The sequence below is a fragment of the Plectropomus leopardus genome, chromosome 9 (genome assembly GCF_008729295.1).
Source record: "Plectropomus leopardus isolate mb chromosome 9, YSFRI_Pleo_2.0, whole genome shotgun sequence".
NCBI lineage: Eukaryota > Metazoa > Chordata > Actinopteri > Perciformes > Serranidae > Plectropomus > Plectropomus leopardus.
In genome coordinates, this window is record NC_056471.1 from 9,858,084 (window position 1) to 10,002,262 (window position 144,179).

The 144,179-nt window shown below is 41.7% G+C and overlaps 6 protein-coding genes across 8 annotated transcripts; 1 reads left to right on the forward strand and 5 right to left on the reverse strand.

Moving 5' to 3' along the window:
- Positions 1-4,744: 4,744 nt before the first annotated feature.
- efnb1 (ephrin-B1) lies at positions 4,745-73,207 on the reverse strand. The gene is made up of 5 exons (XM_042493378.1): positions 72,238-73,207; positions 44,122-44,399; positions 17,892-17,984; positions 9,034-9,150; positions 4,745-6,161 (listed from the first exon to the last, which is right to left on the reverse strand). The coding sequence occupies exons 1-5, from the start codon at positions 72,351-72,353 to the stop codon at positions 5,767-5,769; spliced, it is 999 nt and encodes a 332-aa protein (XP_042349312.1). The 5' UTR covers positions 72,354-73,207; the 3' UTR covers positions 4,745-5,766.
- Positions 73,208-87,797: 14,590 nt separating this feature from the next.
- On the reverse strand, positions 87,798-114,159 carry stag2b (stromal antigen 2b). The gene is made up of 34 exons (XM_042492818.1): positions 113,979-114,159; positions 111,761-111,888; positions 111,588-111,669; positions 111,268-111,411; positions 111,039-111,135; positions 110,809-110,885; positions 110,432-110,636; positions 109,191-109,342; positions 108,075-108,148; positions 107,834-107,957; positions 106,401-106,499; positions 106,139-106,218; positions 105,891-105,998; positions 104,591-104,702; positions 104,366-104,483; positions 104,163-104,266; positions 103,125-103,217; positions 102,922-103,011; positions 102,588-102,791; positions 102,057-102,127; positions 101,819-101,906; positions 101,629-101,709; positions 101,432-101,524; positions 100,433-100,607; positions 100,138-100,277; positions 99,475-99,576; positions 99,211-99,359; positions 97,556-97,684; positions 97,128-97,354; positions 95,097-95,316; positions 94,059-94,166; positions 93,843-93,969; positions 91,595-91,672; positions 87,798-89,680 (listed from the first exon to the last, which is right to left on the reverse strand). The coding sequence occupies exons 2-34, from the start codon at positions 111,802-111,804 to the stop codon at positions 89,657-89,659; spliced, it is 3,819 nt and encodes a 1,272-aa protein (XP_042348752.1). The 5' UTR covers positions 111,805-111,888; positions 113,979-114,159; the 3' UTR covers positions 87,798-89,656.
- A 751-nt stretch (positions 114,160-114,910) lies between these two features.
- LOC121947947 (X-linked inhibitor of apoptosis) lies at positions 114,911-121,907 on the reverse strand. The gene is made up of 8 exons (XM_042493150.1): positions 121,779-121,907; positions 119,558-119,849; positions 118,898-119,462; positions 118,673-118,772; positions 118,484-118,562; positions 116,921-116,960; positions 116,608-116,790; positions 114,911-115,765 (listed from the first exon to the last, which is right to left on the reverse strand). Exons 2-8 carry the CDS (start codon positions 119,795-119,797, stop codon positions 115,572-115,574), a joined length of 1,401 nt encoding a protein of 466 aa, XP_042349084.1. The 5' UTR covers positions 119,798-119,849; positions 121,779-121,907; the 3' UTR covers positions 114,911-115,571.
- Positions 121,908-122,704: 797 nt separating this feature from the next.
- psmd10 (proteasome 26S subunit, non-ATPase 10) lies at positions 122,705-126,335 on the reverse strand. Its single transcript, XM_042493639.1, has 5 exons — positions 126,107-126,335; positions 125,927-126,025; positions 125,355-125,501; positions 123,538-123,704; positions 122,705-123,209 (listed from the first exon to the last, which is right to left on the reverse strand). Exons 1-5 carry the CDS (start codon positions 126,218-126,220, stop codon positions 123,056-123,058), a joined length of 681 nt encoding a protein of 226 aa, XP_042349573.1. The 5' UTR covers positions 126,221-126,335; the 3' UTR covers positions 122,705-123,055.
- Positions 126,336-126,537: 202 nt separating this feature from the next.
- Positions 126,538-128,892, forward strand: nxt2 (nuclear transport factor 2-like export factor 2). 2 transcript variants are annotated; one of them, XM_042493638.1, is made up of 4 exons: positions 126,538-126,746; positions 126,940-127,018; positions 128,250-128,394; positions 128,594-128,892. In XM_042493638.1, exons 2-4 carry the CDS (start codon positions 127,001-127,003, stop codon positions 128,776-128,778), a joined length of 348 nt encoding a protein of 115 aa, XP_042349572.1. In that variant the 5' UTR covers positions 126,538-126,746; positions 126,940-127,000; the 3' UTR covers positions 128,779-128,892. The 2 variants fall into 2 exon arrangements, with proteins under 2 accessions (XP_042349572.1, XP_042349571.1); XM_042493637.1 differs by having other exon boundaries at positions 126,541-126,746; positions 126,932-127,018.
- A 1-nt stretch (position 128,893) lies between these two features.
- On the reverse strand, positions 128,894-142,230 carry acsl4a (acyl-CoA synthetase long chain family member 4a). Of its 2 annotated transcripts, none has more exons than XM_042493636.1 (15): positions 142,165-142,230; positions 139,111-139,627; positions 138,359-138,536; positions 138,146-138,255; positions 137,066-137,204; positions 136,809-136,959; positions 136,319-136,442; positions 136,092-136,163; positions 135,804-135,943; positions 135,545-135,717; positions 135,377-135,451; positions 134,433-134,621; positions 134,109-134,223; positions 131,662-131,819; positions 128,894-131,467 (listed from the first exon to the last, which is right to left on the reverse strand). In XM_042493636.1, exons 2-15 carry the CDS (start codon positions 139,465-139,467, stop codon positions 131,310-131,312), a joined length of 2,139 nt encoding a protein of 712 aa, XP_042349570.1. In that variant the 5' UTR covers positions 139,468-139,627; positions 142,165-142,230; the 3' UTR covers positions 128,894-131,309. The 2 variants fall into 2 exon arrangements, with proteins under 2 accessions (XP_042349570.1, XP_042349569.1); XM_042493635.1 differs by lacking the exon at positions 142,165-142,230 and adding an exon at positions 140,017-140,285.
- Positions 142,231-144,179: the final 1,949 nt, after the last annotated feature.

Here is a 144,179-nt window from a genome sequence, read left to right on the forward strand (position 1 = left end):
CCAACTTGCACCGTTAAAGTACCAGCGTTATTGAATTCTTTCCCTCATCTGGTTAGCTATCACTTTACATCTCCCGCTGACAACTTTATTTTCCATCCACGGCTTCTTTACAAACTCTACCAGCCTTGTGGCCTCGTCAGAAGTGAAAGTGACTTGCCTCACAGACAATGATGTAGTAGCAAACAAAATGTTAAGTAAACTATGCTAATGCACAACCGGTTGGTGATCATCTGAGGTAAACAAGCAACAGTGCAATCTAAAATGAATTACTCACCTCAAAAAAGCATTAATCTATGCCTCCTCGCCTTAAAAAACCCTTTGCTCATTTGGTTTACATCAGTTTGATAGTAATTACTAAGGCAGCCACATGCTATGAATTCATATTATGCAATTTTTTGGAGACGAAAGTTCATTTCACACATAAAAATTCAAGTTTGCTCCACTTCTAGGTCTCAGTGCCTCAGAGGTGACTCGATGATAATCTCCAGTGATTTACTTCTTTTCCACATTAAAAACTGTTAGAAAAACCCAACTGGAAAAAAAAGGACAGCTTCGTTGGAAGTTCTTTTTCACAGTTAGTATTCATGGTCATGGATGGAAACGAGTGTAAGTTAAATTGTTCCCAAGCCACCTCAAACTGCTGGCAGCTGTTGCTCTCCCAGGTGACTTGTTTCATTTATAAAGACATGTGAGCCACCATGTTACACAATCAAAACAAAAGAAAAAAAACAATGAGGGAAATTACACATGCTCACATCAAGTGAAAAGTCACAAGGGTGTTTTAGCTGCAGTGTAAAAATGGTGTTTAAATATGCAAATGAAGTGGAATCTGAGCGTGCATATGCTAAAGTACTGACAGTTAAAAAGACAAGCCTTGATAAAAGTTGTATGCAACAAAAGATGATGGAGATGAATTTATTTATAACGTGTCTAGCATTAAAAACACTAACTGTTGAATCCACTGGACAATTGAATATCAAGCTAATATTTAATGTAATAAAGGATGTGGGTGCTTTTTCAGAAGAAATGAAGAGTAAAAATGCTGCAGTGCATGCTGCAACAGTAATATTTCCTTATTTTTGTGATGTTGACTCTGTTGTAGAACAACAAAAGAGCCCTTTGGCAAATGCACGCACACACAAACCAAACGCAGACATACACACACACACACACACACACACACACACACACATTCATACACAGTAAAACATGCAGTCACACACAGTAGCGCAATGGGGGGAAGGTTTTAATAAACCCACAGTAACGTGGATCTATGGGGGCGTCTCGGGACCGAGCCAGGAAACCAGATGAACGTACCTGCCCCGGGGCATAGAGAGAAACGAGCGAGGATGGGGGTGTGAGTGAGGGGTGGGTTGAAGGGAGGGGGGCAGTGAAGCCACAGGCACATTATGTCTCTCATTGCCCTGACTTTTTCTCTCTGCTGCCATCAGTCTCTTCACTCGCCCACTCTGTCTCCGCTCACATCATCAGCCACACGAAAGCCATGCCCACAAACAGTGATGTGTTTGTCAGAAGAAAATGCCCAATCACTTTAACAACATTTCATGCCATCTCTGCTTTCACTGAGGACTCTGAGTTTGTTCCTCAGCCAGCTAAACGCAGACTGTAATTTCAGACAAACGCAATGGAAATGCCGACTGCGGCCAATCAGATTTAATCATGTATGAAGAAATGTAATTTTGGAGGACACCAGGGCAGAGCCGGTTGATACGGGTATTAGTTACTATGCAAAAAGGCGTGTCCATACTCCCCGAATATGAATTTATGAAGCCTGCTTGTGATTTCAATCTGACTAATGTATCAGAACAAACCCATCTGTGCAGCACTGACCCCTGAGGTGAGGGTTTGGGGCGGTGGGGTGGGGGGCTTCTGAGAGGGAAGTGCAGCAAGCGTGGGCGGCTGGTTTTATGCTCCCACCATGAACCAAGGTGGTCAGTGAGAAATGGAATCTTTTCCCCACATTTGTAAAGCTTGAAGGATACAAAACAAATTAGAAAGAAAGAACATCACCAGAACAACTTCCATGGGAAAAATTTTATTTATCAATATGCGGTAGTTTCCAAACTGGTGGAACGTTATTTCCATTGTAGCTGGTGCCAATAGGTTACGCTGAGAAGCGGCGAAAGAAGTGAATGGCAAAAAAAAAAAAAATAACAAAACTTGACAGTTATGATTCAAACAAAGGGAAACAAATTCAACAGGTTTTGCTTACACATGCACATTGAAAAATAATACTGTGGCTTTGAACAATAGCAGAAATCAACCTACAGTGAGGCTCATACCATGAGCGACCGACATCCTTGTGCTAAATTAGGAAAGGAGGGAGAGAGCAACTTTAAAACAAAGGACCGCCTGGGAGATAATGAGTGGTGTAAACCGGATGATTTATGGCGAGCGCAGAGCGGTCACACTCTCATACGTGGCCCCCTTTTTCTCCTTCTCCCCCTCCCGCTCTCTCTCTGTCTAGCCCGATAGACTTATTAAAACTGCAAAAAGATTAATCTTTCTGGACCAAAATGTTTTTGTTACATCTAATAATGGAGTGGAAGGTGTAGGTAACTCAAAGGCAGTGGAATTACACAGTCTTCATACGCAGAGTTAAGTGCTGTCTCCAACAGGGAAGGGGGCCTTATCATTCATAGTTTCAATGACCTATCCATTTCAAAGCTCCTCACTGACAAAGCTTCAGTCCTGAACAGTTTCTGAGCAACTAGACTCCTGTTGAATGGCGATGTAAAAACTCTGAACCCCGGTTTTTCTTTTTTCTTTTTTTTTTTAAACACATGTGGTAACAAAGACTTTTTTGACAATACTGGACGCTGCAAAAAAAGAGACAGCTCATGTGTCCGTTGCAATATTCAGTTGAACTCTAAAAGAAAATAAAATAAAAACATATTGCAAACAGAGACAAAAAAAATGCAAGGATTCATACAAAACACACTTTAAAAAGACAGCTATTTACAAACATCCTCCATTACAAAAATCTAATCTTAAATTTTTCTTATGAGCAGTGTTCAGGTGAAATTACATCTTAAATTGGGCTCTATCCATATATTTACATGTCTGTTATCTCCTTTTAAATTTTTTTTCTCCCCCCCCCCAAAAAAAAAGGTTTTTTTTTTTTAATAACATTAAGTGGTCACTAGAATGAATAAAAATGAGATATGGTTTGTGGTAATTTGGTAATGACTCCCTTGGCTGGTGTAGGTGAATGGATGCGCACCGATCCGAAACAAAAATATTTGATGTAAATGTGTTTCACAGAGGGCCACTGAGGGCTGCATGCTGAGTTAAAACACAGGACCACAAAAGCACGAGCAGCTGTTTAGGTTGTTAACTCTGAGGTTAACGACACAAAAAAAGCCGCCGGAGTCTTCCCCGAGTCTTCAAGCTGGGCTGCCTTTTAACTCAGCAGTGTATATCCGTGGATGGCAATACTATGTGGCAGCAGATGATAGGTGTCTCTGCCGGTGGATAAACATTCACCAGGCAGCCTGACCGTTTGACTGGAGATAAACCTGGACCCGTCAGTCTCGGTGTGTCTGCGTGTGTGTGTGTGCAACATGTGCGTCAAACGTCAGTTCGTGTCTGCGTGCTGAGGAATAGCTGTCCTTATCTGCTCCCCTCTCCTCTCACACATCATTAACCGGGACTGCGGCGCTCCGTACTTTGGCAGCCACACTGTTTGGAGTTCCAGTCCCAAAACAAGTCTGCTCAGCTGCTAGACCACATTCATACACACACACACACACGAAAAAAAAAAAAACTGCAAATATAAGCACAAATAAGCACTCACACAGAAGCACCTCCACACAGATTTGAACGCCCACCCCACCAGCAGCACCTAAAAGCGAGCTCCGCTGTGCACACGTGCACACATCCAGCTGCAGTAAATCCTGTCTCGGTGCCGCTGCCCTGGGCTGTGTGATAGCTGAGCTGCAGTGTCCTCGCTGGCTGAACACCTTGACTGAAGAATATTCTGCACAGCATTTTTATTCACAGCACAACTGGTGAGAGGATGGAAAAATGAATGCTAAACTACCCTCAATCACCCCCCTCCACCCTCTCTCTCTTTCTCATCCCCATCCGCACCGCCATCTTCCTCTCAGGTTAAAGCCAAGTCACAGGAACATTTTCTCCTTTATCCGCCACTCTCGCTCTCTCTCCTCCCCGGCTGGTGAGTGTGGGCACGGAGATGGCACATAGATTAGTCACACGCTGGCGACACCACTGACTGTGCACTCCACTGACTCATCCACAGATGGCAGCCAATTGGCACCTCGCAATACTGTATCCCAATGTTCAGCCGTAGCTCGCCTTCCAACTTATATATAGGGCATCCTACCTATGTAGGCCAGCCAATCAGTGCCGACTACACAACCTACGCCCGCCTCGCCCAGGCAGCAGGCACCAAACTAACTGTTTGATGCTTACACCGTAGCACCAGAAGCCAGAACAAACAAATATCAACCTGCCTGCTGTCTTAAAAACCATCTCCCCGAAAGCTCATCAGAGACAATAAAACCTTCAACCGGTGCCAACTGGAGAACGGGAAAGGTTTTGTAAGATCTTGGACTCATCTGTCTGTCAATGCGTCACTGAGTCTGTCTTGTTTTTGAACCTTGCGATACAGTATCTTGCTGTTCTAGCACTAAGCCAATTAAGTCTGCCCAGATACAAGACTGGTCCAGACACCCCCCCCCCGCCCCCGCACACACACACACACACACACACACACACACAGAACACACCTTCAAATACACACAAGTAGGTCATAAATACCAGAGTAATGGTAAAGCTCATATCAGACCAGTGGAGAAGGGGAACACACACTCACACACACCTCGACATCAACAGTCCAGGTCAAAGTCTGGAAAAAAAATGCAATGGATGACATGGTTGACGTGAGAAGATGGGAGTAATAAATGATGATCTATTCAACTCTATACATTGTGCACTTGTAGGAAAAGTCTAACAAAATACAACTGCTTTGTGAACTGAATCAGGGTTCGAGGAAATCCTCCATCAAAAATAGTAAGTAAGGCAAACATCAGAGGTGCGAAGGGAGAGGAACACATTATTTCACACACTGTGTCTGATACCTGAGCTATCTGGAGAGTTTCCTGGCCCAGCACGGAGCCCTGACTAACACACACACACACACACACACACACACACACACACACATACACACACGTTTTATGCTTGCACACAAACTGCAGGCTGAGTGGCGTCCGGGGCCTGTGTCTGCCTGTTCCTGGCTAGTGTGCTGGGATGGTGTGTTTAATTGGGTGTAGCACAGACTGTACTTCAGGGAACTGAGATAAGTTATATCCTGCCCGTTAAAGGGGACAGCGAACCAGGATGCTAGAGTTCCATCTGTTGGTTCGCTCCAGCCCCGCATCCCCCTCCCTCCCCCCTCCCCCCTCCCCTGTCGGAGCACAGTGGGGAGTTGTAGAAGGTGGGGAGGTGAGGGTAGGAGAAGGAGGAGGAGGGGCGGGTGGGGATTGTCAGACAACCCAAACAAACAGAATAAACCTCTCTCATCAGTCAGCTCGCAACCCCGCTGGTTACTGGTCAGTGCGTTCTCTCTCCAGATTTGTGCAGCAGGTGGTAGAAATAACACGGGCTTGAAGAAGCATCAAGTCCCCAAAATGCAAAGGAAAGTGTTCTTCCCAAGAACATAAATCAAGCGCTCCTCTCTTTCTCTCTCCCAGCTGTGTCGCGGTGGCTGTGTGGAGCGTGTCAGACTTTGTAGTAGATGTTGGCGGGGCTTTGCGGGGGCATCTCCTGGACAATGTAGACGGGGTGGCCATAGTCGCCGCTCACCTTCTCATAGTGAGGGCAGTAGTTGTTCTCTGTCCGCAGCGGAATGATGATGTCACTGGGCTCCGTGCCAGCCGTGCCCCCGGGCATCTTGGGATTGGACAGCGTGCTGAGCGACAGCGCCGAGGGGCGGGGCTGCGAATGGGCGTTTTTCCTGGCGCGCTTGCGCATCTTGATGAGCAGGATGACAAGGAGGAGGATGAGCAGGAGGAAGATGATGCAGCCAGCCCCGATGGCGGAGAACACGGCCACTTTGGAGCCAAGGATGCCGTCTGAGTTTGCCGTAGAACCTGACTCTTCCTGATTCCTGGTGTCTACAGAGAAATACAAAGAGAGAGGGCTTAGGGACTGTACATAAATATTAAGGTGGGAGGGTGCTGTAGTTTTATTTTTGCTAAAGAGAGGGCAGTCTTAACTTCTTTTTGGTGAGCACTTAAATTTCACAAATATAAAATGTGGGGTGAGAAAAAGATATTACATAAGAAAAGAGCTCCAATAGGCACATTAAAAAAGATGGCTTTGATGTGAGCCATAAAGGTGCATTTTGCCATATGTAAGGAATATGGGGTTGGGTGAAAATATTGCAGTGCACAAGGCCCTGAGCACAGAGGTGTTATTGGTTCACACATTTGCTGGCTACAATAACAGTTTATTTAGCAGCTATTTTTTCAAAAATAGAGAATAGCTGTGTTTTTTAACCACTTTCTGAAAGGAATACTTCATCCCCAAAAATGACAAGTTATTCACAGAGTGTTACATTGAATTCTTGGAAAAAAACAAAAACAAAAACTGCTTTTCTCTAATGTCTGCACGGTGAATTAAGAATCCAAAAACTCAGTCATTTCTTGTTGAATTGGAGTCAAAGGGGTTTGCGCTTCCCAACAGGAACTTCACTAAAAGTAAAACTGGCTCTCTTCAAGCCAGACTCAAAACCAGTAATTTTACCTCTCTGAACACAGGAGCTGCTGGTCTACCACTGCCTTGATCAGCTAGTTTGTTTGTATAACTGGGTTATTTTTCAATCTAAACTAACCCTTTAAAACACCAAAGTCAACTAATAAAACAAACAAACTGCCTGTTTGGGAAGTACTGCGCATATAACTGGATAAAGAGACTTTGCTTTTACTGCAGGAATTGTGTGAGTTTGTTAATGGATGCTTTAATATCGTTTTGCTGTTGTTAAGCCCAGATGCAACAGATTTTGTTAAACACAGACCACTTTTACTTCAGTTCATCAAGAATTTTCTACATTGTTGAATTGTTTGTTCACGGTGAAGGCATGTCAGAAAAACAAAGCTTTTATCACAAATTCAATGTAACCCGGGGTGCATAATTTATATTCAAATGGTCATCTAGGAGGTAAAGTATCCTTTGAGTTAGCCAAAAAATCATGTTTTTGATAAAGTGCAGTATTTTCCTAAAATAGGGGGGAGGATATAAGAATTATCACCCCTCTCCACTCAAATCATTTTCATAGAGTCCCTGAGAGACTTCCGAAAAATCAGAGGAGTAATATAATTTACAGTAAGCCAGCCCTGTCATGTGCGGATCTTGCTGTTCTGTGCCTAAATCAACTGTGATCACATCCCTGTTTGTTGTTTGCCCTAACATGACTAACAGCCCCATTGATGTAATCTTATTGAATTAGCTCATTCAAAATAGACTCCTAATGAAATCCGTAGACATCACTCAACATAACAAAGATTCCTGCTCCGATAAGATCGAGCCTTGGCAACGTGTATGACACGTTGAGGCCACGTTTGTAAGGCAAAGGCCAAGTGAGATATGAAAGAGAGAATGAGGAGGGCATATCTGAACATCTGATTTTATTTTATCCTTTTGTCTAAAGGGGTTCAGGATGGGGGTGGGGGGGCTCTTACTGGATGAGAGAGAGAATGACTGGCTCCTCTAGTGACTGAAATCTGAGAGGAACCAAATCTGTTTTCCATGTATGCATGCAGCTGCTGCCAAAGAGCAGCACTCACCTCCTCCTCCCACCACCGCCGGCACCTCTTTACTGTCCATGCCCCCCCCCCCCCGGCACACGAAAGCCTCATACCTCAGGAGACTGCCATCCCCACTAATGAGTGTGTCTCTGCACTTGACTGACCACTCCGCATTTAACCATTTATTGAGGAGCGGATAACTGCGCCTCACGCCTTATCACAGCTAAATGACATCACTGAGAGCTACCGATTCCAGCCTTATCGGTGAAATCAGAGGCGCGAGGAATTTCGTACATTCTGGGCACTGGAGAGAGAGCTGGAGTGAGGCTGTCAGACATTTCATTCCTGAAATATCAGCCCCTCAAACCTCAGTGACACGTCCTTCATTCCACCATCCTCTTCTCCACTTGACATAATCACTGATCTAACAATGGTAGACAGGTAAAAGCCCGGGTATAGGGAAAAGTGACATTAGGAAATCTTTTTATAGAGCAACTAATGTCAAATAAGCAATTATTAAATGAGGGCAGCTTATCACATTGGGACAGGCAGAACAGTCTGTACTTGGAGGAAGTTTGTGGCATACAAAGTTGTGGAGTAAGTCAAAAAGTTGGAAGAAGTGCTCCCATCTGTGGGAAGCAGTTAAGAAAGGTGCTGGTGAAAACAGGAAACAAGGAGGGCCCAGAGCCTCAGAGGAGGCACGAGTGACTTCTTCAATTATCTCTGCTTTTAATCTTCATTTATCTGCAATTCAAATGAGCTTAAAAAAGATATATAATAAAGAGGTGTGTCTTTGAGTCTCCTTGGTACTACACATGCTTTGTGTATAGTATGAATGTGAAAGTGAGTCAGGGTGAGCTGTATTTGTTTTGGGTGTGGTTTCTTATTGTTTTATTGCAGGCTGCATTATGGTGAGTATTATTTCATTCTGCATAATATTGGTTTTACATCTTTTTTCGCATGTTGACCCCCAGATATCAAAGGAATGCCTGCGGCATGAAAAAGCCATATGAGAGAATACTTACTTTGGGAGACTCAACTATGATTTTTATTTTCTCTTTTCAGGCTAAATGTGATTAATTATTAGAGGAACCCTTGAGGCTATGAATATTCGTTTTTTTTTACACTTCAAAAACCTTTATTTTACTAAAATATTTGCTCTTTAGAAACTAGAAAGCATTCTGTAAAGAGTCTGGAGCTGCAGTTTATGGGTAAAATGTTGGCCTGTCAATCTGCTCACCAGGGTTTCCTGACGACTCTGGTCCAACCCGACCCTGGTCAGGCGGACTGGGACTGGACTCTGGTATGGCGTTTTCTTCTGGAGCCTCCGGCGCCACGGGGTTCGCTGCGTTTGGGACTGTGGGAAACAAAAAACACACAAAAACTCAGCCTTGGCAAGCTGCATGCGCTGAATTACAATGACTTGTTCCACTGCATCTGCGAGGATTATTTCTTATTATCTTTTGATATATCTTTTATACACAGAGAAGGTTATCTTTGCATGTGTTGAAAGCTTCTCAGAAGTGTAGATGAAAGCACAAAAAGAGGAAGGACAAGTTAGCGAACGTCTGCGAAACACGCCAGTATCCCTGTCCTGTCGTAAAAAATGAGCTCACATCTACATCAGCAGCTCCTTCAGCAAACACTCAGACAGGCATTTCCAACACTGACACATTCATGAGAGCGTACGACACACACACATACATGAGTACACACACATGAGCCCACACCTAAATATACTTACAATACACTTAGGCATGGCAGAATGAGGGTAAAGTAGTTATATATTAACTTTTTATTGTTCTACATTATTCATCACGTTAAAAGGCCATAATATGTCTTATTTATTGCTCTGGCTTTAACTCTGAAGGAGGCACACTTCTGAAGAGTGGAGAATAGGAGGACGGGAATAGAGGGTGGGGAGACATGGAGACGAGGAGAAGAGGAGAGGAGGGGGTTGTATAAGCTCTGAGGGGAACGCAAAGGAAACAGACAGTTTATCTGACTGTCTGTTGTGATTTCAGCTCACGCACTTTGAAGTCTTTGTGCGGTAAACACCGGTGGGTCCGCACCGCGGCTTTTACGAGGGCAGGGCCGGCAGACGGAGGACTGTTCTAAACTATTACCAAAGCTGGTCAGATGGATCATTCCACAGAACGCTATCAGATGCCTCTGCTCTATCAGGCCTTATCTGCATCTGCCCGAAGGCCTGCTCAAGGGGTGTGTGTGAGAAATAGAGAGGAGGGCGTGTGAGGAGGCAATTTACATTTGAGTCCCTCGTGGCAAGTTTGTGTGGCATGTGTGTGGCCGTGTGTGTGAGTGAGAGGGGGCTGACAGTCTAGCAGTCTATTTTCTATTCCCACCTCAGTCTGGCCGAGACTCTGGGAGAGAAATGATTCGGGTGTCTGGAAGATATAAACGATAGAAAAGAGAGGAAAAATAGGAAATGGGGAAAGCAGAGACAAAGAGGAATATAAATTTATAGAAAAATATCCTTTTTCCCCTTTAAAACATAACCTCGCTATTAACAAATAGATCTCCTCTGCTCCTCTATCTTCTCCACGTCCAGACCACTGCATTGCTCCATACTGATTGCAGCAGTGGTGAACCTCGCCGTGAGCTGTTGTGCTCCGTCAATAATTGATGAGAAAAGACAGGAGTGAGAAGTGGGAACATTCACGTATGGCAGGGGATATGAGAGGACACAGTGATCTGATTCACTCGTATAGCCCCAACACTGTGTGTCAGCCACTGAGCATGTGCGGGGAGCGTTCTAATGTTCTGACCCATTTTTTTTCTGTGTGTACTGCTGACATTTCCCTTAGCTATGCAGACAGCAACTACCTCAGAACTGCCAACCCGCCAGAAGGAGGGAGAAGGCGAGGGGGAGGAGGAGGAGGAGGAGGATTGAGAGTGAGGGAGACAATGATCGAGCGACAGAATAGAGAGACAGATATGTTGGGGAGAGATAGAGGGAGAGAGAGGGGGGAGAGATGCGTGCGAGGCGGTGAGTCAACATATTTCTAATGAGCACGGTGACATGATGTGGTGGAGGGAAAAGCGAGCGCGGAACAGCGATGGATGTATAAAATATGGGCTCCCCCTTATTTCCCCTGCAATCAATTTTGCTTCCTTTTCACTTCACATTTTATATAAAGACAAAAGACGGAACACAAGGCGTTTAAAGTACAATCAGATATTGACGTGTCAGGGCGCATAATTTCCCACAAACCCGATGATTCAAGGTGATTACGCACACAGGAGTGTCTCCACAAGAAAAGACAAAGAATGTGCACATATTGCACTCTGGGATGAGTCACCAAAATATAATCCATAGAGCAAAGTGCAAAGTATGAGTGGACATATGGGAAGATGTTGGGGAGTTGGCCACAGGAAGAGTTGGCATTCAGCTGCAGAGGTGGAGGGAAATGTGGCTTAAACACAATAGCATCTGGGGTCAGAGCCAAGCAGAGCCCAGGATTTTTTGTGTTAATTGAAACAACATAGTGTGGCTGCAGAGGGTACAGTCCAGAGCTGCACATAATGATTGTTTCTTTATCTTTAAAATTACGTAGTTTGTCTGAACAGCAGTCCACAAGACAAATATATTTATTTTACGATAAAGAAAAAAAAAAGAGTAAAGCAGCAAATGTTCACGTTTCAGAAGCTGCAGCCTGCAGATGTTTGGAATTTTTCGCTTCATAAATGACATCAATCGATTATTAAAATTCCTGTCAATGAATTTTCTGTCAACACAAATTCTTTCAGCCGTAGTAGAGTCAGTCAAAAATATCACTTTTCAGCAGCAGCCAATTATATTGTTTGAATTGGTAACTACAGCTGAAATGATTAGTTGGTGCTTTTCAATGTCATATATGATGTTTAACTTAATATCTTTGCACCAATGTGTGGATAACAGCGTGGGAAGCTTTGAAATACTTTACATAAAAATATTAATTTCACACCATAAGAACACCCAATTACAGGTAAAGTTACTTCAATCAAACTGCTACATTATGTAAAACTATGTAAGCATATTTTAGTAGTGCTGGCCCTGATACCAGGGCATAAAAGCTTGAGTGAGAAATTTCTCAAAGCTTCGAGAGAGGAGTAATGTGAGACAAGCACATTAAGTTGGAGTTTTTTGCAACATGAGTTTTCAGTAGATGCACCTAAAGTAATATCACAATTAGCCACATTGTTGGCATGTAGGTTGCAATAACCTTGGCCATTTTTCAAAATCTTACAAGCGAATCACATGCGGTCAAACTGTCCCAGATTAAGTTGTGCTGGCCTGCTGGTGACTGGCATTAGATAAAAGCCAGTCGGAGTCACAGCACTATTGCTAAAGCCCCTTTAACATTCTCAGCTTCAGGTGGGAAGGTCATGCTCTTATTCTTCCTTGGTGTCCTGTAATAGGGGGACAGAGTTGTCTTGCCCTTAAGCTGGGAGCAGATCAAATTGACGTCTGTGTACAAGGGACAGGCAGCCACACAGGACCATAGGCTGGACGGGTGGGATGTTTTGATGACACCCCAGCAAATTTAAGTAAGTAGCTAGCAGCAGTTAGCAGCTAACTCAAAAGAGAAGAACAGTGGCTGTAAATATCCACTTTGTGTAAAGACAATGAGATTTGGGAGCTTGTTACCCCCGGAACAGAGGATAAGATCGTCCCCCACATAACAGCTGATACTGTTGCGTGAAATGTCACATCCGTCATACCCCTTTTCCTTCGGGGATGCTGGCATGCTGTCTAAAATCACACATGCTGCTGTTGTTTGGTTCTGTATAAAACGACAAAGGCGGTGCAAAAGATAAACTTTATAGTGGCCCTATTGTGCCATCTCTGTTTAAAAGAGCTTAAGTTTAAATGTCCTTGTCTGAGGAGAACACATAATAATCTACACTGATGAATAATGCTGCATTATTATTTCTTAATTTATGGGCAATGTGGGTGGGCAACGGGGGTGGGTGGGCAATGGGTAACACATTAATAGATTAAAAAAAAAAAAAAAAGGATTTCAGTTACCATGACAAAAGATCAAAGATTCAAAGCATTCGGGTCAGCGCTTTACTTTTGGCACATAAAGTACATATTTTAAAATGTACTTTATGTATCAAAAGTAAAGCAGGTAAATGCCGCCTGAAAGTGCTGTAGTATTTTAAATCATACCATTGTATTATCATTATTATTATTATTAATACATTAAGTAGCATTTAACCTTTGCAGTTTTTCAACAACTAATTTGAAATATTTTACATTCTGTTGAATTGTTTACCTATGACAATGTTACACACCTCATAAGATCATCATATTTTCTCAATATAATCCTCATGTTTAAATAAGCTAATAACTACAGCTGTCTCATGAATGTGTGCAGAAATACTCCAGAAAAAGTACCTCAAAATTATACAGTACTTGGGTAAACAAACATTCATCCACTGATGGATAAAACAAACAATTTAAATATGTCATCTTTGGCTCTAGGGAGTTCCATTTGGGGGGAGTTTCAGTACATTCCAACATGTTATAGACAGCACAGTTCATTGATTAGTCAATAAGATAATTGGTAGTTCAATCAATACTGCAAAGAATCGTTAGCTGCATTGTAAGTTCTCTCTGCTTTCTGGGAAAAAAACAGCCACCTAGAAATTGCACACAGCAGCTAAATCAAAGTTTCTGTGGACGCTCCAATTTTTCACGGCCCTTCCTCTAATAGTTACTGGGTTGGACGGGCACATTATGCATCAAAAATTCCGCTTGCAGAAATAGAATTAAAAGTAGTAGCAGTTGGGCCAGCAGCATCTCTTCTAACAAGGTTTTTAGGGCACATCGATTGTGAGTGACAGCTCGCTTCGGACCGTTTTGGAAAATGAGCGCACGGCTCTGGCGAAGTTGAGGAACAGCCGGCAGCCACAGAAACAGAGTCGAGCTGATTTCCTAGAACTTCTCCTTGAATGAGACATTTCCTCTCAGCTTTCATTAAAATGAGTTCAGGGATTTGTTTTCCTCTCAGTTAATAGTTTAGTGTAAAAGTGTGAGTGGCCTCCAATTTGTGCAGCCGTGTTGTCATTTGGTTGTGGTGTTGCAATCCCGGGCTGTCGGATGCTCAAATTGACCTACATGGAAAGATAATGCAATGCTTGTCTGTTTTCCGAGATGGTTGTGGGTATTTTTCACTGTATCTGCTGAATTTGTTCCGACTCAGACCTTGCTAGCATCAGCAGCTTGTTAGCTTCTATACTCCCACCGACTGCCAGGATACACTGCTGTCATCCTGCTAGCCAGCATTCAAATATCCTCACACACATTTGCAGACACACACATACACACACACACACACACACACTGCAGATTTCTCAGCAAGTCTCAGTTTATTTTTGACATGTTGAGAACCAGCTTTAAAGCTGGAATCAGATCATCATGGCGGGCAGATGTTCCTCTCAGATGGCGGTTAGTGTCTGCTTCGGTCAAAACAACCACACTGAGGATGGGGGGAATGTTTACAGAGCAACACATCTGTGTACTGTACCCTGTCAAATTCAGGATATAGACGTCCACATATTGAGTAAAACTGCGTCTAAAAGTGAAACGTATGATGCAAACCAAATGTTGTGTCCAAGGATATCCAAACAAAGCTCGCTTGTTTACTTCCAGCATTTTTAGATGACTTACCCCGACCATGCACTTATGTACCAATTTCAAACACATTTTCATTCTGTGATTACTTTATAAGACTCTGTTTGAAGAACAGCTGAGGAATATCAGAGGCCTTTTTTACATTTTGAAGTGGAATCTGTCTTTATGGTCATTTCTTATTCCAATGTTATTTCTTGGTGATCTCACTATTTGTACAAACTGTTTATGTGTATAAAAAAACATTTATTCAAAACTTGACTAATAGAGGCAATATGGATAAAATCACGTCTATGTTACTTTAAAGCGTGATATCCATATATATTAGAGATTTTATTTTTTTTGGGGGGGGGGGGATTCAGCAAACTGATTAAAGAGTAACCAGATGTTCTTTCCTGGAAGACTTATGCCTGACTAAATACCTTACTAATCAGAGTACTTCATCACCTTGAAGCAAAAATCCTGTAAATCCAATACCGCAGTCCATAAAGCAGTCCTCCTTATTGATTTGCAACATGCCTGTGATGGCCTAATACAACCAGACATATTAAAGCAACAGTTACCTCAGTACATGGGGGAAAAGTCTTTGACGGTACGCAAATCTCTATTGTATTATGATAATCACGATATAACCCAACCTGAAAGTTTAACTACTTAACTGCTGGTTTGGAGGTTATGCGCTGCTGTCAGATGCCTTTAACAAGTATTTAAACCTTTGAACCCTGAAGAATTGGTGCAATTACTTTCAACAACATGGGAAAGGAGGAAATGAGCAACTCGGTCAGAAATGCTCCACAAATTATGAGAAATTAGTGGACGACAAAATTACTTTTTAAAAAGCTGTGGAAAAAAAAATATTTATAATTATCATAATTAAATATTTCAAATTATCAAGATTTCGTAAGCACTTTATCCAGGTCACTACCTTGTTTTGTTTTTTTTTACTCTTTTTTTCTGTCTTGCTTTTGTAATGCTAATTTTCAGGAAATTGTCTTGCACTTTTCACTTTGTTTTGCTATTTTTTTGGGTCATTTCTTCTTCCATTGCCTTCTTCCAATGTTTTTGAAAGGAATATACTTTGTGAACCAGTATCCTGACAAACATTCATCATCATCATCATCATCAAAAAAGGCAAGTAGGTTTAGTCTGTCTCTCAACTTTCTTCAGGGAACTTGATTATTGTGCTCAATCCATCTAAAAAAGGCAGCCACTGTAAAAGTTTAATCTCGCCCAGTGTGGGTTTTAAGTTAATCACGGATCACATTTTAAATTGGCAAGTTAAAATTTTTCGTGTAACAGAATCAAATTTAATCAACGTTTAGAGGAAAAACTAAACTGAGAATTTGAGAGAGGTTTAAATGTAATCTTTCTTCATTTTAAGCTAGTTTTAAATAGAACTAGAATTTAAAATAAAACCACGATATAATCAGGTTTAAACATTATTTTTTGTTGGTGCAATCCAGCCCAAGTGTTTAATAATGTGACAACTATGGTCTGCTCTGTTGTCCTTCTCCCGTCTGCAGATCTGCCCAGGTGTGCTGCATCACCTGACGAGGTGCACTGCACCTGGAGAGGAGCGAGGCTTCTGGTGACTGCTCGTCTTGCTGCCTCTCTGCCTGGGATTATTGTCTTGTTTGCATGTTTTTGCTAATAAATGTGGAGTGGAGCTATGAAACAGTTTAAATATGGAGCTAAAACAATGTCCAAACATAAACCAGTTTAAAATGTATAAAAACATGATTTTCGCAAGGTACAAGGGGTTTAACAATCACCAGGTGTTTACAGGGGGTTGCTGTTTATTTATTTGGTTACTTAATATTTATTTTTTCCTAGTCTATCTTCCTTTTTTATTGTACATAATAATAATAATGTCAAATTGTTTGATTTTGGGTATGTGGGTGTATGCGGATGTGTTTAGTAAATTAAAGTATAGGTTTAAATGAATAAGGAAGCTGGCTATATAAAATTCAATGACTTATGGAGAAGGAGTGGGATTAAATAAGTTTGTACTTCTCACTCCTTTTTTGAATGTGCAAACCAAGTGTTTGCCCATTTCTTTTACTTTATGTTTCTCATTGTCTTTAAATATTACTTTTTTGTCTGTCTGCTTTTCTGAAATAAATTGCAAAATATAACCATCACCAGCAGACTCTGTCCTCTGCTGTTGTCAGAGAGACTTTTTATAAGCACCTCCTTCACCCAGCCAGGTGCAATTCATCTCTTTAGGTGATGCAGCACACCTGAGAGAATCTGCAAAGAGGAAGGGGACAACAGCAAAGAACACGTCCAGCCAGAACAATTAATGTATCAGTGGACGACTCAAACTCAAACTCAAAATGTTGTTCATACAGCTAATGAACAACAGTTTTCCATGATTTGTATATAACATGTCATTATATTTGACATGAATGTGAAACATTGAGTGTTTATCATATTATTTTTAATTAAGTCCTTTTAAAATACAGTGTTTTTTGTATTAATAATTGCCAAAATACCTCTTCTTTACTTTCTGCAAAAAACTGAGCAACCTCAATGAAGATGTAGGAATGTGTGTATGAGTGTAATCATATATAATTAAATATGATTGCAGCTTTGGAGTCCAGCGGTAATCAATCGTTCATTAGCTATTCAGACACCATTTATGGAACACATCATTAAACACTTTAAATGTCCTTATACCTCCTTACAGCTTGACTACACTGCATTTAACTATTACAGTAAGTGTTTTTATACTGATTCATTACATTGAAAAGTAACATGTTAAATATTACCTTTTATTTTGTCTCTTGAATAAAGACGCAAAAGATGACGCAATTTTTCTGAATATACCAGATTTAAACAACCAAAATCATTAAAATAATGTGTGGATTTAATATTTTTGTTTAATTGTTGTCAGTGGTATGTTTGGGTAATATGACTGGATATTTCATCACAATATTAATAACAATATTTTCTATTCAAATATACAGTATATCAAATGAAACTGTATGCAACTAGTGTATAAAAAATACTAAAACTGATGTTACATAAAATAAACTGTGTTCTATTGTTGTGCATTACATCAAACAAGTGAAATCTAGTTTTAGTAACGTTTTGGTGGGAAACATTAATGCGGACGCCAGGCTTTTGTAAAATGATAAAACAATATGATCACATCATCAAGATGCAAAACCACTGAAAGTCAGTAATTGGTCATGTTTAATTATTACCCAGCCCTAAGTGATGCTGCAAAAGAAGTCATACCACATATATATATAAAGAAAAACATTCACACTTGTGGCCAATGCATTTCATAACACAACTTTACAATTGTGGAGAGCAGGCCCTGTCGGAGGCCGGTGGCAGACAAAGTCACGCTGGGCACACATAGCGATAAATGAAAATGTCACACCAAAGTGAAACATGGCTTTAAGGCAGCAGCGCTGCATTGTGTTCTACATGTGAGGTGAGCGCACATTTACCTTGCCCGACTTTCATGATGACTTTCATGGCTCGGCTCTTGCACACGCCTCCCTCCCGGTTCTCCAGGCCCTCGACTGTACCGTTGGAGGTTGCTGGAGGTGTGTGAGGAGGTGGAGGGGGGTGCAGAGAGAAGGAGATGAGGAGAGGAGAGGGTGAAGGACAAGAAGAGGGAGGAAATGATGGAGGGTAAAGAGAAAGAAGAAAAGTGGGAGAAAAGGGGAGAGAAGATGACACACTGGTTAATGAGCACGTCCATAACGCACAGAACTAATCAATATTTACGACAAGCACTGATTAGCTGTTCCAGTGATTAGCCGTTCTCACCCTCAATCAACCGCCAGCTCCTCTCAACGGTATCTCTCATTAACACAATAAAGTGAAGTCAAATGAATGGAACAACATTAGAGTCTACTGAGGGAGGGTGGGCGCTGAGGTGGAGAGGAGGAACATGGTCAAACCTGCGTGTGTGTGTATGTGTGTGTTTTCTGTCTGTGCATACTTGAGCAGTGAGACATGCCAGCGAGAGTTCCAGCTGCTTGCCAAGTCCTCCAGCAGCTTACTCCCCCTGAGCCACATGTGTCATTACTTGGTGCTAGTGCTGAGAGCTAAATGCCTCCCTTAATGTTTGTACTTGCGTGTGTGTGTGTGTCCATTTATATATTAGAATATGTGTATGTCTGTGTGTGTGTCCGCCTCCCTCCATTTGTTTTAAAGTGTGCGTTCTGCTCGGACTTGAGCGAGCAGCTCAGGGTCGGGGGTTGTTTATTCAATGTCACATTCACTTCAGACAGTGTGACACAATTGGCTGTCTATTTTAGGGCGCATGATAATGACCTAGGGAGACAGAGTGTGACTCTGACCTTAACACTGAGTGGCTATAGCACCAGGCAGTTTTGTGTGTGTGTGTGTGTGTGTGTGTGTGTGTGTGTGTGTGTGTGTGTGTGTGTGTGTGTGTGTGTGGCCATGCGCTTGTGTGGGCGCATGCAATGGCAGCTCTAATTTTGGAATTCCCCAAATGATCTCTATCTCCGCTTAGTCTGCTGTTTCAACTTACTCCCTTCCTCTGAAATGCTTTTGTTTCTCTTCCTCGCATTAGCCGTCTTGGTCTCTCTCTTTTTCTGTTTTTTCACTCACATCATTTAGTTTTTTATCTGCACTATCTGACTCTACCCCTCCCCTTCCCTCCCTCTTAACTCAATGACCATCTCCCAGGGTGATTGCTTCAGATGGCACCCTCATTATGATGAGATAGTCTTGGAGAGGGTGCTTATCTAATGATGACACAAAGAGCGGCAGACTCGGCTACAGATGAGGGGTGGGTCCAAACAATGCAAGCATCCAAATACTTACCCACCCTGGCATGATGCACCAATGTTTCCGCATGCATTTCCTCGCTATGAACTCATGTTGTATCAAGCAGCGTTGAGCTCTGGCGCTGCGGAAAAGCTCATCTGGTTGATTCATGCCTTGTCATTCCTAAGTATTATTAATGTTGACATTTTGTTGCCCTCTGGGATTTCAGCTTTGTGTTCCAGCGAAATTGAAGAAAACTAAATAATGAATTGCACTAATATTATGTTACATTATCAGATCATCGTCTGGCCCTAAATTACAAAGAGAACCACAACATTTTGTTAGTGTGGCCGGAGTACGTGATAATTTGCGAGAATGATTGTGATAACATTGTGACAGGAGCTCTTTGGCAAACTCCCCCAGCTGCAGACTCAACATACGCGACCGAGTAACCCGGACGCTGAAATATATACGAGAGGGAAGCTGAGCGGGGCCGAGTGCAGCGCAGGAACAAAAGATTTTAAATTTACGTGGGACATTAATGTGAATGAACACTCAAGGCTAAGTGAGTCTTATGATTTATGTTAAGTCTATGCAGGGAGCATGTCTCTTCTAAAGGGGAACATTCAAAGACAGTGAGGTGAACAGGACTGTTTCCAGTCTTAAAGGCGCACCGTCTTGCAGCCCCAGACGTCGTTGCCGCGATTTGCTAACCTCATCCTGCCATTTTCCACCCAATTTCTCCTCTTCTTTCAATTTTTAAATTTCCAGGGCAAGGTTATACAAAAATGAGCTCTTTGAAGATCGAGCTCAAAGGCGCCTGAATAATCTGACTAAGAGTGAGCGTCATGCTATGAATTTTATATCCACTCAGGGAGAGCAAATCTTCTCAGTGTTAACTTACTTCTGTCATCTAAATTAACTATTCCTTCAGGCTGGCTGAACAGGCTGCTGCATTACTGATGTGGCATGATGATAAGTCGGCCCTTGGAGGCTTCTGTTTAGGCAAACAACTGAAAAGAGAGACGGACTTATGAAGAGATGATCACTTTATATGTTGTTTGTATTCAGGCCATTTAAAATGCCACATAATTCAAGGCTTTTTTACTGTTCCGATGGAAATTCATAATCCGATTAACCGTGTCCTGTGTTAACCACATTTCCTTATGTGAATCCATCTTTTGAGTACTTTTCAAGATGGAAATCGACTCCAGAAACAACTGTTGAGTCCATTAGAAAATGTGCGGTGAATCTTTAAAGCACCACACACTCCTGTGTTAGTCATTTTGACCCTTATGTGATATAACTGTATTTACATTTATCATGTCAAAAACTGCCTTCTCAAACTCCTTAACCCCTCTCCACAACAAGGACACGCTGACAGCTTTTTTTTTTAATCTAAAAGCTTCTCACTCACTCACTCTATCTCCTCTTTCTCTGACTCTATTTTTCCTCCCTCCCTCTCTCTCTCTTTCTCGTTTCATCCCTGCATACTGACGTTAATCCAAATCTGGATTTCCAGATATTAAAAGGCCGACGGTCATGTCGTGTTTTGGAAAGAGGAAACTGGGGAATTGGGTCTTCCTGTGTGTCTCGGCGGAGATAAAAACACAAGGGGATAAAGCAACGACAGGGCGTAGAACAAAGAGACTCCCATTCTGCTGCTAATGATTTAGTGGAACAAACCGGTTCAGCGCTAGGAGTCCAGAATACCGAAAGAACTGGTCATTGCATGAAGGAATGTTGCTTTTTTTAATAAAGCGGTCAGGCTCCAAAGCTGGTTTTTTTGTATGATTTAAGGCCCTCTTTGTGGGTGTGGATCATTGGCCGCAGAGTGACTAGTGGGAGAACAAAAGATCTACAGCTGCTGAAGTCATAAGAGAAACCAGGTGCCAAATGTTGATGTTGGGAAATATCTACAGTGCAAATGTATCAGCCAAGAGAAAGCCTTACAGGGGAAAGAGCTGGCCTGCAACAAAGGCTCCTGTTCCAACACTACACACACACCACTACCGCTAACACATTAACATGCATGTGTGAATGCATATGCGATGCATATACACAAATGCTCACAGATTTCACAAGGACATGAGGGGTAGAGCGGAAGGACTGCTCCCTAAGGTGCTCCCGAGGAGGAGAGTGGGAGATGTGTGAGAGACGCGGCGCTGACTGGCCGAGGCGACACAAGCTAAGGCTAAAGTGCGACGCGGTGGTCTATATTTATTCTCAGGTCTGCTAAATGAGGTCACTCAGGTGGTCCTGCTGAATACATTCCCCCATCTCCATCATGAATCATCTGCTGCTTATTATTCCTGTCCAGCCCGGGGGGGGGGGGGCTTGCTTTCATACACCGCAATGGGCTGTGTGTATGTGTGTGTGCATGTGCCCCAGTGTCTATGGGAGCGTGTGCAAGCTCTTGCGCCCAACATCTGCCCAAAGCACCGAATGAGGGGATAGATACAGCCCATGTGACAGACAGAGAGCAGGTTGTTTAATGAGAAAGTGGATGAGAGGTGACATTCATTGGCTACCTTTCACACACCACCACCCCACCACCCCCACCCTATTCTCCACTGCATTCAGACTTCCACTTAGACGAGCTGAGCAGGGGCCCAGTAGTCACAGTAACCACCAGTAATAATGTCTACATCCCCCCCCCCAAAAAAAAAAAAAAAAAACCTAAATACATAAACAGGCAACCGCGATCTGATCACTCACACTTAGCATCAAGAAAAAACAGCAGCACACAGAGCTGTTTCATACATTTGTGGCAAAGCAGGGAGCTAAACACAGCCGTGTCAGGCATGAGTGCCTGTATCAAACAGAGTGTCACAACAGAAATGGCTATTTCTCATACCTGCGATATTCCTATCTCGGTTTTTGTTTACATTAGCACACCCGAGTCGAAGTGGGGAGAAGGAAAGGAGAGCCTATTTGCACAAAATATTTCACTCCTGAGTGAGCACAGAGAGGGTTAGATTAGGTTTATGGGCCTGATTCCAGAGATAACCCTCCCGATCTGGCATGCATGCAAGCACACACGTGCACACACACATACACCCACACAAACACATACAGAGTGAGGTTGGCAGACTGGAATAATACTGGGGGATCTAGATGTTTGCACTTTGAACCTTTTCTAATCCTGAGTATTAGGCCATGGCTAAAGCCTGATTATGGCAGAATGAAATGGATCTAAATAGATGTCCAAACCCATCAGCCCTCCATTTCTTTGTCCTCGAAATAGAAATGGAAATCAGTAATCAACCTCCAACCTCTCACTCGCCGTCTCTCCCACGTAGCCTCCTGCGCAGGTTTGGCATCGGCAAAGAAAATTCATTCAGACTTTTCACATCATCTCAGATAAATTAGGTGCGCTCAGCTCGGCCAATGGTTTCTTCTCGTGTTTCTTTTCAATAACAAAACCTGGCAGACAATATAAAATAGTCATATCTTTGACATTAGTGCTGCACATTTTTCATGCTGTTTTGCAAATCCAATATTGAATTTAGGTTAGAATAAATGTGGTTTGGAGTAATGCGCATGGACACAGCTGATATTCTCATCTACATGTTCGCTGCTTTCTCTTTTTCCAGTTTCGGTTTTTGCAAAACATCGTCATGTAGCAGCTCTAATATCACCGCGTGCTGCCTGTTCCCAGGAGGCGCTCTGTTGCACGTACAGGAGCAGGTAGCAGCATTACTGTCAAGGTTTAAGGTGGTTAGCGGCCCAGTGCACACAACTGTTGCTCAGCTCACTGCTTCAATATACAGCCAGAGGGGGAGCTCCTCTCCTGCGTCCTGATTAGACTGCTCGCTTATTCACTCACTCACACACACACACACACAGACACACACACGCACACACACGCACACACACACACAAGCAAAACGCATGCACGGCTACACACATACACAAATGCAACCACACATGAAATGGTTGCTAAAAAATATACAGACATGTAAGCACTTGGTCCCAAAGATGGGAACACACACTGAAGTACACACTGACATGTGCATACACACACACACACACACACACACACACACACACACACACACACACACATTGGCTGCCTGTGTAGCCAGAAGATCAGGCAGGACTTAAGAGCTCCTCCGGCACCAAAATTACAGGGTACCTCTAAATCCTTCCAGCAGAGGCACTATGGGATAGTGTCGGGTGGGGGGGGGGGGTGGGGGGGAGAGGAGTGGTGATGGTGCTGAGGGGGTGAGGGAGGGAGGTGAAGTGGAGAGAGGTGTGTGCGTGGGGGTGAGGTGTTTAGAGAGGGGATGGAAAGAGGGAGTGTGGGGTGAGGAGGGGCAGGAGAGGAAGCGGGAGATTCCTTTTTTTGAAGACGGGAGACTGTGCGAACGGGGAGGAGTGAGACTTGATCTGTCTGAAGTGTGCTTGCGTGTAGGAGTGTGTGTGTGTGTGTGTGTGTGTGTGTGTGTGTGTGTGTGTGTGTGTGTGTGTGTGTGGTGGTGGGCGGATGGGGGTGTCTGTGAGTGCGTGCGTGCGTGCATATGTTGGCGAGGGAATATGGAAGGAGGTGATGAAGTGAGGAGTTGAGAGGAGGAGGAGGAGGAGAGCTCAGTTTGGAAAGAAGAAGAAGTGGGAGGTGATCCCTTTCTGTGAAGCAGAGGAAGCATACGTGTGTGTTGGATTAGGTGCGTGTGTGTGTGTGTGTGTGTGTGTGTGTGTGTGTGTGTGTGTGTGTGTGTGTCTGTGTCTGCCAGCCTGCTTCTCTCTTACTCAAACTCACCATTTCTCTTACATTCTCTCCTTAGTCTCTGGTTATGTGTGTTTTGGCCTCTGTGTAATGGTGTGCATTTGAGTATGTATGTGTGTGCGCATTTTTGTGTTTTTGAAAGTGTGTGCATGCTTGGACAGATGTGAATTTGTATTTCTGCATGTATGCATACAAATCTTTGGGAGTGTGTGGATTTTCCTTGCTGATTGTGTGTGTGTGTGTGTGTGTGTGTGTGTGTGTGTGTGTGTGTGTGTGTGTGTGTGAGTGTTTTCGTGTGTGTGTGAGTGTTTTCGTGTGTGGGGTCCCAGGACATCAGTCCCAGATTACAGAGCCAAAGGTCGGGCATTATGGACTTCCATGGCCAGCACCACTGGGCTAGTGCTCAAGACTACTTATGACAGCTTTTAACCTCTGCAGAGGACCTGTCAGCAGCTCCAAAAGGGTCTCTGTGCGTGTGTATCTGTGAGTGTGTGTCTGTACAAGACTCACAGCCTGCAGACACAGAGAGCTTCTGCATCATTTAGCTGCGGGTGTCTGTGTGTCACCTCTCCGGTGGATCCAGCGGGGCAGAGCTTTTACACTGCTGCACTTTCCACTCTCCATTTCCCAACTCAGCATGCTGCAAAAACCCTGTAACGCCGCACACCCATGTATCCGTGCACACAAAGACAGAGGATGACATTGTCCTGCGCGCGCGAGCATGAGAGAAGCACATAAGGCTCGGGTAGCACATGCAGAATTTTCACACACACACACACACACACACACACACACAAAAACAAGCAAAGGTACACACACGGTGCAGGCCGTCTGTCGGATCAGTAGGAGATAAAGGACGCAGAATAACAGGAGGACCTTGGGGAGCAGAGCAAGTCATCTGTCTCAAACACGAACAGACTGAGCACACTCCAACATGACAGATGTAGACAGACTCATCTTAGAGTACATCGCATCCTGAACCTCTCTCCTGCCCCTTCTGCCTCCCCTCACAAACACAAAATGAAGGAGGCCTGCTCAAAATGTGCACACACGCTTCTAAGCCGAAAACCCACATAATCTGACAGGTGTGCACCGGGGGGACTTCAGATCATAGAATTTTGAATGCAGTCGATTGGCACAATAAAACAGTGTAACCTGAGGGAGGGGGACTTACAGCTTCTAATACTATAAGCTGTTGCATATAGTATTAAAGTTATGAGAAGCAGCAACAGCAGCCAGAGCATCCAATATTAATTTCATAACCACACTGACTGTAAAATGCGAGCCTACCGCGACGATGCTGTTCCTAATATGGAACATTTTTAGATATTAGCTGTTTTCAACTTTACCAGCTATTTCAGCTGTAATGTATTCTGTTGTGTGGAGAAGTTGCCAGTAGCCCACACAAACCCTCCCTAATGACAGAGTAGCTAATTGGCTGTAATGGCTCTTTTCACCGATATCATCGAGCTGCAGCCGCAGAAAACCTCAGCAGTTTTACACAAATCATGTGCAGAGTAAAAAACGGGGAAAAACAGCCTGAAGAAGAAGTGGCCTGCAGTTGCTCGTTTTGCTTCAGATGACTAGCAGTTGTATAAATCTAAACGCACAGGAACGGCCATAAAAGGAAAAATAGCATTTCAGGCGGTTGGGACTGTTATTTTTCTTTGTTTGCGGTGGACGTCGCTCCCCATCAATTAGGTGATTATTTTTAAAAACTGGCACAGCCCTTGTGGGCGCACACACATTAACACCCTTGAATACACAAAACTAACAGGTGAGCAAACACGCCCTTAGAGCTACACACAAACACACACACTTGCCTGTGAACATAGCATCTCAGACAGTGCATCATTTCACTAATAGCAGCTGAAATGTTGCGTGTTGTGAGAAATAAGCAGAGGGGAAAGTGGGTCAGGGAGAAAAAAAATGGCATTTCACCTTCCTATTGGTCAGAGCTAAAGGTTACAAGAAATGCAACACATACTGAGGCACACATACACACGCGCTCTCTCTTAAACACACACACTAATGCTCAAAAGCTAAAGGTTAATATTGTTCATGAGGGAGTTGCTGAGTTACTGTTTATCTCGTGCTAAACCAATGTGTGTGTGTGTGTGTGTGCATAAGGCTTGTTTGTGCACTTGTGTGTGTACAATGAGTACACAGAGTTGATTCCCTGTTAAAGACAGAGGGAAGTTCCACATTAGTGTTTCATTAAACCCATCATTCGCCCAGTGTTTCCCTTACCACAGAAATTAGTGGTCCCTCTAACAGCCACCATCCACAGTCAGTCCCCATGACTAGTCTTGTATTCCTTTTCTTAAAGGAACAGTTCACCCAAAAATAAAAATAAAAATTATATATATATATATATATCTACCTGCCTAAAGCCTTCCTGTTATCTGTAGTTTTACTTACTAATCTAGATTGTTTTGTTGGGAGGCACTAAGTGTCAGTTGTTAACCCTTATTTTGAACATACTGAAACTAGTTAGTGTTTGGCTTGTGGTGCTTACAACCAAATACATTTGCAAAACTAATCAGCAGTGTCTCTTTACAGATGTCATGACCTGGCTACTCATGATAATCAACAGACATTCTTGTGAGCAGTTTTGTGGAGGAGCTGTTTTCTTTCTACAGAACTACCCTCGCCTACCAAATCATTGTGCAGAGGGACGCGTGCATCTACTGCTAACTCACCAGGCACCTCAGCTAGCTACCATTACAGCTCAGCTGAGGAAGACGCCATTAATGCCTACATCTGGTGCTGTCACGAGCACAAGCCTCTCATGCATATGAAGACGCAGGCTATCTTCTACACTGTGATTCGATTGGAAGGTGTAGTTTGGTAGAAAGGAAATATTTCTTACATGAAACTCCTCACAACAGGGTCTGTGGATTATCTTGTGGAAAGAGACATTGCCCCTCAATTTTTATTTTTTATTTTTTGGCACTCTGAGCACCACAAGGCGATTACCATCTAGTTTCATTATAACTGAGGAAGGTAGACATCTCTATGGCCGAAATCTCCAACACTCAGCAACTCACACCAAAACAATCTAAATTGATAAAGAGCACTACAGGTAAGAGGAAAAATGTGTAGTTTTGATTTTGTGGTGCATTGTTCCTTTAATTTATTCTAAAGACAGCAGCACCACAAGTGTCTGATCCCAGATCATTAGCCACGTTTTGAAACTTCTGTTAAACGGACTGATCACTTCCTGCTGTCTTTCCAAATTAAAAGTCGCGCACCTCAACCATATCCTTTGGTCATGCCTGGGGTTAAAACATTCTGGGAAGTTATACACAAAGAAATGGAGCATATTATTCAATTTTCACTCTCCATTAACCATCATTTATACGAGGGAGGGTGGGGGAGAATGCTGGGAGAAATGGTGGACAAAAAAGACATAGCTGTTGACAATATTAACAGTAACAGCTCTGAAATTAACTCGTAAAAAGAGGCTGCAAAAAAAGTCCATAAATTTCAACACAGAGAAATAATGAGTACACTCAATGTTTCGAATGGATAACATTATCAAATGACCTATGACTAAGCCAGAAAACTCTTTGTTTAATAGGTCTTACACATTTGTTAGGGCACTTTACAGTGACCAAAAAGTAAATTTTAACGTTTGCATTTGGCTTGATGATAAGAATAATCTCAATATTATTTGGTTATTGCATCAGTGTGTCCATTAAAATGTCGTTGTATTAATTTTACGGCCTGTGATAAAACCCACCAGATATTTTCTCAAAACACTGAGGAACATCCACATTAGTGGTTGGTATTGGTATTGTCAGGTTACACGTGTGTAATCAGCTGGCAGATGCACACAGAGGGTCTCTCCGTGAGCTTGTTCCTCAGCAGGAGGCTCATTGAAGTTTTCGTCTTGCTTCATTTGCACTGATAATCACACGAGGTGAACCATGGTTCACTCGCTAAATCCCAACAGATGATAAAACTGATCCTCTCCGGCTTTTCTTTGGCCTTTGTGGTCGTCTACAAAGGTAATGTGGGACTCTGGACTCCGGAGAGGAGTCGCCCTCCTCGATCTAAAAGGTTCACAAGCCACAAATCAGCCTGCGCCGCCTGATAAAAGAAGCGCTGGGATGGATCGGAATGCGTCGGGGTGATCGTAGTGGCATGTCAAAGGCCATGAGACTCCAAAAATCTAGACTAGACTAAAGAGCTAATCTGCAAGCAAACTCGCCCCCTGAGGGAAACCAGAGCCGAAGCCCTGAAACAAGTTAACGAACACCGACGGTGGAGGACGAAATATCCTCAGAGAACTCCTCGCTCGTGCTGTTGCATCTTAATAAAAATGTGCTTGCAGGGACCGTGTGTTTCTGTATGCTCTTATGCAAATGCGTTTAGAAGTCTGAGCGTGCGTACAAGTGTGTGAAGCTCGTCTGTGTGTGTGTGTGTGTGTGTGTGTGTGTGTGTGTGTGTGTGTGTGTGTGTGTGTGGAGCTCCTACACTGTGTCCATTCATCCTTTGTGGAGAGAGAGGAGCCTCATTTCATTGACCTTTTCAATCTGGCCTCCAGAAGAAAGTTATGACAACTGAGCCAGCCTTGTGTTCCTCGGCACAATAACACTCATCAAAGATGGGACACAAACAAACAAACAAACAAACAAACAATAACTCTTACCGCAGGCTCAGGCCCCTTCAGTTGCAAATAGGCGATGCAAAACAAACCAAATGAGGTATTCTAAGTAAGATGGAACGGCACAGCGATGCAATGTGCAAGGAGAGACAAGAGTGCCATGGCTCAGGTGAGAAACTGGCCGCGGGGTAATGAAGCTGCCTGGGTGATGAGCAGGCCAGAGAAACACAAAAAGGGAAAGATTTAGGGCTGCAACTGATGATTTTTTCTATGTCGATTATTTTTTTCGGATTTATGGCTTATTTGTAGCTTTATAGTCCATAACATGCCACAATGAAAAATGGCTATCACAAGCTAATGCTTAATGTCTTGTTTGTCCGACCGACAGTCCAAAAACCAAAGATATTGAATTTACAATCATCCAAAACAGAGAAAAGCAGAAAATCATTACATCTGAGAGACTGGAATGAGTTAATGATTACAGAGATTGCAGAGAGACAGTAAGGACAGTGACATAGAGAGAGGGAGCAACGAGAGAGAGAGAGAGATGTCAGAGACAGAGAGTGTACTTGTTATTTAGGAGAGGCGATGTCAGCCCATCTGTTGTCCACAAAAACAAAATCTGCAAGCGGCAGAACAAAGACGGAGATAGAGAGCGAAAGAGAGAGGACGGTGCACATGTGTGTGTGGGCGTGCATGTGTCCGTGTGACCGTGCACATGTGTTTGTGTGAGTGTATGTGTGAGGCTAAACCCCGGGGGGGAAATCTCCTGTACCTGCGAACACGGAGGCGACTGAGTAAAGCTGACTGCAGCCAATATGGGACCCGACTCAGAGCAGCCCTAATGCACAAAGACACGCACATACACAGAGATGCCGCCATGCACGAGGTGGCAGAGAGACAGACATATATAATAGATAGAGGGGTCTGATGTAGCTTGATGTGTAAAAGCGCCAGAGCTCCGAGCGCGGCTCCAAACCACAGCGAGGGCTCTTCTAGCTCTGAGGCCGGGCTGCAACACAAGAAGCAGGAAAAGAGGAACGTACTTTTCCTCCCTTCTCCAGTTATTCGCCAAAACCCCAATCAGAGCGAGCACAGCAGACCACAGAGAAAATGCTGCTGATTACATCCTAATACACACAAAGCCAGCAGCTGACGCACATATACAAACACGCACACACACACTGATTACATCCTCTCTGGTGCTCCTCTCTCCTCATCCCCCGGTATCGGTTACACGGTAAAGCCACGCTGATCGAGGATCAGTGTTTTTTGGCGTGGGGCGGTGAAAGAGTCGAGGAGCTTAACCTCTAGTCCGAGAGCGGAGAAGAAACTGGGGCTCCGGACCCCTCTGTGCCCCCAGCACAAATAAACAGCTACAACACAAAAATGTCTGGCAGACTCGAAACAATTTCCTGAAGGATCTGTCACTGTGCAGGAGAGATGGGGAGAGGAAGGAGAGGAGGGGGGGGTAAGATCTAAAGAGGAGAGAAAATAGGTGGAATGGCAAGGCGGAGGGAGAGACAGATTAAGTTGCAGGGGTAAAACGGGAGAGAGGAACGGAAAGAGAAGAAGAAATTGAACCTGCGGCTTTGGAACGGGAGGTAAAATTGTTCCTACGAAATCATCAAGTCGCTGTGAGGCGGCAGACGCAAACACAACACGTATTTATTTGAAGACATGAAGCTTTTCTTTTCCAGCATCTCATCCATCCATCCATCCACTATGGCACCACGCACAAACTCTGACAACGCTTCACACCCATGGGACTGCTGCCTGAAAATATCTTTATGCTCAGCTAAGCTACGATTCTCTTGAATGTGCATTAACAAATGCACAATGCATACAGCAGCTCCTATTACGCAAGCAAATCTTTGCAGAGAGAAGGAGGATGGACGTGTGAGAGCGCATTGTGTTTTTTGTGAGAGCATCTATTTGCATGCTGGTGCGAGCTTATGAGTATATATATATATTTGAATTTGCTTATGTGGCTTTGTGCTTATTTATGCCTGTGTGTTTGTGCACGCGCACACACACACACACACACGCCTCTTGTGTGTTTGTCTGCTGCCGTTACTGTGTTTGTGTGCCTGTGGTCGTGCTGGAATGGAACATGGACATTTTGCCACCGAGCTGAATTCACAGAAACGGGCTTGGTCCTGGCCTGCAGAGCAGTATTTAGACTCTGTATTTATGCGTTGGACAACCACAGCAATCTCTATCACCGCCTTGTGATTCATGTTTGTTTGCTTTGCTCGGCGCTGATCCGATTCCATCAAGAAGCTCCTTTTCTCTCTCTCTTGTCCACCCCCCGCCCCCTTTCCCAAAAAACATGCTTTCCGCAGAAAGTGTTCACGCCATCCCCGGTCAGAGTTTCATCAGCCGCCCCTCATCGTAGCTGACCAAGCATGCAGTGGTTTCCATAGCAAGGATGCGACATTAAAACTAACAACCTCTATAATTATACATCCATATTTCTCCGATGAGTTTGTGTAAACAAGGCCGGGCTCCAGCTCGGGGAGGCGGACTTCTTGGCAGGCCCTGGCTGAGGGTGCCACTGAATGGCTGTCGGAAAACAAAGCCATTTCAGAGTGTGCCTTGGAAAAGAGAAACCACTGTTCTGGGGATGGTGGAGAGGGAGAGCGAGCTCCATCTGAAAGACAAGAGAGCTGTGATTTGAGCTTAGCTATTGGCCAGAGAAGAAAGACACTGAGAATATGTGTTGTTGGCAAGGCAGAGGGCAAACAACCTCAGACATCTCCGATGGAAAGGGAAATATGCATTTCCAGAGTGTTTTAGATTATGGCCTGCCATTGTTTTATCCCGCGCTTATGTTTTTTTAAAACAAGCGATGCACCATTGTCCGATACAATTTGCCTCACGGACAATGATGCTCATGTTCTCGTGTCCTACATTTACTTTTACTAATCACCGTCGAGTCCAAACATGCATCTTTCCAGCAGTCTTAAGATGTCTCCTCTCCTTTTGCCTGAAGCTATTTTAGGGTTGCAAAAAACCACAGAGATGGTTTCTGCATAGCAGACGGAATTAAAGAAAACAAGGAAGCTACTTTCAACGACTGAAAAGCGCTCACAGAGAAAAGAGTCAATCGGCAAATGAGTTTGTGTTAGTTGAGAGGATGAGAAAAAAACGAAAAAAAAGTGTTGTTGTTTCGCAGAGTTAGCTCTGTGGTCTCTTGTGGTCTGCGCGTTGAGAGGAGATCTAAGCTATCAGTTAACAAAAATGACTTGAACACAGACTTCCCAAAGCACCTACACACACAAACGTTAGAGTGGAATAATGGAAAGAGAAAAGGATAGAGTGAGGTATGACAAAGTGGGAGAGAGAGAGAGAGATGGAGAACTTGCACGCAGGATAAAATATTCTAATAAGATAAGCATGGAGCACAGCCGAGGAGGGATGAGTGTCTGCATTTGAAGATGCACGGAGCGGACTAATTGAGATGAATACATGAATATATCAGCTTCATCTAGCAGCGACGGGTTCAGGCGTAACCAATGGTTACCATTCACTTGTACAGCCACGTGAGCAGCCCTCCCTCGAAAGGAAAGTGCTCGTGCCCCCCCCCAACCCACCCTGCACCTCCCAACAACCCCCCCTCCTCTTCTCTCTAAACAAACTCCTCTGTAATAAACGAAAGGCAATAACCAGCGACAATAACGCTGTGCCTGCTAACCCTCTCTGAATGAAATATCCAAAGGAGAAGTAGCAGAGGCAGCCTGGATAGATTTGCAAAGCAAGCAGAAAGTCATATATTACACTGGCACTCTAATAAACACTGGGCTGTATTCACTCACATAGGTAAAGGGGGGGGGTTAAATCTCCTTATCCCAGGCCATGCTGCTTCACCGGTGCTAACCTGACCTGTTAGCAGGGTTTAGTTTGAAAATGAAATCCGTTAAGGCTTACCCGTTAGCTGCTTAAAACTCTAACATTGATGACAGTCCCTCCAAGTCAACCCACCTCTCCGATTCTTAAAGCATTCAGTTTCTAATTAAAAAACATGACACATACTGCAGCAAAACGATTGGGAACACAGCATGGATGAGATTTTTAACAGTATCCTCCAGAATCAAGAGATTTAAAAGGATAAAACTGATTCTTTGCAACCCCCTTTTTAAGCTTTAATGGTTCTTTTTCCCATCATTGCATTTCAAACAAGTCTGATGGAAATGTTTGCCAACAATCATCCAGGTTCTGGAGGTGATTTTTCGGCTAAATATGCGATAAAACAGTACGCCCTTTTGTTCTGAGTCCACAGCCAGTGCAAAAGGAAAGCCCTGCACTGTGTCTCTTGCTTGTAATTAAAATATTTCAGTGGGATTTTACTGTGGGAGGTTACCAGATGTTAACAGTTATCGCTCCTCGGCAAAAAATTCATTTAATTGCGCGTTGGAAATGTGAGATATTTGCATCTCCATAATCTGACAATCAAAATGTCTTTGTCTTTTTCAAACGCCGACAAATGCAACTGCCATTTTTTTTAGCGGCTGTGATTTGATTATGGTAATTTTATGTTAACTCTAAAAGATGACATTTAACACTTTTTTTCTAATCAGATTATTGTTATTGCACGGCAACAAATCGAGCTGTAAGCCTGCCAGTGTTTATATTTATTTGACTGTGTGCAAGGCTTCATTTGTGTACACGTTTTTGTGTGTGTGTGTCTGCGCTCTCTTGCATTATGACTGCAAGTACCTGCGTGGGAGCGCGCATGTGCACATATGTTGCAGTGTTTACATCCCCGCAAATCTTGTGATCTGCCACAGCCAGGGCTGGGGATTTCAACCTTGACCTTTAACTCCCTCAAGGGCAAGTGAGAGGACATGAAGCAGCAGAACATAGTGCATGCACAGTGCCCAAAGGAGGAGAATTCCTTAGGGAAGGTGTATTTGGATGCATGGGTTCATAATGTGTGGGTTGCATAGTAAAAAATAACAGCAATGCAGAAAAGAGCCCACGCAAAAACATTGTGAATGTTAGTGGTATGCAACATGCCTCCTGACCTTAATCCTGTCAGGTGTGAGCACCACAGACAGATCATCCCACAAGCGTCAAATGCAGGTTGTCAGATATATTCTAAGGTACTGTTTTTCCAAGATTGGCTCAGCAATAATGTTTAAACAAGCCTGGAAATAATTACAGCTTTTCCATTACCAATTTATTCTCAAATAATAAAGTGCTTATCAGTCAGCTTTGTGTTTCCAGACTTAGAAAAATGGAGGATTTCCTGCAAAGTCAAAGAAACGAAGCGCCAACAATGAAAACAACTTTGCTGTTTGCAGCGAGTCGGCATTATTTATTTCACCGAAGCAATCTTCTGGAGGTGAGATAGCATGTGCTCCACTGCGGCAGTATTCTGGTGGGGAAGTCGGTGTGTGTCAGAGTCCACGATGGTACACTGAGATGTAGAGTGACAGCTGTCAGGAGGGATCAGGCTTACCCTGCCCGCTGCACTGGAAATCAAGGCAGAAGAGGAGTGCACGACGACAGGCTGCCTCTGTTTACTGCCTCATGGCCTTACCCTTATATAGAACAGAGACTCACCGGCCCGTCTAACCACTGAAAACATATCACCGAGCAGTCATGGTACATTATTTCAATGAGGAGGGAATGGGAGAGAAAATGGAGGGACTTTTTTTTTGGGCTCCACTGAGGGAAGTATAAAGATTGTCTGTATATATATGTGTGTGTATACTTGTCCCTTCTCTCTCTTTCCTGCTCTGTTGCTCATTTTCCTCCATTATATTTCCTTTCGCCTTAAAAGCCTCCTGTCTAAAATCACTTCTCTCCCGACTCTACCCCCTAAACACAGGACGGCCATTTTACTCACAAACAGCTCATTCCATATCCTGTGTTTAGACAACGCAGTGAAATACAACCAGTTTGCTCGCCCATACACAAGGGGGGGGCGGGAAGGTGCATGCATGTGTGTACATAGGGGGGGCGGGGGTGCTGATGGACAGCACAGGCTGGTGCTGGTCTGGGGTTTAGATCAGCACAGGGTTATCATTACTGATTCCCCGCTGTGTTTCCGTGACCCCATGTCCATGAGGTGTGACCTTTAACCCCCTTGCGACTCCTGTCAGAGCTGAGCTTGGATAGACGGGACAGAATGGACGGGATCCCCTGCGGAGAAACCGAGGCACACACAAATATATACACACACACACCATTTGTTGCTTACTTTACCCCACACCTTTTGTTGCTTTTTCAACCCTGTGGAAGGAGTATAAGTAGAGGTGGGGGTGGGGCGGGTCGAGAAAAGACAAACAGAGTCAGAGTGGAGACCAGAGGTGGACGTGAAAAAGACAGTTGGAAGATTCAGAGGAATGTCCACTCCCTGCATCTTCTTCTCGTCTCAAACGGAGTCTGCCACGTTTGACCGTTAATCACGCCAGATAAGCCGGGTCTTTAAAGGCCGAGCAGATTTACGCCACTCTGCTGGCCGGCTGGACCACATTGCCTGCAGAGACGGTGGGATAACGCACTCTTCTGCACTCTTAAAAATAAAGGTTCCAATATGGATCAATGGTGCATCCTGAAGAGCTAAGATCCTACCCAGAACTATTTACTACTTATGAACCCTTTTTGTAGAAAGAGTTATTTGTGGGTTCCATTAAGAGATCCATTAAGAACTAACCATGGTTAGTGGGAGGCAGATTTGTGGGTAATTTAGTCAATTACTACTTTTAAAGCCCAGGTTGAAATATAAAAAGGGTTCTCAGTAGTATAGATCAACCCTTGGAAAATAAAAGGGTTCTTGCTCCCCAGGTGGGTTCTTCTTTGCACCCATAGAAAGTGGAAAGGTTCTAGGAGAAAACCCAAGAGAGTGGTCTTGGTGGAACCATTAAACCATAGAAGGGTTCTCTGTAAAACCTCTTAAAGGGAGGTCTGCGTGGAACCTTTTTACAAATGGTTTTAGGTATTACCTTTTATGTTGGGCTCTAGGTAGACTGGTCGGAAAAGGTTCCACTTGGAAGAGTATTAAAAGTTTCTACAAGGAACCAAAAAGGATTCTCTTAAGGAAATAAGCCGAAGAACCCCATATGGTTCTAATTAGCACCTTTATTTCTAAGAGTGTATAAGCATGTGTGGGATAAGCTGGCCTAAAGGGGCTTCAACACACTAACGCAGCAATGTACAAGAGAATCAGGTAAAGTGTGTGTTCACGGCAGGTGCCCGCTGTCCCTCTTTTGCTCACCACACACACACATATATTACACACATGTGGCAACTACGCACGGCCATTGTCTCAATGATAGATGAAGTGTGTCGTGGCATATGCACAGGCTGCAGAGGCATAAATAAAGCGAGCTCTTCGTGTTGCAAAGGACAACAACATTAACATAATGCCAAGACAAATACAACACCCGATTACTGCTGACGCGAGAACGTTACAGTGTATGAGCCTAATGATGATCCACCATCAGGCAGGATCGTGCACGGGCCAGCCTCCCTTGTGAAGGATTTAAAACTGGCTGTAGTTATGAGTTCACAGTCTGAAACGCTACAGAGTGTTAAGTATTCTCAACACTTGCATAATACACACATCAGCAAGGCTGGTGTTATACAACTGAGACACAAGAGAGCGTTGTACAAAAGCAAATTCGTCCTAAAGTAAAGTTAATGTTTTCTCTTTGATGTCAGATCCTACTGTACTCAAGATGCATGCCCACGCACATGTCACTAATAGAGTTAGTTAAAATATTTATGATGTAATCAGGAGACAATATGTGGAGCAGCCCCGCTAACAGCCGGCTAGGAAAAACTTTGAGCAGACGCCGAAAGTGCCCAAGGTGTTTTCTAAAGACATGTGGGTGTAATAAAGCTCAAAGAAATATTTCTTAAAGTCCACATGATACGTTGCCACAGGAGCGGCCCCCAAAAATTGTCGCTTGATAAGATCACAAGCTTCATGCTCGCCCGCATTCTGGCTTTGAGGGAGATTTCGCAAATATGGATTGAACTGCTCCAGATCAAAGGGAAAACATATGTGAGATTTATTATAGCATGGGTTTTTCCTTTAGAGGGAGACTGTATAAAGAAGCCATTTTTTAAGGGTAAAACAAAGTATCTTTTTTATTTTCTTAACATGGGAGAAATTTAACTTAATATTATATGAAGAATTTTTAGAGATGTAAAGTTAAATCATCCAAGAAAGCTTACTCAGGGAAAAGCAATGTGAGTAGCTTTATGGGTTTTTAAAATACTAGAAAGGTTAATTGTGTCATAGTAGATGTAAAAGCATTATATAAAGTATTATACTTCATAAGAGTAGATGAGCGGTGGATCAGTTATGTCTTAGCCTGCAAATCATCTGATGACTTCTCACTGTGCAGTTCTTTGGCATAAGCTGCTTACTGCATGTTAGTTTAGACACTGAATCTCTTATGTCACAATCTTTTCTGATCATTTCATTGATTCAGGGAGGAATCAATTACAGATGTTGCAAAACCCCCAGCTGACAGTATCGTCAACCTCAACACATGTTATGATTTTAGAGAACTGTTCAAGTCATTCCAGGAAAAGTAGGAAATAACTAACTGAATTAGATAAGGCCTAAGTAATGTCTAGAATAACTCTGTCTTTTGCATTATGAGCTGAACTACAGTATGGTAGCTTCTGCAGCTACTGAGTGAACAAAATGGTGAAACAGTGTGCCGTCTGATGCCTCATACCTCTCAAATGAACTGCAGCTTTGTACCTGCCCACTTACGCGTTATTAAGTTCTTATTGTCAACAAATCCCATTAAAATACCAGAACTAACTGAATTCCCCATACTGTCTACTATAGCAGCCCCAAGCCCAATTTCATACCTGCTTAAGAAGTAAATCTTTAAAAGCGGGTTACACAATATACTATATTGCTTCATTTAAAAAGACTAGTTTAAATCCTAGTATTGCTTGGCCATCTTTTCTAATCCAGGACGAGGCTGTTAAGCAGGGAGTGAAGGCTCTGTGAATACAGCTTGTGTTCAGGTCCTCACTGTGCCCCGTGAGATTTAAAAAACATTCCTCTAAACTTGAAAAAATACAATTGCGTTTAGTTATCTTTTCAGAAATTAATGAAATGCTGAGATAGGCCTACTGCTCATTTTATTTCATTTTATTTATTTTATTTTTTTACACTTATTAAAATCAAGAAGGCCTCACAACCCCCATACTGGGTTCCCAGGTTGGGAACCAGAGGTGTATGAAATGCATTGTTGCAGTCCAGATGCAATTCATGTAGCTTAAATAAATGTTTAGGTGAAAAACAGTACACTTTACATTAGACACCGTCACACAGCGGAGGAGAGCTGCTTTCTCTGGAGCTGTACATCTATGATCATTTAACACATCTTTCCTCTGCAGCTCTGGTCAGACTCAGAGATGAATGTTCCTGTGTGACCAGCGGAGGCTGTGCTGCCGTCGGCCACTATCAGAGCCAAGCTCCGCTGATACTGATAGTCTGCGAACCGCACTATCCCTGCTGATTACCAAACAAAGAATTTTGTCATTGTGGCGCCACCTGGTCCAACACTGTAACACAAACATGAAATATTCACTCTAGTTTCAATCAGTGTCTTATTTTCTTCTTCTTTTTATAATGGTGACGCCATCCGTTCTGACTAACATGTATTAGTCAATAACGTCGAAATAAATGTAAGGCTCATGTCATACGGACAAACTGGTGAGGTGATGCTCTCTCTCCTCCGCCCAAAACTAACATAACGGCCTCGGATGACTAGTCAGCTGTCTATCTTGCTGTTTCCACCATGTTAGACTGGTGACAGAGAATGAGGAACAACATTAGTAATACAGGACAATAAGTGTATGTCGGCCTGTCCACGGTGTCCACAGCTATTTATTTTGAAAAAACAACAGCCACTGACACTATTACACACTCACACTCACTCAGTCAGTCATGTACTTACTCACAGACAGTTTTGCGTTGATAGGGCTGGCCTCGCATGCTGTGGTCCAGCCAAAAAAAGACATTAATTTCCCAAAAAAGCTTTTGAAGCTTTTAGGTGTATTGAAAAATGTTGTTGCAGACAAGTGATCATATGAGAGAGTCATTGCGCCAAACACCACTCTATAGCCTCCTTGTGATAGTGAGCTCAAGACATGAACGTGAACATTAACTTTTCACTCTTAGCGATAGCATTTATGCTTCAAAAAATGCTAAAAGTGGTGTTCAATTGCGAAGATTATCTTGTTGAAAAAAAACTTTTGCTTGCCACAGATCGTGTTTTATATGTGACAATGCAAAATTAAATGGAAAAATCCCATTGGCTTTTTGTCAAGGGATCCAGGGCGCAAAATACCACGCTGACTTACAAAAATACACTGCTCCTGCAGCACTCTTCAAGGCTCTGTGGCCCTGAGGTATCAGCTATCTATCTCTCTCTCTGGCTTCTGTATTAGTGATGTGTTTTTAGGATAAAATAAGTGTTTTTCATCTTTTTATGGTATTTGCTGACAAACAGAAAATATAGAATATCAAGATTTTTCCTGTATGGTAAAATAAAACATGGGTTTTTACTACGTAACAATATATTGACATGTAATCAATGGCACCTCGTTACACCATAAACTGGGGTTGTGTTGATCATATTGTTTAATATATTATGAATGCATCATTTCACAGTAGTGGCCTATTGTTGATAATAGATTTTAAATAATAACAATATTTAGAGAAGCCATGTCCTTGGCTGACCTCTCAGAGCATGTTGGTGTGACATCACTCAGCTAGAATTTTAGAATCGTGATGGAACAGTCAGAAGAACTCTTGACCTGCCTTCACTCTGAACTCTGTTCATTTGTGCCAGAAAGATCGACCGTGTTCGACCACTCTCGAGACTATCGTTGAGTTTACGCTTGTTGAATTTGCATCGTCGCTTTGCCTGTTTTATTGTTCTGTCTTGTGATACAGCAACAATATCATAATGGAGTTTCTTGAAGGAGGAATCTACCGACCCATAAGGGTATGTGAGAAAGTTTTTGTCTTTACTGGAAAATCTGACAACTTGAAAGTATTCATCTTAATTTATAATTACTTTATATTTAAGTGTTAACTTTACTTGAAATTTAGCTGCGTTTACTTAATTTTGTAAAGTTGTTGCAACTTAAAATTAAATTACCTTATCCTAAGTGTTATCAACTTCAGTAAACCAAGTTAGTCTGACTCAAATTGATCATGACAAAGAGGATTTTGCTAATAATGAAGTTAAGAGATTTGCAAGTTCTGTTTTCTGAACATGTTTAAGAAAATACAAATATGACTTATTAGTTTGCAAGCAGCATACAGTAAATTTGGTTTACTGAAGTTGTTAAGACTTGGAAAGATTGATTTAATTAAACTTGTCATTTTTAAGTTGCAACAACCTCCAAAAATTACGTAAACATAACAATATTAAACAAATCAAACATTTTTTAGGACCAATAGTTATATTTTATATATTATATTATAGTTATATTTACTTATGTTTTTCAAGGCTATCAGTTTTTTTTAGTAAAAATCAATTTGACAGGTACTACAGTGAGTTAGATTTTATTCGTTTTCAGATCTATTAAAAAAAGTGCATTAAATCTAAAATTAGCATGTCTTGTTTTCTTCAAAGGTGTTGTTTGACACACCCATTTACGATCGGGCTCTGCAGATTTGCTGGACTATTACCAGTTATAAGTCACAGGTAAGAGCTTCTATCCTTGCAAGCAGACGCTAACATAAAATACTACATACATCCTGTTAAACTTTGTCTTTCTATATTAAAAGACGACTTCTTTCTTATGTTTCATAGATTGCACTGATGAGAGAACTCCTGAGGCTTCAGCAGAAAAACCAGATCCCATCTCAGGTGACTGCTGAAGACCTGATCAGCATGATTTTGGAAGAAAGCAGAAATACTGTGAGAGAACGGTAAGTACTCAGACACATGAAGACACTCCGTCACTACTCCTGAAACTCTCCACATATATTAAAGCTACTCTAATGATGCATACAGCGTAGTTAAAATAGAACTTCTGTTTTGCTTCTTATTAAAGCCTTTGGGAGTTTGAACTGGAGGATTTTGATGAGGATGTCAAACCTCTGCTGACACTGGTAAGACAACAGCACTGACAAGACTTACAGCAGTTTGTAGTATATTATTATTTTATCCTCTAAATTTGTCAAAACTGCACCTTATATCTGTTTTCTTGTTTCAGATGTGGGCAGTAAATGTCAGCAATAAAATGCGGGACATTGAGTTTGAAGCCCGGATGCTCCTCAACTCCCCAGAGGCCGTACCTCCTGCTTTTCGGTATGCTATATTTGACATGTATTATCATCAGTTTAACTGCAGTGGTTATTGTATTTCTGTGATTTTCTGAGGTGTTTTAAATATCAATTTTAATGAATGTTACCTACAGAAATCCAGAATTCTTCCGCTTGGCCAAAAAGTACGCCAGGATCCTGAGAAAGAAGCAGAGGCAGCCTACCAGCTCCAAACTGCTCAGCCCTACAGAGGTGGTGCTCGAGGTCGTACCCCGAGTCCTGCAGGGCTTCTGGGTGCTTCCATCTTGCATACTTTTGAACATGCCCTCCAAGAGACTGAGCAAGATTTCTGTTGGGGTAACAAAGGCGGTTTTGGACCGAGTCTCTGGTGCTCTCACCCATGTGGACCATCAGGTCCCCTTCTCCCGCTCCATCAGGGATGAGATGGTCCAGTCTATCCAGACCGTGATCCGGGAAATGTTCCCACGTGATGTTCTGGTGAACAGGATCAACAGCTTCGCTCCAGTGCTGCTGAGTGACATTGCTGAAGTTGCAGCGGGACAGATTAGTGAGCTGTTTCAGCCTCAGAGACCCAAAGTGCCGGCTCATCTGACCCCCACTGCTGAACCTGCTGCCAGCACTCCAGTCCAGGATGAGTCAAACCTGGCTGTAACTGAGAAGGAGCCGCCAACTGCCAGTCCAGAGACTAACTCTGCTGTGGTTTCAACCCCTCCAGCTTCTCCAACACCCCCTGTTGAACCTCCATCTATAACTGATGTCGAGGACAGGGAGGCTGTTAATGTCGAAGCCAGCCCGGAGAATGAAGAACCCACCAGAGACCCACGCTCTGCTGCTGTTCCAGCTTCTCAGACACCCCCTGCTGAACCTCCATCAACTACTGATGTCGAGAACAGGGAGGATGTCAGTGACAAACCCTGCCTTGAGAAAGACGAACCCACCAGAGACCCACACTCTGCTGTGGCTCCACCTACAGTGACACTCCCTGCTGAATCTCCATCGATACCTGATGTTGAGGCCAGGGAGGATGTCCATGACAAATACTGCCTGGACAATGACCAAGAACCCACCAGAGACCAAAACTCTGCTGTGGTTCCACCATCAACACCCCCTGCTGATCCTCCATCTAATACTGATGTTGAGGTCAGGGAGGATGAAGACGACAAACCCAGCTTTGACAATGATCCGGATCCCACCAGAGTGGTTCCATCTCCTCCGTCACCCCCTACTGAACCTCCGTTTGCGACTGACGTTGAGGCCAGGGAGGATGAAGATGATGACTGCTGCCTGGAGACAGAGCCAGAGCTCAGCAGAGAACCAGCCTCGGTTGAGCCTCCTGCTCCCCCATCTCCACTGACCCCTCCTGATGAAGCTGGGATTATTACTGCGGTGCAGGACGGCTTCACCACCAGTCTGGCTGAAACAGAGCAGCCAACCTCCAGTCCAGAGACAAGCTCTCCTGAGGTTTCATCTCCACCAGCTCCTATTGAACCTCCCATCACTGATGTCCAGGACAGCGAGGACACTAATGAAAGGCCAAGCCTGGAAGACGGCCAAGAAGTGACCAGACAACCAGTCTCTGCTCTGCCAGTGTCACCGGGTCCTCTGACCCCTCCTCTGGAGCCTGTGGTCACTGTAGTGTACCCAGAGGACAGACAGAAGACAGCGCGGGGCTTCTTCCGCACTCTTTTCCAGTCTGTGTGCTGCTGCTTCGGAGTCACCGACTCAGAGGCCGAGTCACTGTTTTATTAATATATACGTATATATACGTATATAAAATACAATAAAAATGTCATTGCATTTCAAAAATTAAATAATTGTGGTCATGTTTCAAATTGTTTAAATCCTCTACTGTTTAAAGGTTTGAACGATGTTATAAGTTTTGGAGTATTTTATTTGATTCACAATTTAATGCTCAAGTGTAAATGAAACATTGTATGTTATAGTCTCAGTTTTTTTTTTTTGTTGTCACTGTTTCTCTTTAACACCATCTATTTAGTGTAAATCCACAAATACTGGTACATTATATCATTTCAATTGCAAAACTATGACTCAGTCCTTTCCCATAACACTACCCATAATAAGTTAGCAAAAATAAATGATCCAAGAACAGACTGTTTAAAAAGTGTGAAAAGGTAAATGTGCTACATATTTTTGTAAGAGGATGTATTCAGAGGCTCTGCTTCAGGAAATAATACCAAAAAGCAAAAATGCTTAATTGCAAGTACAGATGCTACATTCAAACTGTCATTGAAGTATTACCAACAAAACACGCTTATTAAAGTAAATGCACTCATAATCCAAAGTTTCAAAATCTAACACCTTATTCAACAGGTTTGCAATTCACAATCTGTTCTTATAATACTACCACAGTGCTTCTATTTTTTTGTAAGAGGATGTATTTAAAGGCCTTGCTTTAGGGAATAATACCAAAAAGGAAAAATACTCAAATATATATATTTTTTTTGTTGAAGTATTGCCAACAAAACGCACCTACATAGGTAAACATACTCATTATCCTGAACAAGCTTTTTCAAAATCTTACATCATATTTTACCGGTCTGCAATTTACCTGTAATTTCCCAGAGAGATTTTTCTTAAAATAACTATAATTTGGTACTATTTACAGGGAAAAGAGGAATTTCTCTGAAAGAAAAGCTACGTTTTAAACCAAAATATTCACTCACTGTTGATACATCATCGGAAACTGAAGTTTCCATAAATGCTGAACTGTTTCATTGCCTGTAGACTAATTTCACATTAATGCATATCCAGGTGACCTTGCTGTGCACCGACTACAAGACTCTCTAAATTATGCTAGCAATTAATTAGAATTAATTAAATGGAGGCGTACCCGCTGAACACTGCCTCTGTTTTCCAAGTCGGTTCTTTTCAGGGAATTATAGGAAATTATTCTGAAATTAAAGTCTTGTAAAACAAAAGGTTACATAATGTCATCACACAGAATCATCCTGTTTGTGGAGGTATAAATAAAAACTGAAAAAAATTGCATTTAAGCAAAGTAGTATTTCAGAGAATGTCAGTCAAGATTTTCAGTTTGTATCCTGATCTGACGGACAACTCTTCCTCCCTAAACACCAACTACCTCTGTGCCATAAGCGAGGCACGTCACCTCCAGGCGTTGCTATGGAGATGCTGAAGCAGCCATTAAAACACAGTTTTAGCAGGAAACTCCCAGGTGCGACTGTGTGTAACTGAGTGTGAAGCAGATTATTACTCTTCCCTTCTCTGCTTAAATGAAGGTTAAAAAGCTAAACATCAATGATAAATCATCTTTGAAGACAAACTCACAGGTGATGTAGTAGTTGACGTTCCTCTTGAACTCCAGGCCCATGTAGTTTGGGCTGAACTCCTGGAACTTGATGGTGAATTTGATGTCCTTCTCGGGCTTGTTGCAGTTGACCAGGACGTTTGGATCGAGGACCGTACTGCAGCTCTCCGCCTGCTCCCTCTTCACCAAGTACAGCTTGTAGAACTCATAGTCTCTGCCTTGGTCCGCTCTGGGACAGATGATGTCCAGTTTGTCCCCGATGTCTGGATAGATCACCAGGCCTTTTCCAGCCACAAACCTGAGACAAAAAAAGGAAGACAAACTGTTACTAACACATAATAAAGAAAGTCTGGAAAAGCAGCCACATATTTCAACAACAGTTTATACAGTCTTAATACTTTGAGCTATAGGAGTTATGAGTTTATATCTGTCTGGCACGGGCTTTTAGGCAGAGCGTAGTTAATTCACCTCCACAAAAACGCAACATGTAGCAGCTTGACATTGTTCAGCGTCAGTCGACGGAGCGTTTCACACAAATCCTCTGAAGTTTCCTCTCGTACTTGGATCCGAATCAAAGCATACCAAAAGTTTGCAAGGAGGGAAACAAGATGGCCAGACACAAAATGGCTGCCGCAGGAACGGCTACAGATAGGATTACATCCAAAGAATGCCACTGATTCTTTTTTCATTTTTCTGGACTTCCATATAAGACCAGTGATTCCACATAATATCTAGGCTGCATCTGCTACTGAAGTCCGAGTTTCTGGAGGAAAACAGCTCGCGGGGGTCAGCCGTAAGGTTAAGGCTTCCTGGTTCATCTTCCCTCTGCCATGATCATCTACTGGAGGATTAAGATAATCCATCTGGCCTTACTGTACCTCTCCACCTCGCTCTCTGCTGCCAACTCAATCAGATCAGCTCTTGTTCTCTTTTATTCACTAAAGGTGGAGAACAGGAGGAGACCAAGTGTGTGTGTGTGTGTGTGTGTGTGTGCGTGTGTGTGTGTGTGTGTGTGTGTGTGTGTGTGTGTGTGTGTGTGTGAAGAGAGGGGGCGGACGGGGCACACTGAGTCCCCTCAGTGTGTTTGGGCAGTGGTGTGTGTGTTCTCTGCATGTGTGTGTGCGAGTCGGTCAGCAAAATGGGCTGAGGTTGCGGTCTGATGGGGGGGCAGACGGGCTGAATCATTGTTCTGGACTTGTTTGAGGCTTAAAATGTCAACATGGTTCAGCTCTGCTGTCCCAGTTAGCCAAGCATTAACCCAGACAGCCGGACTGACCACGGGTGTGTTTATGTATGTGTGTGTGTGTGTGAGTGTGTGTGTTGTGGTCGCAGACAGCGAGCACAGCAGCGGGGCTATCTGCTAGATCTGCCCATGCCAGCGGATTTAAGCAGGATTTAGCAGCGCGCAATGCATTTGTTGTTCTTCCTGATCCCTCACGTTTTAACAAGACATCAGGGGCTGGGCCTCCCTCTGTCTCTCTCTGGCTCTCCCTTCTTTTTTCTCTCTGAGTGTAATCTCACCTTATCTACAGCCCCTCATTTCATCATCACACACATCATTTCACCACTAAATAACTGACTCTTCAGACAGGCCCCGGGAAGGGAGGACTGCAATGCCTCCTGAAAGAGACTGATAGAGGAGTAAGTATACGGCGGGGGCTTATGATCACCGGCCCTCCTCCTCTGATGTTAAACACTGGCAAATGGCCAGCCATTGTAAGAAACGATCATTTAAAAAGTCCCATTTTTCTGAAGAAATACCCACCATGAAAATGAACATGATTGGATTAAGGCCTTTTCAACACGCATGGCCATTCTTCTTGGACAGGCGCATTACCAAATAAATGACTTCATTCATAAAAGAGATAAACGCAACATGAAAATCTCAAAAACGGTCAAAATCCTGTCCGTCAACCCCCACTTTTTTTTGTATGATGTCATGAAAGCATGCATGGATTGGACCTCACGTACGAGGCTTGGGAGCGGGTGAGACGTTATTTCCACGCTATTGTCTGATGCTCGTGGGGGTGAGGGGAGAGGAGGGGTTGCACTAATTCAAGAGCCGATAAGAGAGAGAACGCTGGGCATGCTTTGTCCTACCTCTCCTCACAATTTGCTGGTTTTCAGCACCACATATGCTTGTGTGTGTGTGTGTGTGTGTGTGTGTGTGTGTGTGTGTGTGTGTGTGTGTGTGTGTGTGTGTGTGTGTGTGTGTAAGCGTACATATGTTTTCATGCGCACGAGCGTGTGTGTGTGTGTGTGTGTGTGTGTGTGTGTGTGCCATGCCTGCGTACACGTGCGTGTGTCTATGAAGACACGGACACAATCAGCCTCTAATTGGATCTACAAGATGCATCAGTGAGGCATAAACAAGTTTCCATGGCAACATTAGGCTTTGTCGCTGACCACCCCCCCCCTCCTCCCCACCTACCCAATCTCAGCCCCCTCTATTTCTGCTCCCCAATCTCATTCCCTCTCGCTTTATCCTTCCCTCTCATTCACCTCCTCAACATTTCCCTCATTCTGTTTTTCTCTCATCCCCCTCTCCATCATCCTCCCCCTCTCTCGCCACACTCACAAAAACACCTACAGAAAAACAAGCAAGGAACCAGAGGGAAAAAAAGAAACACCAGGCAAACATCACAATTAGACCTTGATTTGTTTCACTCAACAAGTAGGTGTTTTTCTATTTTCTGGTTCTTTGTAGGGAACTTTTTTTCCTCCTCCAATTTTAAAAGAGTTAAAATTGCCTAAAAGCGCGCCTCTGAAATAAAACAATGAGCCTCACACCCGAGTACTCACTTTTACAAGCCATTTATTCCATTATCAAAGCAAGCCGCAACAATTTAGATGAATAATTAAGATTTCCAAAATCTTAATATCTTAATATCCCTGAAGGATTTAATCACAAGCTGGCCCCTGTCATTGATTCAATTTTCCGAGCAGGCCTCCGAGTTGGCGGTTAGATAGCTATCCTAAGTGAATTCTCCGCTTCTGTTTCCCAGCCTTTGTTAACTGTCTGCTATAATGAGGCTCTGGCTGCTGTGGAGGTCTGGAAGCGCCATCGCAGATGGGAAAGAAGCAACATAAAAGAAATAGGGCAGCAATTAGTGTTTAGCCCAGTTTAAAAGCCCTCCACTTGGCAAGCTGCAGCCCAGCTCCAGTCCAGGATGTGAAACTAAACTGGTGGGCTGGGACTTTGTCTCCCGTTTGTCTCTCTGTTGGCTTAATCAGCGCCACTCCGGTGCTACACACAGCCACGCAATGGAGAGGAGGAGACGAGTGACTGAAGATTATTGTACTTTTGAGGAGGTCGAAAGGGAAAGAAGGGGGGAAAAGGGAGGTTGAATTGCATCTTTCATTCATGTTGTCTGGAGACTTTTTAAAACCTGTTGATGAAAGAGATTTGAGTGCACAGAGGAAGCGCCGCGCAGATACAAACGATGTTTCTGGGAAATGACCCTGAACGCGAGAGAACCTTTATTCCCCTCATGTCAAACGAGGTGGATCTGCCTGAACCAAACACAATAAAGAGAATCATTTTCAAAACAACCAAATGAGGTTGGTTTTGTTTCATCTGGATGGCTCCACGGCGTGCTCAATCCTGTAAAGAGCTTATACAAACAGGCCTACGCTACAGCACAGCGGAGAGAGAACAGAAAACAACTGAGCGGAGGGAAAGAGAGGAGAGAGGAGAACCCCCTCCTCTCTCTTTTTACATTCCACTGGTGAATATGAGCACATGATCTCACATATGCTTCACCAACCCCCCCCACTCGCCACCTCCCCATACACATACACACACACGGATGTGAGAGCACACAAAAGCACTGTGGGGTGCATCCTGGACCTTCCCAGCCCAACTTCCCAGCCACCCCTATTCAAGCGCCCTGCCCTCACCGACTTTCATATAAAACGCCGCCTACACTAAGGCCCACTCAAAGCCCCTTACGGAGCCTCAAACCAGCCCTTCCCCCCCGTCTTCTCCGCCCCCGTCCAGTCAGCTCAGGCCTCTGCCCTGAGCATAGCACTGGCAGGCAGCCTCGGCCCGCTGAATGAAAGGACCCGAGACACAGGAACTGTGAGAGAAAGAGGCAGAAACGGCTCATATCAACAGAATGGTGTCAAATTGATTTGTTCCTCCTGAGCAGCAGCATGAGCACGCCATACATATCAATTAAAAACAGTCATCCTATACTACATATACAGGGGTGATCCATCTCCGCCTGGGGAACATGCCTGGATGCAGGTACTGCCACTGTCTCGTGTCTGCACTCTAAAATCTGACAAATTGATGGTACTTTAAAAAAGTCAGGGAAACTGATTGCCTTGAAAAATGTAAGTTAATACAACTATTAATCTTAATTTATGTATATTTTATACCTAATTGTTAAGTGTACTTAATTTAGTTATATTTACTTAATTTTGCAAAGATTTTGCAACTTAAAAATGACAAGTTTCATTAAATCAATCTTTCTAGGTTTTAGCAACCTCAGTAAACCGAGTTTACTGTGCTATATATCTGCGTTCTGCTGATTGCAAAATAATCAGTCATATTTGTATTTTCTTAAACATGTTTAGAAAACTACTTGCAGATCTCCTAACTTCGTGATTTGGCAAAATCGTCTTTGTCATGATAAGTCAGACTAACTTGGTTTACTTTTGTTTAAAACTTAGAGAGAACAAGGTTATTTAAGTTGTCATTTTTAAGTTGCAACAACTTCACAAAATGCTAAATTTCAAGTACACCTTACACTTAGATATAAAGCAAACATAAATCAAAGATTTATAGTTAAATTTACTTTCCTTTATCTAGGAAATCGTTTTTTAAAAGTATTTTAAGATCAACTTGTCAAATTTTCCAGTGCAACATTCAGTCTCTTTCCCTCTGGCCTTTAAAAAAACACATAAGTGCATCATGTAAAAACAAACACACACACTCCACACACAATCATCACCACAACAGGTACTCTATTCCCTTTGCTATCAGCGTGGTAATTATCACGCCAGGAAAAGTGTTCCCTCACCAATTATCATTTCTCTCTTACATTTTTCACAAAAATCAGTGTGGCTGCTTCCCCTCCCATTATCACAGATGACACTTTCCACGCGGCAGCCATATTTACAGCCGTTTCAATCAGTGCTCCATAAGCTCGCAGTTCCGACAGATTTTACGGCTCCTCGGGAAACATTACAGTAATTCACCCACATGACAGGGTCACACTTAAGTCCGTAAAGAACACAAAGCTGCGTTATGCAGAGTATTGTAGCTGAGCTCTTGTGTAAAACATATAGCGGTGGGGATTTAAAGCTGATTCATCGCCTGAGGCGCTCTACGTTTTGTGCAATCGCGGGATATAAACGCATCCCGTTCTCATTCAAGTCAATCAATATTAAATAATTGTCTGCAAACGGGGACTGTTTCAGCCTTAAACCGCTTTCAGATCCATCAAGATAGAGCCGCAAGCTGACTGGGCCTCACAATGGAAACATTCAAACGGCAGCCTCAGAGATGGCTTCGCTCTTGATGTGTGGTTAAGATCTGCTGAGCGCTGTTGACACAGTGTGATCATTTCATACTCGGGAGAAAGGCACGTATCATCAAACTGTCAGTGTGTTTGCATGGCTCTGGAGAAATTCGCCACATCTGTGATGCCGTCACGTGAGCCGTCGGCTGTACGGCAAACAGATCTGAAATCGGTTTTGATCGTCTCCCTCTTGCATTCGAGGCGGACGCCATGGGAAGGTGAGCTGGTCATAGGTCTGTGCCCACGGCTCAACCCGAGCGCTTGTATACATAGCTGGCTTCTGTCAGGCTGTCGCAGGGGCAGATGTTCTTAGGGAGGCCTGTCTATAAACACACACACATAAACACACGCCCCGCAGTATACACACACCGGTTTCCTCACATGTCAAACACGGTAAACAAGTCGCCTCAATGCCGGTGCGGGCCACACACACATAGAGCCACACGCACAAACACAAGGATCCTGAAATTAAGCAAAACAAGGCCCATCTGGCTCCAGGATTGTTTAGCAAAGCAGGAAGGATTTGACCCGTATTATAGAAAAGCAGGACAAACTCGCCAACGGGTAGTGGTATTGGATAAACTATAAACTCTTTCCAAGTCGCATTTAAACTCCAGTGGGCCAGACTTGGCAGCGGTGACTTGCTGAAAAGCAGAAAGCTTATTTTCCCTCTGTGCTGTCCCCATTAGAGGGACATAAATGAAGATGTCAGCGACAAAAAAAGAGAGACAGAATATCCTGAATTCCACCCTGCAGAGAACTGCTTTTGTACGTGTGAACACAGACACCCTCTCTCTCTCACAGACAAACACACACTAGCTTCAGTTAGCTCAGTCAACAGGCTGGCATGCAGAGCAAATCAGATTCAGCGTGACTCATAACAGTTGCACACAGGCGAGTTGCAACACACACAGACGCACGCTCGGACGAGCACACACCTCTCATGTTCACCAAACAAGCTCAGTATGCTTGCCCTCGATCACTGTCACATGAGGGGGCTAGCATCACACCATCGGCGGCCGTAATGAGCTAACAAGATGACGCCCAGATGGCCTTGCCACGAGGAGCACAGAAGTGGACGTTGTTACTAGACAAACAGGCTGAAGAGGACTGTCGAGCGAGAGGAGTGTCAGAAGTCATTAGGGAGGAGAAAGAGCATAATCTGTTTCTTCTTATGGCCTCTGTGGTTTCCGTCAACGCCGAGCCCATCCCTCTGTAAGAGCAGGGGAGTTAAGCGAGCATGGGTGTATGCGGTTGTGATTGAACGTCATCCACGGTATCACTGACAGCGAGAGAAGGCCCAGACTGTTGCTCTCTGCCTCTCCACTTATTCATCCCGGATCCCAGGGACTGAGCTCTTCCAGCTGGAGGGCTGAAGGGTGAGGAGGAGAGAAAAAAGAGAAGAGACGAGGAAGATTTGGCTCGACTAGACGAGAGAGCTTGGGTCAGTTTCAGCCCGAGTTTAGCCCTTATTCTCGGGGGTGCTCTGCGACCCCAAACACGCACAACCCTCTCGCCTCCTTGCCTAGTTCCTTCTCTGGCCGGGACACAACACATGCACACACACACACACACACACACACACACACACACACACACACACAGCCAGCTGCCTCCCATCACTGAGGAGCAGCCACAGATGGGCTCTGCATGCTCCGTAAAGATCTCTCCACAGGCCCAGTCTACAGTCGCTGCCAAACCCGCCTGGCCCGAAACCCACTGCATGCGTGCTTGTGTGACTGTGTGTGCGTATATACGTGTGTCCATACATGCCTGAGTGGGTGTGTGTTGGTGTGCCAGACACCCTGAAAGTGCCAGAGATGGTGTGTGTGTGTGTGTGTATAGTGGTGTTGGGGGGCTGGACAGTCGTACAGAGAGGAATCCCCCAGGACTACGAGCTGCAGAGCAGAGAGTCAAGAGCTGGACCAGGATGCAAGGTTGTAATCAGTGGCGAGCAGAGCAGGAGGGGGAGAAGGCAGGAGAACCTCCCAGACGAACAATAGCATCTCTCACACTCACCCGATTGTGTTTTGCTCCCACTTGGGGGAAGCGAAGAAGAAACTAGAATCCTAACCATTATCAAACCCACGCAGCTTGCCCGGGCTGTTACCCAGCAGCCATTTTCTGCTCTGTATCTCCAACCTCATCGATAAGCCCTCAGAAAGCATTTCTCAGGAAAAAAAACAAAAAAACAGCCGTTTAATGTTGCTGCTTAATCAGCACATCACATGTTCTAACAAACACACACACATGCGCACACACACACACACACAGCTACAGAATATACACTAGTTATTTTAAATTCTGTTTGACTTCGATAGAGCCAGTCATGGTTAAATTCAATTTTCAACAATTGCCCTCCTATCTCAGCATGGTTAAAAATTACTCGAGGGACCACAGTTTTAGACTGAATAATGAAGCAAAGTGAAAAGCTCATTGAGGATGAGAGACAGGCTACGGTTTGTAGTTAAAGTTGGCTAATTTTTTTAAACTCGTGCTTGGAATGAGTCAGCTCTCAGACGCACCGGTCTGGGAGTGGGAGGAGGAGGAGGAGGAGGAGGAGGAGGCTGAGTCGCCGTGCTCAGCAGTATTTTGGCACAGACACATCTGGGAATCAAATCAGCGAGTGATCAGCCACAAGACATCTCCCAAACAAACCTGACACCCATTACTAATGAGGTTTTTCTACTTCGACATTTTGGGAAATGCACTTATTCGCTTTCTCGCCTAGAGTGAGATGAGAAGATTGATACTGCTGTCATATCTGCTCGGTAAATATGAAGCTGGAGCGAGCAGCCGGTTAGCTTAGCTTAAAGACTGAAAAAAAAAAAAGAAAAACAAGGGGAAAGAGCTCGCCAGGCTCTGCCAGAAGGTAACAAAATCTGAGCAGCACCACCCAGTAACCCTGCTATGTGTCATGTTTACACTCTGGTTTTTGTACAGATTAAACAAACAGGGTATAATGTGTTAATTAGTGGGCTTTAGAGGCTGGTAGGCAGAATATGTTACCTTTAAACAGCCAGGCTACCTTTGCGCCTATTTCTACTCTTTAAAGGAATTACAAATCATCGTTTGTATATCAATTACTCGCCCTGTGTTTTGTTGAATGTGTGAAGAAAACTTCCGTTTTCTTGCACGTCTTTAAGGTGAACAAAGAATCCAAAAACAGAGAAAATTCCTGATGAATTGAAGCAAAAGTTGTCCAAATTTAACAACAGAAAAACTATATGAAAACATCCATTAACAAACTCACACAACTCATGCAGTATAATCTAAGCCTTGTTTATCCAGGCGTATGCTCAGTACCTCCCTAAAAGATAACCTTATCCAACAAGTAACTGAACTGAAAGTGAAATGTATCTATGCTCTCTCAGTTAGTTAGGTAGTTTGTATAACTGTGTTACTTCTGTGTTTTAAAGAGTTAGTTTGGATTCACCAAACTCACATAATGACACAAACTAACTAACTGATGGAGGCAACGGTAGACCAGCAGCTTCTGTGTTCAGAGAGGCAAAATTAGTGTTTTCGTTAGTGGAATTTGAAAAGAGCATATATAAGTTTTAATTTCTGTTGTCAGTTTCAGTTCAGATCTCAGTTTTTGGATTCTTCGTTCACCATGGAGGCATTCAAGAAAAACACAGTTTTCTTCACAAATTCAGTGTGATATGAGCACTGCAAAAATGGCCTGTCAAATTTAAGGCCAAACACCCTAGATTTAAGCATACTTGCACTTAAAAGAAGCAAATTTGGCTGCCAGTGCAGTAAGCAAATTTTGCTTGTTAAGATGTCTTAAAACCAGTAAAACTGTGTGACTCTCATTATAGCCCATAAAATCTTGAAATAAGATCAAAAGCACTAATTTCAAGCAATTTATTTAAGCCTAGTTGGACATACTAGTGCTTAAAATAAGGTTTCTATAGACCTGAAGTGGATGTTTCCTGACTTGTCTCCTGTATCTAGTTAAAAATAACTCAGAAAAAGACAAAGATGCTTAACAAGACCAGGCAAGTGATATTTACTTGAATTAAGTCAAATGATCTTTCCTAGTCAGCACTAGATAATCCATTTATACTTAAAACAAGACTAACTAGATTTTTTAATCTAAATATAAGATTATTACACTTGGTTAGATCGGCAGTTTTTGCAGTGAGGTGAGGAACTGACTTACAAATGTTCGTTTGGGGGGACGAAGTATTCCTTTAAGCCAGGCAAAGTTAATTGACTGCTGCTGTTATTTCATATTAAGCAACATGAGAGCAGTATCTCGTCTAACTCCCAGCGAGAAAGCAAAAGTGTATTTCCCAAAATATTGAATTAGTCCTTAATAGAAATAAGATGATATTTATGCTTGAAAGGATATTTATGTTTTTCCTTCCCCCACCCATCGACAGCAGAGGTACAGAAAAATTTGGGGTTTTGTCTCTTTCAGAGTACAGAAAATACTGCTTCCAGTTTAAAATTTATAGCAACACTTTATGATCAAAGGGGAGCTGAATCGATATTTTACGAGTCGGTATGTTGTTAACAGGTGTTAATATGACACAGCTACAGAGAGTCTGGGATACTGGAGAGAAACCAAAGCCTTCCTGGAAGAACAAAGAGAAGACATGGCGCACAGAAAGCAAATCAATCAATCTCTGCCAGAACACGTCTGGCTTTGACAGCACGGTTCTGAACCCAGGAGTAAAAGATAGCACGCAGCAAAGTTCAAAATACTTCCATTGTTCATCTGTCAGTGTGAGAGACAATTGCAACAGAGAGGGAGGGAAAATACTAACACAATATTTATCTTGCGTCCCCCCCTTCCCTCCTGACTCACTCTTTTTTAATGTATTCCTGCTATTGTGAGGAGTGCTGGGAGATGGATGGGTAGAGGAGTCCGGTAGGTGATATGTGTCTGCTACAAGCACAGTGCAGTCACTCACACATTTCCCCTGTCTCCAATCTCGAGCTACGGCAATAATTCAGTCACCAACAAACAGGGCCCAGGTTTTTTTTTTTCGTGGCATTTCAATTGTCGGTGGCTGGTGGTTTTTCTTCTGCATTGTTCTTGAAACTGCTTCCCTGGGAAACTGGGAAAGTCAAACAGCTGACGAGATGTCACCTCATGAACTCTCTCCTCAGTTTCACACACTCACAAACAGCCACGTCGGCGATCTGACACACACTCTCCCTCTCAAGCATTCTCTTTTTTCTTCTCTCACACACACACACACAATTCTAAGGATCTCTCATCAACTGCTTGTCAAGCTCAACGGCACACAGCGCTGTCTAAACAGGCCGCAGAGCTGCAGCTTCTCACATGCATCTGACTGTTGCCTTTCAGGGCTGGTGACATTTGATCGTATCACTTCAGACATGTGAGTCTTGCGATGGCTCCTGGCCTTCCCTTCGTTCACAAGTCACGGCGAAAAACTTGCAGTAAATCTGAGGGATTTCCGTCGAGCGCGAACACATTCCTTTTAACTTTTTTCATTTAGCCTACAGCGGCAAGAGCTTGGGAGAACGTGTGTGGTGCAATAAATTTCAGCTTTAACAGTCATTTCCCTGTAGCGATACCTGCTCACTGTGCATGTCCGTACCTGGGCCTCACACATGCCTGTTGTGACTGGTCACGCGGTGCTATAAGGGGAGCGTGTATGACCTGAGGAATTATCCTGTGTTCCAACAGGGACATATGCATGCATGAGCGCACACACATTCTTGCATGTGCATGTACGTTGCACATTCTTGAAAAGCCAACAGTAGCGAAACAAGAGAGGATAGGCCTCTCTGTGTGCGACTGACAGAGTGAATTACACGGTGAGCTAAAACACTGGCTTCCTGTCTCACACAACAGCACTGGATGGCTTTCAGATGGATTTCGTCGAATCTTGTGCAAACAGTGAGTCAATAATGGGGTAATGGCCAATCGTTGCTAGGAAGAACAATTCACGAGTGATTTGCGGCGAAAATGTGTGTTTAGGGCACTTTGCACCACAGTCTGTCGCCCAGCCATAACAAGGGCGTGCTGCCAATAGGTTCCGTTTGCAACGGCCTGACAGCAGGTATTTAAATATTTCTGAGCTCTTACTGTGTGACTACCCCATCGCAGGCGTCTGAGAGAAAAAAAAAATCACTGATGAAAAGCTGATAATTCTGTCTCTAACGATTCGGGAAGCCATGAAATCAATGACAAATTTGTGTTCTGAGCAAACGTACAAGACATTTTAATCCTTCAGCACTTTGCCTCAGATATTTATGTCTGTCGCCCGCGCTTTCATTATCATAAAGCGTGTTTAATATTTCTCAGCTGTGTGAGAGGACCGCCACACTACAGATGATTGAGTGCACTGGATTTAGTGGCTCTTTCTGTCTCCCCTTGTCTTCCTCCAGCTGTGTCCACGTACTTCAGGACCTATACACACGACAGAGAGAGAGAGGGCAACAGGGAGAAGCAGAGAGGGAGTGTTGTTGGAGGGGGACGAAGCACTGTGCAAGCACCGAGGACATGGTGCCAACCAGAGAGGCCCACCGTGCCTCAGTCCCATCTCTCCAGCTGAGGGCTTTGATTCGCCTGATTGTCTCCAATATTGAGACACACAATAAACACAACACTTGGCGGCCATTTGCAATTCTAATCAGTCCCTCTCAACTGGCCTGGACAACCCAGCTACAGCCCTCTGGGATATCACTCATCTGACTGCAAAATAATGACACAATCATCGCCATGGCTACGCTCCTGCTGTATCCCATGAGCAGGAGCACAGTGAGGATATTAATACACAGGAGTGCTTCGAGGACTAAATGAATTAGCCAGGAGATTAGCTGGATACCAGGTTAATGAATGTGCCACGCATGCAACTTCTCTTGTCTAGCATTTGGGGGAGTGTTCGCACCTCCCATCACCAAAAATAACTAGCAAGTAGACAAGCTAGCAGGTCCACACCTGCTTCTGCAGGGCAAGCCACAACAGGATTTCAATAAACCATCTTTTTTAAACGTGGGGTTCTGCCAGTGTAAACTTTGGCTGATTGTTTCTTGATAAGGCAGCAAGTTGCAGATTCCCACTATCTGATTTTCACTCACTGTAAAGTGACGATAAAGCTGCGTGCAGGCCGTGATATTATCGTTATCAGCCGTAAGCATGTTGGACCATGTAAAAAAGTTTGTTTTCCGGCATTAACAATCACAAATCAATATAATTTAGGACATGTAAGATAAGCTAAGAAATAAAGCTTTAACACACTGTCCCCAAATCATACATCTGTGAATAATAAAAGCCCATCTGTTGGCTGTTCCGGTGCTGTTTTCATTGACTTGACAACATGATGGTAATAGATGCTTGCAGATAAATGAGAGCAAAGTGACATGCAATCATCCACGTTTTAGTGGCCTTGATGTATTTGCTTTAACAGTCTCCCGGAAGATGAGAAACTCACATTTATTTCAGAAAAATAACAGGCACATCTTATGAAACTTGCTATTTGACTTGCAAATCATTTAGATGATTCATAACTGTGCTCGTCTGCTTTCCCGAGCGAGCACGAGATCACGCCTGTTCGTCCAAGTGTGTGTGTGTGTGTGTGTGTGTGTGTGTGTGTGTGTTGGCACTTTGCAAAGAGGCATGTGAATGACAGCCTGTCAGTGAAAGAGATGTCATTATCTGGCTGATGTCTGTGTGAGTTGTGACCAGGGGCAGGGTCACATCGCTAGCGGGGGGGAGCTGACACTCTGCGGACAGGAAACATTACTTTCTGATTTCCCACTAGAGGGGAAACACTCTTGTCACAATCTGCAATGCCACTGTTTGACCTTCTTTGGAGGTTACCGCAATATGCGCGACATAACAGTGTATCTGAGTGCAGCACACTCATGACAATAGCGGGAAGATACTTATCTCTGAAGCGTTTTTCGCAGGAGCTTTTTTTTTTTAAAAGAACAAAACATAGTGGGGATTTTTTCCTTCTTTGTTCGAAAAGCCTTGGAGAGAGGAGTTTGAGCAAACCTTTCCCCTCCCTGTCCTTAGCCTTTGACTTTTTCTGTGTAACAACAATGCAGGGGGTTTTAGTTCAGTGTCCTGCAGTCGATCTGTTAGGGCGCTGATAAGAGAAGCTGATGGATAGGTTTAATCAGCTGAGCCCAGGGATCAAGACCACGAGACAGATCAATCAAATGCTGTGTGGTTTATAAAAGAAACAGCTTTTATCAGTGTCACAGGGGGCTCTCCCTGTACTTTTTATTCCACTGAGGCAAGAAACACACATTAGCACAGAAAAATTAGGGACTGTACTTTATTTACAGGGTAGAGAGGTGACTGGGATGTGACTTCATTTTTCTTTTTTATATTTTGACCCTCCCCGGGGTTACAGATATTTTCTCTTCAGCCTCCCTGAGTGACTAGGGGAAAATGCCTGACCCTCCCTAAACCATAAATAACCATATTTCACAGTTTCTGACTATGATAAATGGAGTAATTTTTGACATTTTAAAGGAAAACATGCTTATCAAACCCACTTGTGAGTTTTGAGGGTGTTTAACCCTTTGAAAACCTGGATCAACATCACTTTTCTTGTACTGCATTCAGATGCCTTTCATAAGTATTAAGTAAAGCAATATGGGTAAATATATTTATAGTATATGGATATATAAAGTAAATACAAATAAACCTTTGAACCCTGATCAATTTGGCAAGAAATGTCCAAAAAATTGCAAGAAATTAGTAGATTTAAATTCTTTTTTAAATGACTGAAGGATATATTTTTTTAATTTATAATTATCATTAATATATTTTTAAAATGATTCTACATATTATCTTTTTCTTTGTTTTTAAACATATTTTTAAGTCATTTCCTTCCTTTTTTACTTTCCCATTTTTTGTTTGGGGGTTTTAATGCTTTTTGCTAATTATTAAGTAATTATCACATATTTTTTAGTAATTTCTTGCTAATTTCTGGGCCATTTCTTATTAAGTTGCTCATTGCCTTTTTTCCATGTTTCTGAAAGAGATGAAGCCAATTACTCCAGGTTTCAAAGGTTTAAAATAAATTCAAAAATGACCATTTAAAGTTTCATGTCCCTTCCCTAAGCAGAATCCAAAAACATAACTCCCTTTCCGGGGCTTGAAAAGTTGAAGTGACTCCCTCATTTTGCACCACACCCTCCCCTCTCATAAATAATGAACAGTTCCTTAACATAAAAAATTAAGAATGTATCTTGGGTACATGTGTTGAAAGCTGCACTTACAAATGTGACCAAAAAATAATAAGCCAAAAGAAGTGGAGGAAAAAAAAGCACCGTAGATGAAAAAGCAACATCTGTAATCACTATACAGAGACTATTAAACGCCTAACTCTCCGACAAAGCATAAAGCTAAATGTCCCTGGTCTCTAACGTAGTAAACACCTCCCGACATAAACTGAAATAAAACTCCAACTAAACCCCTTCTGAAACATAAAAACTTAACTGAAACCGCACTGAAATCAAAAAAAGAACACAACAAAAAGACGGGGAAAAAAACAAAAAGACTAAAACTATCGACACCAAACAAACAATAGATCTCAATATAAGAGAGCGCCGGGCTGTGTTCTAACTAGGACACGGTGGGTTTTTTTAATACACAGCTGCCTTCTGAGCCTTAAAAGCAGCTTCTTATCAGAGAATTTGAGTGACAAGTCTATTCTCTGCTTACAATCTCAGCTCATGATTGTAAAAGACAGCTACACATGTCCCATCCAATCCAAGACAAATTAGTTGCTCTTTCTTTCCTCCCTTGGATGGGAGATCTTATCCAGGCGGACATGCTTAAGTTGTCAGTGGGTTTCTAAAACCCATATTGAACAGCATATTGACTGATGCAATCGCGGAGACACACATCATTAGGCTCATTAACAGTGAATGTAAAAGGGGAGGACGGCCTAACTGGTGTAGCGGGAGTCTGTGTCTCCTCTGATAACACTCGCTTTTAACAAGCAGAGCTCGGGCAAGATGCAGGCTGTCGGTATTAAAATGAAATGTGTGTGTGTGTGTGTGTGTGTGTGATATGCGTGCTAATAAATAGCTTGTTTGACATGATGCTATTCTCATTCGCACAGTTTGCTCTGTGATAACCGGGCGGATTGTGGCCTCGTAAAGACGCTCCATGTGTTGTTTTAGGAAGCCATTACAAACTGGGCCGTCTCCATTACAAGGGCTATCTGATCATTATTACCGCCATCTGTAAAGCACACTCAAACCTTAGTCTGCCAGCCGCAGCTGCACACACACACACACTAACTTCCGCTGTGATATATATGTGTGTATCCAAACGTGACACAGCGGCTGTTCCCCTCGTCACATTGGGTCAACACGTTTTTTTGCTCCAACCTACTTAGCTGAGCTCCACAATCCCGTTGAAACGGCCAACTCGCAAGTCTCTTTTGCGAGGCCGAACCCCAACACCCGTGCAATGCAATCGCAATCTTTCCAGCCAGAACTGCCCCCGCACCCTTCAAAGGCTCATCACAGGACGCACATCTAATGCAGAGAGAAGGCCGGTTAAAGCCTCAGCCGGGCTCACTGCTTTGAAGCGACTGCTCCAGCCCCTCCAATAGGAGCCAAATCATTTCCCTTCCCTCTACCATTCCATTGTGCGAGAGGTGCACCAGGCGGCTCTATTTGGTGGCCGCATGTGGGGCGCCTTCAAGGATCACGCCACTCCATTCCAGAGAGCAGGGCCACTACAGGAAATGAGACTCTCCCGGATGCACAGGGGCTTCTCGATAAATATATTCATGCATTCATGTATATTTCAAATAAGAGTTTGACTCAGCCCGCATAATGCACATGCAAGGTTCCCCGACTTTCAGATTCTTGACATGCACGAGGTGCTACAATCAGAAGTGTATAAATAAATCAGAAAATGCAGCAAACAGAGCTACTAAAAGCAGCAACACAAGGCCTGGGCCCCGGCGCTGCAGAAAGGACTTGCGGAGGTTTGTCTGCAAAGAAAAGCTTTCATCTCGCAGACAGGAGAGGAGAAGAGAGGAGTGATGTGGCGGAGGTTCGCGCTGTCATGTTTCACAGTGGGGGGACTTGAGAGACAGATGAGGAGGATAGCTAAAAGTAGACAAAGTTTTCAGTTGCAGGGGGGGAAAAAATGGGAGATGAGAGTGCGGAGAGAGCGCCGCACATTAAGATTAGCAAGTTAAAATCACAGCGTGAAATATTATATTATGGAGCCTTAAGAGGACAGGCTACCACGGTTACTCATTAAATCGAGTCAACGCAACGCCTTCGGTCTTACTCTCCGCATAGTTCATAAAGCGAGCGGGGAGAGGTTTAGGATATTGTGTTTGCTTTAGCAGACCTTCGCTCCGATTTCCAATATCGGGGAGATGAGAGGCTTCCACGGCCAAGCACATCATGGGGGAGAATAAACACACATCTGATGGGAAACATGTGTGTGGGAGATGAAACGGCCTCCCTCATATGAATGAGGATGAAATATAGACCTGTGTCCTGCTGCGCTCCAATCAGGGCCGTAAGAAGTCGGCGTGGAGGGGAAACGGCAGACCCCCGACAGACTCTCTCACTCATCACACACACACACACACACACACACACACAGACAGACAAGCTGCCAATATGGCCATTCTGTAGCAGATTCATGTGGAGGCCAGAGTCTGACAGTGACATCTCCATTCACTCTCAAATTCTTTTTCTCCTCCCAACATGCATGGACACACACACTCACACAGAGCCAGAGGCCATGGGAGGAGGAGCAGCGGCGGGGCATAAAAAAGCCTTTCTCCCTGCCGTGGGTCTCTGTGGGGTTTAGCATGGCATTATGGGAAGATTAGACTTTAGAGTGCTCTACTATCTGATGTCATTGTTGGTTTTATGTTGTCTGGTCGGCTTGTGGAACTCGGACCTGATGGCAGGCACATTTCCCCTCCAAACAAAATGCTCGGCTTGTGATTGATTGCAGGTTCCTATTGTATCTGTCTGGTATGGCTCTATTGGAAGAAGAATTAGTGAGACAAAAAGTCATGGAAAACGCTCCACATCTGACTCCATCAATCAAGTCAGCAATCAAAATAATTCAATTAAGAGACTTAAATCCCGCTGGCTTACGAGTCCCTGCTCCAATAGCCCAGAGACAAACTCAATTTACTGACAATCCATACATGATAGCATTAACTCCACTTTAAGGCTCAAATCTTTTTCCATTACTTACATTTTCTAAATATCAAGGGAAATGCAAAGGAAATAGCTGAGTTATACTGTTTACTTAGGGAGAGAACTACTCGGAAAAAAATTAAATAAACAAGAGCAACTCTGAATACATAATAAAATTGCAGACAGGCCATCCAGACAACTAAACTAATTTGCAAGTTGTTTAGAAGGACCCATTTGCAAAACACAGAAACTTTAGAAATGTTTTTTTTATAGATCTGGTAAATGGCTGTGTAGAGATGCAGAGACTGGGAGAGGGAGGTTTGCTGAATATGTGTGTAATTGTCTTTTTCCCCCCGTTTCCGAGGTGTGAAAGGGAATGCAGGGTTGCACTGGGGTGTCCCAGGGAGAGGCGATTGAAGCGTCAGTCACAGCTGCCACACAGAGCCCCGGCGCGCAGCAAATCCCAGGCCCGGCCCTCGTGGGCGGAGGGGCCGGGGCCGGGCCTGGGAGCAGCGGGAGTCCCACAGGCCTTTTTTCTTCCAACTCCTCTCACCAGCACAAGGGGGACCGGGATCACGCTGGGAGTTTGCTTAGAAAAGGCTGAGCCAAGACTTGGCAGAATGGGTTAACGGAGGCATGCACGCACACTCACTCACACACACTAAAACGAACGCTTTTTGGGCTGTCTGTCTTGCCTTTGGGCATGGTGGGAAAAAAGATGAAGTAGGGGGAAAAAAAATCTGAGATAAATCAAACTTCCAGTTAACATCTGAAAATTCGGGACATACATTTAGACACAAACACACACACACACACACACACACACACACACACACACACACACACACACACACACACACACACACACACACACACACATAAAGTAAGAATGGGACTTCTCAAACAAGATTACTGGAGAAATGAGTGGTTTTTGCTTGATGCCTGGGGAGCCTAATAGTGGTAAAGTCCCGAGGATTATACACTGTGCCATTTCCATGCTCGCCCTAATAGTCTCCATGTCCTGCCTCTGTATGCCATAGATGGATTATGATGCTTTATAATTAACGTGGGGGAGGGGGGAGATGTTTCAGACCGCCCATCTGCCACACTGACACACTTACGGGGGGTATCCCTTGGGAAAAAAGGGGCCGCTACTACACTATTCCATTACTTTATCATTCTATCATTCTATTATCCTACCACTCCATTCAATTACACTGTCACTCCATTAGTGAAGAATGAGCATGTTCCAAAGCGCTCTATGATGATCATTAATGGTATGTTCAGAGCTGGTTGGGTATGGTCATGCTTCATCCAGTCTCTACTTGTAAAATATTAACTGTTACAAAAGTAAAGCTCACTTTAGTTCCACTCAAGGAGCCACGGGCAAGTGGTTAAACCATTCCCATGAGAAATTTATATTATATTATATTATATTATATTATATTATATTTTATATTATATTATATTATATTATATTTATTATATTAATCTTGAGTGACATTAAATTCATTTTGGAACAGAAAATAATATTTTGTGGAATATAAAAGCTCATTTTTGACAATGGGAAGTTTGACAAGTCTGACAAAAGGTCCACTTTTTTTTTCTGCAGAACTTTCAACTTCATTTCATGGTCTTCCTCAGGAGATGGACAATGCTTCATGACAAGACCAAAGGAAGTTGATAAAATTACTATTAAAGCTGGTCAACCATGAGTAAGGATTTGCTTCGTTCTGGAGGGTTTTTTTGGTTTTTTTTTGGACCACTATACTTTGTGTAATTTTTTAAATGTGGTTGAAAGCTTCAGAAAAAGCTAGTAAAATTACTAGTGGAGTTAGTAAGTCAACCTTTGATTAGTTTTCTTGTTTGTTTTGGGGTCTACTATACATTTTTAATTTTGTACTTACAGTTGAAAACTGTGCTGAAACTAGTACATGAGACAATTGGAGATTTTCCGTTTGGTTTTACTATACTCTATACTTTTTGTAATTTTGTAGATGTGTTGAAAGTTGGAAAAACTAGGAAATTGTAGTAAAACAAAATCCTAGTAAAAATACTAGTAAAGGTAGTAAGTGATCTTGTGTTAAAATTGCTTTTCTATTACAGTTTTTTTAATGACTAGAAAAGCTAGTAAGAGGTCCTTGAGTTGACATTATTTTGTCCAATATACGTTTTAGTATTGTATCGCTGCTGCTGAAAGCTCCAGCTAGTAAGTGGACTCTACATTTTGATTTTTGGTCTAATATTCTCTTAATATTCTCCTAAAGCTAGTACCTGTACAGTGAGCTGAGATCATTTCTCTCTCTCTCTCTCTTTTTTTTTTGTATTATCAGTAGATGTAATAAAATTACTGGGAAAGCTATTAAGTAAACCATGAGTTAGTTTTGTGTTTCGTTTTGGGGTCTTTTATATATTTTATAATTTGAATTGGAAGGCTATTACCAAAACTAGTAAGTGGTAAGTAGGTCTTTTTTTTGTCAAATAAAGTTTTTGTAGTTTTGTAGATGCTGTTACAAGCTCTAGAGAGTGCTAGTAAAAATACTAGAAAAGTTAGTAAGTAAACCATAAGTTGTTTTTTTTTTTTTTGTCTAATAACCTTTGTGTAGGTTGAAAGCATTAGAAAAAAGATGAAAATGAACTAAGCTTGTAAGTGGCCTATCAGTTACGTTTGATATGCAATTAAAAGCTCCAGCAAAAGTTAATTAAATTACAAGAAAAGCTAGTAAATTAACTTTGAGTTAGTTTTTTGTTTTGGTTGTAGGGTCTTCTATATTGTTGTAATTTTGTACATAGAGTTGAAATCTACTCATAAAACTAGCAAGTAAGTTAATGTAGTAAGATTTTTTGTATAATACACTTTTTGTATGTTTAAAGCTCCAGAAAAGGCTAGTAAGAATATTTTGAAAGATAGTAAGTGGACCTTGAGTTAGGATTTTTTTGTCCAATAGTCTTTCTGTAGGTTGAAAGTACCAGAAAAAAAGCTCGAAAAGTTGCACCCAAAGCTTATAAGTGGACTGTTAATTTTTTAGATGGCACTGAAAGCTCCAGAAAAAAAGTTCATTACAAATTACAAACAAAGCTAGTTGTTAAACCTTGAGTTTGATTTTTGTTATGTTTTCAAGTTAGGATTATTTATGTCTCGTACATTTTTAAAATTAGATGTGATTGAAAGCATTGAATTAATATTCATAAAATTACTAGTAAAAATATTATTAAAGGTAGTAAGTAGACTGAGTATTTGTGGTTGTTTTTTTGTCGTTCTGCACTAAAGAAGTTAAGAAGAAGTTTTCTACACTTTCATAATTTAATGACTTAAATCTTTCATCTATGACATTTCTTACTTATTAATAAGCATGCACTCCTGGTCCCATCCCACCACAGTGCTTGTTGGGATCCCTCAGCCCCTTCCCCAAAGTCCTGGCACAGTAAATTCAAACCTCTCCACAAAACGTCTTTGGAGTGCCACAAACTGGGGGAAACAGATCCCTCGCCGCCTGTATGCCGGTGACAACTCATGACGTCTTAAAGAACTTGTAGTGCAGCTGGCTGTTAAGGTTGCCTGCCCGCTGTTTGGGCCTGGCGTCTGACGAGGTCTGCCTCCACAGCACAGAGGGGTTCTCTGAGAAAGAGTTAAGTCTATGAGGTCAGTCCAGAGGAGGAGGTTACGAGTTCCCGAGTCGGAGCCGCAGGGGTAATGGTTTTAGAGATGGCTGTCACACAGATCCGTTCCACTGTCCAACACCGCCGCTGATCTCCACCAATCCAAGTCCGCTTGCTTTTCAATCGCTCAACTTTCTCTCCCTGTCCCCCTTTCTTCTTTTCTCCCTCTCTTTCCCCCTCGCACTGACACATGGAAGTAATCTGGGAGCTATACGCTGGACTGAAAGGATGTGCGGTTGAGCCCAGGGCTGCATTTCAACGCTCTACATTAGCTTCCTTTCCTCTCCTGTTTAATCCCCTTATTTTCAACTGCTCTTATGTAAAAGAACTAAGATGGCAAACAAAAGGCAGACTTTTCCCCGCTTTTGCCCAACTTTTTTTTTCCCCTCCCCGCTTCCTGTAACTCTGCATCCCTACATTTTCACTCGATTCAGCCAAAGCGCAGGCGAGGCGACGACGAGAAGAAATCTTTAGGAAAGCTTTCCAGCGCCTGTGCCTCTGCTTGGCAGAGCTGGAGCTGATGGGAACTTCCCGGTCGCTGCCAGCCAGGCCTCCGTCTAATGAAGCCGGGTCGCTAACAGCCTGTAAGGCAGCCACTGTTCAGCCACTCCACACTCGTCCACCGCTCGGCCCTCAACACTTTCACAGGGGCACACTGGCACGCTTCTAACACTTCCTTAATGCTCCTCTGTGGCTGGACAAAGAACAATGGCTCACCGACATGCACTCTCAAGCACTCATTCACTTCCATAGGCTTATACTTGTCCCTTTCATATGAGATTTAGTGTCCCTTAATTGTAGCATGGACACACAAAATGAGTAAAAATAAACAAAACTTGAATTGATTTATAATTTTTTGTGAAAAATAATTGCACGTCAAATTACTGCACCAGATAAATCACATTTGCAACACTTTGTGTTTGTTTTGGCTCACTTCAATCAGCGTGGTTTTATTACCAAAACAATTATGTCGAGTCGCACAACGTTTCAACAAGTTTGTTAATAGTTTTCTGTGACTCACGGCAGACAACTAAAACCCATGTCTGTCACGCCTATGTGAGAAAAAGAGGTTCTCAGGATTAATTGTCTGCTCTGGGGCTGTAACTAACAATTATTTTTATTATCAATTTACTTGTGTGCTACTTTATTGGTAAACTGATTTGCATTTAAGTCTATAAAATCATGAAAAACACCCATGAGAATTTCTTGGAGCCAAAAAATTGCTTGTTTTGTACAAAAAAGAATCCAAAACACAATTGTTAATTTATATATATATATATATAATAGGGGTGGGTTAGGGTTAGGCAATATATAGGGCTACTACGGGATGATATAAACTTGCCAGTTGTCAGAAGATTTTCCATCTTTTTATTGTGGTATATATGCCTGGTTGCATTAAGTTGTATTAACTGGATTGTTGCATCAAAGTGACAAAGTATCTCAATCTGTCAGTTTTTTTAATTCCCTGGATAAACTTAAAAACCCTCAGACATTCCTGTCTGGTGTGTTAAGCCAAAAACAGTTTCTCAACTATTTAGAAGTTTCTAGAAATTACAATATATAACAAATGATATTATTAAAGTATGCAGTAATAAGAGATTTTATCAATATTGCCTTCCCCTGATGGATTATTTTTGTTTTTGATCAGCTAACTGATTGATTGTATAATCTTTTCATCTCTTACTTCTTCCAACTGACTCATTGCCTTCAGCTGTTGCCCCAGTTGAGAATCAGTCTCTGTAATATATCTTGAAAGAAAACCAACTGTAACTTTGGGTCATGAGGACTTCTTTGGATCACATACGTCCAAAAAAAAAAAAAGGGTTGCAAATGCTCCAAAAGCCGGAGAATGAAACCGGGGTTCATGTGCACGACTGCTCGAAAATAAAGAAATGAAAGCATCAATAACACACAAAAAGCAGAATGATCAGTTTTCAGTGATGTGGCAGCCAAACCACCAGTGGATAAAGTGAGTCCATCTGGAGCGAAACCATGATGGAAAAACTGCTTTTTTTCCCCCCTGAAATAACCTAAAGCTCCTGCAACCCCTTTTTCTGAACCCAGGTGCCTCATATAGATAACCAAATGAAGAATCTGTCGTTACACACCGCTGAAACAACAGACATGTCGACACAGAAGTGCACGCACATAAAAGCAAACGCAGCTGTCCTCAGAGAGAGACACAGGGTGCCTTTACAGCACCGTGGGCCAGTTGCTTTCCAGAAGTATTTCTTATTGGTCAGCCCCTCTCTCTTTCTCTGTGAGTGGGGCTCAGGCTCTGAATCCTCTCTGTGTGTAATGAGATCTTTATCAGAGGGAAACACGATCAGAGTCGAAAGGGGGAGAAAGGGGGGGACTCGGGGAAAAGCAGGGAGCGAGAAGGTATATCGCGAGGGGTAAAGGGGGCAAGCAGCAGGGCGCGGGGCAGGGGAGAAACAAAAACAGGCCTCTGACCCTCTCAGCAGTGACCCACACTGCAGCGAGCGGCAAAGGGGAGCGTTTGCCGAACTCTCGGCGAGGAAGCGTGTTTCGGTTCTTTCCCCAAAGTTTCACCCGAGTCTTGCTCAACAGGTTGCGGCAGTTTCAGGATTTTGCAGTTGCAGTTTGTTTTTGTAAGCTCCCACTGAAATCCTCGTTAGATTTAAATGTCAGCACGGGAAAGCGATTCTGAACGCCACTTTGCAGGAGTCAAAGTGTCAACTCTGTGAGAACAAACCCCTTAAAAAATGTACTGTGATAACATCTGGTTCCAAAAACAAAGATAAGACGGTCATTTGTTTTTTCCTAATTAGCTCATAGGGAAAAAAACGATTTTACCCCAATTATCTTATCGGATAAAGCTAATTATGAAAACACAACTTGACCTTTAATCAGGCCTTCTGTGCACCTATTCTACTAATAGCAGCCACATAATATTATGGAACTACTGTGGAAATGTATTTAACAGTGAGGAGAAAAGTAACGCCCGCACACTTTCTCCTTTATTGGAGTTTAACCGTCTTTCCTTCATTGGAATTTGATCTTGTTTTTTTGGTGTTTTTTTTGTGTCCTTTTTGTATGTATCGAAGATTAGTTTGTTTTCCCTTAACCTTAATTTAATACAATTTTAAACATGTGATGTAGACTGATCATTAATTTTAATATAAATTATTTTTTATATAAAGTTGCAGTTCTGATATATAAAATCTTAATATAAAGTTCTGATTAATCAAGATAATTTTGATGTTTTGGCCGCACTGTTTTTCTTTTCCCTTTGTACTCTGTATTTCCGAAATAATTTATTGAATTGTTGATTGTCAATTGTTTTACCACCCCGAGCGGTTCAGATGGTTAACCACGCCTGCCACTGTAGAGCTTGTCAACCTATTAGTGTGCTTTATGTATAAATATAAGTGTGGTTTCATGTTTTTCAAACATTTTGACCTGACAGAGATCCAAGTAGGATCGAAGCGTTGTCTTCAGTAAACTTGTGTGGTGTGGAGTGAGTGTGCAGGCATTACTTTTTCCTCATGTACTGTTTTTTGATAGCTTTGCACTTACGTGATGTGAATTTAACTACCTCCTATTTCCTTCTTTAATGGTAAAATTGCCACCTCATCATTTTTAAGTCTTTTTGTTCCTCTTAAAAGTTGTTTTTTCTCTTTTGGAAAAAAATTAAACACGTTTGCTAAATATCACAGGGGTAATCAAACCGAGTTTAATCATCAAGCTCCCTCAACCTTTAAACCATACGAGCAAGAGACCAAACCAGTCAACTGTTAAACTGTGAGCCAGGCAGCTGAGGTCGACGGACAGCAAAATAAGATGAGTAAGCAAAGACCCACAGCAACACAAGGCTTTAGCTGACTTTTATCAACACAAACGCCTCTCTGCCTGTTATGCCATTTTGTGCACTTTTGTGGGCTTCAGACCCGACACGGGGGCCAAAAAATGTCTGCAAACTGTTTCCAAGCCTCGCCAAAAAAAGCGAGGGGTTCAAAATTAGTGCAAGCAGACTCCTGGCCGGCCTGTGGCTGTTTCCTCGCTGTGTGTTTTCAAAGGTGTGCAAATGTGTGTGTGTGTTTTCTCTCTCTCTCTCCCATCATTTTTGTTTGTCTCCTGAGCTGCTGCAAACAGGGCTGTGGTAGCTACAGGTCATGAGGTAAATATTAGCTAAGGAGGGTTAGAGGACGTGCAGAAACCACTCATAGCAACCCTGTCAGATTATCATTAAATTGGCATCGCTGCAGAATTCCTGAGCACAGTGTGTGTGTGTGTGTGTGTGTGTGTGTGTGTGTGTGTGTGTGTGTGTGTGTGTGTGTGTGTGTGTAGCATGCCTGTACATTGCTGTGCTAGCTTCAGCCAAACCGACGGGACGTGATCAGTCATAACAAAGTGACATTTTCGGGCGTAATCCCACTCAGCTAAATGAGAACTAATCCGATTTGCTCTGATCAAATGTTAGATGCTTCTTTACCGGCCGAGGACGTTGACACATCCGGCCTGCTTCTTCCACCCCCTTTTACCCCCCCTCACCATTTCACTCATCCGGCTTCAAATTAAATATCAAAAATACATCCTGCAGCAAAAATCACCGATGTTTCGTCTCCTTCCTCCTTCCAGACGGCGCTACAGCGATGATGTATGTTGCCTGTTCAAGCATGCTGCGAGGAAATCAATTAAGCAAACCCCAGTTATTGATAATGCGGGAGCGGGGAGTGATGGCATCCTCACATGGAAATCCATAACAGCAGGGCCGCTCTGAGTGAGCCTGCACACAAATAAAGTAAAAACACACACACACACACACCGTATAGTGGCCCAAACCTGCTGGTTTCCTATACTTTGTGTCATAACTCATGGCCTGTAGGGAGGCACTGGTATTGTTATATTCTGTGTGTATGTGGTACAGTGTGCAAGCAGAGGGCCAGATTAATTTATTAGCCGAGGCAGCAGTGCTCCCCAAAGTGGGAACAGGAAGTAAGACATCGTAAATCTAGATAAGTCACCAGATAGTGTACTGTACATTTCTATAGGCCTCTCTCTCTCTCTTTCCCTTTGTATTATCACTATGGAGTAATATAGGCCAAGACAGGGAGATGGAGTTTAAAACAACAAACAGTGAAGACTGATGCTGATTGCCGCACAAGTATTCCTTTTTTTATTGCCTATCAGACACTGCTGCTGACAGATACGTTTCAGAAGAAAAACAGGTTTGTCTTTTGTTATTGCAAAGCCTGCACACAGCAAGATAATTGTCTATTGTTTTCTAAGCGCAGAGCAGCAGGATAATTAGGTTGAGGGAACACTTTGCAGAGTGCATTATTGTTCCACTGTGAACTTTATGAAATATTCGGCCGGCGTGAGGGATTTTACAAGGAGCCGGGCGGAGTGAACAGATGGAGAAATGATCTTCCAATCCCTAAACCAGCGTGGTAACCTTCTAAGACATTCCCTGCAGGTGACATCATCAATCAATAAATGTCTCGTTTTTTCTCGTGTGTCTACCCCATGACTGACACGAGGTGTGTGGAGTTTTTTTGTGCAATATGTGTGTGTGTGTGTGTGTGTACGTGTGTGTGTCTGATGACGCTCATTGTTCCACTACCTCTGCAGCTATAGAGTCAAATAAAAGCTGATGGGCCGTAGTCTCACCATTAGGACCAGGCCACACACACTCACATACCCACACACACACACATATCCACACACACTCCAGTGAACATGGCAGCAATATTCATACCCACTGACTGCACAACGAGCTCCTATGACATCTGACATTTAGGGGATAAATCATGGATTCACTTGAATGAGTAAGTTCTAGTTATAAGCTGGTCTAGCTACTCTCCATTTCCCCCTCGGTGCACTGAGCTCATATGAAGGTCAGATCCATACAGACATACAGGAGAGAGAGATTTTTTTTTCTTTTTCTCTCCTCCTTTTTAGTTTATTTTCCCCTTATGTATGCTTTCCAACATCATGCAAATGTGGGAGTCAAGTCTAAGTGGGTGATAATTGTTACCAGAGCGTATTTTATTATCAGCAGTCTGGGCTCACTCTGCTTGTTTTGAAGGGAATAATATGAATCTTTAGAAAAATGTCTGGCTTCAGCTCCTTGTTTTTTGTTTCTTTTTTTTTGAGAAACTTGCCCTTGATTTTAGAGAAATTAGGCTGGATGCCTGCCAGGATCATTATGAAAATGTTTAATTTGTTTCAAGCATTTCTTCCTCTGATATGTGAACCCATCTTACCACACATTTGTTTTTTGAAGCAAACTTGGGAGAGTTGGGAGGCAGTGTAGGCCCTCACAAGAAACCCAGGAGAAATCTCTTTACCTGGAAGTACACCTTGACACACTTGGCATGCTTTCCTTGACTTTTATTATCCATTCTCCTCTCAGCTAATTACCTCACTTGCAAGAAATTGCAGGCAGGAAGTAGACAAATCTCACGACTCGGAGATAGCTGTCCAAGCAAACTTTGGCCTCACTCTGGTAATAAAAGTGGCATGTAATATTATCATAAATATTACATGCAACCCATCCATTATTGTGTTTTAAGTGAGGCCTACTGTATATTGTATACGCCTGCACCTACTGTGTTTCTTTGGTGTTGGGAAATCCCCCACTGAGAAATAAATCAACAAAACACTGCGCGGCGCAGGAATGACAATTAAAACACATTATGTTCTTTCTCCGATAATTGCCACATTTTAACAGAACATTTAACCCAGCGTGCACACAACTTTTCCAGTCATGTCAGCCCTCCATTACGCACACACACAGCGAGTTTGGCATGCTTGTGCAGAAAAAAAATGAAATCGGAGACTTACTTGGGATTTTGCGAGCTCCAAATTATAGTCTCCAGCGATTTCGCCGATGGTAGCGCCGACCTGCACATTAAAATAAAGATCCAGAGATAATACTTCCAACAAGCGAGTCCCGCCATGCTGATGAATGTAGAAGACAGTGAGCCGAGAACTCAGAGCGTCGGACGGTGCGCCTGGCAGCCTTTATGTGCGGTTCGCTCGGTGGGAAGGTGAGCAAGAATCAGTCGGGAGCATGTGAGGTCGATATCAGATACATGTCCTTCTGTCCGACCTTTTAAAAATCTGCTCCAGACCCCCGTGTCCTTGACTGAACTGGACTTGAGAAGAGAAAAAAAAATGATCAGCAGCCCCGAGTGTCCTGGTTGACCTGTGGCTGAGACAAAAAACAGCCCTCCGCGACCTTCTTACTCTATGGAGACAAGTCAACGATGCGATCCGATGTGCGATGAAACAGATCTAACCACAATGTTTGGCGATGCGGCTGCCGATGAAGCGCTGCGTCTTTGTCAAAGCCCCCCTGATGGTGTCTGTACCTGTCGCTGGATATAGCCTACAGATGACCACATTCATCCATCAGTCACAACTCCGCAGCACGCTGGGAATCTCGAGGTCCACTTCATTCCAGTGTTATCTTTCACTCCTCCTCCCCCCTTTGCTATTCTTCTTCGCAAAAAGGAATTGAGTTTCTATTGTAAATATTCCTCCGGGCTCTCAGCGCCGTTCCGCGTGCGTGTTGCGCTCCAGCAGGGTCGACTCTAGTCCGACTGGGACATGCTGCGTGGCCGGGTGTGTAAATAAACTGTCCCCTCTCTCCTTGTCTGTTGCTGCTCGGACACAAAAAAAAAAGTGTCGAGGTGAAGGTTAGATCTGCTCACCTGTGCCTCTAAATCCGCACGCCAACATTTCCATGCCGGTATCTGTTTTTTTTCAACCGTGTAAAAACACTCTCTGCGCTCCGATAAGTGCAGCAGCTCGAGCTCAACTGTAACCCGAGCCGAAGAGGAGCGCGGAGGGGGACAGCCCACAGTGCGCGCCGCGGCCAATCACAGCGCTCTGTCCGAACTTGGAAGCAGGAAGCGAAGGCATTTATGGGGACGTGGAGGGGGTGGGAGGTAAGGGAGGGGAGGGAGTCTGTTATTGGGTTGACCCCACATCTCCGTTCCCCCCTCCACCACCACCTCGGCCCGAGTCATCGACCCAAATTGAAATGGACTTTGGAGTTATTCGTCATACTGAAAGCTTTGGTGAGGAAAACGAGCGCGATAGGCTGTTGGAGCGTGCGTAAAAGTGGCTACAGAGGAAAAACTTTGGCCCCTTTAAACCCCTTGACTGACTTTTCCCTGTGGACCCCTGGATTAAACATTATGCCATGACATTCCTATAACATAGGCCTATCAAAATGTCGCCATAGAGAATTATAATTATGTCTGTGGTGGGTGAAGCCTCTCTAGATTTATATATAGCTTCACACTCCAAGAATCTTTAGAATTTACTGTATAGCATTACAGTATCTGTTATTTCTGTCCTTTCTTTTCTCCTCTTTGAAAGGAATGATGATTAATGGTCTCTTTGGATCTCTTTCTAGTTGTCCCCTTTTGGGATAATGAACTGCATGAGAACTTAGTCTCCAGTGTCAATAGACAATAGACGGTCGGTAGCCTATAGTCATTGGGCCATTCATTCATTGAGGAAGAAATGCTTGACACATAATTGATCATGTCCATGTCTGTGCCCCCTTTGTGTGTGTGAGAGAGAGAGAGAGCGAAAGAGAGTTTCTCTTAATTTTGGTGCATTTGTTCAATCAATGCTGCCCCCTAATGGTAGTGATGAAACCGATTTATGGTAAGCATAGGGGGGGATTTGGTAAGGAAAGGTAAGAGACATTTAACCCTTTGGAACCTGTATGGATATTCGTTTTCTTGTGCTGCTTTCAGACACATTTCACAAGCATTTCAGCCTTTGGAACGCGAGCACTTTGGTTAGATTTCTTTCACATACATGAGGAAAAAAGGCAATGAGCAACTTGGCATTAAGAAAAAGCCAATATCCTAGGAGGGAAAAAATAGGTTAAAGGTGACAAGAAAATGAGTGCAAGATTAGCTGAAATAAGGAGAGAGATTATTACAAAATTGTCAAACCATCAAGAGAACTATAAAATAAACTAAATTTAAAATAAGGTTACGGGGGGAAAAAATCTTTATTTAAGCACTTTTTTTCCGAGATAATTTTCTGTTTTTGTTCTTTTACTTTTTTCAGGGTTCCCACACATTTTCATGAACAAAATTTCAAAACTTTTCCATGACTTAAAAAAAAAACATAATAAATTAAAAAAACATTTCTTGGCCTACTTGTCTGGGTTTTTTCAAACATATCAGATTCAAACATAATTTTAGCTAGCTGTCATACATGGTGGGAGAGAGGGAACGTGGGGTTAAAAGATGAAGTAAAATACGTGATGGTAAACAAAACATTGTCACACATCGACACATATTAGAGCTACGTTACCTCAGCAGCTTCAGACAACAACTTTGCATTTAAGTTACATTATATGGAAGCTTATCTATTGAATAGTACTGCAACAATTTTAGCACACACAAATTCCATTACTTTTCCAAAATATTAAATCATTTTTATTGACCCCATGACTTTCTTAGTCCTGAAAAATGTGATTGTGAAATTTCACATTTTCAGCGACCATGGGAACCCTTTTTTTAAAAAAAATAATAATAATAATTTATTCATTTGCTAATTTCAGGTAACTTTTTGCTACTTTCTTGCGAATGTTTGAGTCATTTCTTGTTAAGCTGCTCATTGCCTTCTTTCCATGTCTTTGAGGATAAAGCCAATTTGCTCAGGTTTCAAAGGATTAAAGACATATTTTATGGTTCCTCAAATATTTTTACAACATCCTGTTGTGCTTTGACAGCCCATAAATCTTTTGTGAAACAATGAGTTCAACGTCAGCTTCAAACCCAAACGACTGTGCACTCTAATTATCCCGGAGTATTTATATCTGTGTGTGTTTCGTGTGTGTGTGTGTGTTGGAGTGTCATGGCTCCAACTTCTCCCAGAGGTGCTTGGATAAGGGAAAAAGTCTTCAGAGGTCATAAAGTTGTTCGTTATGCTGCATGTACTGCTGGAGTTTTGCCACGGCTGCATCCTCGGGAGCCTGGCTAAAGACTGTCAGAGTGTTGTCATAGAAACGGCAAACACAGGCCAGTTGCCACAGAGCTGGCATGTCCCGTCTAATGACCAGGACGTCTGGGATACCTGATACCTCAGAGTCCAATGAGACGGTCAGGGATAGATACCTGATCTGCTGCGAGCCAATGAGACGCCTCCTGTGTACAACTTTGACGAGTGCCACAGCTGCAGGCCAAAGCTGAGTGACCAATAGGAACACGGCAGTGACGGTGGACATGCCATGCTGTTGTTGTAAGAGTGTGATCAAACCACAGCCTTGAGGCAGCAGAATCGAAAACACATAATTAGCCAAGTACAACACAATACAGACGTTTGCCTTGGGAAGAAATCAGAACTAATCTTTTGTGACAGTACACGTGGCAGAAAAATAACACATCATCATATACAGTACAAGAGGATTACAGAGGATATGTAAAAGATAATGGACTGCCCACATTTTGCTACATAAACATAAAGGCTTTATGTAACATAACACACAGTGCAGGACTCAAAAAGACAAAGGAGTGTATTGAGTGGGCTTTCGTGTTCACACACGGAAGGCAATTTGATTTTTCTCCCTCCCTCAGACAGCCACCTATGAAATAGTGGCGTTTTCAAGGAATGAGGTCATCATGTTAATGTGTATAGGTGGCTGTGATTAGTGCTTCTATAAATAGCCTCAATGTACTTTGATACCACAGGAGCTCATACACAGACGCTCCTCAGACCTTTTAAAATGGAGTCGGGCTGCAATTATTCATAATCGTCAAAGTCATCACAGTTCATCCTGAGGGGGACATGAATGTGTTAACCAAATTTTTTTGGCAATCCATCCAATAGTTATTGAGATATTTCATTTGACATTTGAAGACAAGTGTCAGTTTCATTAAGGTACAAGTATAAAAGTCAGCATAGTTTAAAAATCAGCATAGTCATAAGGATTTATTCTCTGGGAACCATATATATCTGTTAAATATATTTTACCTGCTAGTGGCGCACCAGGAAAATTTAGAGAAACACAAAAGTCATAGGGATTCATCCTCTGGGAATCATTAATATCTATACCAAATTTTATGGCGGCCTGTCCAATATACTTGTTGAGACATTTCACTTGACATTTGAACACAAATATCAACTTTATGGTGCCACTAAGAAAAAGTCACCATAGTTATTAGGGTTTATGCTCTGGAGACCATGAATATCTGAAAAAAAAGTTCCAATCCATCTACTGTTGTTGATAATTAGATATTTTACAAAATAGGTAAACATTTTGACTAACTAGTGGCACATCCGGAAATGTCAGGGTATCACCAAAGTCTTTAGGATTCATCCTCTGGGAATCACAAATTTCTATACCAAATTTCATGGCAACCTCTTTCTGTAGTTGTTAAAACATTTCACTTGACATTTGAAGACAAATGTCAACTTCATGGTAGCACTAGAGCATAAGGATAATAAGTAAGACATTTCACAAAATAGTTGAAAAGTTTGCCCTACCAGTGACACACCAGAATATTATTCACCAAATTAAGGAGGATCCATCCTCTGGGAACCATACCTATTTCCAAATAAATATACCTACCAAACTCATGGCAATCTATCAAACAGTCAACAAGATTTTTCACTAAAAAGCAAGAATGTCAACCTCATGGGGAAAGGTTAAGGCATCACAGGTAGGGGGATTCACCCTCTGGACACCATGAATCCCTGTACAAATATTCAATTGAAGTCCATCAGATACTTGTGACATTTTAGTCTGGACCAAAGTGGTTGACCAACAGACCGCTAAGCTGCCAGCATGGCTATTTACTTCCTAATGATATAAAAGAGAGAGAAGCTGAAAATCCCCTCATTTAGAGAGAATATTTAGCATCATTTGATAAACGACTTTAACGATTATCAATTAGCAAAAAAAGGTTGCAGATTAATATTCTCTTCACCGTCTGCTGATTTCTTTCAGCTCTGAAATGGAGAGTAGTTAGTCACTCTCCTTAGCTTTTCCTCTCTCTGAAACTCCAAGATGAACCCTGCTGCCGAGGACATAGTTCCTTCCCAATCCGCTATTTACACATCGCAAACACTGAAACCATGACATCATCATTCCGGGATGAAGCCACTGCGGTCCTGCAGTCAACCCAGCAACCTCACAGTGAAAATAAATCACAGTTAAAGTGGCCTCCTCTTGCTTTTAATCTGCCCTTAATGAAGTCTGGCGCGTTTCCCTCTGGTGTGGCTCCATGACACGGCCGTGATCTACGGGCCAGGCTGGAGACCAGAGGGCTGCGGCCTCTGTGGAGCTGTGGGACATGTGGCTTTGGCCGAGGCTCTGGATCCAGGTATGAGCGGAGCCCCTTTGGCATGCACGGGGTCAAGTGGTTAACCCTGGTTATCTGGAGAGGACGAGGAACATGTGACTCGGACGTTCCAGCTGTAATCAATATCGAACAGCCATTAACCACTGAGACAACACACCCTCACAAAGACACACAAGCACTCAGCAGCATGTTTCCCGTCCGCCTCATGCGCAGTAAAGTGTTCGCTTAAAGGAAACACAAGGGCATGAACGCAATCAACACGGATTCACTCCAAACACTGGGCCACTTGGAACAGTGGGAAAACTCATGTTAATGTAAACGAACTATTTTCGGAGGCTGACACTTGAAAAGTTGTCGTATGAGCTATTCCCGCTGCTTTGATTTCACTGTAACAGCGGCGAGGTCAAACACAACAGCTGGGGCATCCGCAGACTTACATTTCCTGTTTGTGGTACACTTGATTGCTGTCCAGACATCTTCCTCCTCTCTCTACTCCCTCTCTTGCTTCACTCCACCTCCTCTCCTCTTCTCATCTCAGCCGTCATGACTGACAGGAAAGAGCTGATTACAGACAAATAACAATCTGCGCTAAACATGTCCTCCTCGATTTAACATCCCAGCAGGAGATGTAAGCAAACCTCATCTCTTCTTTTCTCTTCCCTACTCTCCCCTCATATCAGTAATTAGGTCTGATAACAAGCCACAGCAATAGATGTTTCGTGTAACCGTCTTTGTCTACATATAAACATCTGGGGATCTCGATAACAATCCTGATTAGTGGCTGGTTGTGATCCTCCTATCTTAACTCACCACAGTTCCCTGCTTTATACCTTTCTCAGTCTCTCAGATGAGATTAGAATTTGGAAAGAGAAATTGTTCTTTGATGCTTAATATCAAAGAACTCCACAATTCCCCATGAAAAAAAAAAAGAAAAAGGTAGAAAGTTAGCATGCAACCAGACAGACACACATTATTAACTCCCTGTGATTATTTGTTAGCGTAAACTGAATTTTGTAGGCCGGTGGCCCCCGGGGGTTTAGAGAAGAGCTAAACTGATGGAGAGAATATGCCAAATGCCAGCCTGGGGGGGATGTTCTGTCCATTCTAATAGAATTACAAGCCTCTGATAGATGAGTCTTTTCTCCAAGGCTACTTGTCTGTCAAACATTAGGTCACACTCAGCTTCCAGACTTTGGGGGAAAGAGAGCAAGCGAGAGAGGAGAGCGGGGGGAGGACAGAAGGGGGCTCAAGGCATAGAGAAGAAAACGTCTGGAGAGGTGCCTCACTCCCTGCCAAGAAAATGAGGGCAACAAAAGTGAAAAAGGGTTCGGGGAGAGAGGGAGGAATGGGAGAAAAGAAGAGAGGGTGGGAGCTGGTGAAAGAGAGTGAAATGAGTGAGGGTGGGGGTTAAAGAAAGAGGAGAGAGTGAGAAGGGTACAAAAGGGTGCATTCGAATCCACTCTAATTAAGGCCTGTGTGATGGACAGGACCTGCGGACGTGCCTTCTTTTCTTTTTGAGTGTGTGAGTGTGTGTGTGAGGGGACGGTGTGACGATGGGAGGGGCCGGGCCTCTAGTAGAGATGTCTGCTGCCAGCAGCCTGAATGGGACAAAGACCTGAATAGAAACTTCAAAGCGACCTCTGTGAGCTCACCCCCCCCCCCTCTCTTCTTCACAGTCCCTTGGCTGTGTGATGGTCAACAAGCTCCTGTTCAAGTGGTGTGCGCGAGTGTGTGTGTGTGTGCTCGCACGGCATGTGTGATTCTGTTTTCCAGTCTGTTATTTTCTGACATGCATTTCTTGGCAGCTGTGCGTGCAGTGTGGATTTCAAAGTGTGTCTCTCTGCCCGCGTGTGTGTGTGTGTTTTGTCTTGTGCAAGGATGTGTGTTTGCTTTAAAAGAGCAGACTGCAGGATGCAGATATAATTGGAGCAGAGGATCTGACTCATTGCTCTCCCCCTCTGAACTGAGCGCTGGCGCTCTTTGGCGGGATTGGAACCGAAACAAGTAGCCCACAGAGCTGACGCGTTGAAGAAATTATTGTTGCTAAATGATACAGAGGGATTTAGCGTCTAATTTGATCCCAATGTCCTTACTGATTTTGGCCCGTGTTATGATCTTGTGGCTTGCGTCATCTAATTCTATTTGGCTGCGGCTCAGGGCTTCTAATGATCTTCCACTTATCACCCCTCTCTCCACTGTAGATACTCCTCAAAGTGGCTCTCCCAGCACAGCTAATAGCCTCACACAACTCCACTGAATCTTTCTTGGGCCCCTGAGAAAAACAGGAAGTGCCCGGGTTGATGGCCAGGGCAGACAGAAAGATAAGATTTGTGTGTGTATTGTGCACTTTGGCATGTGTGTGATTATACAAAGGTATCTGTCCTGTCTGAGCCCACTTGCATCAGTCAAGTGTCGGGTCAGGCTCCAAATCCCCTGGGATCAGCGTGTCATTGTTGCTGCCGGGTGTCGCTGACATGCCCTCAGTGACATCATCACTCGGGGACACTGAACAGATGATTCATCTCTCTTTAGTGCTCAGCTGAAGAGCCATTTAGAGTCCACGTCTAATCAGAGTACAGAATAAAGTAGCCCCCAACAACCTCATCAGCGGTGCCTTTTTCCCCTGGCAGGTGCAGTGTAGTGGCGTAGGCCGCTTTGATCATGTATTTATATTTTAAGAAGTGGTATGGAAGCCCCGGCTCTTGTAATGACTGTAGAAACACCCTCTGAATGTGCCTTCAAATCTAGCAGATGGCGTCATCTGTTCCTGGGAAAATACGCCTATATTTGAACCGTAGAAAATCACATTGAGATAACCTTATCTTCCGATTGAATGTTATCTGTCATCCTGATTATGTCATATGTTTTCAGCTGAGTCTGTGCAGCTATAAATAAAAGCGGCCATAAAAATCCTGGAGGAGGTCTGTAGTGTGTAATGCCCACACACACACACACACACACACACACACACACACACACAGGACGCTGTAATTGTGACATGCCTTTAAAACAAAGAATAATCACGGCGAATGTACACACTTGTGCATACAGAACAAAGAGGGAGCATTGCACCCAAGCATGCACTGTTGCACAAACACACCTTTGGCAACCAAAGATATACACCAAAAAAAAAAAAACTAGCTTTAAACCCAGGGAGACAAACTCCTAAATCTGAGGATGTCCTTGTTAGTAAGAAGCCGAGGGTACACGAGTGCTCTCAGCCGCATCATCAAAGCCTCAGCAATTACTCCCATGCTCCCTCACTCTGGCATAAATCTGCTCTTATCTCGGCTCGCTGCAGGATCAGGGAATATCAGCTCCAGCATCTGCTCCATCTACAAACCCAGCCACTAAAAGCACAACAAAGTGGCTCTGCAGGCATAAATAAAGGAAGGAGGGGCACCGGAAGAAGCGAGGGGGCACAGAGAGAAACAGAGTATGAAAGATAGGCAGACGGAGGCGAGGGGATTTGTGTTCCGGCTTGTCTTATTTGCCTTGAGCATTTGGGCTCGCTCACACTGCAATCTGTCAATCAGCAAGTCAAAAAAGAAAAAAAAAACTTAACTCAAAGCTGCTTGGCTCAGGAAAAATTCTTCACGGGAAATTAAGACATATGGAGTGAAGGGAGGTCACCAGCTCAGGTTGGAGTAAAAAGGTCAGAGTTGAAGGTTTAGTGGTCAGGGGCAGATATGAAGTAAAGAGCGGCATGTCATATTTATGGAGGAGTTAAAATAATCGCTGTTCGCAGAGAGCCTCTGGAGAAGTTAAGATTAAGCCCCCAGTGGTCAAAAGTAACTAAGTACATTTACTCAAGTACTCTACTTAAGTATGGATTCAAGGTACTTATACTTTACTTAAGTATTTTATTTTCATGCTACTTTATACTTTTACTCCACTTCATTTCAGAGGGAGATATTGTACTTTTTACTTCATTGCATTTATCTGACATATATAGTTTCTTTACAAATTGGGATTTTTGCATAAAAAACATAAGAAGAGTTTATAAAATATGATGTTTGTTATAAAGTAAATGACCAAACAGTTTATACAAGTACAGCTGCAACAATTAGTTAATTAATCTGTCTGTCTGTTGAGTCACATAAAATGAATTGCCAACTATTTTGATGAATATTTACGTATTTTTTTTACAGGTTTTGGATGTTTTTTTGTTTCTCTTTTTGGGTATTTTGGGGTGTCTTCCCCTCTTTTTTCTATATTGAAGTTTTGGATGTTTCTTTCTTTTTCTTTTTTTTTTTTTAAAAAAACTGATCTTCTGGAGATTTTTTAGGTTCTGGGTGTGTATTTATCTTGAAGATTTTTCTGCATTGGTGGACTTTTACTTCTCATACTTTAAGTACTTTCTCCCGATTATACTTACTCACTTTTACTTAGTGCCATTTTTTCATTGCAGGACTTTTACTTGTAACAGAGTATCTTCAGAGGGTGGTATTAGTACTTTTACTTCAGTAAAGGATCTAAATACTTATTCCACCACTGTAAGCCCCCGTCGGCAGCATTTTTTTACATTATTAACCCAGTTTGAGCAGAAAACTCAGCAGATCCCAGGCGGTTATTGAGAGCTAAAGTTGCTCACACCTGGATGAGGCAACAGCGATGACAGATGAAACAGGTCGCCCAACTATTTTTAGGTGGATGTTTATTTTCCTCATGGCCAGAGTGAAGCGACATCTTTCATCCTGACCTCTTTATCACAGCTGTGACCCTGACCTCCTCCTCCACCTCCCGTTCTGTCTCCTGTACCTCCCTGTCCCCTCTGCATTTCCTCCTTCCTCTACGCCATCCACTCCCATTCGCCCCGGGTCAACCGCTCCCCAGTCTACAAATATGGCTCGTGCATGGACGGGAGAGCGATGTGCACAATAGATACTACTCGAATTTATAACCCTTCAAGGCTATCCACTTCAAAACACGAGCCCACCGGCCCTGAATCAGAGCCAAAATGTTACAAGTAAATGTTAGGAGGAAATACCGCAGCTCCAGGTGCTGGCGTCGGGTCAGGGGTGAAAGGTTAGGTGTCACAAACCACCCCTCAGGGTTCCCTGACCTCACATGACTGACGAATAGTGTGCTAACGAGGACCAGCTCTCTCTTACCATGTCTGCACTCTCTCCTCTTGTCTTTGACTACGTCTAATTTTTTCCCTTTCTCCCCTCTCCCCCTCTCCCGGGGACTGATCTGGCAGCAGAAGAGTAGTAATAGTTATACCTGCTGAACCTTTAAAGTACCCCACCATCTGTCGTCTCCCTCGGATTTATAATTATCATCATATCACATTCAAACTAGGCTCTGTCGCTCTCTTACATAACCTAACCCCTATCTACCAGCGCATGCAATACTTAAGAATAGATTGAATAAATTATTATTGGGCGAGGTGTTAAATCTTGGCCGGCTATAGAAGTGCTCTCTTTCTAATGAGCCTCCTCTACCTCATCTCTGGCTTGTATCCGCACAGAAAGGAAGTGAGAAAACTAATCACAGGCACATGCATGAGGCCAGACGCCTACGCGTACACATGCAGACACACCCAGTCCACCCCCTGCATGCGTGCACAAATGGACATAGCACAGACGTGGACATTGCACACACATTTAACGCACGCATGCACACACCCTGGGGCCATTTGCACAGTCATATCATAGAGCCAATTAAAGAGATGAGTCTTATTAGCAGAGGTGTCCTGGCCCTCGTTAATCACTGGGGTTTCCTGGCAAGAGCTGGTGACATGCAGAGCTCTCCGTCATCTTTATTAGACCTGTCTCATCACGCCCTTATAAGACACTCATCCAAACTTTACTGAGACTCATGATTTAGCAGAGCTGGCTTGGCCCTGAAATGTATTCAGTCATCTGCAGGTCACCTTTGAATGAGCTTCAAGGGATTCAAAAATGGGAGAGGCATTTTGGTGGCACATTGCTAGCACACAGGCTCGCATGTTTGCATAGTTTCTCCTTAATTGAAAAAACATTATCTTGTTTCCTCTTCCTGCAGGGGGGAACTGTTATTATCCTTGTTGCAGAGCTCAGGCCCGCTGGGATGAGCCAACGTGGCTCCACAACAATGCTTGGGGGGCATTTTTGCAAAATGACAGGAGGTCAGGGGCCAGTCGCAGAAGCCCCATACATGTTTCTAGGATTTTAGAACACTTCTATGATTTTAGGACGCTGCTAGGAATTAAGGACATTTCCATGATTCCAGGACATTTCAAGGATTTTCAAGCTTTTGGGGGATTTTAGAACATTTCTGGGATTTTAGGACATTTCTACGATTCCAGAACATTTCTTTGATTTTTGGACTTTCCTGGGATTTTAGGACTTTTTTTTCAATTTCAGGACATTTCTAAGATTTTAGGATTTTAGGATATTAGGGGCTTTAGTTGGGCTGCAAGTTGAGAATCAGATTCAGGAGTAACCCAGGGTAAACATTGTCCTGCTACCAACTGAAGACTTGCCTTGTTTTCTCGCCTCACAGGGTCAAATGCCCTGCGCAGACCTCTGGACCACCTGCAGCTCTGCTGATGACAGATTCCCTCCACACACTGGACCATCTCAGCCCTCAGTGTCAAAGGGAGACTAATCCTCCTGCTTCTGTCCTCCTAATACAATAGCCCTGTCACTCGTTCACTCATTCAGCATACCTTTAGCTGCTCTGCCCGTGTGTCAATACGAAGAGAACCGACAGGAGGCAGACAGTAGAGTTCCCACGCACTCTATTCATAGCTTTCCACTGGAATCTCTGACCTGTTCTGGCCTGTCTCATGAAACCTGCTCCTCATAATGAAGGGCATTGATCCTTTTCTCATTTCACATTCACCTTGACATCTCTGTTACGGCCCACGGAGCGTCTCCTTTTAATCCAGCAGAGATTCTTTCCCTTTATTTGGTTACCAGATATTTTATTGGGTGCACAGCGCATTGTTGGGGATGGCACAGAAATGTCAAGGATAGGGTGTGCTGTAGCGCACCGTGAGGCGCTATAGAAGATGAGTCTGGACATTTGAGCACCAGTGGCCTGGAAGTTGGTCTGTGCGTGTGTCCTAATCTGAGGCAGGTCCTGGTAAAAGATTTTCCAGGGTCAGCTGCTCCCCTCTGCCCCTACAAGCAGAGAAGATTACAACCAATGCTCTCATTGATGATTAATCCACAGAATTAAAATTCTGTGACTTTATCTCCTTGCAGAATCAAGGAAAAGTCTCACCCGCCATGTACAGCAGCTCCTCCGTGAGCCACATTAAATATAGAGCAAACATTTAAGTTGCTGTGAAATAGTTTTTCAGATGCTGCTATATTCGTTTTCCCACTGAAATCTGCACATGCATGTGTGAACCATGTCTCCCAGTCCTCCTTGACCCTCTCAACAGCAGCTAAACTGATAGGGTCTGTGGGGGCCTTTGGGTTATCAGGAGTAAATACAAGCTAAAATCGCTGCTCTGATTTAAACTCTGCAGCCCTGACCTCAGGAACACAACTCAAGCAGATGCACTGTTTTGGGAACAAATCATGGAGTGAAAAGTAGACGTAAAAATAATCGTTTTGGCACAGAGAGGCAGGCGTGAGATGTGGACATAAAGCACTTCCTCATAAAACTGGTTTGACAACAGCTATACACTCATCTAAAAATGTCTCTTTCTGCATGAACACCGGTAACAGCGCTTTACAGAAAGGGTTGACAGCTCAGCAGACAATCAAGCGGAGCTGCCGAGGTAAGTGCTTGCCTGAACATTATTCTGATCGCCGACATGTGATGAGCGGACTGACATAGTGAGTGATGGGCTTCTTCATGTATCACAGCCGGACATGAAGGGGAGCTCTCTGCCAGGTCCCATTCTAATACGCCCGCATTGATCTGAGCTCCTCTTTATTAATCACGCACTTAACACAGAAGTCTCTGTTGCTTTCATCCTTTCTTCTGCTACCTCATGTCCTACCTTTTATCATTACAGCAACTATGGCGCTCTTTGTCTCGGCAGAACAAGACATTACTCTCGCTGCAACGGGCCCTTTTGATAGTCAACACAAACGTAAAAGCTGTCACATACAGTGAGATGTGTGCACTGAAGGTGCAAAGTGCCCAAGAATACATATTCATAAGCTTTTCAGCAAAGTGAAAAACGATACATATATTACAAAGAGTGACATCGTCTACAGTGAAAGGGGGTCATCACTGTTTCCAGGGTCCTTTGTCTCTTGATGTAAGATGCTTCGCAGGTTAAACTGCAAAAGAACAAAGCGATATGGATGTTTAAAATGCAGTTTATATGATAAAAATCTGTTCAGCCACTGTGGAGCTATCAACAGGGAATGCACCAAGTCAGTGGTGGAGCGCAGGGTACACACAGGTAACCCTAACCCATACCCACCACCTTTTCTAGATGTTTTTTAGTATCCCCACCAATCAGCCGAAAAGCCTTTGGAATATATAAAAGAGTATTCCTGCTTTCCCCTACACATCTACCCAGTACTGCACCCCTTTTATCAACTACCACTATACCACTTAACCAAGTCATTGTTTAGCAAGTCACTAGTAAGTCTTTGCACTCAAGTCCCAAGTCCCAACCCAGAGCTTTACATCTGTCCCAAGACAGGCGAGTCCTGAGTCAAGTTCCAAGTCTTTAACTTTGAGTTGAGTCCCAAACAAGCCATGAAGTGCTACACACCGAATATAATGCCATTTTCACAACAGCGTAATACTGTTAGCTAAGCATTAGCTCACTAGCTTAATATCAGCCCCAACTGTTCTTCATGCAAATTCAAAGGTAGAGGAAGCTGAACATTTTTGCCTCTCTGTAATTTTTCAACCCGAACGTTTAGCATACTGCATTTGATTTACTGTTGACCACTGCTTAGTTTTTGTACGCTAACAAAGTTATCTTTGGTATCATTTCTTTCCAACTGGCTCTCAGTGATGTTGCGTTAGTTCGTCATGGTTCTCCCCTGATACTTGTTGTGGGACTGGCTCAAACAAAGTGGATCTGGGGAACTGAGGATCAACTTGCTGGGAATGATTAGCTTTAACATTCATAGATTCAAGAAATGAGTGGAAATAAATTGATTTGTAGTGGTTTTAAAAAACATGTTTTAATTTTTGAGCTTGGGGAATATATCAAGAATTGTTTAAGAGGAACTATGCCCCTCTTTCAAAATTCATACATTATTCCTATTGTCCAAGACAGTCTAAAAATATTGGTAAACATGAACAACTCTTGCCGTCATAAAAAAAATAGAGAGCTTAAACTCAAATTTGTGATATCATGGGGTATTAAGTCTAGAGGCTGAAGAGATAATGAACAGGGAAAGATGTTTTAGATGACACTGAGAAAAAAGGGTCACGTTCACGGATATTGATTGAACTCTTCTAGGCAATGGAAGTAATTTATTGGAACTGTTAATAGGTGGTGTTCTCCTTTAAGTGAAACGGCTCAAGCCAAAGCGATCCTGGTTGTGTCTCACGTTTTTTTTTGGATTTTGTCAGTTCACATGTGTGACTAGATACTGACTTGAGTCCAATTTGTGTGACTGGAATCCACACCTCTGGATATCACTGTCTCATGTCGAGAAAACAGTCTTTCCTACAAATCTGAGGTATGTATGGTTCAAGGAATGTAACATCAGCGGGCTATAAGCTGTATCGGTGGGTGATTTGGACTTAATGATCCATGGAAACATAAAGTTAAAATTTGACCTAAAGGGGAAAACATTGCTGAGAACATAAAACCCTTTGACAGGATCCCTTAATGTCATTTAAGGAGGATATTGAGCTAGGGAACATAGGACCCTGGGAACATTCAAATATGTGTCCCCAGTTATAGCACTGCTATTGTGGGGAGAAGAGATGTTTGCCTTTGTCTATACTGCCCCCTTGTGCTAATAAAGTAAGTAACTTAAGAGTGAAGTGCAACCCCAGGTAAACTATATTTTACCCCAAAGTGCATAAATACGCAAAAAAACCAAAAACAAGACAATAGGTAACGTGTGCAGCCTGGATCTAATTAACCCCAGTGTTTGTTGAGGAAAGATCGTTGTGGTCAAAAGTAAAAAGTGCCACAGATGAAATGTGTTGATTTTTATTCAAAAGTTACTGTCTCCAGACAAGTACAAATCAGAAAACAGAGTGACTGAAAGAGGATGGGATAATAGACAACAACTTAGAGTGTAGGCAAGAGTGCAGAAAAAAATAACACACAGAGATGGCCAAAAGGAAGGGAAAAAAATTAAATTTTGTATATATACACATGATCTAATAAGAATTTATACCAATGTAGTGGTAAGTAACAAACAATAAACAGTACTTTTTCCTTAAAAGAATTTTCTTTTTTTACTTACATAAAATAATTAGGCAAAACACATATAGGCTGTTCATCTACTTTATCACATTACATCTGACCACCTCATGTTTCATGTTCTAAGAAGCCAATTATCCACCTTTAAACATGACTGATCCTCTGACATGGAAGATTACTGTGAGAGAAAGGTGACCTTCACAAGCATGTTTAAGGCTTAAGCATGGAATGACTACAAAATAAAAACCTCAGTAGACAAAACATTTCATTAAAACTTGTGTGTGACAAATATATGTCAAAATCTAAGCTTTGTCTAGCTGCCACAGCGCTGCTGAATAACTTTCATCTTCAGTATTGTCTGTATGACTACCTTTCACTTTGAACATTTGAAATCTTTAAGTATTTTGTGACAGGACTTTTTATGTTGAGAAAACCTTAAAGCTGAATTTCACAAGTCTTTTTCATTAGTTTTATCCAAACTAATTTACATGTAGGAAAAAAGGTAGAAACCCGAAGACATTATCAAGACAAAAAGAAAAAAAAAAACATAAAAATACAAATTTAAAAATCTTCCTTGATGCATGACTTCACATGCTTTCATTTTTTTTTTTAGTTTTACTTACATTTCTCAAACTTTGTGACTGAAGGTTGAAAATAAGAAAACCAAAAGCACATATATAAAATCAGCACCGATTCATATATAACTTTTATTTAAAATGTAGAGATACCCATTTCAACATTATGCTGCTGGATTTTAAGAGAAAACGATGTGTAATTCTTTGAATGAGCTGCTGTCTGCCAGAGCCCACACAGTGGCACTACTGGGAGAAAATTCTGCTCATTGTTGGTTGGGCGGGGGGGGTGGGGGACACATTTCTCTAGTAGATGGAAGTTAAGGAGTGGTCCAAATCTTGGGGTAAGCTCTAGGACTTACTGCTTAACAGTGTGGAGCGTTCAGTGGACTCTGGGAATCTTCACAGCATAAAGGGATCATGACTGATTCTACTCGACACCTCACCATCTTAACCACCAGTGGTTATCAGGACCTCGAATCAGGCCCAACAACAGGGAAAAGAAACTTAAGAGATAGAGGGAGGGAAAAAAAAAGAGCACAGAAACATAAAGACCTCCATCCACTTGGCTAACACAGTACAAGCAAGCTACTACAGTCTGTTTATAAATTACTACTTCACACCTGGTAACTTACTACAATTGTAAAAAGGGTTAGACATAAACAAAAAAATGTATCTTAAGTTAAACACACCAATTCATCCCCGCTTAAAAAAAAAAAAAAAAAAGGAAAGAGGGGGAAAAAAAAGCTATTATGGATTTCTCTTCAGACATGTCTCATTTCTAATAGGTTTGGAAGTGGCCTGTTACACTATTTCTGAACAGGAAGAGCTTACCCAAGATTATAAAAGTAAATATTTGAAACAATGTCCTCTCTGAGCAAGCAACACTGAGTGTGGGTTGTCATTGGTCCACGTGGAGTACAAGCCAGATTTTTTTTTTGTTTTGTTTTTTGCTTTTTCTTACAGAAAACACTTCTGTTTTCGCATCTAAAATTCTCTTTAAATACAAAGCGCCTCTTCTGTTATCCCAGCGTCAAAATCATCTGGATATTAGCTTAAAACATGGACACCCCAAGAACCTAGAGGAAACCGAAAAAGGAAAAAAAAACATTAATAATCACTTATTTTTTAAAAAAGGCATATGAAAGAAACTAGCAATAATATCATGTTGATAATAATCTAATTAGTAATACAATTATATGACAATTTACTATTTCGCCAGCGATTTACTTCTGCAAATTAATGAAATAAAAGTGTTACTTCCTTATCTATGATGTTTATTAAGTTAAAGAGGTGCACCACTTTTAAAAGAATTCCTGGGTCATATTTAGCAAAAACCAAACTCGTTGCTTCCCCTCAGGGCTCTTAAACATATTGTGTTTTTAGCGCCCTCGTATTGATTGTTTTCAGCGAGGACTAACTCAAAAGCTGGAGCGACAACATGACGGCGTTCCAAGCGCCTGTTTGTCAGAGAACAACGGCAGCGCCGTGAGGTAAACTTTTGGAATACAGCAACGTCATCACCTCGTCATAAGAAACTACAAATCATAGCTAACAGATAACTTCTCTTTCTTTCATGAATATCAGAAGATTATTAATATGGAGGAAAAAGTTGATCAGTTTAGTGCAGGGCTACCCAGAGCTTTACATCTGTCCCACTGACATTGTAGGCATAAATCACACTTAAAAAACAACAGCTGGAAGAAGATCAGCTCTGAACGGGGGACTTCTGGTGAGTAGGCTATGACACAGTGCTGGTTGCACCCTTGAAAGTTGGCGCAGAGTCCAATGCCCAACCTCACGTTTTCCAGGCAGTTAAAGGCGCAGCATGTGTCGTGCCATAACACCCCAGGGTGTCACCTGTGTGGCTCTATTATCATACCATTTGCTGCCACGTTGTTTCGAGAGAAGGTAATCTACCCGCGTATCTAAACTTAAAATATAGTCCAAACTCTTTTGTTTTGATCATCTAAAATCAAACATTAAATAAAATTGAACAATTCTTTGACCAAAGCCAGCTCACTGTAAAAAGGTAGTGTAACAATTGCTGGCTGTTTTCAGCATTTTTCATGTCACACTGCATTAAGTGCATTTGACTTTCTGTCGGCTGTTTCACAATACACTCTCCTCTACAGCCACATCATTTCTAACACTGTGTAAAAGTAATTCAGAGCGGAAAAAATGGATCTGAGGCGGACTTGTTCTAAGCAGGTTGTGTCGGGTGCCAAAAAGCTGAGCAGCAAAGTGTGCTGCTTGTCGTTTCTTTGCTCAGGAAAAGATTAATAGGACAGGACGCTACGTGTATGGCGAAAACAGTTTTCTGCTGTGATATTTTATGTGACAATGAAATTATTCAGAGTCGACATAAAACACCCACACATTTTCCAGTCCTCGATACTGAGGCAGCGTCTGAGAAGCCCTGCTTTTCAAAGCCCCAGCGTAAGAACAACCCTAAGGTGAATCCCCAATGTTTCTTAAGGTTGAAAAAAAGAATTTTAAGGCCAATAGTTCATTTGGAAATAAATAAAATTTGACCTGTTTAAACTGGGGGGAAAAAATGGCGGCTTTGCAACCAATAAGAAATGTTGTGCTTGGCTGCAGAGCATGCAGCTTGTCAGCGGAACTTGTCTAAATGTTTTGCAAGGCCTCATTCAGCGCACCAAATACGACATGCATGCAAGTGGTCCATGTAATGTGACTAGTTGCAAGCCGTCTGGGCTCGATTTACCTCCATACAGTTATGCTAATTATAGTGCCACTTGGTTTACTTTGAGGAAATCACATGTTGTGTCAGCTTTCACTGTGCCTCCAAAACTTCACCAGCTGCCCATTAGACAAACACACCTGGAGTCTCCAGGGGATACGCTGTATTTGTTCTCAGCACTATATACAGTATATAACAGCACTCTAAGAAGAAATTTCAACATCAACATAGATGTAGTCAGCATTCAAGGTCAAACAAATTTAGGTGACAGAGTGTAGATGTTCCTTACCGATTCATCCATGATAGAAGCAGGGTCAAAGTAGTCTGGTTTGAGCTCAGACCTTTCACGACGATTCTTAGAGGGTGGCTGGAAGAAAAAGACGTCTGTTTACGGGAGATACTCCAAATTTCCAGCTCAAACAGCTGCTTTGGCAGGCAACCAATGAATATTTGATATCTGTACTAAAAATTAGGGCTGAAGGATACTGGGAAAAACCAACAACATTGTGATGCTATGGATTTTTGCAACATGTTCAACACTGTTGAAAAAAGAGAATATATCAATTCAGCAGGTTTTTCACTGCATCGAGCTCCTATAGCTCAGTTTGGAAAGAATGTATCACGCATGCAATGACTGAAGTGAATTTAGAGAAACTGGGGCAGTTGTTCAATTTTCTGGTTGATTCAACTTGACATTTGGAGCCTTTCTAATAGAATGCAGCACAAACGTAAGCATCTAAAATAGGCGTTTGTCTGGGATAACATTTAGCTCTGGTTTTACACTCATCATACATGGTTGTGTGGTGTTAGGCTAAATGGTCAAATGAATTAGTCATGTTGCCTCAAGTTGTACAGACAGTTTCGAGGCACTGTCGACAGAGTCTTTCATCATCTTTTTAAAAACCACAAACCACATTTATCCCTCCCCACAGCGAACAATTCTTTTTGATCATCTCTTTTGTCTTTGCTCATTTTGATGTTACATGCAAAGATCAGCACAAAAAGCTTGTTATTGATTTTTACATGAAAAACAAATCAGGCTCTTCTTGGAATATCTGACTGACTGGTTATGCCCTGTGCAGGAGTATGCATGAGAAGTAACCAAAATGTAATTTAATCAGGACATTTTTGTGGTCTTAGTCACAAAAAATCTAACTTGGTGAGTTTAACTCTAATAAAAATCAAAGTGAATGGAAAAACTGTGAAAGGGGCAAATTCTGGAAACTATTGGGCCATTAGAAAGGAAAACAAGGTCTGAAGAATTTCAAGATGTTTATACTGCCAGCACATTTTATGACAATAAAATTAAATATAAGACGATTTGATAGCATTTGTTTTCATGTACCCTCACAGTCCATGTGCCTGTAGATATCACAATTTAATGCAAAATGAACCTTTTCAGGTCCGACAAAGGCTTTGCTGAAGTTAAAGTAATAGAAATATTGTAATTAATTTATCTTCGAGACCAACAATGCAATTACATTAAAGTTGTGAATCCAGTAACTTGATTCAAAACTGAAATTGCCTTGATATCAAAATAATGAAAAGGCATCACAAAGTTTCTGATCTGCATTCACTGACACTGAAAACAAAATGACTTAATTTGCAGTCTTTAAATTCAAGTAAAAAGAAAAGGGATGAGAATAAAAGATGATGCAAACAAAAATCAGATCACATAAAATGTGATCTGTCAAATCTCCACCACAGTGGTTTCTGAGGCAGTTGCGGTTTTAGTGCGGCTCCACATGGACCCAAGATTGTGCTGTGAGCGCCTGACACACAGTAAGCATCTTTGGGCAGCTCGTTCTGGGCTGGCGCCAGAGACAGCATGCCACGAACCAACTAGGGATACTGAATTTTAAGGGCTTTTTAAAGGATTTGTGTGAATGAGTTTTATTAATTGTTTTCCACCGAGTATCTTAGACATAAAGTTTGAGCAACTGTTTCTTGCTGCATGACATTGTAATGCGGCATTGGGACTGTAAAATAATCAGACCACCATGTGTCTCCAGATGTAACATCTGGCCTTAATGTCCTGAGACCAGATGTTACATTCGTACAAACAACAGCGACTAATGTTGCCTCCTAATGGCAATTTTACAAGGTGCCTAAAAAAAGATGTAAAATGCCTGTTTGTTAAGTAATTGGATCCTCTTAGCCAGTCTAATTATTCAGTGAAGCATGCAGGTGAGAGAGACCTGAGCAGGCTACTGAACCTGTTAATATTATCACAACCAGTACAGGGGAAAATATGAAAGCAATAGTCATGAGTTCATTTTTTAAGGAGTTTTATAGGGTCTATTATCTGAGAGCTTTGTGTCAAAACATTCAAGGACAGAAACCAACTTGTAATTGGTTGGTTTAAATGACAAAAGTGGTTATCCTCTTGCATGAAAAATCTCAGTAGGGCATCCCTATATTTTATTTGTGCACTGTATGCAAGATCCAATTAAAAAAAATCAAAAACATGTTTGAAAAATACTGTGTTCTGAATTACAAATTTGTGCAAATTTAATTCAGTATAATGTGCGTCTTACCAGATCAATATCCATGGTGTCAAAGTCCATGCCTTCATTGAGGTCATCCATGCGACCTTCAGATGACATCATCACATCCTCCACAATCGGCTCTTCGTCTTCCTCCATAAGCCCAGTGCCGCGACGACTGCAAAAACATTATGAAACAGTATGAAAACATTCTTTTAATGAGATTTTCACATGAAACCTCCGAGTGCAAGTATGTTTGTGTCTTACATAGCATGCTGCAGATTGGTCCTGAGCTTTGCGTAGTTCATGGCTCTTTCCTGCTGCTGGCGTGCCTCTTCTTGCTGTCTCTGGGCCAGCATCCACGTCACCTGGGAGCTAAACGCACAGGGGCGCATAATTAGCAATGTTTTTAATTCACGTCTTTGGTGATTTAACTCAAGATACCATGAGAATACCACATACAACTATATAGATGGCCCACTGGCCTGGCGCCTATGAAAAGTCGGGCTGGATAAATAAACAAATCAGTCACTGTCCCAGTGAGGCCAACACTTGGCAGGCTGTTAAGTACATGCATTTTGCAAACATTTACCCTCAAAATTAATAGCACGCAAATGGGAAATTTCATTGAACCCTGTCCTAATGTTTTTTGGCTCATATTCCAGTCCTCTGATCCCATTCTCAGAGAATACGTGATCCACTGAACTGAATGATGGGCCTGGATAGGGGCCTAGAAACATTTATAAAATATTATGGTAGGAAGCATTAGGATGCAAGGAAATAACATATAATTAACTAAAAGAAAATGACCATCAAATGGTTTCTGAAACGCTGGGGCAAATGAGGAGGAGAAAAGTTAATGCTAGACTGTGGAATTTAAAAGTGTTACAATATGCCTTGGTACAACATCCAATACAAAAAGTTTAATGGTGTGCATTGTGGAGCTGAAAGGTTGATTGAAATATTCACTTTAATAATGCCCCCTAAAGGAACTTGTTCTTATAAGTCTACATGAAGTGAACAATGATGACATAAATCTCAACTATTACACGCTGCAAAAGCTTTCATGTCAAATTTTAATCTGAAGAGATTTTTTTTTTGTGGTCTGGAGGACAATTACGGTGTTGATTTTGCACTGAAATTGATAGAAAACTACAGAAAAAAATGGTGAAAGTTTTCCATTAAGTTTTCTAGAGTGAAGATGTTTTCATTTGAGCTTTGTTAAAAGTATCTTGTATCGTGACACCAAACTGTGAGCGGACTGCATCGCTCTACCTCAGGAATGCAACAGTGAGGCACACATACTTGTAATCCATGGGTGTCTGGTGGTGCTGAGGCGTCTGTTGATGGTGCTGAGGGTGTTGGTGGGGTTGCTGCTGGTCGTGGGGGAGGGGGTAGACCCCCATGAAGCTGTCATCACGGCCCCTCTTAGGGTCTCGCATGGCAGTGGAGGTGAGGTGGGGGGACGGCAACATGACTGGGGTCTGCATGCTCTGCTGCCACACCTCGCTGCTGCTGCTCTCCTCTGGAAACGAAGGTCCAAAGTGTTAGACAGTCTCGCAACAAACATGCTCAGGCTTGTTTTATGATACTTGTTTTAAGGGCCCAACATTTCAACCTGGTTATCAAATTTCCTGCCAAGTGTGAGAAAATGTCAAACGGTTTTTGGGTACTGTAACAAAAACAAAGCATATCTGTACACTAACACAGGGCTGTTCACAGTTTCTCGAAGACCCTTAAAAGGATGTCAGGATGTTGGTATGGTATTTACAAATACAAATTTTGGATAGTCACAAAGAATTTTGAGTACACAACCAGGTGGAAATGACTGTACACTCACTGTACCCACAGGTCTGCCCTTACACAGATGGTGGAGTTTGGGATTCAGTTATGACGAGCGTGCCAGAAATAATCCTGACAGTGAAATACAAAACTAAGACAACTAAGAAAAGGGGTCGTAGCCCTCCTAAAATAAGTGCGCACGGAAAGTATAGGTAGTTTATGAGAACACAAATTTGACTTTGTCCCTTCTATAATATAAGACTTGGGTGAACCAACTCCTCAACAGATGTTTCCTCCACGAGCACTGCATTTTTATGCCTTGATTTTTTACAGTTAATATTCCTGAGGCATCTTGGTCATGAACAGGTCTTCAGCAAACACGCAGACGCGTGTGTGACTGTAAGGAGCACTTTGACTCTTCTGACTCTCTCCCACCATCTGCTGTTTAATCTCCTCGCCCATCAGCTCTGCTGGCTGAGCCATGCTGGTAGGAACGCATTTGGGTTAATCTGAGCTCCAACTCTGCTTTTGTAACAACCATAGCTGGGCTGTAATGTATGCGGTTTACATGAAGACCTACATTCAGTGTGTTTGTGATGAGGTCGACTGATTTATGCGACAGAGTGTTTACAAACTATTGTCGTTGGCAGAACTTTGCTAAAATAGTGGCCGATGGCTGAGCAGACAACACTAGTCACATGGGGATGTACATTACCACTTGGAGCTGAAGAGGGGAGCTTTGGGTTAAATGGAGCAAAAACGAGCTAATTCGTGTGTACAGCTTCAGAAAAAGTAGCTCCCCTCTACTGCTTGTTTAAATGTCTTGCTCTTCATTTTAACATGGATTTACATGAGTTTTATGGCTGGACTACATCCTGTGTCAAAGTAAAAACCCTTGCCCATAGTCTTGATTTTTATATTATATAGGTCAATTAAAAGTATTTTTAAGGATTTTGAAAATACATCATTATTCACACTAAAGTGACTTGTTTTAAATTACATTTGAAATTTCCAGGTCTAACATATACCAGATAATTAACGGCATGGAGGCCGCACACACAAAGTCAAGGTAATGTCATTGCGTACCTGAGAATCTCAGATCAACTTTGAGGAAAAGGAATAACTCAAAGAACAAAAATCCATCCCACTTAGATTTCAGCAGTTCCAGATCATATTTAGGTATTTATTCATTTGAGTTTGATATTCAGTTCAACAGATATCCAGTGTCTAATAAAGTAAAAGATTGTTAATTTCCATTTTTTACATGGGGTGAGGGTAATATTAGTTGATTATGTCATTACTATATTCAAATTCCACTATCCGTTTGTTCTCTAGTTTGTGCATTGATAGGTGCTGAGGAGTTTCAACTGACTAGGGGTTATAATCTATAACAGAAAAATGCTATTGTTCAGTTTGAAAAACTATGCAGCCGTCTGCATTAACTGAACTGCACTGCACTGTATTGAACTGAAGTCAGAGCCTGTTTCTCTCTGAAGTGAGCGAAGGAAAGTGACCTCATTTTAATGAGTTTGTCGATTCCGCAGTGTGCAATACCTTCTGGCAGCTTCCTCTTGGCTGCTGAAGTTCCCGCTGTAACAGCAGGAGGCTTGGTCTTCTTGGAGCGAACAGAGGAGCCTCTGCTGGAGTAGCCACTCATCACCGACATGGTATCGTCATCACCACCAGCCTGCAGGGAGTTCCTGTAGGAGATGAGGGGGAGCCAGCAGTCCTCTCGCTGCAGTGCCATCTGGAACGTCATAAAGCGCTCCAGGTACATGTGGCTGCGGAGAAGCAGGAGGTCACATAGACAAGATGAACAAATTTGTACATTTTGACACACAACCAGGTGCACATTCCAACCGGAGGGTAAAATAAAAAGCCTTGCATCGACCACGCATCAGACACCAGTTGCACCAGTTGTCAGAAACACCTGTTGCACTGAAGGCTCCCACCCCGTCAGCTCAGCAGAAAAAAAAACTTACACAGTCCTCTTGTCTTGTCTCATAAGCTTGGAGGAGAACTCGCTGAGAATGTCCAAGAAAGCCAGGTTAAGGGGAGGCCCTCCTTCGCCCTGGGGACTAGGATCCTTAAACGCAAACTCGATACCATCCCTGAGAGATGCACAAAGACACAGCAGAAGAAAAGCATACTGTGAGCAGAAAAAAAAGAAGTGGTTTCATAGATATAAAACACTGAATAGTTGATCCAAACTGTGTCATGAAATTCATGAAAATTAAAGACTTATATTAAGATTGTTTGTCATTTGTGACACACCTATTTGTGTATTTTTTCATTAAAAGAAAAACAACAAAATGTCATCAATACATGAGCTTTGTAACAAATAATGTGAAATATGACGATGATTTTAAAAAAGTAAAAAAAAAAAAAGAAAGAAAAAAAGAACAAAAACTGAGGTTTAACCAATGTAACATTACATACAATACAAAAAACATGTATTTATTCATTTAAACCAAGGTCATGTAGTATGTTTTAAACCACCAGTATCCCTGGCACAAATACAAAAAACTGTTAGCAGTGTCTTCCTAAGCATGTTTTTTTTTTTTTTTTTTTTATCAGGGCGAGAGAGCATGTTAAACACAAGTCTCCAAAGCTGAGGATGCTCAAAATCTATGGGCACTATTACACAACTCAATATATCCAAACCATCGGACAGGAAACTTTGTGTCTTGTGTACTTCCTTCTCAACAGTGATTTTAAGCATTTTGCACTGACCTCTAAAGCTGTGTTACACTAATGGCCATACACTGCATCACTGTCTGTTCCACATAACCATGCCCAGTAGTTTTGTCACATTGTGCTATAATATCATGCAGTGCTACATCCCTTTAGTCTTTAAAATGCTTTAACTTTCAAATGGAAAAACAGCAGAATGTTTAGCCTGTATTTCATTACTTAAATGCCTGTCGCACATCTGGCGTATCCCATTACATAGTGCACCCATATGTTGCACAAGTGTAGAGGACACTCAAGCTAGCATAGCAAATGTGCATACATCGGATTTCCTGGAACCTGACTGAGATTATAATATAATAATCCACACAAGAGAAACAAAACCACTGTGATGGGATTGGGGTATTGTGTGATTCTATGCACTAAATTATCAATTGCTGCAGAAAAGAAACAACATGCATCATTTAAAAAGGTAAAAGTTGCATGAACATTATGTTTTTAGTTTGTTACAGCACCAGTTTATGTTTAGACACTCTACTGGTGGTAAACAAGTGAAGATCTAGAAACAGAAATGAGTGTTTTTACAAATTTAGAATCACACATTTTGCCGTATATATGAGCATATGGACCACTTTGTGCAGCTCTTATGGTTAGTCCCTTACACTGAGTATGCAGCAAACCGATTTAGTGTTTAAAGCAATTTCTCTTCTGTGTGTTTGAACGGCCTGATGTTTTTATACTTAGAAAAACATGTATATGCATGGGAATAGGCAAAACTGCAACATTTTATTACTTAAGCCTCTCTAAAATCCAGAAGGAAACAATAACATAGCAAGAGGAAACACAGTATTCAAGGAGTAATTTGTCACATATGACAGTTCCCAGATGCAATGCCAAAAATGTAAGAGGAGGTATGCAATATAACAAGAGCAGAATGAGGCCTTACTTGTGAAGCATAGCGATAGCATCCCTGGTTTTGACTTGGTCCAGGCCAAAGGTTAGTGAAAAACGACGGGCCAACTCTTTGATTCCACAGAACGAAGAGGAGGAACGATCGAACCCATGACCCAGTTCAGACAGCATTTCATTGAACAGCTAGCGGGAAGAGATGCATAAAACATTAGATAAACAATCTCTTGAATAGGACAGATGTACAAAAGGTCAGAATTACAGAACAAATTAAAGAGTGAGAAAAAGTGTGTACACTGACCTGCTGCAGACTGAGGATGAGTGTCTTGGCACATTGAATTTTGTCGATTTGCCGAGTCTTACTCATAGTCTCCTTGATGATATCACCATAATCATTGTAATACTGGAAAGGGGAAAAAATATCAATGGGACATGAAAAATGATCTCTATATACATGAGATGATTTACATGTTTAATGGTATGGGTGTAACAATTAAATGATCAGCATCACTTTGTAAGTTAGTGGAGTCAATTTAAAGTCAAATTTACTGAATTTAACTGGTTACAATTACTTACAATTATTAAGTGTTTTTTTTCTTTTATGGCCAAAATCAAAAGAAAAAGGTGTCAACTTCTTATTTAATCAATTATGTTAAATCAACATATCTTCTTATATCACCCGCAGGCGCCCGATTTGAATCCAACTGCATCATGGCAGACTTTGTGATATCAGTAAATATTATACTGTTGTCCGAAGCATTTATATAATGTTCTATTGTGATGAAACATGAGGTAACACATTTACAACACTAATAGTAAGACAGACATTTTGCATTAATTTCTGCAACAGTATATGTGTCTTTTAAAAGACATGTCGCTCCTGCAGAGTCCTCCATATTGGAGATGCTCACTGAATTGCTATAATGTGGAACAGCACTTTTGAAATGAAAGAGGTTGAACTTACCCTCATGTACTGTTTAAAGATGTCAGCTCCAGTCCTCATTTCTACCACACAGTAGATGATCAGTTTACAGTAGGCAGCAAGGAGGTTTCTCCTCTTGTGCAGAGCTTCGATCTTTACTGCCTCATCGTCCTGTTGCCCATCTGAGATAATTGGGGGGAAAAAAGACAGCAGTTCTAAAAGCTACACACTGGCCAATTTGAAAAGAAAAAAAAGTGTCTCTTTACTTGCTCTCCTTGCCTACTGGAGCAGAGCAGAAAGTAAATGAGCTGCTTGAACAGAACATTTGCATTTGTACCTGTGCTATTTGTGTCATCGTCCTGGTCTATGAAGACATGGTTCAAGATGAAGGAGAGTAGTTCAGACTGCAGTGAGTCCTCTGGGGAATAAACCAGAGGCTCCAGGTGTTCCCTGCCTCCGGACACCATCTGGTGGCTGAAGATGAGCAGGAGATCACACAGGATGGTGAATGCCTGTAGGAGGAAAAAAGAGAAAGAGAGAAAAGGATATAAAGTTCAAACTCGGTGTGCATAAGGGCAATACAAAAGGATCTTTGACAATGAGATTTTAAGCAAGGTTTCTGAGCACAAGCACGGAGAACTTTATCAAATCGCAAATATCTGACTTCTTACATCACTTGTGAGGTATAAATGGCTTCAGCAACGAGTTATATCAAAGACTTTTTGATCACATTGGAACAGGGTAAATAGAGGGTCTGCACTGAAGTCTGTTTTTCATGCAATACCACACTTCTTATCAGCACTCTGCAGTCAAAACACCCACTGTAACAGCAATGGATGACAGCTGAACCACCTCTGAAGACTTAGAAGATTTTTTTCACCTGGCACAATTTTTGATGATCCCCATTTTATTCTTTATGGCCTTCTTTGCTTTTAAGGCCTTGACACACCAGGCTGACAAGTCTGTTGTGAGCCAATGTTAGGCCGTCGGTGAATGACTTTGACCCTAGTTTTTGTGATGTGTCCCGCATTGTTGGCACTCGTCAACGACTTTCCAGGTAATTGAGCATAAACATGTGAAAAGACATGGTGAGTAAGAGTGGTGTTAAAATGATAGGAAACTGCTGCTTTAGATACTTGCCGGTATAGAGTTATTTACTCTCACGCTGGTGAAGAATGTGCGTACTAGTTGGCTTTTGGCTACGTTTTTTGCGGTATGTTCTAGTGCAACTTTTTGGCCCAGACAGAGGTGACCTAAGGACGCAGCAGGCAGCCTTCATAGCTGCTAGTTCTCTGATGGTGCGGCCCGTGATTCGTTATGTACGTGTCTGTGTCACCTGTTCTTTGACGGCTGTGTTGACATTGGTGAGGTAGCGCTGACACATCATACAAAATGCCCTCATCTGCTTCCTCAGAGTCACCATGTCATCCTGTTAATAAAACAGATTTTTTTTAACATTACACATAGACCTATCCATTTCTCTTTAAAACAGTGCAAAATAGGGACAATGAAGTTGGCTTTAGGACACCTCACCTTCTGAGAGCTGCCCTCGGATATCTTGGCCAGGTGCCACAGGATCACGTAGTGGGTGCACTGCAGCGAGTGGATAACTATCTGCTCAGCAGAAAAAAAAAATCAATATGAGATGAGTTAACATTCTTTACTATTCACAAAAAAAAATATCAATCTGTTGAGTCACGACTTCTCATGTATATCTAATAACCTGCTCAGGCATATCTCCATTCTCGATGCCTGTGTTGAGAAGCTTGAAGTTGCTGGTAAACAAGTCCCACCCCGACAGGTCATGTGCACTGTAAAAGATTTGAGAAAGTTTCAATCAGCTTCAGACACATTTACACCAATCACAGGTAAATTATTGTTCTAACTGTAGAAGGCAGGTGGGACGTGAAATTGTGAAGAGTATGAAGAAACAGGTACTCCAGAAAGAATTGATTTCATACTTGTGAAAAGCTGTGATCCTCTTTAGAGTTGACAAAACCTGATAAGCATCGTCTTCATCTGCATCTTCACCCTGGAAAGAAAAATTTAGCAACCGTGTTAGAGTTTTTGGGATTGGGACGTTTACTCATCTGATAACAATGAGCCATCTAAACACAAATGCAAGTTTTCAGATTCTTCAGATAAAATTGAAATATATCCAATGAGCTTCTTCAAAGACTATTTGGAAAGATTTTCAAACTTTCAAACTGTTTTTCAAACTGTTTCAAATGTACAGTTTGTCATCCCTGGTATGTTTTGATTATTTAGAAAAATTAAAACTATTTGCAGGCGAATCAAAGTGTAAATTTAAAGTGACAATTTGAGCGCTCACACAAGCTAAGAGATGAAACGATACACAACAAAAGGCAAATATAATGTTGATTATATTAAGTGGTAGAGTCGTTGGGTGTTAGAGGATTAGGCCCACTTTACCAAAAGAGCAAAGCACATAAACATTTAGGGTGCCGTCGTGTGCATCCTGTCACTCCTACCTCTTGTAGAAAATCCTCCAGTAGCCTGTTGAACTTGTCCACCAGCTCATCCAGCAGCTGGGATCGGGCAATGTCCACCCTGTTGAAGATTGTGAACTCCTCATTGCAGAGGGCATGGTAAGTCTTGGAGCAGGCCTCCAACACTTCAGTGTCTGTGTGCTTCTCTACAATTTCCCTGATCTGACGCAGCAGGGATTCCAGGTGCTGAGTTAAAGAGAAAGAGTGATACATTATGTAAACAGACAATGAGGAGAACAAAATAATTTATCATGGTATTTAATTAACTAATCAGATTAATCCTAATTTGACTGGTGTTGTCTGATAAGTGGCATACCTTTTCTAGACGTCCTGTAGTATAAATTTCCAGGTCAAAGAACTGAGGCAGCTGTAACAAGTTTGTCACCTTCTCTGAATCCACAGCATACTGTAGAGCAAACACACATTCGACATAATGATATGTTATTATTGATGAATACACACCTGACGGTGACAGCCCTTCAGAGTGCTTGTTGAGCACATAAACTGGATGTAACAAACCTTGGCCAGTAGAGGGGGCAAAGCCACAGCAAACAGTTCTGTCATTCTGGTTCTGTCATCCAGCTGAGTCTTCTTCTCTTTAGCCGTCATCACCTGATCACAGACACACAAGGTTAGATGCCTGTCCTCAAAAATAGCTTGCATTTATGCATGCAAATGGTCTACATTTCTCTTTTGTAAAATTAACTCCTTGACAAGGATATAACAGGTTAATTTCAATTAACTGCTTCATGACATGAGGAAATTTTGTTACATTTGTGGAGACTTGTGTAGCTCAGATTCACTGGACGCATGTTCTCAGTGGCAGACAAGACCAAAGACCAGTCTTTTAACACCTCAAACATATTGTTTTTTTTTTTTTTTTTTTTTTTTTTTTTAAAAAGAAAGATTTCAAATACACATTTAAGATGTAAAGCAAGCTCCAATGGTTCAATTCAATAAGAAATAAAAAGTGTCTATTCTGCACTACAACACTGTAATGTCAGCCTTGATAAACACAATTGTCCAGGCAAGAAAAAGCTACACATCAATGTTTTACTGCTTAAAAAAAAAAGCAGTCTCTCTGAAAATGTTTTTGCAGGCTCTGATATCTCAAACACGACATCAAAAATGTCCAAAGTGTTTCAACACAAGTACAAAACTGCAGTATATCAACCAATTCCAAAAATCAAACTTATTTCGCTAATACGCTTCCACAAATACAATCAGCGATGCGTAGAAAACAATCCCTTTATCTTCAAAAATGTCTTAAACACAGCTGTCAGACAAAGCAAAGAAGAAAGCAAAGGTTGAAAAACAATCAGATACACTACTAGCATTTATAATGGCTGGATCACGGTTATTTAGAGACACAAATAGTGCAAGTTAAAAGGACATGTCTGAAGTGTTTTGGGGCTCAGCCTGTGCTGACCCAGCTCTGAAGCTAATTAAGTGATCAATGTTTAACACATCTGTCATGATGGCAATCCCAGGGCAGCCAGGACCATGTTAGAGGAAAAAAAACTGATTTCTCTTTCAAAGTGTGTTAGCTGCTCTTACCCTCTTCCCGGTGCCTCTTCCAACAGGTGGGTGGCATTCAGAAGCCTGGCGTACAGTGCACAGCATGATTTCAATCAAGGCTGTCTCTTGTCTGTCTGTAAGAGCTGCAAATTAACACAAAACAGTCAGCATGATCTATATTACATTTGTGCTCTGAGCCATGTAGAAGCCGTGTAGGTTTGCAAAAAAAAACTGTGACATACATTCTTCTCCTGGCAATGGGTCATCTAGCAGTAAGCTGATCATACACTCCCAGTCCTTCAGTAGCTCTGCACCGCACTCCCAGAGAGAGTCCACCAGGTAGGCTGCATGCTCATGGAGCTAGGGAGAGTAATGTTCACAGAGGTTTCAATTCCTTAAATACTGTCAATACAGATGGAAACTGTAGCCTATGTGTGACTGTAAGGGAAAAAAGCCTGACAGTATACCTCGCTCTCCAGGAAGAAGAAGACAGTGGTCTTAATGAGGTTAGCGTTAGGACTTTGTCTGCCTCTCCTTTTGGGGGCACCTTCCTCTTCTGGTTCTCGCTGGCTGAACAGTCTTTTGAGAATATGAATCATTAGCTGTGTATCACACAAAAGCGACCTCCACATAAACCTTTGAATGCATTTTCTAGAAACTCATAAGCTATGCTGTCAACTGACTAACTTGTAAAATAAATTATCACTGAGCAACTTAACAATCTTGACATTTGGAGTTAGCATTAGAAAGCTAACCCCTAATTTCCACCAGATCCGTGTGCAGTCTGACTCCAGCAGTTCTAGGCCGTGCCACAATTAAACCACAACCAATGGGAGTGGACGAATGAGGGAGCACGGAGCCGTGCTGCGTCGGAGCCGTACCGCAACTCACATGCAAGTGGTGGAAATCCTGGGTATGCTATAAACTTCGTCCTGAAAGTTCTTTTTGTTTTTCCAACAATTTGAAGTCTCATACAAACAATCTGAAGGAGTTTAAAGAGTAACCTAAAGATACAGTACGATTGTTGGAATTGTTGGCTGTTTCTAAATAGTATCAACTGTGAAAGAAAAAGCCAACCCCCTAGCTTTGTCCGCTAGGCATTTTGCCTCGCAATATTTGCAGTATTTTGGGGCAGCGTCTATGTTTTTCATAGCTTCCTCTTGGATGCATGCTGCTTACGTAGTTGCTACATTTCAATGATACCACAACCTCATCCGTGCGCAGTGCCCAGGATGTCCCAAACACAGCAAAAGAAGAAAGCAGGAAAATACAGGCAGAGAGCATGGTCTCTGCAGATACATACACTGTCACACACTTCAAGTGGATCAGAAGTGATTTGTTAAGTGAATACTTCAGTACGAGTCTATACATTTGCTTTCTTTTGGGAAAATCCTGCATACTATTCCTTGAACACCAGGCAGTGTTTTGCTGCCCTCTCTGGTTAAAGCTTTACCTTTGACCACATGCAGCATCAATAATACATGGTTAGATTTTGTGCTCTGTTGGACCTGTAACCACAGCGATGTCTATAGATCCTTGAGTCAAAATGTATTTCACTGCAGCGAGGTGAAAAGTTCAACCACTGGAGGTCAGCAAAGACTAGATTTTCAGGAGATAAGTTACTCTTAAAATTCTCACTTGTCCTTAAATTCCCACGTTCTTCTCCTTAACTAACCTGCTTCTACATTAATTTCCCCAGCTCATTCTATGTTTCTCTGCTAAGTGATAAACAGGGATATATATCTGATATATATCCATGTCACATACTTCTTAAAGAGGAATTCTCCAGCTGCAATAGCGACAGGCCTGTGTGCCGAGTAGACCAAATGATAGACACTCTCACAGTCCTCAGGGGTCAACACCTCATCCGTACTACTGCAGAGACAAACACAAAGACACGGTCAACTTTAGTTCCAAAGCAGTTTTCAGCAGCACAAATGTATGCAATTCTTGAAAAGGGAAAGTTCAGACCACAATGATACTAATCAAATATAATCAAGCACAAAGCCACTTACTTCAAGACTAGAGTGAGGAGTTTAATTGCTTGTACTGCAACATCATACTCTTTGTCAAGAGTCATGGAGACAATACGGTCCTATAAAAAGAGAAAGAAAAACAATTAGTTACAAGTTTGTTTGTTTTTTGCTAGAAGGTTTCATTTGACGTTTTGTCAGTATAACCACAAATATCCATAGAATACGAGTGCAGTGTCTGTAGCTGTATAAAAAAATGAAGTTGAAGCTGTTGTGTTGACATCGTCCAGCAGGTGGTGCTGACCTTAAAGCGACTGGTGAAGAGCTCCAGTCTTGCATTGAGTTCTCTGTTGTAGTAGAGACCCTGCAGAGCTGTCAGACACTTCAGACGTACCTCACCTTGCTGGAATACAGAATGAGAAAACAGTCATTAATCTGGTACATTGTCTAGATTTTCTCCTGTGTTTACAAAACTAACTGAACTAAACCAACTTTAAACACAGGAAAACACAAATAGGCAAGACTTAGTGTTTTCGTTTTTCTAAACGCCTATTAGACCTGTAAATTAATGCTGCCATAACAGAAAGCTAGCATCCTGTGTTCTGATTTTTTGTGGCTATGCTTAGTTTCAAATTGAGTCATTGATTGTGCATTTACCAGGCCCGCACAAGCATTTATACTTATTCTTCATGTCACTGACTTCATGTCATAATATTGATAAAGGTTATGCTTCACTGGAAGGTGCAACAAAATAAACAGGAGATGTGAATCAATTACATTCTGTACACACCCATACAGTCCTGATCAGTAAAAAAAAAAAAAAAAAAGTGAAAACACCTTGGCAGACCATGGGTGCGTAGCTTAAAAGAATCTTAACACACAACAAAGAACTTAAGAGGAAAGTTCAGATCTTGAAGTGGGGCTGTTTGAGGTACTCATCCATAGACAGTGTTTTAGTTTTGAAACATAGGCAGAAGTACCACCACAAAGCTAATCAATGTACTGCTGTGGATAGAGGCAGCGGTAAAACATATGTTCATCACCTAATAAAGGCCCACCTTTAAAAAAATAATATCAGTAAGAGAGTATGCTGTATTTAGAATATTTTACTGCTTAACCTTGCCATTTTGGACAAGAGCTTACATTCTCGATCTATGCTTTTCTCAAAGCCACAAGATTCCATTGACAGAAACAGTCATTTCAGCTCACTGACACAGGAGCTGCTGGTCTATGGCTGCCTCAATCAATTAGTTTGTTTGCTATTTGTGTGACTGGTGAATCCAAAATAACCCTTTAAGTCACACAATTACACAATCAAACTTATCTGGTCGAGGCACTGGTAGACCAGCAGCTCCTGTGGACAGCGATCTTAAATTACTATTTTCCTCAATGGGGTTTGGCTGTAAAGAGAGCAATATAACGGCTTCAGTTCCCTTTCAGTTTGCTGTCGGACAGCAAAGTAAAGCAGTAAAAATATTCTAACTAAGGCAAAAACTTAAACTGATATTGATTTTTGTAGGTGGGACTTTTTTAGGAGGCTCAAATACATTTAGCTGTTTGCCGTTCCAAAGCACAATACTCCTTAACTTTGATGGCTGTACTCCCGCCTGTTTCTCAAAACTGGGGGTGTGCCAACTGACATCAACTGTTTTAATACACTGACGACGGATAAGTACCCCATAAAACCCCACTTCAAAGATTCAAACTAACCCTTTCAGAAATCTTATTGTAACCCACCTTATCATGCATCGTCCAACCAACATACTTCAGATAGCTGTCGTTGAGGAAGGCATCGCTATAGAGTTTCATCCACACTCCAATCTCTTCTATACAGATGGCCCTGATTTCTGCTATCGAATCACTGTTAAAACATAACATCATTATTTGTCAAACAGAATATATCACAGTTTTATATCACAACAACCAGTATCAAAGACATAATCTTCTCATAAAGAGTGTGCATTATATGAAGCCGTACCGATATCTGTGAACAAACACTCCTTTGAATATTGCATTCATCATATTTTCAATCTCATCCTGATTTTCTTGGAGCTGAAAGGAAGAGCAGAACAAAACACATGAGCAAATATATCTCTTTAAACATAAAATTTTACTGACTTAGAATGCTACAGTAAGGTGACCAGAAGGCATTGTTAACATAACAAGACATATGTGACAGCCAACCGTGCCATCATGCTGTGGTGTGGCTGCACAGTGAACTAACAGATGGATGCCCGGTGGGACCTGCTGTTATATAACCTAATAAACAGACATTTCTAGCTGAATAACACTCAGCACTAATGCAGTCACTGCGGGTCCATCACCTACACAAGTGTTGCAGTTCTAAAAATGGAACTGATTTATGTTCACGGGCTAGAATAATTCACAATTATTTACTCTTACAAGTATAACTGTGACTGGCTGGCTTGGTTGCGGGGTGGCTGCAAGCAGGTGTCTTCCCTAATTTTCCTGATGAAATGTCATGTAGAAAGATGTTGCCTGCAGGTTGGGCCATATTGAATATTGAACCAATCCTGAGTTCCAGCTGAATTCTGGCACAAATAATTATCATGAATTAAGTACAAAAACAAGCTGCCATCGGGGCTGAGTGATGTTTTGATTAGATTATCAGTCAATGACAGACATTAATACTATATGGGACACTTTTAAGGCTTCTGTACAATTTTATGATGATTGCTTTAATTCTGCCCAATTATAAACCTGCAGTCGATGAACACTGTCCCGCTTGCAAATGACTTTGTTTGACAGGAAACGGGGGGATGTGTTATAAAGGGTTGTCAGTATTGCTCTGTATCCAGCATTGGAGAAAAACCTCTCTGCAGCAACATTTATAACAGTGAAACCCACAACTCTGTACAGACATGTTATATGACGCAAACAGAGAGCACACATGCATATGACAGTGAGCACACCCTCTATACAGGGTCTGTTGTTGTGACTTTCAGCCAAAGTTACCACTAAATCACTCTCAAAAATCACCTGCGCTTAGTTAGAATTTCAATAATCTGTTTTGTGTGTATATCGAGGCATGTGCTTAGGTAAGAGGAATTTAATGCCATATGGCCACCCTTACCTCTTTGCGTTTCTGCAGAAGCAGCTCTAGCCTGTCGTTAGCCCTTTTGGCCACCATCTTATTCCTCTCTGCCTCGTACTGGCGCTGGGTGTTGTCCATGTTGATGCTCAGGTTTAGAGCTACATTCACCAAGGCTGTCATCAGCTTCATGGCTGCCAAAAACACAACAAGTGACACAAGGAAATCAGATGACTTCACACACAGAACTTGCTTTTTAAATGTAGTCACTAAACTTGGCCAAAAACACAAAGTGTGTGAGTTTACCTGACTTCACCCCTTTGTGTTTGTATATACTGTCAAGGATGTGCAACATTAACTAACCCCTGGATAAAATGTGATCGGTAGGTAACAAGGTGTCCTAACTTTAAAGGAAGATGAAATATAGGAAATAAGAAATACTTGTTAATTAAAATGACAATTCCTTCTTTAACCAATTAGACCTTGAATGGCACTACATTGAAAAGTATGTGCGGTAAACAAACTTCATAAACACAAAATTGTTCCACTTTTAGTTGCACCCAGTGAACACTTAACATAGTCTAAGCGCAGTAGGAAATCATTATTACAGAGGAGACCATTTAAAATAGCTCTGTGGCAACTGACCCGCCCCAACCTGGCAGCCAAGACTAGTGCGGACACCAAAACATAAACACAACAAAAGCACTGCATCATTACAGTTGTACACTGACAAGTGAGGACAAGATGGTTTCCTAGACACAAAAATACATGAATGTTTTGTGGTCATACCACCCACAGGCTAAGATACCTCTATTGTTAAAAAATGTATAATGCTGCTGCATAAATGATACTGGCTGTGTGTTCTGCATGCCTCTAGTTATTGCAGAGCACATGTACAGTTCCCGCCGGGTGTCTCTGGCACTTCATTTTAGCAAGTAAATCCACATAAGCTGCTTATTATTTCTAAACTAGCAAAGCGAATGATAAAGATATAGGTCTTATCAGGCAAAATAAGCAAAAAACACCTTAGTGTGTGTGTGTGTGTATGTGCGCGCCATTAGAATTTATAAGCGGTTATATTCACCATCATTTAATTATAAGACTGCAGATTTTTTTCCCCCTGTTGAGCCAAAAGTGCTGCATTGTGCCCCCAGATCCCTCCTAACTGGCTAATTTTCTCACACAGCTAGTGTATGCTTAAAGAACACAACAATTACTGCAATTCAGCACCAGCATTCAAATGTGCATCACTCACACAAAAATGAAGGCCCAGTTTATCTTACCTGCCAGTGTTGAGGTGTGTCTGAAGGCTCGGACCTGGGAGTCTGATAGTCCGGTGAGAAGGGAGATGACTGTGTCCATCATGTACTCATCATAGATGATACTGTATTGACACTGGCGCACTAGAACCGCAATGAATTCACAAAAGCTTGATTTGAACTTTTTCCACTGGGGTCCTGCTATGGTTAGAGGGTAGTCACCGCTGTCCTACAGAGGCCAAAGAGGAAAGAACATCAGTAAATGCAAGGACAAAACAGATTTACAATTTGTTATCTCTATCCTATGATATAATAGACAAATTCATATTTAAATTTAAATCTAAATTTATGACTAAGAGGTTTACAGACAATATGGTAATGATTTTACTGGAAAAAGTTACCTCATCAAATTCTTCTGTCATTCGTCGGATGATCTCAGAGTTCTGCATGTTGCGAAACATTTCTCCACTGACGACGCCTGAAGAACACAGATGAAACAGATAGAAGACAATTAAGGGTCAAGTGCATCAATTCTGATTTGCGTTGCAAGACATGCAGATTCAAATGTTTGCCTCAGTGCCTTTCAAAGGGCCGATCATGCAGTAGGACACCTTAGTAGACAAGCGCATACCTTTACATCCTGAGCATTGGATGAAGAAATTGATGAGGTCTAGTAACGCAACATCTCTGTCATGTTTGTAAGACTCAATCCAGTCATCAACGACAGACTGCAGAAAAATAAGGATGGACATATTTAAAAATCAGAAATCAATTAAGAATGCAAACCAAAAGCTCTCTTTAATGTGACTGAAGAGGCAGATTTGTACAGTGTAGCAATTTAAAATATCTTTCATTCATACCTGCATTGCACTCCTGCCCAGCTTCACCACCTCAAACAGCATCATGTTTTCCATGCCATTCTCCTGGTGGTGGCCATTTATCCGGCCTGCTCCCTTCCCTCCTTTGCCTTTCTCTCCTGGGGCCTTCTTCCCCTTCTTTCCACCCTAGAAAAGAATAGAAAACCATGAGGAATTATATGTGTGGGAATCATCGCAGATATTAAGAGATAACAAAGCTAATTTCCCACATCTGTCACAAACATCTGTGATGAAATACTGTGTTCGTGACCAGGGTGTCCAGATCTAGGCCAAGGGCAGAGAGCCATTTGTGCTTTCTATACCTTTCCTTTAGCTGAGGTTGCACTCCTTCCATCAAGATCCTCAGAGAAGTCTGTGTCTGAAGAGAATCGGGTGTCTGTATCCCTGTTAGACACAAGCAAAAGTGAGATCGGATTCATATAAAACTCAACTTAAATAGTAAACTGGAAGTTGATTAGTGGAAGCAAGCACTTACTGAGTATAGGAGTACTCTGATGGTATTTCTGGTGCTGCTATCATTTCTGTAACATCTTCTGGATAACTTCAACGTAAGACTGGCTTGAGATTTTCAGAAAATACCAGGCAGGATAGGTTGCATTCGACCTAGAATATGAAACAAGAGTAATTTAGAGATATGCATGCATAGTTACTTCTCATTTTAACACAGCACAAACAATAAATGATACAAAAGCAAAACTCAAATCTGAATGTTTTCACAGAAGTCACATCCTCTGTAGTGAGCAAATGTTTCTTTGATGCCGTTCAGAGTTAAAAAAAAAAAAGGTTTCACATGGTAACAGTAGGCGGACACTAACGCTCCTGTCACACTCAGCTGTCTAGCCATTGGCTCCCTCTCTTTCTCTGCTCCCCTTAGTTTACCGACGTCATGCGAGAACACTGGAGTGTCTTCCTCAATGGCCAAATATGGCACTGCCCTATCCGCCCCATGCATATCTCAACCAATCAAAAGACAGTATCAACATCAACAAGATACTGCAGGCCACAGAGGAACTATTGCATGGCTGTGATGTGTAAATTAGTGGCACATACATCAAAGGGGGAAGCAGAGGTAACTTTTTAAATCGTGATTTTTACGTTTTCTATAATTCGGACACAACTGTAAAAGCATATTTAGGGGTCAGAGAAAATAGTGAAAACACAGCGGAGACAACTGTTCAGTCCTGAAAAGGTAAACTTAAACTCCAATCATCATATACCTTATGTGGCTGCAAAATGTGCGTCTATCCGCCCTCATACACGCAGTGATGATACAGATATGTGCCACTCTTATTCTTTAATTATAATAGCGATTATGAGAAGTGAGTAGATTTTCAATTAAATTTTAATAAATTCTCTGGTGTAACGTTAGTCATGGGATTCTTTCTCAAAATAACATGCACATGGTGGCTCGCGTATGCAACATTAGGGATCTTACCCTGCACAAATCTTATGAATATACAATGATCGACGTAAAATTCACCGCACACACCTTCAGGACACAGTCAGCGTAGACCCATGCAACATCGGCACTATGTATTGAGTAGTTACGACTTTGTGAGTTTTAACTTGACTGGGGCATTTATTAATTAAGGCAAGTGTTAACGTAACCATTTCCTTGATAGCGAGGGGATAGTGTTACTGCATAACAAGACGACGGGATTCTATGGGTGTAGACTGAAAAAGTGGCGCCAAATCGGTTAGTGTATCGCATAAACTTGCTACTGCCGTGCGAAACTACACGATCTTACATAAAACAAAATTGTGAAACCCAACAATGTAGATTGCTGCGAGTCAACTATACCAGAAGCTACCGGCTCAGTTCCCTCCAACAACGCCGACACGGCCACACTCCTCGTCGGCTCCTGTCAAAATTGACACCGGTGCGCTGCTAGTGCTAGCGCCACAAGCTAACGCAAGCAGCCGAGGATTTTTGGCGTCTTTTCCCCAGCGTCAGCTAGTTGTAATTTGATCCAGTAAGCATGCACTACTCAGTGCGAGCAAACTGTGATTTACCGAACAAGAGGGGCGACGGACCTGTGCCGAGCATTTTCGCTGGATATCGAGAACACGCCAGCGTTTATTAGCGCTATCGTACTTGGACCATAATAACAAAACAACGCAAGCCCTACTGTACTAGCGCATGCTAATACTGGCTAGCACACAATAACGCTGGTTCCTTGTGTTCCCGAAGACAATAACTGCCCGCTGTCTACCCACCAGTCCTACTCGGTGTTCACCCAAAGCTAGAGTAAATAGTCACAAACAGATATTCTGCAATTGGGGAGCGGATATCAACTACGACTAGTTAGCTATGCTAACAGCTATTGCTAACGTTACCTAAAAAAACATCACGTCCTTGCGTCCTCCATCTTGCCTCGGGAGTTCCAGTACCGTATTGCATAAGCAACAATCACTTTGTTTACAAATATATAAAGTGCAACTAAGTTGCTTGAAACAATAAAACGCTTCTTTTGGCTTCGAACTAAATATTTCGCGTTACTGTGCCCAAAATCCAGTTCGTTAGCTTGCTAACAACCGAAGTAGCCCTACACCGCGAGCTAGCGAAGCGACTTGGTTCAGGCAGACATCCGCGCTCAGGGCTCATCTACAGCTAGCATGGCTAGCGAGACGGCTAGCAAAATACAAATCAACTAACTTCCAGATAGCTCTCCGCCATTTTACAGCTAACTTACCTTGTTGTGAAATGTAGTCCCGGCAGAACCGTAACTTTTACTATTCGTATACAGCCTCCGTCTGAATCCCACTACAATTCAGTAAAAAGAGTTTAAAAGTCGCGGTCAGAGGCGGTTTCGGACGTTCTCTCACCCCGCTTGCTCCGTAGTTCGGTTTGTTGTTTCGACGACCTGGGAGGAGGAAATCCTGGTGCAGAGCTACCACCTAGCGGCCACAATACCCGCATTAGATGCACTGTTGATGAGCTGACATCTAGTGGTCACTCATAAATACTACATCTGAAGACGGCCGCCTCTGTACTGCATGTTCTTCTTCATGCTGATGTGGGAAACACCTGGAAAAACAAAAATAAAGTCGCTATATCAGTAAAGTACTATCTTAAATCCATTTTACTCCCACAATTGTAAATAGCGGGAGAAGAAAAGGTCATTTCCATCCACAGTTTAGCTCCCTTCCAGTATTTGTGGTATAACCTATCACTAAAATTAGCTCATTTACACTCATTTTGTGACTCAAGGGATTAAATACATACTTATTTATTTTGTTGGCCACCTTTGCTCTGTCTATCTATTTTGAGTGAAATATGCAGAGAATTCACTTCGATTATTGCTCACCAATTGCTCCTATAACACAATATTCTTGTAAATACCAAAACCAAAACACTGTTTGGGTTCCACTTGAGGGATAAATATCTACAGGATCCCTTTGCAAAAGACACATTAAACCTCAAATGAGAAAAGGAAGTGTTTCAGGCTGATAAAACTGTATACAGTCTGTAAAACTGGAGTAATTCCTAATAAAAATTCAGGGTGCTGGTTTTCCACAAATGTTTTCTACAACTAACTGTTTCCAGGAGGGTGAAAAGTTTGAATTGGTGTCGTCTTTACACCAAATCCGACCAGCTGTCTTTAAATAATTAAAGAAAAACAAGTTTCAAGCCCAATTACTAAAATTTATTCACTCTTGATGACACAACAGATTGCATGATGGAATGGTAAAATAATTTCACACCAAACTTGCAGGCCCAAAGTTAGAGTTCATTTCCTCAGTTATAAAACAAAGTCTTAATGGATTCACTGATCCACCTTTATACATTTCAATACAGAGCAGCACACATTGAGAAAATAGAGGCCAAGAGTACACCAAACAAAACAGATGAGATGAGTGGGACATGTAAGTGTATGAACATGATATTAAATCCCATGTTTGCTTTAACTTCCCTGTGGGGAGTTTAAAAAATGAAACAACAAAAACGACAAGTACATCAACCAAGAGAAAGGCACCTCTGGCAAAAGAGTGTTGCAAAATGGTAATTATCCTTTAGTGTGTATTTACAGGCTTTAGTACTCATTAAATGCCTATAAAATCAACATCAGCTATCTATAATATCATTCCTTCTCAATATTATCAGCTATTTACCATCTCTGTGATTTTGAAAATGTTTTCTTGTGACTTTACTTTATTCTTCCATTCTCATATTCATACAGACAACGTGATCTTTATATATATTACAAGCTATCTACATTTAATATTAAAATACAATAAGATAGTGAGAGAGCAGCATTGACATTTGGCAAGAGTTCGTGATTCCCTCAGGCGATATAGGTCTTGACCTTCTGTGTTATGGCTCCACAGCAGATTGGGCACTTGATGAGTGACTCTGAACACTCCTTACAGGTGACAAGATGACCACAAGGAATGAAGACCATACAGATATCTCTGTCCATACATATTTTGCACTGTTTCTCCATTTGGAGCTTCCGTAGTTTCTCCAGTGGGTCCTCATCTGGAAGAAAGAGTGGGGGGAAAAAAAAAGATCAAAATGTGTTTGCACATATTTAAAGGGATCACAAATCAAAAATGCACATTTTTCGTCTTACCTGTCGTACTATTTATGAGTCTAGATTATTTTGGTGTGAGGCACCATGCGTTGGAGATATCGGCCACAGAGATGTCTGCCTTCTCTTGTGTATAATGGCACTAGATGTCACTTGGCTTGTAGTGCCCTAAATGCCAAACATACATCTGAAAACCTCAACAGCAATGCCTATTTCCAGAAATCATGACCTGGTTACTTAAGATGACCCACAGACCTTGTTTTGAGCAGTTTCAACGTTTAAATATTACTCGCGTCTTCCTCTGCTGAGCTGTAACATTAGCTAGCTCAGTGGTGCTAGGTGAGCTAGCAGCAGACGCACGCTTCCTCCTTACGGTTGGCGGGTGTAGTTCGATATAAATAAACTAGTTCCTTAATGAAACTGCTAACAACAAGGTCTGGGGATTATCTTGAGTAACTGGATCATGATTTCTAGAAAGAGACTTTACTGTTGATTTTTTAAAAATCTATTATTTTGACACTTTGGCCACCACAAGCCGAGTGCCATCTAGTTCCATTATATTCAATAAAAGGCAGACATCTGCACGACCGATATCTCCAAAACTCTGCAACTAACATCAAAACAATCTAGATTAGCAAACAGCACTACAGGTGAGAGGGAAAAATATGTATTTTTGATTTCGGGCACAACAGTACCTTTAAATCACGGCTGCTCAGGCTTTGTTTTATGTAATAAACAACAATATTTGTTTCTGTTATGAATCTGGTTCAGCATACAGGAGAAACAGTACCTTTCTCCTGTGTCTTGGCAGCATCGCTGTCTGGTGTGTTATTCAGACAGTCCTCCATAAGTGCTTCCAGGGTGGAGAAGCCTGAGCCCGTCCTGCTCATTTTCTCCAAGATGGTCTTTTCCACAGCACTAGGATCTAAACCCATCTCTATGGCCTTCTGAGCAATCGGAGACCGCAGTACCTCTGAACATGGAGACAAAACTATAGTTACTATGGTACTATCTTTATATATCATTTTTGAAGTACAGAAGATGTTTTAATCATTCTTAAATTCCCAAAAAGGGAAGTGAAATTTAGAAATGTTCATGTTTACCGTTCCCATGTCCTGAAAATCCATTCTGATGACTTGAAGCCTGGAAACAAACACGGTCACAGTTATTTTCTGAGTGACAGCATACAGGTAACAGCATCTTTGATTACTATTTTTTTTTGCCACACAGCCAAATGGTGCATACTTGTCAAAAGAACAACTAACATTGCAGCACTAGGTGTTATCATTTAAATATTGTAAGCATGCATTCTTTTTCAATTTGTCAGGCCAAAAACAAAATTCCCATATGTGCCACAGAGCTGTGTTCATCACTGCAGTTAACAGATAGGTTAACATTTTCAAACTATGTCTTCAAACAGTATTAATACATTTTCATTTTAATACATAGAGGCCTGTGGATTCCAATAATGCTTTAAAAGTAGCCACAGGTGCTTGAGCATTGCTTTAGGACAGAGTTGTAACATTTAAGTCGCTGGAAGGTATTTATTTCAGTTTTAGCCAGGATTTGGACTGAAATATTTTGGATACAATGTCGCACCACTACGTTTAATAATGCTTTTCCCTTTTTTTTTATTCTAACAAAATGCTGTCACAGCAATACTCCAGCTGGGTGGGTCTTTATTGTGCACATGTGCAACTTGAACACATGGTCAGAAATCAGGTTAAGCATACCACTGGCCAGGAAATCACATGTTTGCCTGGTCTCTCTATGTGCTAATTCTGATTGAGGAAATCTGGTTTCTTGTTTACATGAGGTTTACAAAATCAGGCAAAGTCAACAAAATCCTGATTACTTAAGGAAGTGGTCTGACGTTTTTTTATAAGGGGCTGCATGAGGTACTTATCCATAGTCAGTGTATTGGAGATTGGAGAGTAGATGGAGGTCAGCACGTTGGAGAAGCAGGCAGGAGTACCGCCGCAGAAGCTAATCAATGCACTGCTGTGGACGGGGCAGCAGCAAAACCTACATTAGACACCTAAAATAATTATTATCAGTTTAACTGTATGCTGTATCTAGAATATTTTCACAGCTTTACCATGCTGTAAGACAGCCTGTTCCATACTCCACTGACAAAAACAGTAATTTTACCTCGCAGATCAAAAGTAGTTGCTGGTCTGTCAATGCCTTGATTGGACAGTATGTTTATGTTATAGTGTGACTTTGGTGTTTTAAAGGATTAGTTCAGATTCACGGCAGTCATCATAGCAGGAATAGACCAGCAACTCTTGTTTTCTGTGAGATAAAATAACTGTTTTTGTTAAAGGAGTCTGGACGCTTTGAAAAGAGCATAGATGGATAAAACAGCTTCAGGTGTTTGAAGGATCTGTTTGTTGACAAGGTAAAGCAGTGAAAACATTTTAATTATAGCGTACACTTAAACTGTTAATGATTTTTTCTAGGTGGTTAAAATGTATTTTGCAGCTGCCCTTGTCCACAGCAATGCATAGCTTAGCTTCCATGGCGATACTCCTGTCTGTTTCTCCAAACCTGGGGCGTGTTGACTGCCATCTACAACACTGGCTATAGATAAGAAACTCATTTAACCCCACTTCTGAATACCCAAACTATCCCTGTAAGTGTTTGTAAAAGCAGTTAATGCTTACAGCTCTATTCCGTCGTGGGCCCTGCAGCTGGATGCTGTTGACAAATTCTTGTCCTTTTTCTGCTAACAGGAAGCTGCATCTGATTAAAAAAACAAACAAACATCATTGTATTAAAACAAAATTAAATGCCCTAGCAAAAACAAAAACAAAAGTCCTGGTGTATAGGTGTATGTACATGGTTGTTCTTACCCAGGGTAGTGTTTAGCATGTTCTTCCCAAGGGTCTTCCTCAGGCTGCCAGCCTTTCAAACCTCCACCACAGCGGAAACACAACACCCTGTCTTCTGTTCCTGCAAGACCACACAGAATTTAAATGTATTTTTAGCAAATGCCTGAGCAATTATTTAATTACAATTTCTCTATGTTTCTTAAGTCCCAAGACTATGCAACCCTTGATCAGGCATTTTTGCTCTACCTGTACTGTAGAAGCCAGCTCTGGCAAGCCTCTCATGGTCAATAGGGTGCTGGACACCTACAAAGCTCCCAAGCCTCTCCTCCAAACTCCCCATGGGGACACGAGTGTTTGCATATTGTCTGCTGCCACCCTCCTCCTCCGTACCTCCCTGGAATGGGATGTTGCCCACATCGTGCCCGAGGATGAAAAAGCAGTAGGGAAAGTGTTTGGTGTGTTCTCCCCAGGCGGTGTCTCCTGCTACCCAGCCACCCAGCATGCCACCACAGCAGAAACACTGCACCCGGTCGCTCTCCCCTAGGTAGTAGAGGCCGGCTTGGGCCAGATCTCGGGGTCTCACGGGAGCAGTAGATGGCCAGGAAGAGAAGGTCTGAAGCCGGGCCTCCTCACGCCTCATGTGAGGGACCATTGGGTAGGTGGACTCGTCGACCACCTCTCCTGTTCTCAAACGGTATTCCATGTCTTCAGCATCTTCATTGTAGGTGGAACCGTTAGTCAGTCTGGTGTCACAAGTGGGGTTAAAATTGGTGCGGTGGGTGCAGCTGAGGAACCTGCATGATGGGGAAACCTGTAATAATGGGGGAAAGTATGATTTAGCTACTTCAAAAAGGACAAAAAAAAAGTTAATCAGGTTGGTTTGTTTTTCATTGTTACTCTGACTACCTCCTTATGTCTCTCTACAGGTGTGTCTCCCCTGCACCAGTTTTCCACAGTCTTCTGGCAGCAGAAACAGCGGACACGATCGGCATGGCCGGTGAAGTAGAAGCCGGCCCGGGCCAATCTTTCTGCTGATACCTGTTGGGACAGGCTGGAGCCACGGAATGAGTCCAGGCGACTGTTCATCAGGGAAAAATCAGCCATGTGATCTGTATCCAAATCGCTGTCTTGACTGAGATCACACATGATGGTACCGGGCAGGCAGTTGCCGAGTGGACTGACTTGATGGACAAAATGTCTGCAGATAAAACAGGGAGAAAAAATATTCTGAAGGTTTAAGCATTGAAATTTAACATTTTAAAAAGGTATCATCAGAGAAATCACTTCTTGCTACTCTGAACATTTAACACTGAAAAGAACTAAACAAAGTATTAAACAGCCACAATACACTTTATTTTGCAGCATTTTTGTTGTTACTTGGTGTTGGTTTTGTGGTTTTGTGTTTTATTAGTATTTATCACACATTTAACATTTTTATTGGTTTACATCTTCTTGTCATGTTCTTCTTGTCATGTTTTATCCTGTATGTTGTCTGTGATGTCTCAAACTGTGTCAGTGGATGCCTTGCACTTCATACTGCAAAACAAATCTACCTGCAGGTACAAATAAAACGATGTGAACCTGAACAGTAGTCAAAAATCAGAAAATCCATGGATTTCTGTGTCTCGCACCAGAAAGCAGATCTGCATAACTGTGCTCATCGAGGGTCACTGTGCCTTTAAGAGAAGCAGCCAGACAATCACATGGAGGCATTGGGTATTCCATGTGAGGGATGGGCACCAGTGACTCCCTACAGCTCTGCAATACACAAGAACTGCAAAGGGTGTATCCCTCTGCAGCCTAACAACACACACTATTCCAAAGGGCAACAATAAAAACTCATCCTTAAATGATATGGGACAGTCAGACATACACTGAACATTTAACAGGTCTGATAACATTCGCAGAACAAAAAAGAAATAATGAGATCAGCATTATGGAGGTGTGGCATCATATTTTAGTAAGCAAAGGTACACGGTGTGTCTTAGTTACAAGGGAAATTATTTCGCAACACATCATGGGAAGCATACCACACCCCCACTTATGCATTTTTTCCCAGAGGCTGGAACTTTAATGTTGTCACTGCTGCAATGCTGTCACACAGCCGAAGGTTTTGACTTTTTTTGAGAGTACATGTGTAACATCAACTTTATATTCCACTGAACATACACCACAAATAGATTCAAGCCCAGGATAGGTAGCACATAACTTTGCAGTGTAAAATATGTATTATTTTCACAGCAACTGTGTATTGGAAGCTACAAATCAAGTATACCAAATTAAGATGACCTAAAATCTCTGATCCCACAGCAGAAAACAATGCCACATCGGGATGTATAAACCAGGACTTATCTTGTGACCACAGTTTATTAGCAATGTTACTGATTAAATGTGGAGTTTGATCTACTACTATCTTTTAGAGTATATGTTTGCTTTATTGAAGACAGCAGCTTCTGGTCTTTGAAACTGGTTACATGTCGACACTCTGTCATGAAAACAATCATCAGATCAATATTAAGGTTGAAGTTTAAATTTATGTTTAATGTACAAACCCAAAAAGCAGCATCTAAAGCATTTGTAAAGATACTCGCTGGATCTGTCTTCAGTCACCAGCACTAAGCTGGAAGATCATGGCGTCAGGGTTGTTTGGCCATGTGACAGCGAGTCATAACACAGATATAGAGAGTATCGTCACTTTTATTGATGGCTAGACCGTAAAGACTGGCCCTGCAAATTCCAGAAAGGTCTCGCAGCTTTGCTTTGTACAATGGCAATACAACGGCTCCATAGTGTCTGGCTGTAAACACTGCAAACTGCTGCTTCCATCTGACAGCTGCTAGCTCGCTAACTAGCTAAACGCTTTGCATAAGCTCAATGTGGTCTGACGAGTAAATATTATGAGCTTAAACAACGCCAATCAGTAAGGTGTATAAACCAAACAGTCTGTTTGGACTTTGACCAGTGCTCTAGAGCTGTAATGCAAATGTTAAGTTACTGGGCGGGATAGCTAAGATTAAATCTAACCTAACGCTAGCTACAGATATTAGCTAGCTCCGTTTCTTTAGCTACATAACGTCAGGTCAAAAAGTTAGTTACGAAACTATAACTACAAAACTTCGATAATTACCTTGTAACACCGTACAGCCAGTTCTTCAGTTTCTAATTTCAGTCAGTCTTTTGTGTGAACACCGCCTACAGGGGAATGCAACGATTAAGGGGAACTGTTTATTTGACGTGACCTCGCTTCCAGGAAGTGACTGCATCGAGACTGGTCAATGCGCATCATGCCGCGCGCATCCCAGCTGACCACTGTTTGTGACGTCATGAAAGTTATGGGTTTCGCGCTATAATAAATTCATGGTTTTGCAGTTATAAACCGTTCAGTGGAGGTTTCCAAAGAAAACCCCGAATTTAACTGTTTACAGAAGGGACTTTCTTTTATTTTTTATGTTTTATCATTAACACAGACTGTTGCAGAATAGGTGTTATGCATATTTGTTACAATACAATTTGTTCACATTTGTTGTCAGTGGTGAAAAGGATCTAAATTCATTCAGTAGACTACATGTACTCAGTGGTGGAAGAACTATGCAGATCTTTTACTTAAAAGTAAAAATAGCCATTCTACAGTTTAGAAATACTCTGTTGCGAGTAAAAGCCCTGCACTTCCAGCTTTCAAAGGTTTAAATACTTGTGAAAGGCGTTGGAATGAAGCAGCAAGAAGGCATTAAAGTCAAACCAGGTTTCAAAGGGTTAATAGCAAGTTTCAACTCCATTTAGCTTTCTGACCCACAATACTTTTGGTTTAGTCTTGCGTTGTTAACAGATGCACAGTGAATTATCTTTAAAAAAAAAAAAAACACTGTACACAACTTCCTCAACACCAGACAGACAAAGTTAGCCACTAGCTGGTGAACATAGTGAATCATTTACCTGTAAAAGAGCCAGATATTTCCCTAAGGAGTAGGCCAGAAGCTTGAAATGAATGATAAACATTTCCTGGATCCAATGCTTGCATTGTGCATCAGATAAATACACCCCAAACATACTTAATTAACAGGCTGAACACTGATTTTTATTTGGTCACTTTTGCAACAATTCAAACTTAGCAAGAAATAGCTCATAAGAAAATAAGCGGCAGTGTTGGATAGACTGCACTCAGCGTACGAGTGTTTTTGATCAGACTCCCAGGGTCTGAGCAGCTTCACTGCCCCCTCTGAGGAGCTGATCACAATGCAGTACAGTCCAACTTTTCTCCCCGACATCTCATCTTCCACCTGCTACACATCTGAATGTGTCACACCAGGCCACTCAGGGAGGACTCACTGGGATGAGAATTCTCATTATGTAACTTGCGATGGAAGGGATTTGAGCTGGAGCATGACCTGTAAGTCAGTAAATGAATCATCCCTCCACAATCCGACGGAGTAAGTTGCCCAGGCCGCCCTTGGCTAGCTGGAGGGGGGTCTTCTCCTCTTTGTTCTCGATGTAGATGCTGGCCCCATGTTCCACCAGCACCTTGGCTGCCTCCACTCGCTCCTCGTCACATGCCAGGTGGCTGGGAAAAAGAAATGCATGCAGAAATGTAAACTTTTTATTGTTTTAATTTTTCATTTTGTAAGCACTACATACAGCTCCATTATATTAGTACGAACATAAAAATCTCTGTGACTGATATCTCAAATTCAAAGTAAATAAAACAAAACCTATCTGGATGACTGAATACCACTAAAGGAAGTAAGAAAAAAACAACTTTTTTTAAAATTTGGGTTAACTGAACTTTAAGGGGTTGTGTTGATCATTTCTGCCTATAGTGCTCCACTGAACATGTACGTTTGTGCCAGCAGCCACAATGATGTTTTAGACAAACACTTATCGACACATACAGTGGTGTGTTTCCCTGTGAGTCCTGGATGTTGGTTGAGGCGCTCTGTTTGAGAAGCAGCTGGATGAGGCGGTAGTTGCCCTTAGCAGACGCTCTGTGAAGGGGAGTGGACTGATACTTGTCAGTGACATTGGGGTCTGCTCCGTTTTCCAACAACAGCAAGGCAATCTATGAAGAGGGAAAGCTCTGTTACTCACAAGTCATTGATAAGTAACCTACTTTTAGTGACTTCACTTTGTATGAGAATTAGCATACATGTTGTCAGATCCTGTTCTGTTGGTTCTGGAGTGTCATGCCACAGTTCATGAGTGAGATTCCATGTAAGTTACGCATTTCTTCCAGTAAATACACTCCTGATTTAGGTAACTGCATGTTTTCTTCTTCTGTAGTGATTAGGGGTTGTCCAGTAATGACTAGAGACATTTTCTGCATTACAATCCCATACAAAATACTAACTGTATACAGTATACTATATAACAACTGTAACAATATAATATATATTGTGCAGTTAGAATACAAGAAATATATGTATTTCACTGTTTTGTACTAATCGGAAATGTGTCAATATATGACTAACAATATATAATACACCTTGACTAACACTAGTCAAGGTGCCCATTCAACATCACAAAGCATATTTATCTATTTTTACTGATGCTTTCACTCTGCTGTTATGCACTTGATAGGATTGCATGCAATTTCATTGTACAATGACAACAAAGATACTCTATTCTATTCTTTTAGTCAAAGAGAAAAATGATTCAAAAGCTACACTATGCAGAATTTTCCTGAAAGAAACAATGTATATGTATAATACAAAAGAAATTCTTATGACTCACTATAAGTATGTGGCAGTGTATTTTTCTGCAGAGACTCTGCCCTCTGCCTGTATTTTATTTTCTTCTTATATTGGAGATGTTCCTGAGCACAGCACACAGGTGGGGTCAGGACTTAATAAAAAGGTAGCAACCAGGTACCAGATTGTAAGTAGCACCCATACAATAGGAAGCTACAAAAATTGCAGACACAGTGCCAAAAAACGCAAATATAGTGAGATGAAACACCAAGTTCAAGGCTCATTCCAAAAAAAAGTCAAATGAGTTGGCTTTCCATGTCACGGCAGCCATCAATTTATGCATAGTATACCTTTAAAATGTTGTAGTGTTACACCACTGATTGTTTTCCATACATGTAAATAAAAACAAGAGACAATTCTAATACAATTGAAGAAAAGTAACAGCAAAGACAAAAATAGCAACCAACCGTGTTTCTCTTATTTAAATCTGCTGATTATTTTCTCTATTCATCCTATGGCAGACATATAACATACGAAAACAGTTAAATATGTTCATCACAGCTTCCCAGAGCCCAAGCTGACGTCATCATGTGTTTTGATCTGTTCAATTTGCTGTCGAAAATACAAATATTAAATCTAATTTAATGATAAGACAAGGAAAGGCTTTAAAGTTTAATTTTGAAGTAGCTAAAACTACGCAACGTTTTCGACATATTACTTAAAATATGACTTAAATAATTAAACACTTATGAAAATAGTTTGCAACTGATTTACTATTGCTTGCATAATCTATTAATCAACTATTCAATGAAGCTCTAAAAATATGATTCAGTGTATAGAAAAAGAAATCTAGATATTGGAAATAGCACTACTAATTATTCATATTAATAAAATACAATTTTGATTACATGTATAGAGCAATTTGAAACACACTAAATAAACAACATAAATCTAAGAATACATGTGGTACAGTCGCATGGCATCATGTAGATAAAACTATCAGCCAGACCTGGGAACCTTACCTCATATCTGTCTTTGGAGGCGGCATAGTGCAGAGGGGTGCACCCATTTTGATTGACTGAATTCAGCTGAGCTCCTTTGGATATTAAAGATCTCACTATGTCATCTCTGCCTGCAGATGCTGCAATGTGAAGAGGGGTCCACGAAGCCTGGGAAGTAACACATCACATATGGTCATTTCACAAAACAAAATTTCACATCTATCTACTTATCTAATTTGACATCATTATAACACTGCTATAGCCCCCATTACATCATATTAGATGGTAATACAAATAACATGCTTATAACTTAATAACATGCTAAAAAAACTAAATAATATAAACTTGATTATTACTGCTTTTGTAAGTATAAACTTTCTGGGTGCAAGGAATGAAAGAGACACATTGAGAATCTATTTATTGTACTCTGTGCCACGATTTGGGTGGTTGCTGTAGTATTAGGTCTACATTATTAGGCTATTATTGTAGGGTGCACCTGTTTTCTACTAATTGTCTTCCCTTCGACATCTTAGAGGACAACAATATTTTTAAAAACACTTCACAAAATTCAGTTTTAGAACCATTAGGCCTACATCATCTTGCAGATTCACTTCAACACCCAGGTCAAGCAGAAACTCCACAATGTTGGTGTGTCCAGCAGAACAAGCCCAGTGCAGGGCGGTTCTTTGGTCCTGAAATGATAGAAAGTCATGGGTAAAAACGTGGAAAGCTTCACTTGACATTTGTTGTTATTTCAAAACAACCATCCCTACCTGGTCCGTTTTGCAGGCAAGCGATTTATCTGACAGAATGCACTTTTTTAATTCCTCAAACTGTCCCGTGTAAGCAAAATTACAGACCTCCACATTTGATACAGATCCCGCCATTGTTAAATATTCTTTAAATATCAAAAATGTTACAATAACTAGCCAAGTTGGGATGCTTAGGAGTTTATTCGTGTCAGGTTTAAACTGTTTGAACCAATAGAGCAATGACTCAGGAAATTATGAACTCCACTTCCGCATGGGCTATTTTATCTCTTCAAATTAAAATAATATCAGTGGCATCATCTGACAATAAGACCGTTTTTCCGCGCCGTTTCATTGCTAAATCAAGTTATTATTCCATTTAAATTACGTATAAAATATAAAATGTGATAAATAATTCAGAAGCGTATAATAACGCTATCGGAGAACGTACGAATATTTTACTTTGGTAAGGAGTAGTTGGTGCTCGGAGGAAATAATACATGCGGCGAAATGGCTAGGCTAGCTGTTATGTGCTAACGTCAAATGAACAAGAACAAGAAAAGTCACCTAAATTGATGCTTTCTGAATTTCAGTATCCTATCTGATAGTAGTCAGTATATTCAGCGTTGTTTCGGTCCATATATCCGTGCTTATGGCAGCCTTGGTAAGTTTGAAACTTTCGCCACACTTTTATGCTAAAATCAACCAGCTAACGTTAATGTGTTGTTTTGCTAGCCAACGGTCGTTACAAATGTGCGCCTTTTAACGTTACATCGAGCAGTCGCCGATACTTTGTTGACTTAAATTAATCGTGATGAGCGTTTAACTAATCAGTGATTGTCACACTAGGACTTCAGGACCCACGTGGACCAGTCATGCAGATATTCAGAAGAATTTGTCAACATATATTATGACTGCATGGATAAGAAAAGGAGGGTAAGCGGTGAGATATGAGATATATCGGTATTGGCGCATCAGTGACAGGAAATTGCTTTCCAGAATTGATCAAGAGGTGACTAGCACTTTCGCAATTACACAGTTTGGTCACCAGAGAGCAGCTTTACTTTTCAACTGTAAAATGTCCCACTGAACACACACCAGATTGAAAGGATCCTTGTCCAATGGGGAAAAGAATCGGCTGAAATATATTTATTTTCCCCCTATTTTGTTGCCATTCAGTTACTATGGCAACAACTTTGGTCCACAAACTGTATATATTTCTGTATACACATAGACTGTATATATTACTGTATATACAGTCTATGCTCTGGTCCTTGTCAGCTACAAAGGAAACTATAACTTATACTTTAATAGTTAGCTTGTCAGCTAATATATTAACAAAATTAAAACTACCTTTAAACTACTTTGAAGATATATTACATAGATACTGCCCCTGTTTTACATTATTACATGCATTTAAAGCTGTCTCTAAAATGTTCTTTATGTAAAACAGAAATCGACTCATTCTGTCAATGTTCTTGTTCTCAGAGAAGTTTCTCTGATACTTTGTTTAAGATTTAATAGACTGACACCAATATTAGTGGACATGGTTTTGTTTCTGAATCAAAACACAGAATAACAATCTACTGATAATACTCTCAACCTATTTTTCACTTCTGCAAGGCTAGAGTGCTTTAGATTACACCTAATATCTGTCTGTTTTGTGTTGAGCTGCAATATCTGTTTGCCTCTGTTTCCAAGATAACAGCAAAAAGGAAAGCTTAAGAGCTAATAATCGGGAACATGATACGTAATAAAAACAAATAAGGTGTATCATTTCTAGGTTTACATTTTCCTCCTACAAGTTTATTTTGTCTGTGTTAGTTGTTGTTTTATGATTTTCTTTTTTGTCATGTTTGATATTGTTGTTTCATATTTGATTATTATTTGATTATCATTTTTAAATGTTATCAAATAAAATCTATATTTCTTTGTAGTATTGATATATATGAAATATGATTTTTTTTTTTTAGATGTTGCATTAGCAAAAATTTTAGGAAATACAAAGGGACCCATTTAGAATGCTGTCATGTTTGAAAAAGGCTTTATTAATATTTGTATTGGCCACCAAAATCCATATTGATCTGGCTGTGGAGCACACTATTTTCTGCTCTTGGTTGTTATTGTTGCTCCTCACGATCATTATTCACTGGCCCTTTTGTCTCAGAACTTGACCCGGCTCTACTTGGACAAAGCGACCTTGGTGTGGAATGGGAATGCGGTGTCAGGACAGGATGCTCTTGGCGAGTTTTTTGAGTCGCTGCCTTCGAGCGAGTTCCAAGTTCAAACATTCGATTGTCAGCCAGTTCACGGTTAGTGAGGGAATCTCATACTCAAGACATTTTCAAGTGCTATCGCTCATTCTTAAATCTTTTTAAAGTAGAGAACTGTGCAAATGTGCATGCTTAATCAAATTAAAGTGGGAAAATATCAAGGCTAAGATTAAAATGTGATGTTCTTTGAGCGAAGGCCTGCTGATCCAGTATCAATCTACCCTTTCTCCATTCACAGAGCAGGCCACCCAAGGTCAGACTACTCTGCTTGTGGTGACTGGTGGGACGGTCAAGTTTGAAGGGAACAAACAGCGTTTCTTCAACCAGAACTTTCTTCTGACAGCTCAAGCTTCACCCAACAATGACCAGCCTGTTTGGAAGATTGCTAGTGACTGTTTCCGGTTTCAAGACTGGAATAGCTGAGGCTCTCCTCATTCCCCCTTTCCCCTCTAAAATGTGTGAACACTCAGCAGTGATAATTTAGATACCCTTTGTTTATTTGTTTTTGTAATATAATAAAAAAAATGGCATACACAACTTAATACTAAAAAGATTTTATTCTTGAAGTATTGAACAAGGCATGTGATCATAATGATGGAGTAATAAATACAAATACGATCACCAAACAACCAACTGTAAAGTGACTGTCGATGTCTGCGTCCTTAAGGTTTTAATGATGAAAATCCATTAACACGACAACACTTTGAAAAATACATAGAAAACACTCCTTTAATATTAAAATGACTCCACTTCAAATGACCGTATGATAATCAAATTGTACATCAACCTGTTAACTGAGGTAAAATACGCACAGTATTACAGTTTGCCCGTTCTGACTAGCTAAAGCATTTAAGCAGTTAATAATTAAGCACGGTTACTCTTAAATAAATAAGGTGCCCACAAGAATTTGTTTCCTTCTTCACAAGCAGCCCATTTTTTGACAATTTCATATATTAAAACATTTGCTTATCTTCCTGAGTCATTTATGTTTACATATTTTGGTCTTACTGTCTGTATAAATTAACAAGCAGCATAAATAACATCAGTCAAAATAAAAAAAAAGGTGTATAAGCAGACATGATCATGGGTAAGCTTAATTCTACAGACGGGTGACAATTAAAGGAAAAACGTGAATATGTGAGTTTAGAAACATGAATTCTATAACAGGTCCAGTGCATGGTATAATTTAGCAATTAGCATCCAATCATGATGGGAAAAGATCTTCGTGACTTTACAGGAAAGATCACTGTTAGGGATGGCAGGGGTTTCAACCACAAAGACTGCTCAACAGGCTGGTGTTTCTATAGGAACAGTCACTGAAGCCACATCTGTATTTAGATTTATGGGACATCAGTAAATGTGGGGGGGGGATTGTCTACGACAGCGCACACTTGATAACCGTTTTGCTCGTATGTTAGTGTGATCTGTGAGGAAAAACAGGAGATCGACTCCTCCTCAGTTGACGGAATGTCAGATCAGGACGTGATCAGGACGTGATTCATCAACCAACTCAACAACTCGTCACAAAGTTGAATGCACTTTTGAGAGGTCAGTGGTGCTAAAACCATAGGCACTGGTCAAAAAAGTAAAATGGTCAGATGAGTCATCCTTCACCATATTTTCAACAAGTGGGTGGGTGCACCGAGAGAACTGTACAGGCCTGAGAAATTGACCCCCATAGTGAGGGGATCTGGTGGCTTTGTTATGCTGTGGGAGGCATTTTGCTGGCATGGTTTGGGACCACTTGTCTTTTTAGTGGGAAGGCTCACCACAAAGGGTCACCGTTTTTAAATGTAAACATACATCGAGGAAAATATGGAGAAGATGGGCACCAGCTGAACTAGCATCCTGTCTGACATTGCACAGATGTTGGAAAAGTAAAACTGGATGATCTATGTGCTGCATCAGTTTCCAAAGATATTAGGAACTGCACTCAAACTTGGTTAAATCCTAAAGAGCTATATTCAACTGAGAGGCTAATTTTTCTGCCTATCTGAGGGAGCAGAGGACTCTGGCAAGAGAAGGAGAGAAGGGGTGTCCTTCACAGTGAAAAAGGACCGGTATGACAGTGGGAATGTGAGGTTCTACGTAATTTAGAGGTGGCTGCAGAACGGCGCTGCCTCAACCCAACTGACATCCTAAAGAAGATTTTGTACCAATGTGTTAAACAGCACTCCCCATCACCATCATGAAAACACCAAATTAAGTGAATATCTTTCAGAGAACGGGATTCACCCCCCAATAGAGTTCCAGAGACTCTTCAAATTAAAACCAAGACAAATTGATGCTTTTCTAGCAGCCCGACACCTTACTACAACACCTTTTATGGGTTTTTCCTTAAGTTTTTCACCCGTCTGTAAACGATCAATGTCAGGGTATGTCTGGGTGGGGACACTTTTCTTCAAGTAAACATTAACATGGCAGTTTTAACCACTTCTGTAACAAAATCGTAAACTATCTATCTAGATGCCACTTCTGCTTGACTACACAAGTACTGCAGACTGAAGGCACAGTAACATCAGTACTCCAACTTTACAAAATAGCAATACAAGCCTCCGTGATGAATACGGTTGTTAATATTTTCAATGGAAGTAACATCAACCATTGGCAACATATGGAGGACAGTGGTACTTTCTTTCACAAACTAAGTGCCAGGAGATTTAAGTGGATGGCAGTTGAGTGCTATAATGGCATCAGACCCTTTTTATAGAATAAGAGTTGCCACTGGAGTGCATTTCTTTGACAATCAAAACCTCTATACACAAAATAGAAAGCAGCACACATGGATAAACAGCTACAGCTATCTACAGCGTCAACCTTTCTCTTCAAGACATTTTCATTTGGACGCCTGTGGTACACAAACAGCATAAAAATCCAACTGGGTACCAAGGAGATTATTTACAGATCAAGACAGTGGTGACAATGGAGAGACTTTTGGGTGAAATTTTGCCAAGTTATTTGCCCCCATACATTCTCTCTATATGGTGGAGATAGTGGTTCTTCAGCTCTTTCCTCTTCAGCTTGAACGCATCTGTGACAAGACCTGTCTCAGGGGTCCACGGCTCTGGACTCAAATGTACCTTCACTGGAATCTCAAACCGCTGGAGTTTAACTATAAGGATGAAAAGTGAGGAGGACAGGAGAACAGTGAAGCTCGCAGTATAGTACAATGACTAGTGCTCTTTTCTTCTGAAATATTACAGCAAACAGAATATGCGAGGAGATAAGGACAGACGCAGCATGCATAAAAGTAACGTTAAGTGCGGTCATACCGCAGTATCATGGAAACACATGGGCATTACTTACTGTTAGCAGCAACCTCCTTGATCTCCTTCAGAACCTCTCTTTCCATGTCGGGGTGGGTGCAGATCTCCTCCCACGCCCCCTCTATGCCTCTCTGTTTGGCCAGTGCTGTCATCCTTTTCTGGTTGGGAACCACAAAGCTGATCACGTAGTTCTGGTCACTGAAAGGATGAGCAATAGAAACAAGATTGATGAAAGGCTGCAGAGAAAAATGTGCGCGGAAATGTGCTGCTGAAAATTTGCAGTTGAAACATTTAAAACTGTTGAAATTACCAGCTAAAATCACAGTTGGAATGGCATTCAATCCAATCCAAAACAGAGAAGTTGAAACAATGAGAAAGGAGGTGCTGAGAGAAGCTACATTTTTAATTTAAGTGCAAGCACCGGATGAAGTGTTAATTGTTAATTGAAAGCGCTGACTACAATTGAAGAACCAGTTAATGGTCTAACACTAGAAGGAACTGAAATGTCAGGTGAAGTGTAGTCGAGTCAGCTGAAGTGGAAGTCTCCACTTTTCAAGTGTATAAACTGAAAGAGGTCTGTCGAGGTGTCTGTTCCTGAAAGTCCTGAAAGCAGTTGTGTTAATAGAGAGTAAATTGTGTTTGAATAGTAGAAGATTTTTTGTGCTTGTTGGAGGTGACCTGAAAAGTTCAAACATGTCAGTGCAAGTGATAGCATGGTATTATAAATGTTAGCTGAACATAAAAACATGAACGCAGTTGAAATGTTGGTTGATGTCGCAAATATATAGCAAAAGTGAAAAATTAAATAAGTAGGACTGTGACCTAAAGGTCAATGTATGAGTTGGGAAAGTTGCAAAACACACAACTGCTATTGCTGGAATATCTTGAGTAATTGTTAACATGAGAAGTCCAGGGTGGGACAGGGGTGAGTATACAATATTAAAGGGTGGTTCCATTATTTTTTCCTTCTTTGAGGTTTTCATATCCCTCTGTACCTTTTCAGTAGTGTTCCTGATGTATTCGTTTCTGAAAACTTTGGTCTAAATATGTGTCAAATTGCTATTTTACCAACCCTTTTGAAAAACCTTTTTCTCACATGATGAAATTTAGGTTTCTACATGATGATGTTGCCACAGAAAAAAGGTGTGTCATTGATTTATTGAGTTTGGGGAAGCAAACAGGAGTCATAGTGTGGAAGCTAATCAATTTACTGCTGTGAATGCCGTGTTAGTGTGGTTCTGAAGGCCAAAAAGCAACAAAAAAACGTAACAATCAAGGCAGCGGTAGACCAGTGACTCCCAGTAAAACTCCCATTCTACAAGATAAAATAACAGTTTTGGGTCAGTGGACTCTGGTGGCTTTGAAGAAGATAAAAAAAACGGCTTTAGTCAATCAGAAAAGGCTGTCAAATGACAAGGTGAAGCAGTGAAAATAATCTGAAATATTTCACTGCTGGCCCAATTTACAACCACCAGGCAGTAGTTTTACTTTGCAGTACTCCTGTCTGCTCCTCCACACTGGAGGTGTGCCAGTTTCCACTTACTGGAGTCAATACAGTGAGTCACTGACTTTTGATTTTTGTGGCAAATGTGGTTAAAGCAAGTATAGTGTAATAAATATTAGTTGAAATATACAGTACAAATGCAGTTTTATATTACATTGAATCTTGATGTGTCTTCAAATTGTTAAATAAAAATAAAATATCATTATACTTTCCTCACTCTGGATGCTTACACTACTAGTATCAGTGAAGTGTGTGTGTGGGGGTTGAGGGAGGGGAGGGCATCAGCACTGTAACCTACGTCAGTGCTTTTTTGCTCACAGCTAAGTGTTTGTTTCCACTTGAAACACCCATAAAAGAACACAGATGGACCTGTCTTTTAAATATGATGTTTAAATGCGTTAATAATTAATTAGTTATGATACTGTGATGACCAAATTTGTTTTCCAAATATAGTGAAACGAGAAACTAAACCTAAGAACTGGAAAACCCAAGTGTAAAACACATTACAGTATGGGTTTTTTGGTTGTTTTTTTTTTAGGTATGAAAAAAATCAGGTTAGTTTTTGTAGTTTATATTTATTGAATGAGTTCTACTAGGTCAAACTGAATATTTCTTTAGGTAGGAAAACTTTACATACCATATATAAGAATTCACAATATAAATGAAGTCCCCCACAGTATCATCATAGTTACACATGAACCCCAAACACTGATATATTTCTTGTTTTTTTTACATCTGCTATATGTAATAAATATTAAAGTTACATAGCATTTCATAAGTATTTTAATCCATACTTAAGCACACTCTAATGCAGGGTTTATTTTCTCCAACTACTACAGTAAGTATGAAAGCAAGAACATAGCAAGACTAATATTTTTATGCTTGTTTTGTGCATGTATTCATACATATGGATATGGAAGACAGGCAGTACACAAAAACTGTAACTGTATTTTTTCCAACACCTATCAAGGCAATTTACTCACCTGTTTGCGTAAGCACAAATGTTGTCTATGAGAGAGCAGTTTTTCAGAGCAGACTCCACTTTACCAAGAGACACATACTCCCCGGCCTGCAGCTTGACTAAGTCTTTCTTGCGGTCTAACAGAGAACAGAAAAAAAAAAAAATCTGTTTAAAACAGTGCTCTGTTATAGGGCACAAACAGTTTGCCTGTCAGAGGTTGCAGTCACACTGACTGCAGTTCAGAGCTATGAAATCAAGTATGAACGGGACTCCTTTTACAGACACCGTCAGATGACACCCTTGGGGCTGAGTAAAGAGTAACAAGTTGAAAAACAAATATACACACCCACTATCTGTAGACAGCCATCGGCGTAAATCTCTCCTACATCTCCGGTGCAGAACCATCTCTGATCGTTTTCATCCACAAAAAAGTCCTGAATGTTGCTTTCATGCCTGTAGTAACCCATGGTTACATTGGGGCCGCCAATTAGGATCTCCCCTCTTGGGTTTGGCTTGTCTTGGCTGGTGTAGCCACCTGAGAGAAAGTGAAAAATGAATTAGTTAAATAAATATAACAACTGTACATGGGCTTTGAGAGCTCAACACAATGCAAAGAGACAAAACACATGCAAATGAAGACGCACCTTCACCAACCTGATTACCCATGGGTGTCATTAAGAAAACCAACTCGTTAAAATAACATGATTTACATATTATACAGATTGTAGATATATAACTAACAAATAACTATGATAAATAGTAAATCAGTTAACTATAAGGTAATGTTAGGTAAGCTCCAACTGAAGGATACTAATAAGTTTGAACTGGCAGTCTAATAATGAGCAACAGGCTGACGCTAGGTTAAGTGCAGATCTGCGATAAGATCTCAGCCATCAGATTACAATGTCATAGTAAGAGAAAAAAATACATTTTAGGTAATTTTCCACCGCTTCTGGCAGATGGCAGACCTTAACAACTTCATAAGCCAAAAACCATGGCAACAACAAGCTATCCCAGCCTCGTCTATCACTTTTTCATGTCCCCTGCCATCAGTTTCTGTTGTGTTTTGAGCTTCTTGCAGTGCTTTTCCTAAAGTATATGCTACACGTGTCATCAAATTTATGGTTTAGCACTGTCAAGTTGCTTAAGAGGTCTCTTCATTTGCTTGTGTTGTGTTTATTTGCACTCTGTTGAACTCTCAGAGCCACAGTATAATTATACTGAAATATAAACATACTTCTCACATCGCGCTGCAAGTGCAGCATCGTACAAACAGGTTTTACAACTTACCTTCAGCCCAGTCTCTGAGTCTGACCTCACAGCAAATAAGAGGAGCCCCTACACGACCGGTACTGATGTCCACAACTGTATAATAAGACACAACATCTTAATAAGATGAATACTCATTCTCTTGTCTTTACACTCCCTTACTGCTCAAAGCTTTAAACCTCATCTCACCCTCTGTGATGGTGCCAGCTCCACAGGTTTCAGTGAGGCCATAGCCCTGACCCACCGGACAGCAGAAACATACATTCATGAATCTCTGAGTGGCCGAGGACAGGGGGGCTCCTCCAGACAACATCATCCTCACCCGTCCTCCCAGGAGTTTCTTCACTTTCCGGAATAACAGGCTGCAGACAGATTGCGTATGAAATTTAACTTGAAAATCACAACTCTATTGCTAAAGGGCAATGATGGAGACACGTTGGTTTCTTACGCATTGCAGAGTGGTGCGTCATAGCCCCTCTTGATCTGCTCCAGTTTATATTTGTAGCCCAGTGTAAACAGCGTCTTCTGAATAAAGCTCATTTCCTGCACTTTACTCATAACATTCCTGTTGATGCGATCCATAATTTCCTTTTAAGGAGGTGGGGAAAAAAAGGATTAATTTATACATTTGATGATAAATAGGTTCCTAAAAGAATTCGTAAGGAGGAAAACCTGAGAAGGTAGAGCAGAGTAGTGAGTGATGGACAGTGGAAAGAATATGAGGCAAGAGTCTTACTGGCACAGCTGCCATAAGGGTGGGTCTGAGCACAGAGGAGTCTCCTTTACTTCCTTTCTTTATCTTGGTGGACTAAAAGGGAAAAGAAAAAAAGCATTGATTGCATTAGATTGACACAATGATTAAGCCAATGGCAAAAATGTGGACAAGTAACCACACCCATGTTTGTCATGAAGAAATTCAGCATGACACAAACAACACGACCTGGTGTTGGTGCTGGTTATTACCTGGTCTGACAGTGTTTGTGGGGACGAGTAGCCGATCCGACAGCCATATGTGACACAGGAGATTTCAGCTGTCATTTCCAGAACATGAGCCAGGGGCAGATAGGCAATGTAAGTATCATTAGGCCTGCCAAAACACATGGAGAGAAAGTGAAGGTTAGAGTCAGCAGCTACTACATGTTTTTCTGTTTCCCTTTCCAGTTATCACACTGAGCATCTGAGTGTGGTTAGCAGTTTGTGAATATAAAAAGCACAGTCTAACTGGTGAGTGATGGTTATTCTGCAGCTGGGACCAAGCACAAATTTAGGGGGAAAATTGTAGTTATCTTGATAATTTATCATAGCCAGTGTTTCAGCTGGAATAGATAAAAGAATGCTGAGTTACTCGGCGAGAGCTGTGAAGTCGGGGTAATCTGAACTCCGGCTTTGAGAATGGCGAAAGAAAACCTGCTGTGCAAACTTAAATCATACATACACTATACCAAAAACTCACCCGAGTCCAGGGATGCGTTCACACTGGCCTGTCATTCCTGCAATTAGATTTCTGTGGACAATCATAACGCCTTTGGGTCTGCCCGTGGAGCCACTGGTGTACATCACCACAGCTAGATCAGAGGGCTGGGGCTTCACAATGGGCCGTTCCACTGCAAGACAAACAAACAGCTATTGTCTTATACAGTATTAGTGAGGCTTTTCACCCCCAGAATTTGACAAAGAGGCACAAGCAAGGTGGGTCAGACGAATACACACTATTCTCAGGCAGCGCGCCCAGCTCTCGTACGGCCTGCATGCTGTGGGTGGACAGTCCTGCTGGGTAGCCTTCTGTGTGCACTTTTTTCTGGTCCACGTAGATCACATGCTTTAGTTTGGGGATCTGTGGAAGCACATTCTGGACGGAGAGAGAGGATGCTGTCAAAACAGGATGCCTTATCGCATGATTTCCTTTTATAAATAAGAATGATATCCAGCTCCACATTTGCTGACCTAATATTTATAATGTGCGAGGACTTGACATACTAAATAGAACATGTTATCATTAGGGTTGCAGCAATATACCAGTTTTAAGGTATTCTGTCATATCAAAGTTTATGGTTATCACACTGTGTATGTTTGCTTATCTACAATACTGAAAAAAAATGCAACCGGCTGGAGAATCACTCCTGCATTTTAGTTATTTTAAAAAGGAGACTTTTTACATTCCATTAAAAAATTATTTCAAGTTTTTTAATAAAACATTTTGGTTGAATTAAAATTCAACCAAATCTAATCATTCTGTTTCTAATTCTTTAAGGGTAATTCTGACTGCTAATAATAAAAATAATAATGCCATAATACAGTGAAACCAACGCATTTTCTGAGATGGTTATCGTACTGTGAAAATCTCATACCATTGCCACCCTAGTTATCATATTTACAGAAATGGTTTCACAACTCATCACATCCTTTAATTTATTTTTCTTTGGTCTAATTTGAATTTATATTCTGGGGAAATGCAAAGACCTAAAACAAAGCCACGGAGCCAATGTTACAAAAAAAAAAAGGTTTTTGTTTTTCTGACGTTTCTCACACTTACACTCCACATTCTTTTGTACTAGATTGAAAAACAGCTTAAAAAGCACAATGTGCTGAAAAGAACTTCCACAATGAATCGGATATGTCTTTACTGGAGCTTCTTGGAGATTGTTTTAAACTTAGTTTAAAAAATGACTAATAAATCTACCTTCTATCTTCTACATACATCAACAACTTGTTTCATGACCATAGCTTGAAGTTTGGTTCCCTGAAATCAGAGGGAGCGCTTCTGATGTGTGCTGTAATGGATTTACTTACTTTCAATTTATTCTCAAGCAGTTCCACACTGGTAACCAGATGGGTAACTCCAGTTTCGTTCAGTCCGAATGCAATTGCGTCCTCTCCCAGTGTAGCATAGAATGTCACCACTGTAATAAATACAGAATGCCCAGTGAGGAAAAACATGTAAACAAAAGTTATGTTATCACACCCTGTGCTTGCATGATAGTACACGTACTGCAAAATACTTACACGGGAAGTTGTGCTTGAAGCATGCCTGAGCAGCAATCATCCACTCTGCTCTGGTTTCACAGAAGATAGCAATCATGCTTTTGGGCTGCTGCCCCAGAGCTGCCAGTCCACTGCCAAACTCACTAACTGCAGCGTCTACTTCATTGTAGGAGAGCCATCTATAGTCCCCCAGGATCAGCTGGTAGGGGAAAGAGTCAGTTCAGCAGCAGAAATCTTTGTCCTCACAAGCATCTCTCACCCCACAAAATTAAATAAACAGTACCGTGCAGAAGTCTTAGGCCACCTTAAACTTGGAAATTTTAGCGAGGTCATAATGATTATACAAATTTATTTCTCAGTAGTCTCTTTAACAAAACGCAATCAGAAGTTCACGACATACGGGAAATATGTAAACAGTATTTAAAAAAAGAAAAAAGTAAAACTTCAGCAGGATTTTTTTTTTTAAAGATTCTTTTTTTATTGCCTTTAATTGACAGGACAGTGCGAGCAAGAAACTGATTGTTTGAGCCACCTTTTGTACCATGTTTCACACTAACTATTGGCTTCAGTCTGAAGAAGCTATTTTGTTCTGATTTGTTTTGGGGGTTTAATACTTTGTACTTTATGTTCTCTGTATTCTTTGTTTGTATCTTCATAAAGAGACTGAGGAAAAAAATAGTCTACACATATCCTTATTACAACTTGGCTAACACAACAGGTCTATGGTGGCCCAAGTCTTTAGCACAATACTGTATAATAATGGGTATCCTTACCTTTTTAAATACTTTACCACTGGGTTGAACCTCGTTCTCTTCACTCAGTACATCTCTGGTGCCGAGACAATGTTGTTGTCCAAAACGCTGCACAGCGAACTCAAATAGCTTATCCAACGTGTCCTTACCGGGGAAGTCCTCCCTGGCCAGGGAATCAAAATGGTCCACAGAGCGGTACGGTCCCTCAGCATTGCCTGAAGTGGACCGGGCCTTTATCCGGTTGGACAGAGCTTTTCTTTCCCCGGCACCCGTGATGTAGTACCAGGGGAGGAAGGACAGGATGGAGTACAGCCATATCAGGAGGTGGATTGGAAATAGTAGGATAGATTGGAGGACCGAGTCTGATTGGAGAACCATACTGTTCTCTGAAAGAGTTTGTTTGAAAAGGAACTGAGCAGCAGAGGTGGTCAGACTAGTTCTGAATCGTGTGCCGGTCCCAAAGATTTTAGATGTGTATCACACAGGAAGCCTCAAAAAGAGAAAGGAATCTCACAACTGTAGTTTGAAAGCCTTACACCTAAAGTCAAAATAAAACAGAAAATATAATCAGAAAAAGTGCATTTATCAAGCACAGAAGAAATACCATTTCTACAAGCATTTTTACACGTAAAACGTCAGCGCAAAATACATCAGGATTTATTTTTTACCCTTAAATGTCAGTCATGTACCAATCTGTAAGAGGAAGTTGATGAGTCAACTAAGAAGGTCTAGTGGCACACTTCTCATAAAAAAACAGAACCCTGACAAAGCAATGGTTTGTAAATCAAAGACGTCAGCTACATACTTAAGGCTATATATCATCTGTATCTGAAAGACACAAAAGCCAATCCCTTGATAACCTCCTTTTACATCCAGGATGACTACGCTACGCTGGCTAGGAACAACACACATTCCGTACTTACTCACCTCCTTCTTGCTCTACACCAGACAGCCTCTGTATGTCTGTCAGCTTTCACTGCTCAATTATATGTGGGACCTCCTCAGAGGGTGTGTTTCAACCGTGCAAGTTGCCTCCCCTGTAGTGTTTGCCCATCAACAATGAAGGGTAGGTTGTGTGCACTATGCTGAAGAGCACTGAGCTGCGGACGACCAATGACAACACTCTTAAAGCTCACCCCACTCAGTGGTCAGCGAAAGGCCACTCAAGGACAAGCTCAGCCCGCTAATAACCTCACAGTGAAGGGTAGGTGAAGGAGTTAGACCTGACCACACTAGATGTTCCACTTTTAACTAGTTTTCAGCATCTGAGGGATGGAGGAGAGATGGAGGAGAAATTGAGGAGTTCAAAGTGATGACACTAAAAGTTGGCTTTTAGTTTTCAGCACATGAGTTAATAACCTCCAGTGTCAGAGCCAGCTGAGGTCAAGTAAAGGAATGAAACCACACACTGTGTAATTGTAGCCTACAGCTGTCATGTGGGACCTCTTTTCATGTCACAAAACAGAGACAGAAGATGTGACGCCCACAATATTATACAACAAAAAGCTTCTTATATGATCCAACAGAAAGCGTCTTATACACATACAATATGACTATCTATATACTCAGCTACCTTATCTAATTCATGGTGCAATATATTGATGTGCCCATCCCTCTCTGTCCTTACGCACACTGTGATTCACAATTCTGTGACTCATAGCTCTAACTTACGTCACATATGTCTCCATATATACAGAAAAAATCTGGCTGAACTCCAGAAGATAAATACAGATTGTGAACCTTGCAAACAGAGCTTTAGCTTTGGTTTTTGCAGTGTGGTGCATTACAAGTCACTGGAACAAGCAGTAGTAACCCCGAAAACATTCCTGTGTAAGGACAGCCTAAAAACAGACACTCCCTTTCATGAAAAACAGCTGTCAAATGAAGACTAGTTGTACCACTATCTGTTATCTGTTTGTGCTTGAATTGCATATGCAAAATAATTCATTTGCAAGGCAAACAAAAACACATTAACAGTATTTGTGGAGAAAAAAAAATGCAAAATAAATGTACTATATGTCTGGATTTCTCCAGGTGTAACGTATCTGGCACACGTGGGTCTTAACCCTTCAACACCTGAGGAAATTGGCCTGATTTCTGTCAAATGCATGAGAGGAAGAAGGCATGAAGCAACTTTTAAAAAATGACCAAAACATTAGCAGGAGTGTTTTATTTTGTAAAATAACTAATATATAATTATTCAATTTATAAATTAAGATTTCTGGAAAATTTTCCCCTAGTTTTTTGATAATATCATTTATTCACCCCAACTACTTTTAGATGATTTCCTTATCACCTTGTAAGTGTTTTTTTTTTCTTTTCAGGTTGTTCATCGCCTTTATTCTTTTTCAAAAAAAGTTAAACAAAGTTTCTTATATTTCACAGGTTTAGACGCTTATAAAAGGCGTCTGAACGCAGCACAAGGAAACTAATGACGTTCCAGGTGTTAACGGGTTAATGATAATCACGTGTGATAAACCCAATCCGGTCTGTCAGACTTGGAAAACCCAAAAATTCCACTTACTCATCGCATATGAATGAGTGATTTCCATGGCAACACAAAGTAGCCATTTTGGATGGGTATCGCTAATGTAACCCATATTAATTATTACGATTTTAGAGCGCGAGACGCCCAAAGTCAGCGTGGGGTTGTTTCTATTTAAAAGCATCACGTTCAAAAATGTCTAATACGACACAAAAGCTTTATGTAAGTTAAATCCGCAAGAAAATAATTTATCGACGGTGGCTTCCTTCAAAATAAGATGCTCCGCGAGGCTAATTCGGCCTCCATGTATGTTATTTGACGGTTATCTGACAAAGGCTGGGCAGCGCGGAGGAAGGCGGGATGATGACAAAAGCCGCCGCACGCTGCTGGTGCGGCTCCTATCATTGAGCAACCAGCGGAAAGTGTGATTAACGTCAGCTACTGAGGATGTAGCTAAAACCAATTCAACATTGCCCACACAAATTAACCCTAACACAAATCTACAAACGGATAAAGGCCGTAATGAGATTACGGTGGCCAGCTAGAGAGTGATACCCTGCTTATCTGGAACACGCTTGAGGCATTCTTACCTTCAGCGGCGGAAAACACAGCCAGTCGTGTCTCTCTTCCCAGAAATGACCTAGAGTTACCTCTTCATGAGGACCTAGAAACCCGGAACTACTACGTCATCTGATTCCATATTTCTGGACCAATGAGAAGCCGGTGTGGATTTGCCCTCTTGTTTCCCCCGTTTCGTTCTCGAGAGGAAAAAACATGTATCACAGGGAAAACATTTTACAAATGGATCCGCGTATGGTTCGTCCTCTGATTATTCCGTTTCAAAATCCAACGAACAAATTAACAGCGCGGTTATTTTATTTTTCTGTTTTAAAACCAAAAACGTAAAGATTATAAAATAAAAACAGAATAATAATCAGCGTTATTCTATTTTAAAATAAAATGAGAAAACGGGGAAAGTATGTCGAGTTAGTCCGTGTATGGTTCGTTTTCTTTGATTGTCTGTTCAGGTAATTCAATATTTTACTTAGATGTGTTTGTGTTTGTGTGGGGGTTGTTCAAAGACTGTACACAGCAGATGGCTGCCCCTGAGGATAAACATTTTATACATTTTAGGCATATAGTGCTCTTAAGTAGCGCCTCCAGCCACGTTTCAAATGAAAAAAAGTACCTCGTGTCTCATGTTTTTTCTGTTTGCTCTAAATACAATAAAATAAAGTTACATAGTAAAATTTTCGTTTCATTTACATGTGCTCCTTTTCTTTTATGTAAACAAACTCCAAATCTGAATGTTTTCCATTTCAAAAGTGTCATCTACCTGGCAGGGGTGATACATTGGGGGATTCGCCTGGGGGTCCAGGGGATCCTTCCCATAGAATTTATTTTAAGCCCTGTTTAAATGCTTTTTAAAATGCCCTCTGGCGCCTTATTTACCCTTAAACACTGTGTTTTTTGTTAAAGACAATATCAGCAATTGCTCGTGATTAGTTTCGAGTCCAGAATACTTTACTTTATAATTTGTAAAGTCCAGAATACTTTACAAATTATAATTCAAGTTGAAAAAGGTATTTGAAAAGTGGTGGAATGTAAGTACATGCATTTATTCAAGTACAAGTAGGCTATGATTGGAATGACAGATATATATACATACATATACATACACACACAAATATGTGTGTGTGTGTGTGTGTGTGTATATATATATATATAATATATTATATATATATATATATATATATATATATATATATATATACATACATACACTTCCACTGCTACTGAACAAACAGATATCTCGTCCAGAAATCCTCATTGTGTGTGCACTGGAGGTTTCAAGTCTCTCCATCACATTTGTGTATGTGCATAAGGTCACTGAATGAAATAAGACAAATGTATTTTAAATTTAGCAAATGCAGGTAGGCCCAGGTAGGTGGTTAGCAGTGTTGCCTCACAGCGAGAGGGTCCCTGGTTCGAATCCCAGTTGGAACGGGGATGCAGCTCAGGTTATTTGGTGACTCTAAATTGCCCTTAGGTGTGACTGTGTATGGTGCGTGTAAGGTTGTCTGTCTATATGTGTCGGCCCTGCGATGGTCTGGCGAACTGTCCAGGGTGTACCCCGCCTTCCGCCCAATGACAGCTGGACAAGCAGTTACAGAAAATGACTGACTGACTGTTAATCAAAAGAAAACCTGTTGTCCTCAAATGAGAGAAGTTACGGTAAAACTTTACTTTATCCCGAGGGAATTGCTCTCTGTCAGTTACAATGTAAAGTTATAATAGTACAAATATTAGTCGTGCAAATAAATAAAGTGAATATAGCCACAAGCGGCAAACTCAGGTTTGCCTATTGATTTTATTTTTAAGAAAGATAATATTTATCAAAAGAAAACCTGTTGTCCTCAAATGAGAGAAGTTAAGGTAAAACTTGACTTTATCCTGAGGGAATTGCTCTCTGTCAGTTACAATGTAAAGTAATAATAGTATAAATATTTGTGGTGCAAATATAAACGTGAATATAGCCACAAGCGGCAAATGCAGGTATGCCTATTGATTTTATTTTTAAGAAAGATAATATTTATCAAAAGAA

Bases quoted from the DNA above. Each gene is read 5' to 3' on its own strand.
- nxt2 (XM_042493637.1), top strand. The intron at 127,019-128,249 runs GTAAGCGGTGAG...CTTTTGTCTCAG, and splicing joins GCATGGATAAGAAAAGGAGG to AACTTGACCCGGCTCTACTT. The intron at 128,395-128,593 runs GTTAGTGAGGGA...CTCCATTCACAG, and splicing joins CGATTGTCAGCCAGTTCACG to AGCAGGCCACCCAAGGTCAG.
- acsl4a (XM_042493636.1), bottom strand. From the start codon at position 139,467: ATGGTTCTCCAATCAGACTCGGTCCTCCAATCTATCCTACTATTTCCA. The intron at 135,452-135,544 runs GTGAGATGAGGT...CTTATTATACAG, and splicing joins AGCTGGCACCATCACAGAGG to TTGTGGACATCAGTACCGGT. The intron at 131,820-134,108 runs GTGAGTAAATTG...TCATCCTTTCAG, and splicing joins ATTTGTGCTTACGCAAACAG to TGACCAGAACTACGTGATCA.
- LOC121947947 (XM_042493150.1), bottom strand. From the start codon at position 119,797: ATGTGTGATCTCAGTCAAGACAGCGATTTGGATACAGATCACATGGCT. The intron at 116,961-118,483 runs GTAAGCATTAAC...GTTTGTTTCCAG, and splicing joins GCCCACGACGGAATAGAGCT to GCTTCAAGTCATCAGAATGG. The intron at 116,791-116,920 runs GTAAACATGAAC...CTCCATGTTCAG, and splicing joins ATTTTCAGGACATGGGAACG to AGGTACTGCGGTCTCCGATT.
- stag2b (XM_042492818.1), bottom strand. From the start codon at position 111,804: ATGATAGCAGCACCAGAAATACCATCAGAGTACTCCTATACTCA. The intron at 103,218-104,162 runs GTAAGAGCAGCT...GTCTGTGATCAG, and splicing joins GAAGAGGCACCGGGAAGAGG to GTGATGACGGCTAAAGAGAA. The intron at 94,167-95,096 runs GTATGTGTGCCT...CTGTGCGTTTAG, and splicing joins CAGACACCCATGGATTACAA to CTCCCAGGTGACGTGGATGC.
- psmd10 (XM_042493639.1), bottom strand. From the start codon at position 126,220: ATGGCGGGATCTGTATCAAATGTGGAGGTCTGTAATTTTGCTTACACG. The intron at 123,705-125,354 runs GTAAGGTTCCCA...CCCTCTTCATAG, and splicing joins CCTCCAAAGACAGATATGAG to ATTGCCTTGCTGTTGTTGGA. The intron at 123,210-123,537 runs GTATGTGTCGAT...TCTTTTTCCCAG, and splicing joins TCACAGGGAAACACACCACT to CCACCTGGCATGTGACGAGG.
- efnb1 (XM_042493378.1), bottom strand. From the start codon at position 72,353: ATGGCGGGACTCGCTTGTTGGAAGTATTATCTCTGGATCTTTATTTTA. The intron at 44,400-72,237 runs GTAAGTCTCCGA...TTTTTGTCTCAG, and splicing joins TGGAGCTCGCAAAATCCCAA to GTTTGTGGCTGGAAAAGGCC. The intron at 9,151-17,891 runs GTAAATGTGCGC...TGTTTCCCACAG, and splicing joins CATCATGAAAGTCGGGCAAG to TCCCAAACGCAGCGAACCCC.